At 63.6% G+C, this 117,377-nt stretch overlaps 5 protein-coding genes and 3 long non-coding RNA genes across 14 annotated transcripts; 3 read left to right on the forward strand and 5 right to left on the reverse strand.

The window, feature by feature from the left end:
• The first annotated feature begins 2,949 nt into the window (after positions 1-2,949).
• ONECUT3 (one cut homeobox 3) lies at positions 2,950-22,600 on the forward strand. Its single transcript, XM_023646331.1, has 2 exons — positions 2,950-4,132; positions 22,305-22,600. The coding sequence occupies exons 1-2, from the start codon at positions 2,950-2,952 to the stop codon at positions 22,598-22,600; spliced, it is 1,479 nt and encodes a 492-aa protein (XP_023502099.1).
• Positions 22,601-27,534: 4,934 nt separating this feature from the next.
• On the reverse strand, positions 27,535-48,580 carry ATP8B3 (ATPase phospholipid transporting 8B3). Of its 6 annotated transcripts, none has more exons than XM_070272408.1 (28): positions 48,348-48,580; positions 46,836-46,897; positions 46,217-46,308; positions 45,694-45,807; positions 44,546-44,644; positions 44,104-44,165; positions 43,592-43,664; positions 43,416-43,486; positions 42,894-42,976; positions 40,624-40,782; positions 39,578-39,666; positions 38,846-38,979; positions 38,543-38,751; positions 37,580-37,608; positions 37,326-37,482; positions 36,780-36,968; positions 36,544-36,656; positions 34,569-34,733; positions 34,360-34,471; positions 33,407-33,482; positions 33,105-33,219; positions 32,533-32,917; positions 32,191-32,414; positions 30,424-30,507; positions 30,026-30,265; positions 29,736-29,874; positions 29,348-29,475; positions 27,535-28,589 (listed from the first exon to the last, which is right to left on the reverse strand). In XM_070272408.1, exons 2-28 carry the CDS (start codon positions 46,885-46,887, stop codon positions 27,672-27,674), a joined length of 4,311 nt encoding a protein of 1,436 aa, XP_070128509.1. In that variant the 5' UTR covers positions 46,888-46,897; positions 48,348-48,580; the 3' UTR covers positions 27,535-27,671. The 6 variants fall into 6 exon arrangements, with proteins under 6 accessions (XP_070128509.1, XP_023502056.2, XP_023502054.2 ...); XM_023646288.2 differs by having other exon boundaries at positions 38,846-39,036; positions 48,348-48,482; XM_023646286.2 differs by having other exon boundaries at positions 38,846-39,036; positions 47,673-48,425.
• Positions 48,581-51,323: 2,743 nt separating this feature from the next.
• REXO1 (RNA exonuclease 1 homolog) lies at positions 51,324-74,269 on the reverse strand. The gene is made up of 16 exons (XM_023644331.2): positions 73,978-74,269; positions 60,238-61,964; positions 59,285-59,386; positions 58,232-58,442; positions 56,097-56,260; positions 55,581-55,712; positions 55,301-55,424; positions 54,561-54,674; positions 54,261-54,398; positions 54,010-54,123; positions 53,414-53,487; positions 53,060-53,170; positions 52,162-52,277; positions 51,932-52,070; positions 51,647-51,767; positions 51,324-51,553 (listed from the first exon to the last, which is right to left on the reverse strand). Exons 1-16 carry the CDS (start codon positions 74,135-74,137, stop codon positions 51,465-51,467), a joined length of 3,636 nt encoding a protein of 1,211 aa, XP_023500099.2. The 5' UTR covers positions 74,138-74,269; the 3' UTR covers positions 51,324-51,464.
• On the forward strand, positions 56,702-62,980 carry LOC138924936 (uncharacterized). Its single transcript, XR_011440333.1, has 2 exons — positions 56,702-57,310; positions 58,959-62,980. It is a non-coding gene; the product is annotated as an uncharacterized lncRNA (long non-coding RNA).
• A 4,065-nt stretch (positions 74,270-78,334) lies between the features above and the next one.
• Positions 78,335-88,958, reverse strand: KLF16 (KLF transcription factor 16). The gene is made up of 2 exons (XM_023644332.2): positions 88,064-88,958; positions 78,335-79,427 (listed from the first exon to the last, which is right to left on the reverse strand). The coding sequence occupies exons 1-2, from the start codon at positions 88,521-88,523 to the stop codon at positions 79,138-79,140; spliced, it is 750 nt and encodes a 249-aa protein (XP_023500100.2). The 5' UTR covers positions 88,524-88,958; the 3' UTR covers positions 78,335-79,137.
• Positions 88,959-95,895: 6,937 nt separating this feature from the next.
• LOC138924937 (uncharacterized) lies at positions 95,896-98,150 on the reverse strand. The gene is made up of 2 exons (XR_011440334.1): positions 98,054-98,150; positions 95,896-96,527 (listed from the first exon to the last, which is right to left on the reverse strand). It is a non-coding gene; the product is annotated as an uncharacterized lncRNA (long non-coding RNA).
• Positions 98,151-98,864: 714 nt separating this feature from the next.
• On the reverse strand, positions 98,865-107,459 carry ABHD17A (abhydrolase domain containing 17A, depalmitoylase). 2 transcript variants are annotated; one of them, XM_023644333.2, is made up of 5 exons: positions 107,314-107,459; positions 103,177-103,713; positions 101,924-102,118; positions 99,412-99,591; positions 98,865-99,335 (listed from the first exon to the last, which is right to left on the reverse strand). In XM_023644333.2, the coding sequence occupies exons 2-5, from the start codon at positions 103,506-103,508 to the stop codon at positions 99,110-99,112; spliced, it is 933 nt and encodes a 310-aa protein (XP_023500101.1). In that variant the 5' UTR covers positions 103,509-103,713; positions 107,314-107,459; the 3' UTR covers positions 98,865-99,109. The 2 variants fall into 2 exon arrangements, with proteins under 2 accessions (XP_023500101.1, XP_070128511.1); XM_070272410.1 differs by lacking the exon at positions 107,314-107,459 and adding an exon at positions 104,109-104,210.
• A 330-nt stretch (positions 107,460-107,789) lies between these two features.
• On the forward strand, positions 107,790-110,861 carry LOC111774165 (uncharacterized). The gene is made up of 2 exons (XR_002808982.2): positions 107,790-107,974; positions 110,375-110,861. It is a non-coding gene; the product is annotated as an uncharacterized lncRNA (long non-coding RNA).
• The last annotated feature ends 6,516 nt before the right edge of the window (positions 110,862-117,377 follow it).

A 117,377-nucleotide genomic window follows, 5' to 3' on the forward strand; every position in this document is an offset into this window, starting at 1 on the left:
GTCTGGCTCCAGGGGCGGGGGGGCCAAACTCCAATTTTCCTGGAGGGGATACTGAGGCCAGAGAGCTTCCGCCATGCAGCCAAAGTGTCAGCAGGGACGAGGATGGGGGCGCCCTGCCCCTCATCCAGCCCACCCTTCCCCCGTCTGCAATTTGCCTAATAACCCAAGATCGATCAGGGCCCGAGCCACCGGCCCGCCTCCGTGGCCGGCTCAATTCTATTTTACTAATTACTAAAAGGCCACTGGTGGGGGGAGCTGGTTCTGGGGCTCCAGGGGGCCAGCTCCCACTCTGGATGCCGGCAAATTTTTGCTCAATTTCCCAGTGCGAGCGGGATTCTGGAGGAGTCCAAGTCTCGGCCAGCCTAAGGGAGTGGGGGCTGCGTGCCCCTGCATAAAGTTGGCTGCACCAGGCCAGGGGGCCCCTGCCAGTCGAGGGGGCTTGGGGTGTCCTGGGGCAGCGAGGTGAGGGGGCTGCCTCATCTCCCAGCCCTGGTCAGCCTCTTTTCCTTCAAAATGGACGCTTTCCCCTGTAGACAAGCCGTGCATGCTCGTCATAAACATGAAAATGACGATCGAGCTGGAGGAAATACAGAATCTGTGACCCCGACCCCCACAGAGCACCCTTGGGTCCACATCTGGGGGTACTTCCCTTTGTCCTCCCACCCACGGAGACACCCACCCCGCCCCCCCCAGCCGCCACCGATCTGCCCTTCTAGGGCCTGCGATGCGATCAATTGATTTTTAGATCCCACGATTATTTTTAATTATCCGTGATTGTTGGCAGGTGGGATGGGGGGGCCGAGGAGGCGGGGGCTCCGCACAGCCAGAACCCACCTCCCAGATCCGGAACCCGCAAGGGGAGGGGGACATTCAGGGTGTCCAGACCTGCCCCTCTCTCCCACCTCCGTTATCCCGGCTGGAAGATGGGCGGAATGACACATAACCTGAAATTAGATGTAAACCCTGGACTTGAAAAGCCTGTGGGCCCCAGCCTGCCAGCACTTGGACAACACGTAGGAACCAAGGGGAAAGCTGCCACCGCTGTCCTCTGTCTTGGGCCTGAGGCAGACGGAGAAGGGAGACAGGACTCCCCTGGGGCTGAGTGAGGAGGGTGTGTGTGCAGTAGGCAGCTACTAAATGCTGAGTCCGAAGCACCAGCACTAACAGGGCTCCCCTTTAGCCCCACCCCACCCCAGGACTAGGATCAGACCGCTCTCCTGTCCGGTCCCCCTGAGGTGGGGGTCCGGTCCTCCAGGCTCCCCACCTCCCTCACACTCAGAGACTGCGGCCCTCTGGCCCCTGCTGTGGGGGTCAGCACAGGCGTGCAGCTGGACAGACAGCAAGGCCCCCTCCTCCCCATCAGAGAAGGGGAAACTGAGGCACAGAAGGGCCCTGGCACAGAGTTGCAGTTTGGAGAATCAAATCCCCAATATGGAACCACATTGACAGGGCCTGGGCGGGTGGCGGTGGAGAGGGAGCCACCCAGAAGGTTTGCGGGGAGGGAGTATGGCTCCCCAAAAGGGTCTTTCGGGTCCTCCCCGCTGAGATGGGGGTGCCTGAGGCTCCAGCAGAGGCCTTGATAGCTCGACACTCTCTCTACTGTTCTGGAAAATGGGCAAAGGTTAGCCCGGGGCACATGTAATGGGGAAGGAGCGAGGGGGCGGCCTGATTTGGGGCTTCCCTCCCCACTGCACCCTCTGGCCTTTCAAGGGCCGCACCCTTTGGGGTCCGGCCTGGCCGCTCCGGAGCCCCCTCCCTGACTTTATCTCACCCCACTGGAGGGACGACCAGGGGTCTCTCTGAGTGTGGGAGGCCCCCCCCCCATTTATCCCAGTTGCCAGGGGTCCCTGGTCCTCGCCTGTCTCCAGGTGGTGAGGAAAATGAGCACCTTCGCTCCCACACCCAAAAGAGAAATGGAGATGTGTGTGTGAGTGTGTGAGAGGGTGTGTGGGGGTGTGTGTGTGTGTGTATGGAAGCAGGGCCTCTCAGAAGCAGAGAGGATGTGTCCTCGGCCTGCCTGCTCTGGAGGGGGACATGGGGTTCTTTAAAGGTCACCGTAAGCTGCTCCCAAGCTGGAGATGGAGGAAACTAGAAGGACCTGGAACTGGGAGGGGCCTTTGGCACCCCTGAAGCCAGGTGCTTCATTGTACGGCTGGGGAAACTGAGGCCCTGGTGCCCACACATGGGAGTAGACTCAGACACATGGGGCAAACAGGCCCCAACCCAGTTGAGGACCCCCCCCGTTTGTGCACCACTTCCCCCCAGAAAGGTCGTGAGAGGGGCTGTGACTTCGCGCTATGCTCACATAGAGGGAGCTGAGCTTGCAGGATCCCCCTCCCTGGGTCTGTGTTCGGGCCTTGGGGGGGAACACGTAGGTCACACGTCCCCACGCAGACACACTCGCACGCATTCCCTAGAGATGGACTCAGGGGCGCCAGGCAGGAAAGTAACCTTGGTGACCCTCTGGGGAGAGACACGGAATCAGAGACGCAGAGACAATGCCCCCAGTCCCACCTTGGGGAATCTGTCCTCGGACCCCCGGCCATCGTCCCCAGGTACTGCCGGCCCCCGGGGGGGCGCGGGCGGGCGCAGAGGCAGGGGACCCCAGAAGCCCCGAGTCTGGCCCACTCTGGCCTGCCTGGCGCTCGAGGGGGCCGGGGAAGGCGGAGAGTGAGGCGACGAGAGGCGGCGGCGAGGGGAGCGGGTGGGCGGGGGCGCTGACGTCAGACCCGGGCCCGGGCGCCGGCGGCCGCTCCCCCGCCACATCCTAGTGGCCGCGCTCGCAGCCGGGCCGGGCCGTGCGCCGCGCAGCCGGGCAGCCTCGCGCGCAGCCACCGGGGAGCGGGCGGGGGCCATGCGGCGGCCTTGAGCGCGCCGGGCCGGCGCCGAGGAGCGCGCGCGGCGGGCGGGTGGCCGAGCCGGCGAGGGGCCCGCGCGCGGCGGCCGAGCATGGAGCTCAGCCTGGAGAGCCTGGGGGGTCTGCACGGCGTGGCCCACGCGCAGGCGGGCGAGCTGCTGAGCCCGGGCCACGCGCGCTCGGCGGCGGCGCAGCACCGCGGCCTGGTGGCGCCCGGGCGCCCGGGCCTGGTGGCCGGCATGGCGAGCCTGCTGGACGGCGGCGGCGGCGGCGGAGGCGCCGGGGGCGCGGGCAGCGCGGGCGGCGCGGCCGGCGGCGCCGACTTCCGCGGGGAGCTGGCGGGCCCGCTGCACCCGGCCATGGGCATGGCCTGCGAGGCGCCCGGCCTGGGCGGCACCTACACGACGCTCACGCCCCTGCAGCACCTGCCGCCCCTCGCCGCCGTGGCCGACAAGTTCCACCAGCACGCGGCGGCCGCGGCCGTGGCCGGGGCGCACGGCGGCCACCCCCACGCGCACCCGCATCCGGCGGCCGCGCCGCCCCCGCCGCCCCCGCCTCAGCGCTTGGCGGCCAGCGTGAGCGGCAGCTTCACCCTCATGCGCGACGAGCGCGCAGCGCTGGCCTCCGTGGGCCACCTCTACGGGCCCTATGGCAAGGAGCTGCCCGCCATGGGGTCGCCGCTGTCGCCGCTGCCGAACACGCTGCCGCCCGCGCTGCACGGTGCCCCGCAGCCCCCGCCGCCGCCGCCGCCTCCGCCGCTGGCCGCCTATGGCACGCCGGGTCACCTGGCCGGGGACAAGCTGCTGCCGCCCGCAGCCTTCGAGCCGCACGCCGCGCTGCTGGGGCGCGCCGAGGACGCGCTGGCCCGCGGGCTGCCCGGAGGCGGCGGCGGCGGCGGCGGCAGCGCGGGCGGCGGGGGCACCGCGGGGCTGCTGGCGCCGCTGGGCGGGCTGGCGGCGGCCGGGGCGCACGGGCCGCACGCGGGCGGCGGCGGCCCGGGCGCAGGTGGCGGCGGCCCCGGGGCGGGCGCGGCGGCGGAGGAGATCAACACGAAGGAGGTGGCGCAGCGCATCACCGCGGAGCTGAAACGCTACAGCATCCCGCAGGCTATCTTCGCTCAGCGCATCCTGTGCCGCTCTCAGGGCACGCTCTCCGACCTGCTGCGCAACCCCAAGCCGTGGAGCAAGCTCAAGTCGGGCCGCGAGACCTTTCGCAGGATGTGGAAGTGGCTACAGGAGCCCGAGTTCCAGCGCATGTCGGCGCTGCGCCTCGCAGGTAGGAGCGCGGCGCACACCGCCCGACCCAGGGGCTCCGGCTTGGGGCTCCCAAGCACCCGGCAGGGTGCTAGCGGGGCGCCCCGGCCCCCTCCCCATGCCGCGGCCGCGCGCCCCGGCAGCCGGCTTAGGACTCCTTGCAGGAGCCTTCGGCGTGATCTGAGTCCCTGTGCATCTGTACGTCGCCAAGTGGGAGAAAGGAATTGTACCACCTTCCCCCATAGCCCCCCTCCCCAGTCCCTCTGGAAGGGAGAGGGAGTCCCTGGGTCCTTTTAGACCGCTGGGAGGATCCCCCAGAAGCAGCCTGCAGGGTCGCTCATTGTGTGTGTGGTGTGTGTGGGGTGGAGGTGCTGCGCCCCAGACGCGCCGCTGCTGTCAGCGCGGGGTGCCACTCTCCTCCTCCCGAACAGGCCCGCGCTGCGCCTCCAGCCCCGGGGCAGAGAGCCGGGACCGTGCACCGGGCGCCGGCGCCGTGGCAGCCAGGGCCGGGCCCGCGCTCAGCCCCCCCGGCCCCAGGGCGCGCTTCTTTGTAGCTCGGCCTCCGCGATCGATAGCCCCCTCCCCCTCTCCGGCCGCCAGCAAAGGTCACCGAGAACGGGTGGGGGGCGGGGCGGCCCGGGGGGACCCTCGGCCCGCGCGGCCCGGAGGCCTTCACACCCCGGCTGCCCGCCCGCCCGCCCCGCGCATTTGGTCCTGGCTCGGGCGCGCGCGCCCCTGCGGCCTGGCTTCTCCGTTGTTTCCCTCTTCTCTCTCTGTCGGGGCAAACTGACATCTATTTATTTTTCTCTTGCTTTCCGTTTTTCTCCTGTTCCTCCTCATTCTTCTCTTTCTGTGGCTCTCTCTTTCTGTCTCTCTGTCTCTGTCTGTCTCTCTCACACTGACACTCAACCCCCCACCCCCTGGGGACCCTGCTTCCTCCTACCTCCCAGCTGACAACAGCTGGGTCCACACTTGCCCCCAGCAAGGCGGCCTGGTCAGGCCCCCCTCTTCTGGGTGGGTACGGGGTGCTGGAGAGCCCCCGGCGCTGTTGCTGTGGGAGGCGTGGCTCAGGTGGGGGGGGTCTTTCCCTCATGAACTGGGGAGGGGGCTGCAGCCGCCCCAGCCGCGGGGACAATAGCTGCGGCGGGCTCCTGATCGATCGCTTCTCTGCGCACAGGGGTGAGTGGAGCGGACGGAGTGCGCTGGGGCTCAGCCCAGGCGCCGGGGAGCAGGGGGCAGGGACGCAGGCAGGGGGCTGGGGAAGACGGGGTGCCGGCTGGGGGACCTGGAGGGCTCCTGTATTCTTTCCTCTCCTCACACCCCCCACCCCCAGGCATACTGGACAACAGAGGGATTCTGCACTCGCATGGAAGCCTCAGTTTCCCCCTTCTGCAGAGTGAGAGACTGGCTGAGCCTCCTATGGGCTTCCTAGATTCCCCACTTTGGGAACAGGGAAATAAATTCCCCTCCGCACGTGGCAGGTGACCGAGCACGGAGGGAGGCCCTTGTGACATGTTAGGAATGGCAGCAGGAACCGGGACGGTCTTGTGTAAGGGCAGGCCCCGCTCTGTCCTGCTCCCCGTGACACACGCAAGGACACGGCTGTGCTGAGGGGACACGCGGTCCTATCAGCCCACAGCCCCGGCCTGCCGCGTGCAAAGTGGGGGACCTCCGGCCGCAGGGCCTTCGGTAATAAGTGGCATCTATTCGTCAGACTCAGCAACATGTGGCCTTTGACCTCTCACCATCGTGACCATCGTCCACCTCCTCCCCCCACCCCATGCACATATTTCTGGGGACAGTGTGTCCAGTATGGGTGTACCCCAAAAAACACACCGCTTTCCATTTCTCTCACGGTCATGTTATGTATCCAATGTGCCCCTTCAGTGGCATTTGAATCGCACATTTCTCACCCAAAAGATAGGTCAGGGTGTGACAGAAGGACAAGCCACAGGAGAGAGGTCCCCATGGTGAGTATCCCAGCGCAGCTGCGTAGGGTGCCTGGACTCCCGTGGTTGGGCTTCCCTTCTGGATGCCGGTGGAATTATAGGTGGGGAAACTGAGGCCGAGTTTGCGTCCCCCCTCCCCACATCCCTGACTTCTGCGGCTCTAAGGAGCCTCGGTTTCCCACTTTGGGAAATGCGAGTCGGAATAGTGGCCGCCTCAGTGCCTCCCCCGGGGAAGCGCAGGGGTGAGCGGAGGGCTTGGCACGCGCCGAGGTCCTGGGGACGGTGAGCCGGGATGCTGCCCACGCCCTGACCCCGCCGACCCTCCTGGGCCGCCGCTGCAGCTCGGGCGCGTCCACACCGCGGGCTGGCCTGGGATGGGAGAGGCGGCCGGCCGAGGGTCGCGGGGTAATTAGGCGCCGGCCTCAGAGGCCTTTAGTTCCGGTCGCTGCGCAAATGAAAAGCGGTTAAGTGGCGGCAAATCGCGGCGGTTAGGGGGCGGCGGGGCGCATCCCCCTCCCGAGCGCGCCGCCCCGCACGCACCCGACGGCCCCAGGGTGCCTCCAGGTGCCCGACCCGCTCGCCCGGCGCCCGGCTCAACCCGCGGGGGACCCGCCGCGTGCCCTCCTCCCGCGCCCCGCCCGCGCCCGGCGAAGCCGCCTGCGCGCCCGCCAGCTCTGCGCCCCCATCCCGCGCGCCCGCGGGCTGCCCGCTCGGGCCCATCGGGGTGTCCGCCCAGCGCTGGGGCCGGGAGAGAGAAAGGGACACGAGAGAGGAGGACACACACGCAGAGACGGAGAGAGACAGAGATAGGCAGGGAGAGACAGCGACAAAAACAGAGAAAGAAAATGGAGAGACGGCGGAGAGACGGGTGGCAAAACAGAAATGGAGAAAGAAAGACTAAAGGAGAGAGAGAGAAAGAGGGGGACGCAGACATCCCTCCAGGGCTGCAGCAGCCCCTCGTGGGGTCTACCCGGCCTGGGTCTCTCCCAGCTCCCCCCTCCTCTCTCCTTCCAGGATCTGGGGCCCAGCCGGGAGGGGAGAATTTCTTTGTTTCTTCCAACCACTGGAGAAATCTAGCCAGGTGGACATCAGAGTTCCCCACTCCCGGGCCCCACACCTGCCTGCGCTGCGTGCCTCAGTTTACCCATCTGTAAAATGTGTGTGCATTGGGGGAGCCAGGTTCTGGGTGCGACATTCTGAGATTCTGGCAAGGCCATCCTGCAGCCCCCCAACCGCACTGCCAGGGGGGCCTCGCCCCAACCCACCCCCAGGCCGCAGCTCCCCAGCTGCCTCCTCTTTGAAGCCCTCCTGGGCTGCATCTTGAACAGTAATTATGGGAGCGGGGCTGGGGGAGGGGCCGGCGGGCTCCTTGGCGGGGGCGGTGGTCGATGCATTCGAATTACCGTCTCTAATTCATCACCGCCACCCGGTCGATAGCTTTGGCCGTCCTCAAATATTGTTTAAATTGCAACTCCAGAGGAAAAGAGTTTTTTGTAACGGATCAGAAAAAAAATATATATGAAATAAAATATCAGATGGAGGCCATGGAAAGAAGGGCCCTTTCTCCCTCATCACCCACTGGTGAGTCCTGAGCCCAGAAGCCCCGAGGGGTGGGGGGGAAACTGAGGCAGGGGGAGAGGCCATTTCTGGAACCAAGTTGCCGATGGGGGCGGCGCAGGCATGGCCGACAGCAGGGGTGGCGGTGGGTGGGCAGCACAGTGGCGGGCGGCTGGGGCTGATGATGAAAAGGGAAAAAAAGGCAAGCCAACCCCCCCCCCCCCCGCCGTGGAGACAGGCCCTCCCCACCTCTCCCCCTACTCTGCAGCCACCATCCCAGACAGGGGGTGCATGGGGGCATCCTGAAGCTGAAGGGACCCAGCCCACAGGGTCCCCTCTGGTCATCTCACTTGGAGGGACGGCCATCCATCCCCTCACAAGCACTCCAGACACCCCCCTCCCCACCAAAGACCTCTGTGCCTTCTGGAAAAATCTTACCTGGAACCACAGGAGGTTCACGCCTCTTACAGACGCCCCGCCCCCGGATAAGACATTCGAGCGAGGAGCTAGGAAGCCTGGGCCTCAATGGGAGTCGGTCACTGACGACCCTAGGCGAGATCTGAGCCTCAGTTTCCCCATCTGAGAAAGGGACAGAGCCAGCCACCTGGCAGGTGCTTGCTGAGTTATCCTCATCAACCCAGCTCCCCCCCTCAGACACTCACCTGCACCCTGAGGCCATGTTGCCTGGTCACCTCCACACACCATCTTCTCATCTTGCCCAGGGGTGGGGGTGGGGGGGACCTGGGGTCAGCTGCAGCAGCCTGTGCTCCATGGGACCACGGAGGGGGTCTGGAGAGGACACCCTAGGCCCCCACGGGGATGCACAGACTGGGGGGAAAGTGTGAGGGGCTGTGTGGGTCAGAGCCATGTGGGGCTGTGCACGGCGTCCAGGGTGACCAGCCCCCTCCTTCCAGAGCACAAGACCCGGGTTGGGGCAGCCCCCGCCCCCTGCCCAGGTTCAGTGATTCTGGGGGCACCCCATGCAGAGAGGGAGGGTAGGGAGGGGCAGGGTCTGAGATGGGGAGTGGCCGGCTGGGGTGCCAGAAGCCCTCCCCTCCTCCGATCAACCCCCAGGGATGAGAGATGGAATCATCCAGAACGGCTTTTTCAGCCGGTGTGGTGCCCCCTTTACGGCCGAGCTGAGGCTCAGGAACGAAGCCAGGTGCTCACCAAAGCCCCACGCCCAGGGTGACGAGGCCCCAGGTCCCCTGGAAGGAGACGCCCTGCCTTCTCCTGCAGGAAATCAGATGCTGAGGTTCCCACCTCCTGCAACAGTGGGGGACACTCCAGGCAGGTGGCCCCGAGGGGACAAAGGCCGGGGGGGGGCACTCAGTGGATTGAAGCCTGGGACAGTGGTGACTTGGGTGACCCTCTGGCAAATGGACAGTGGAGGCTGGGAGCCCGTGCTTCTCCTTCCGCCTCCTCCAGGGGTGACAGGCTTACGGGTCCACGTGAGCCCCCCCAGGGACCACCAGAGACCCTCGGGGAGGGTGTGTGAGGACCAGGTCCCAGCTTCCTCCCGTCTAACTCCAAGCCACCAGGATCACCCCCTCACCCTGCTTCTCTTGACGAACAGCCCCCTCCTGGACACCGGCCCTGAGGGTGAGCCTGGACCCAGCATTGTTGGCACAGCCCCATAATCCCTTCCTGCCTGGGCGACAGGGATGGTCACCCCCACTTCACAGTCGAGTCGCAGGGCGAGAGGCTGGAGCTGGCCTTTGGCTCCTTTATCCTGAAGTCCCCTTGGCCTAAAATCCTGGAACGAACCAAGAACTGGCCATTCTCCTCTGTGATCTCTCTCTCCTTCTTTTGCTTCATCCCTATCAACCATCACCACTCTAGTCTGAGTGACCCACTTCCTCTAGTTTGGCCGCCTCTTCCTTCTTGGGGGTCTCCAGGCTCCACTCCCACCCCTGGTGTCCTCCCCCCTCCAAAGCTGGACGGGGCTTTTTAGGGTCACCTTGGACCGGGTCCCTCCTCTGCCTGGCACCCCACCGCATGGCTCCCCAGAGCCCTTAATATGTAGAGGAGGTGCATAGGATGGCCTGACTTTCTGTCCTGCGTGGACGCGGGAGAGCGCTCTGGCTCTCGTGGAGCCTGGAGGACAAAGGCTGGGAGCTGGGGCTGCCCAGAGCGGCTGTCAGGAGCGCGGCCGGGTGCTGGAGCCCGGTCTCTGGATGTAGCCGCGAGCCGGCTTAACCACGGGAGCTCAAGCTGGTTTGAATCAAGGTTTTAATTAAATATGGCCCGTGATCAATAAGGAAGGCAGCGCTGGTCGGGGAGGGGAGGGGCTGGGCAGGAGCCAGGCGAGGCCTGGGAGATACCCTGACCTCAGGCAGTCCCGGGACACCTGCGGCCTCAGTTTCCCCTCTGCCAAACAGGTGTAGACGTGGGTAGGGCTAGGAACCGGGGTTGGACTCTTTCCCTTTGGGCAGATGTGGGGGTGGGGAGGGTGGCTCAGTCCTACCGAGTCACGGGCACAAAGCCAGGGAGTGGGGCAGGGAGAGGCGTCCACGACGGGGTATACCGGCACAGGGACACAGTGTAGGCGGGCACGTTCACCTTGGACAAGCGCGCAGACTCCGCCGCAGGACCCGCGTCGGCCCTCGGCCCGGGTCTGGTGGATTCGAGGCGCAGGGGGCGCGGGGGCATCAGGAAGACCTCGGCCTCCTGCGCTGACCTCTCTGGCGGCTGGGGTCATCCGTGCGCTCCCACCTGGGCCCTCCGGACCACTTTTCCTCCGATCCGGGCAGATGCTGCCCGGCCCTCCTTCCTGGCGCTGGGGGATGGGGAGAGGGTCGCATCCGCCCACCTAGACGAGGGTGGGTGGATGGGGAACCTTGCGCCGGGCGTCTCCAAGCGCCGTTGCGCAACCGCTCGCGCGCTGGGGGAGATGTCAGTGCCTCAGTTTACCCCCCGCCAGGCGAATGCCGCCCCGCAGTGCCGGGAGAGCCAGCCTCGGAGCCCGGCCGGTGCCGCCGCCTTCCGCACGTCTCGCTTCAAACCCGAATGAATCCAGCGTGCACCCGCGGTCTGCGGCCTGGCGGCGCGTGGGCGCGCGCGGCCGGGTCTGGGGAGACCCTAGCCCAGCACCGCACGCCCGCGGCCTCCGAGCCTCAGGGTTCCCGGCGCGTGCTCCACAGGAGAGGGCAGCCCCCAGCGGGAGCCGCATCCCACCCCGGTGCGGAATCACATCCCCGCTGCCGGTGGGACGCCCCAGGGCGGCGTCGGTCTTGCTGCGCTCGCTGCGCGCGGCGGGGTCGCAGCGCCAGGAGCGCGGACGTCGGAGCGAGGGGTCCCCCGATGGACTGAGGGGGACGGGGCCCTCGGCTCAGGCTGGTGACCTTGGGCATGTCGCTTCCCCCTGCGCATCTCCGTTTCCCCAAATGGAGACCAGAATCTCCACCCCGCGGGGAGCACCGAGTGGATAAAGGAAAAGATCCTCCTACATGCAATCAGAGCGTCGCCAAAGCCTCTGCTTTCTCCCCCCCCCAACTTTGTTCCCGCTTCTTAAAAAATGCCGTCTTATTTTGTAAACGGTTGACACATTCGCCAGGTTCCAAATTTAGCAAATTGGAACAAGAGAGCGTGCTCCCTTCTCCTCCTTTCTGCAATCCACACTTTCTATTTCTCCTCCTAAAGAGAGGTTGTGCGTAATCCAGCAGCTCCGAGTCCACGTTCTTCTTTTTTTTTTTTTTTCTGCTTTATCTCCTCAAATCCCCCCTGGTACGTAGTTGTATATCTTAGTTGCAGGTCCTTCTAGTTGTGGCATATGGGATGCCACCTCAACATGGCCTGACGAGCGGTGCCATGTCCGTGCCCAGGATCCGAACCCTGGGCTGCCACAGCAGAGCGTGCAAACCCAACCACTCGGCCACGGGGCAGGGCCCCGAGTCCACGTTCTTTTCCTAACACACACAATGGCGAGCACCGGATGGAAGTCGTGGGGACCTTCCACATCGGGAAAGAGAGTTCCCCCCGGGGTCATTTTTGCGGGCTGCATAGTATTCTTCTCTTTGGTCACCTCCCTCTCTCTTCAACCACCTCCCAGCCCAGCGGACGTTGAGGCCGTTTCAGACGGTGGGCAGTCACCCTCGGGCCGCAGTAGACACGGCCGGGGTGGACCATTTTGCTCGTGAGTTCATCTGTGGATTAATTTCCCATTCGCTGATGTCCCCGGTCACTCCCCCCTTTTCTGCGCTGGCCTCTCTGCTCTTTTTCTTATCACAGGTTCCTTTCCTGTCATCTTTTTCAAATCCATTTCCGACTGCCAGCCGCTGTGACTTCTTAACATTTTGTTTTTAAATAAAAGGTCTGTGTATGCGTGCATGCAGGCGTGTGTGTGTGTGTGTGTGTGTGCATGTGCGTGCACGCTAATGTGGTTTGCCCCCATGTGAAGGTGCCTGATGAGGGGGCGTCTCTGTGACTGAAGGACCCGGCATGAGAGCGGCCCCTGGACCCCGGTTCCCCAACCCCAGGTGGTGGGACTTCCAGATGGGCCCCCGGGAGGGGCAGCCGGCGTCCTTGTGGAAACGCTCATTTCCCTGATAAGACTTTGAAAGGCTCAGAACTAATTTGAAAATGCGACCATTAAAATCCCATCAGGGGGAGCCGGGGAGGGCGGGAGGCTGGGCCTCTCTGGCAGGCTGGGCGCCAGCCAAGGTGGTTCGGAGGCGGGAAGGGGAGGTGTGGGCTGGGCGGGCAGGGGACGGGGAGAAGGGGCCGAGTGGAGAGGCGTCAGAGGCAAGTGGGGACACATGGAGTGGCTGCTCTGGCCTCCGGGGGTCCTCCCAGGAGATGACTCTGCACCCCCCCCCCGCCGGGGAACCCCTTTTCCCGCTCCCTCAGTGGTGCAGGGTGTGGATAAAGAGAGTCCACATGTGTGCTCCGGGCTCCCCTCGGAGTGACTCGCTGTGCAAACTTGGACAAGTCGGTCACCATCTCTGGGCTGGGGAGGCCATCAGGGGATGCTCAGGGCAGCTCAGCCCAGTAGGGACAAGCCCAGTAGGGACGGTGGGGCGTCAATGTTCCCCACATCTGGGGCCGGGCAGCTGGTGGTGGGGCGAGACTTGTCGCCAAGGAAACAGCTCATCATCCCAGCCGGAGGCCAGGCTGCGTATTGAATTGTCTGCTCCTCGAGGCCGGAGCTGAGCTCAGGTGGTGGCTGGAGCGGGGGACAGTGGCTCCAGCTCCCGCGCCCACACGCACACCCCATGCCCAGGTGGACAGACACCGTAGGGGGTGGGTACAGGCGCACGGTGCAGGGGGCACACAGACAAGAGTGGCTTAGCTGCACAGAGAGTGTGACACAGAGGGACGAAGACAGTCACTCAGGTGCCCCCACGCCGAGTTCTGGGGCCATCGTCCAGCTGTTGTCCTTCCTTGTCAAACCCAGCCTTCATGGGTTTTCACCCTCCCCATGCTGCTCCCACCACTCTGCCCGACTGTCCCTGACACTCGGGCTCGGTCTCCAGTCCACCTCCACGCCCAGGTCTGTCCCGAGTGGAGGCCTTGTGGACCCCAGCCGGGCTCATGTCCTTCCCCACAAATAACCCACCCATGTGCACCTCCATCCCCCCCGACGGTCAGATGATCAGACAGGGGAGCCAGCAGCCCGGTTGTGTTGTCGTCACCTTCCGTGGAGCCGTGTGATGGTGAGAGTAACATGTCCTCCACATCGGATGTGGCTCCGGGAGTCGGGGGCTGCGTCTGTCTTGCTCCCGGCTGTCCCCAGCAGTGCCTCGCACACAGTGCACACAGTAGGTGCTAGATAAATGTATGGAGGAAGGAAAGGAGGGATGAAGGGGTTGCAGGGTCCCCCTTTGGCGTTCATTCGGAGCTTGCTTCACAGGTCCTCATGTCCGCTGCGTGGTGGGACCATCACCCCCACTTACAGACAAGGACATCAGGATCACGAGTCCCTGAGTTCACTTGATAAACCGGGAATCTGATGTCCAGAGAGTGTGCACTCAAGGCCACTCAGCCTGTGGAGCCCAGCCCCAGCGTCCCCGTGGACTGGGAACAGCGAGGGGGCAGAGGGTGGCCAGCCCAGGGCCAGGCAGGCAGACAGGGGCCATCCCCGGGGACGGATGGACATGGCTGCATCCTCCACCCTCAGACGCAGTGGCTTCCCTGGGGCGCCAGCCACACTCGCTGTCACCCCCCCCCGCCCCCGCCAGGTCACTCACGCCCTCAGTTCTTCACGCTGCATCCTCTGGTCTTATGTCCACTCTGTGTGTCCCCTGCCTGCCCGCAGCCAGCTGCAAACAGATGTCCACAGAGGTCTGCTGGCCCCCGGGGCTCCCCCAACACCCGCTGACCTGGCCATATGCTCAGGGCCTCTCCCTCCACCGCCGTCCAGGTCCCACGCTGCCGCTCACCTTGCCCGCCTGCCACACGGACGGCTCTTGCCACAGCTGCAGGTGTCCCCGTTACCTGCATGTGGTTTTTCTGTGTGTGGACCCCTCCCCCCGTTGGAGCAAGGTGCACCACACACATCGTACACCCACATCCAGCGCCCTCCACCGCCAGGCACCTGTGCAGCCCCTCCCCCCCAGCACACCCAATGAGGGGGGGACAGAGGGACACCTGGGTGGTCAGCCCGCTCCAGCCAGGGATGGTCCAGGACAGGTGCAGCCGTGGCACTCGTCCCCCCACCCCCCAGCACCCAAGGCCACCTGCACAGCCACTGACCTCCTGTGGGACCCAGTGGGGAGACAGAGGCCACGACCTATGGGCGCCCCCCCCTTACATGCCCTGACCACAAGGGGGCCTCTGGGAGAGGGGATGGGGAGGGGGAGAGGATGAAAGGGAACAAGAGGCGGGACGGAGGGGGGACGGGGGGCGGGGGAAGCAGGAGGAGGATGGAGGGGGGAGGGGGAGACAGGAGGGAAGGAGGGGGAGGGGAAGGAGGGGGGAGGGGAAGGAGGAGGGGGGAGGGGAAAGAGCCGGTGTCTGTCAGAAGATGGTGGGGGAGGACAGGTGTGAGCCCAGCATCCTCCGTGCAGACCTGATTCTCTCTGATCCCCCCCCATGAGGCCCCAGCTGCTCCCTGACTGCCTCAGACAGGGTGCTCCCTGCTGAGGGCGCTCCCTGGGGTCCCACTGTCCTGCATGGTCCTCCAGGACAGTGACCGGCTGGGTGTCCCCCAGCAGGGCGCCCCTCACTGCCCCACCACCCCCAGGGGCATCAGTCATTGGACAAACACACCCAGCCAGCAGCCTCCTGTGGACCCATAGCAGAGGGGGTCTCAGGCCCAGGCCTGGTGCCATAAGGTCAGGACTGGGGGTCACACAGGAGGGAGCCGGGGCTCTGCTATGGGTGAGGGGAAGGGCTTCCTGGGGGGAAGGGCCACTGCTGCTGGGTCTTGAGGGATGTGTAGGAGTTCTCTGGCTGGGGCAGCCCAACTCCTTACTCCTGACCTCAGTTTCTCCATCCCTCCCCTCTCCAGGAATATTCCAGGAGAGATGTGGACGCTTGAGGCCTGCCCTGGGAGGGGGAGGAACTTCTCGGCCTTGTGGCAAGTGGGCCCAGAGCCGAGCTCCTCCTAGGGCCCCCCGAGATGGGAGCTCGGAGCCTTGTCCCAGCCCCACCGTCATATTCAGGACTTTTCTGGCTAAACCCCTTTCCACAGCCCGCAAGGCAGAGACCATGATTAAGAGCAGGTTCCAGCTGAGCAAACCGAGGCTCAGAGGACCAAGACGATGCCGTGATTCACCCTCCCGGCCCCCAGAGGGGTCCAGGTGGCAGAGGGTGGCCTGCTGGCCCCAGCAACTTTCTAGAAAGGCAGGGAGCAGAAGGAGAGATGAGCAGGGGATCTGAAATGAAAAGCTTTTCATCTGGAACTTGAGAGCCCCCCAGGTCCCCTCCCTTTGCCCCCACCTGGACGTGGACCAGAGGGCCACCCCTCCCACCTGGGGCCGCGCTCTGAGCTGGGGACAGCTGCCCTCTGCTGGTCACAGCAGGAAGCGCGGGCCGCACCCTGCAGAGAGCCCATTAGCGCACTTGCCTGGGGCCGCAAGATGGGCCAACTGGGGGATGGGGTCTCAGTCTCTTCTGGATCCCCTCTATGCCCTCCCGGGGCCTTTGGGTGCCTCCAGGAGCCAGCCCCAGCCCCTCTGTGTCCCTTGGCTCCCAAAGACGGAGCTGGGGGAGAGACAGGCTGCAGTGGGGCACCCGGCGGCTCTAAGATCAGAGCCTCCCTGAGTAGGTGGGTCTCAGGCTTAGGGTCTCAGTCCCTGGGTCATGGAGGGCGGATGGGAGAGAAAGTTGGGCCCAAACCCTCACCGGCGGGGCCTCTGGATAGAGTGGGCGAAATGTCATAAGTGCTATGGGAAAAAGACAGTGGGGGGAAGGTGGTCTTAATTTGGGGGTCCAGGTAGGCCTCACAGAGGAAGTATTTGAATAAAGACAAGGAGGAGGCAAGGGAGCCATGAAGACACGTGGGAAGAGTGATGTAGGTGGAGGTGACAGCCAGTGCAAAGGCCCTGAGGTGGGACCCATGTGGCAGCGGAGGAGCGAGCCGGGTGAGGGGTGGTAAGAGGTGCCCAGAGGGAGGCAGGAGGGGCCGAGTGTGACGCGGAGGGCTCCCTCAGCTGGTGTGTGCTGAAGAGTGTTTGAAGGAGGCAGAGCATCCCAATGTTGCGAATGAGGAGATTGAGGCCCTGCAGGGGGTGACTCCTCCTAGATCCCAGAGCCCCCCCCCACCAGCTGCCCTGGTCACCATGGTGGGTGGTGAGGTCGGTGGCCATTCCTCATCCCCCCCCAACAGGCTAGGAGCCCTGGGGAGGGAACACGGGGCTGAGTCCCCGTGCTGGGTGCATGTGAGGTGGACCCTATGATGGGGCTCGGTGGTGTGGATGAGGATCATGGAGGTGCCGGTGCAGGTGACAGTGGGGGAGGGGAAGGAAACAGAATAGATGGGGTGGTGGCGATGCGAAGAAAGGCGACAGGGTGAGGTGGGCAGTGGTGGCAGTGGGGATGAAGAAATGGAGGTGGTGGTGGTGTGGCGAGGGAAGTGAGGGTGGCTGTTGATAGAGGCGATGCGGCTACAGGTGGTGCTAATGGTGGAGGAGCTGATGCGGTAGAAGGGACACCGAGGGCGGAGGAGGTGATGGAGGAGGACATGATGGCAGTAGAATTGATGCAGGTGGTGGAGGTGGGAGTAATGGAGGTGATGGTGGTAAAAGGGATATTGATGGTTGAGGAGGTGATGATGGGGGAGGTGACGGAGGTGGAGATGATGCAGGTGGTGGAGGTGATGGTGGAGAGAATGATGAGGTAGAAGTGACACTGATGGTGGAGGAGGTGATGTGGTAGAATGATGCAGATGGTGGAGGAGGAGGTGATGATGAAGGTGATGGATGTAGAAGGGATGTAGGTGGTGGAGGTGATGGTGGAGGAGGCGATGGAGATGGAGGTGATGGTGGAGGACATGATGAGGTAGAAGTGACACTGATGGTGGAGGTGGTGAAAGTGATAGAATGATGCAGATGGTGGAGGTGGAGGTGACGATGAAAGTGATGGATGTAGAAGGATGCATGTGGTGGCGGTGACGGTTGAGGAGGTGACAGTAGAGGAGGTGGTGGAGGTGAAGGTGAAAGTGAGGTGACAGTGGAAGTGATGCAGATGGTGGAGGCGGAGGTGATGATGAAGGTGATGGATGTAGAGGGAGGCACATGGTGTAGGTGATGGTGGGGGAGGTGATGGAGGCAGAGGTGATGGCAGAGGAGGTGATGGTGGAGGAGGTGACAGGGGAGGAGGTGATGGTGGTAGTGATGCAGATGGTGGAGGCAGAGGTGAAGATGAAGGTGATGGGTGTAGAGGGATGCAGGTGGAGGAAATGATGGTGGAGGAGGTGATGGAGGCGGAGGTGATGGTGGCAGAGGTGATGGAGGTGGAGGTGAAGGTGGCAGAGGTGATGGAGGAGGTGACAGTGGCAGAGGTGATGGTGGATGAGGTGATGGTGGAGGAGGTGATGGTGGTAGTGATGCAGATGGTGGAGGCGGAGGTGAAGATGAAGGTGATGGGTGGAGAGGGATGCAGGTGGAGAAAATGATGGTGGAGGAGGTGATGGAGGCGGAGGTGATGGCGGCAGAGGTGATGGAGGAGGTGACGGTGGCAGAGGTGACGGTGGAGGAGGTGATGATGGAGAAGGTGATGGAGGCAGAGGTAATGGTGAGGAGGTGACGGTGGAGGAGGTGACGGTGGAGGAGGTGATGGAGGCAGAGGTGATGGTGAGGAGGTGACGGTGGAGGAGGTGACGGTGGAGGAGGTGATGGAAGCGGAGGTGACGGTGGAGGAGGTGATGGTGGAGGAGGTGACGGTGGAGGAGGTGATGGAGGAGGTGACAGTGGAAGTAAGGCAGACGGAGGAGGAGGGGATGATGAAGGTGATGGGTGTAGAGGGATGCAGGTGGTGGAGGTGACGGTGGAGGAGGTGATGGTGGAGGAGGTGACGGTGGAGGAGGTGATGGAGGAGGTGACAGTGGAAGTAAGGCAGACGGAGGAGGAGGGGATGATGAAGGTGATGGGTGTAGAGGGATGCAGGTGGTGGAGGTGACGGTGGAGGAGGTGATGGTGGAGGAGGTGACGGTGGAGAAGGTGATGGAAGCGGAGGTGATGATGAGGAGGTGACGGTGGAGGAGGTGACGGTGGAGGAGGTGATGGTGGAGGAGGTGATGGTGGAGGAGGTGACAGTGGAAGTAAGGCAGACGGAGGAGGGGATGATGAAGGTGATGGGTGTAGAGGGATGCAGGTGGTGGAGGTGACGGTGGAGGAGGCGATGCAGGCGGAAGCCGCAGTGGCGTCCCCGTGGAGCGTCTTGGAAGCGGCGGCGCAACAGGAGGCTGGCGTTCGCTGGTAAGTGCAGGGCTCCCCGTGCGGCTCCGCCCCCAGCCCCGCCCCGGGTCGCCCTCCGCTCGGTCCGCAGTGGCCTCCAGGGCTGGGAGGGGCGATCCTGGGCCCAGGGAGGGATGCTGATGTGAGGGGGGGGGGGAGGCTGGCGACGGGGACCGGGCTGCCTGCCCCCCGCGGGCACTCACACCTCCGCGGCGGATACCGCCTCCAGGCCGGGGCGCCGGGGGCGGTGGGGGATGGAAGCGATGACAAAAGCTGCTCGCGGTAAACAGCTCCGACTGGAGCCGGATCGATTCGGGCTGCGAGGAGCTGTAATTAGATTGAACGCCGGGAAGGGGGGACGGAGCCGCTTTTTGCTGCGATCGACAAAACGCGAAGTTTCTTCACGACTCCGCTTCGCTCGGCCCCTCCCCCACTCGGCCTCTGGGGCCCCCACTGGGCACGTGATTGGAGAAGGGGAGGCGGCGGGGAAAGAGGAGACCCCCACAGCCTCCCTCCCTCCCCATCGGACTCCCGAGTCCACCCCGGCTCCCGTCCTGTGCTGCCTGCCGGGGACTTGCTGGGCAACCTCGGGCAAGTGGCTTACCTTCTCCGATTAACTAAGGAGAGAAATCCCTGCCTTATGGAATTGTCCTAAGGATGAAAAGACGGGATACATGGGATGCTCTTTGGGGCTTTCTGAGGAGCGTTTGTATCCCCGTCTGTACTGTGAATGTCTGATGAATGAGAGTAAATGGCTAAGTGAGTGAATAAATGAATGAATTGAAGATTACAACAGGTGATCAAGAAGGGCCTCCTCTGGAACGTGAAGGCCTGGGGCTGAGTTCCAGGCCTGAGACCCAGCTTTCCCTTTGAAAGGGCGGGGATCTGGTCCCCTCCCGTGACCCTCACAGGGCGGCCGAGTTCCGAGGAGGTGGGAGGTCAAGGCAGGTCCTCCCGTTTCCTTATTCGGATAAAATACCAGCAGGTGGCCTTGCTCCCCCGTTTTGTACACAAAGGGCTGCCGGGCGCACGCTTCATCCTCTGGGTTTTGCCTCCCGGGCTTTCCGCATCCATACCACACGCTCTCCCGCGGTCAGCTTCTCAATAATGCTACAAACACAGCCTCCTGCCTCAATAATATTCAATATTAACATTATTGTGGTTTCAGTAGATACCGTCCACAGCTGAGCCACGTAACTAGGGTTCCATTTTCTTTCCTGCTCGACTCTTTGTTTTTCTGGGAGTTAATAGTTGCCAATCACAAATTCTTCCCACATTCCCCAACAAAATGCAAAACCAGCTCAATAGGATTTTGCATACTTATTCCCCACCCCTTGGTTTCCCGTCCCATCTGGATGGGGCTGCCTTCCATGTCCTTGGTGCCTTTGTCCCCGCTGTCTTCCGGGCTCTCCCCTCCTCATCACTCGGGGGACCCCTTTTCCCTTCTCCTGGGTTGAATCACATTTCCTGACTCCCACACCTTCCTTTTTGGATTTACCTCCTCGTTCTGATGGAACACGTCCTCCGGTAGCTTTCTGAGAAAGGGTGCACGGAAGTCAACTTTTTGAGACCTGGAATGTCTGACTATGTCTCTGTTCCACCTTCGTGCTTGGTGTTTGGCCAGGCGTACAATTCTAGCTGAGTGTAATTTTCCCTCCGAATTTTGAAGGCATTGCTGCACTGTCTTCTCCACCCCACTTCTTAGTCCTTCGTGGGTCATCCGGCTCTCCTCTCTGGGAGGTTTTACGATCTCCTCTCTATTCTGAATCTCTCAAATTTCAGGAGGATGAGCCTTGGGCAATGTCTTCTCTCCATTCAATGAGCTGAACCCTCGTGGACTTTTTTAAATTGGACTCTCGTGCCCTTCAGCCTTGGATCTTTTTTTTTTTTCATTATTCATTTGATCCTCTCTTCCTCTAGTTTGAACGGCCTTTTGATCAGATGACAGACCTGCTCACTCCTCCTCTCGCTTTGTCATCTTTCCCTCCCTTGCCATCTCTACACCTCCTTTGTTCCATTTCCAGGGGAATTGGCTTCACTTTGGGTTCCGATCCAAATTTTATTCCCCCTCTTATATGTTTAAATCCTTAGAGCATCGTCCTGCTGGTTAATTGTCCTTTTTATTGAACAGCATCCTGTTCTTGTTTCATGGATGCAGTGGTCCTCTCTTCTCCCTCCGAGGATATTAATTGCAACTTTGTCTGACTGGTCCGTTTCTTCTGAGTTCATCTTCCTCCTCTCCTCCTACCACTTTTCTCGTTTGTTCTCTCTCTCTCCCATTAGTGGCTTTTATAAAATGACCGGTAACCCCCAGCTGTCACCCTCATGTAATCATACAACCTGAAGCGGCCAATTAGAAGCCGGTGAGCTCCGGGTGAGAGGGAGACGGGGAGTGAAGTGGTGTGTCCGTCCACACGGGGGAACCTGTTGTTCCTGAGAAATGAGCCACGGCCCAGGGAACATTCATTGATTCCTGCGGACGTGCGTGGGCATCGATCTGGCGTGCCATCTGGTTCGGACTGTTCCGGAACCAGAAAGAGCCAGCTCGGTGTGTGGTCCCAGCAGGCCACCAGGGCTGGCAGACAAGGACCGCTAGCAGAGCCTGCACCACAGACCACTTCTGGCGAGGCAACCGTGGCATGGGGGGCTCACGGGGAGCGGGATGGGCGGGCTCTCCATCACCCGCAGCCCCTGAGCGGTACGTGGATGAGAAATTGAGACGCTGGTAGAATTCACGCCGAAGACACAGCCTCCCCCAGCCCCTGGGCCGAGGTCGCCAGCCCCAGCGGATAAGGCCCATCCTTTCTGCCCACTGGCCTCCGCTGCCTCGAGGGATGGGGTCCCATCTGGGGCTGGGGCAGGAAGGAGCCGGACCGAGGGTGCCAGGCCTGCTCCGCCACCTGGAGCTCCTGCTGTTTGTCCTTCCTTGTGCCAGGTGGCCCTGGATCCTCCCCACTCCAGAGGGCCCTGTGGATGCTCGTGGGAGAGCCGTGTCCGGGTCTCAGCCCGCCGCTGGGGGGCCGGCTTGGGTGGGAGCTCAGATTTCAGAATCAGGCTGCGGACGCCAACGTCGGCCTGATACAGGGTCCCTCCAGTGGTGGGAGACCTCAGAGGACAGCCCAGAGAAGGAGGCCTGGACTGTCCCTCGCTGCTGAGAACCCAGTTGTGCCATCACTCCAGGGGGAGGTTACTGGGGTTTGTGACTTGCCCCAAGAGCCTGTTAATTAACCGCTTCTCACCCAGGTCTACACTGAGTCAGATAACCCCCACGCAGAGTTTCCAGTCACTTCCCTCAACGCCCCCCAGGTGTGGGCTGCAGAAGGGAGTCGGGAGGCCAGCAGCACCAGCTGTCCTCTCCGTGGGCCCTTGGGTTGGAGAGGGGTTTGGGGATATGAGGCTGGGGAGGGGGCTAGCCTGCAGGAGGAGGATGGGAGGGGGTGGTGACTCACGCCTGTGGCCATGTGCTCATACTGTGTCCCCTTCTTTGTCCGCCCCACCCCGCCTCATCTGCCTCCCCACACGCTGTCTGCCCTCGCTCTCCTTGTCTTTCTGGATGTCGCAACCACCTGCTTGCTGCCTCCTGATCTCTCGCACGCGGCCCTTCCTGCTGACATTTCCGTCTCCTTGTCTGTCCGGCCCTCTCCCCCTGCCGTCTGTCCCCCATATTTCTCTTTTTCCTGGTGTCCCCCTCCTCTTCTCTCTCTCTGCTTTGGGCTGTGTCCGTCTTTTCTCGGGTGGCCGCCTTCTCCCGGCCGGCTGCGCGGTGGCGCTGTTGTGTCCGTGTCCCCCCCCCCCCCCCCCCCCCCCCCCCCCCCGGCTCGCCTGCCCGCGCGCGGCCCCTCGCCCGCAGCCTGCAAGCGGAAAGAGCAGGAGCAGCAGAAGGAGCGCGCGCTGCAGCCCAAGAAGCAGCGCCTGGTGTTCACCGACCTGCAGCGGCGCACGCTCATCGCCATCTTCAAGGAGAACAAGCGGCCGTCGAAGGAGATGCAGGTGACCATCTCGCAGCAGCTCGGCCTGGAGCTCAACACCGTCAGCAACTTCTTCATGAACGCGCGGCGCCGCTGCATGAACCGCTGGGCCGAGGAGCCCGGGGCGGCCCCAGGGGGCCCCGCCGGCGCCGCCGCCGCCACCTTCTCCAAGGCCTGAGACCCCGCCCCCCGCCCCACCCCCGGCCACGCGCCCTCCCAGCCTCGACGGGCCCGGGGCGCCGCCCCCCCACGCCTGCCACCCCACCCTGCCGGTCCGGAGACCCGCCCCGGGGAGGGGGGAGGGCGCCTGGAGGGTTTGCAGTCCGGGGTCCTCCACACCCAGGGAGGGGACGCAGCACACCCCCCCAGCCCAAGTGCACAAACAGGGCCCCCTCCTCCCTCCACTCCAACCCCCTCCAGGCCACAGGAAACCCTCCATCCTCCCCAGCGGGGAGGGGGCGACAGAAAGGGGCCCCCCAGCTCCCTCTCTATTCAGGACGCCCCCGGGGGGCCTCGAGGAAAACCAGGGCTCACCGGGTCGTCCCCCAAAGCGGGTCAAGAAGCACATACTAGAAATATAATCCGGGTATTTAAAAAAAAAAAAAAAGGAATTTTAAGAATAACCCCTCCTTCGCCAGCCCCCAGCCCCCAGCCCCCACCCCCAGCGGGAGGCAAGGAGAGGCTTCCTGCCCACCGGTCCTCCCACGGACCCTCCCCCGCCCCAGAGCTCCGTTCCCTCCAAAGTCGCCAAAACCCACGTGGAGCCGGATGTTCGCAGCGCCCCCACCCACATCGAGACCGACCCCGACCCGCCGGCGGATCTGCCCCGCTCAGCCGAGAACCCAGCCGCCCCTCCGGGGGCCAGGGTTCCTTGTGCCAAGAATTGCCTGCCTTAACGTCTGGGGAGGGGGTCTGCAGCGCCCCCCCGGGCGAGCATCCTCTCCCACCCGGTCCAGACCGAGGGGACGGCTCAAGTATGCGGGTAAATTGCAGCCGCCCCCCGTCTCCGGCACACCGCTGTCAGTCCTGTCACCTTTAGGCACCTTGACGGACACGCAGGGAGAGACAGACGCCAGGACACAGAAGGACACATCCAGATTCCACGGAGGCGCGACCCGGAGGAAACCCCAGGGCCCATCCAGAGCCCCCCCCACCCACCGTGCTGGGGTCACGGAGTTGCTTCCTGCTTGGAACCCTCTGGAACTCACCCCCCCACCCCGCCTCCCATCGCTCAGGGGGTGCCGCCTGGGCCTGAAGGTGGGGACAGGCTCGCCACTATCTCTCCGCAGAGAGAAGATGCTGAAGAAGGTGGAATCTGCTCGCTCCGTTTTTTTTGCCAAAAAAAAGTGACCGGGGGAAGGAAGGGTCCGAGATGAAGAGGAGGACCTCCCGTCACCCCCGCCTCCCCTGCTCGTCTAGTCCCAGCCAGGTCCGGGTGACCTCCAAGACTGGCCGGCAGCTGGATCCCAAGAGCCTGCCTCCCCGGGAGGTTCAAGAGCTGGAGGCTAGAAGGAACCTCTCCCCTCCCCCAGCCTCCCATCCCTTCTGCCGCCTCCCAGGGAGGTGGCCACCCCCCCCTTGAGATTGCAAAAGACGTTTCTAGGGAAATGCCCCCCCCACCCCAGGTAAAGGCTACCTCACTCAAGCGTTCGTGTCTGTGATTGGAAAAATCACACTTGATACCAAAGATTTCCCCCAAGGACTTGTGCTGGATGCCCTCATTCCCTCACCCCGGGCCCAGGTCGTGCAAAGGCCGGCTTCCGGCCTGCCCTCCAGGCCCCGGTCCCTCAGCCCCATCCCCCACCGGAGAGCGAGCAAGGATGAGAGAGAGAGAGAGAGAGAGAGACAGAGGAGAAAGAGGATAGTGAGGTCGATGGGTGCCTTTTTCTTGAACCAAAGATGTGTGTGGAATGTTCTCATGTCCTTATCGACTTGCTATTCTCCCAGCTTTTTAAGCAACTGGATCTGAGTGATGCTTCTAGAACCCTTGGGGGTGGGGGTGGGGTCCCCATTCCCGCCCAGCAACCAACCCCTCCCCCCAGACACACGCGTACATATGCGTGTGCACACACGCACGCACACCGGCTGCCGTCCTTCCCGTGGTGTTCCCTGGGCGCCGGGCGCTGGAGTCCAGGTGGACGAGGCCCCTTTCTTCCACTTTCCCCTGACCTCCAGGCCCGCTGGCCAGAGTCCCTGCTTGCAGTGGACAGGGCTTCTCCGACACCCTCCGCTGGGTTGATCACTTGCTGTTCCTGGCGTTCAATGCCCAGGGGGTCAGAGACCAGGCCCTCTGGTATTGTCCTCTGTTGGAAACTGAGGAGTTGGCTTGGGATCCTTCTAGTTGTAGAACATTCTAGAACATTCTACGGTGATCATATTGGGTCAAGCCGCCATTGACGCAGGTCATGGAAGAGTCCCTGGACTCCTGGGTCCATTTCAAACACTCTCATTTCATGCACACACGCGCACACGCTCACACACACCAGCTCCCCACCCCCCCCACCCCACTTGGCCAGCCCCCTCCAGGAGGCCCTGGCCCTGACCTCTACCCTCTGACCCCACCCTGGGCCTTGCCCCATCCCGCAGCCGGTGGTCACCCACCAAAGACCCCTCTCCGTGCAGGGAACACCGCCTCCAGCACAGCTCCTTCGAGCCTTTGACAATTTTCTCTGAAATACCTCAAAATATTTAATGTATAGTTTATGTGATACGAAAAAAAAAATCCTTAGCTAGTTTTTGGAATACGTGACTTGAAGCTTTATACCGTTAAATTATAATTTTGCAGACGATGGTATGTCGTGTCTTTGGCGAGTTCCGTGGGAGACTGGTGAATGTCGGGCGGGGCCGGGTGGTCCCCGCGGAGGCCGGGCGGGCGGAGGGGGGGGACGGCGGCGGGCGCTCACAGATGTCCTGCTGGAGCGAGTCCTTGAGGAAAGGGGGGGGGAGAGAGAGAGAGGGAGAGAGGTGCACCTTTCTGTATTCTGGCGAGCTCTGTTTCTCGTTTTTTGCAGTCATGTCTTATGAGAGTATTTATTATTCTGTGTGTTCTGTGTTCAAATGTAATTTAAGAAAAAAAAAGGAAGAAAAATGAAAAAAAAAAGAGGCGATGGGATTTGATTTGCTGCATGACCAATGTACTCTTTCTTGACGATAATGTACTATGTGCAGGGGGAGGGGGGGTGGGCGGGGCCATGGGCAGAGCCCCCGATTCCGTGTCGCATCGTTGTGTTTCGTCCCCCCCGGGGCGGGGGTGTCCCAGGCTCCTTCGCGCTGCTCTGTGTCGGTTCCCCCGTGGCCAGGATCTGTGTCTGGCCAGCTGGCCCAGAGGCAGGTGGAGAGGCAGGAAGGAGCCGATGGCTGCAGGGCCTCAGCACCCAACCCTGGTCACCTCCCACACCCACGTGCCACCCGCCTGTGCCACCCGGCGGGGGTCCTGGGCCTCCTGTTCCTCGTTCTCAGGGGCCCGTGGGTGTCACTGCCCTCCTGGACCCCCACCCCGACCCCAACCTGGTTGGTTTCATGGTAGCATGAATTCCCAAGTGTCTTGTTCAGAGGAGAGAGACAATCAGACAATTCAAGTCTTGTCACCCAGGGCGGTGGGGGGCTGGGGCGTACCCAACCTTCTGAGATCCGAGGGGCCCTCCTGAGACGCCCCCCTCCCCAGGCAGGCACCCAGGGGAGCTCCACCAACACCTTCATCCCCCTTGGCCCTGGGCTGGGCATGGGTCCACCTTTCCTTCCGGCCTGGGAGATGGGGGGATGCACACCTGGGGACCCCTCCCTCCTGACCCACGTTGGGACCCTAGAGAACAGAGGGGCTGCCCGAAGATCATGAAACGGGGCCCCGGGACAACCTCTCTGCCTGTGACTCCACTTCTGCCACGAGGTCCCACACTCCCCACAGGAGAGAGCCCGCTCTCCAGGCCGGGCCCCAGGCAGTGGATTGTGGTAGCCAGAGGGGGTCCCTTACACCCTGGAGAACAGAAGCCCCCCGTGGAGGGTGGGCCCAAGGCCGCAGGCTCAACCCACCCCAAATGAGGGCCAGGGGTCATGCTCCCAGGCCTCTCCCGCCGAGCCCCCGTGCCAGCTGGAACTTGGGCCCAGTCGCATTCTCTGCCCATCACATCCCGGGGCTCCTCCTGGTGGCCCCAGCTGACCCCCCAGGGGCTGGTCTTTGGGGGGATTCTCTCAGCCTGGGGTGAGGGAAGGCCAAGAGGCCGCCTGGCCCTGAGTGTTTAATCGGGACTGGACACTGGGGCTGCTTTAAGGGGAGACACTACATGGGTCATCCGAAGCCCCCCCCCCCCCCCCAGTGCTAGAGGGAATGGACGCCATCTCCACCCCACCCTCAGGCGACAGGCTTAAAAGTTTAAAAAAAAGAAAAAAAATCATCATCATTGTTAACCGTTGCTGTGCTGGATCTGTTGTTTTGTTTTTCTCCAATAAATTATTTTCAAGTCACTCACCTGAGTGTGTGTGTTGGCCGAAGGCGGTGGGCTGGGGGGCGGCAGGTGCAGGCGAGGGGAGGGCTGCCCACCGTGAGGATGGGGAGGGAGGAAGGGTCGAGGGAGGGGTAGGCCGCCTCTCCCAGCCCACCTCTGCGCTCCGCGCCCTGCCCTCTTCCTTGGCAGCCGCCCTCCCTGAGCCCCCACCCCGCGGGCCTCCACCTTCCACGGGATGGTTAAGGATCTGAGAGCAGAGCTGTGGGCCTTTGCGGGAGCCTCAGGGCCTGGGTCTGGGAGGCGTCGCTGCCCGTTGCTCTCTGGAGCCTGAAGCACGAGGAGGTTGTGCATCCCCCCTCCTCCCGGTGGAGGGGCAGAAGGCAAGGCGGCCTGGTGGTGGAAGAGGCTGGGTGGTGCCGCAAGTGGACCTCAGCTGATGCCTGGGAAGGGGCCGGGAGGCAGCGGTCTGGGAGCCAGGGCCGGTCAGCAGAATCTGCTTGGCACCTCCCTCCTCTGCGAGAGCCATCCAGCTCCATCCACCTTCTCCACCAGAAGAAATCCCAAAGGAAAGAGACGCTTTCCCTGCAAATCCCCCATCAGGCCACTAGGGGTCAGGGTTTTCATCTTTAAAACCAGGGAAGATGGTTCCATGAGGCACCAGAGAAAGAGGTAAAAGGAAGTGAGGGAGCCTCGGGGAGCCCTGGGTCCGAGGGACCCTGGTTTATTAGAGAAAGAAAAGGACGTGGAGCCGTTGTCTTCGGGGGACGGCCTCATGCTCGCCGGTTGATGCTGACAAAGCCTGGGCGGTCACTGGTCCTTCTCAGGCAGGGGCGGCTGTTCCGCTGGGTTGGGTGGCACTTGGTCCCCACTGGGCACCACCGGCTGCCCCTCCTCCGGCCCGGGCTCCCCCTCCATGGGCAGCTCGTAGGCGGATGACTCTTCTGTAGACAGTGGCGTGACTTCCACCAGGGTAGAAGAGGTGTCGGTGGGAGGTGGCCCCAGCTCCTCCTCCTCTGGGAGCTCGAGCTCCTTTTCCAAGCTCTTCAAGGACGGCAGCGAGACACTCCAGAGGGGTTTCCTTGCTTCCCAGGCTCCTGGCTGGCTCTCCAAAGGCAGCTGTCCCGAAGACGGTGGCTGACTCCCAGACAGCGGCAGCTGGTTTTCCCTGAGTGACAGTGGCATGTCTTGAAGGGAGGGTGGCCTCTTCCTGGCTAGTGGCAGACTCTTAGGAAGAGAAAATGACCAGTACCCAACCGATAGTGACCTCCCCTGCTTCACTGGCAACTTCTCCTGGAAAGACCTGGATTGCCACTCTGTGCTGGCAGCCACGCTCCTGGCGAGGGAGAGTTGGTTCTTCAGATGAGGAGAGGATGGCCCGTCCACAGTGAAGGATGAGCTCACCACAGTGGTGGGCTGCATGTCCTCAGAGGACACCTTACCCCGGTGCTGGTGTCTCTTCCTCCCCAGGAATGACATCCTCCTGGAGTACCAGGGTAGCTCTTCGAAACTCGGGGGGAGCTCCTCATCGGATGGGACCTTCTGTTCAGTCAGCATGTCGCTGTTGACCCCTGGTGGCTTCCGCAGACTGGTGCCCTGTGTGATGAGGTCTGCGTAGCCCTCACGGTGGGAGAAGGCATAGCTGGAGCGCCGGCCACGTGACTCCCGGTGTATGTAGGGCATGGGCTCCGGGGTGACGAGCTCCTCACTCGGGGCCTCCTCCTCCTCCTGCACAGCAAAGGGGAGGGTGAGGGTCAGCAGCCTCCCACACCATGCTGATTGCTCTCAGGTAGCCTGCTCCTTCATGGGGGTCATTCAGAGCCCTTGGCCACCATTGACTGGCCAGGCTCTTCCTTACCCAGGTTGACCCAACTAGAGTCCTTCCCTGGGGCTTAATTCTGGACCAGCCAATCAGAGTCCTTTCCTGAGACTTAACTCTGGGCCAGCCAATCAGAGTCCTTCCCTGGGACTTACCTCTGGGCCAGCCAATCAGAGTCCTTCCCTGAGACTTAACTCCAGGCTAGCAAATCAGAGTCCTTCCCTGGGACTTAACTCTGGGCCAGCCAGTCAGAGTCCTAGCCTGAGACTTAACTCCGAGCCAGCCAATCAGAGTCCTTCCCTGAGACTTAACTCCGGGCCAGCAAATCAGAGTCCTTCCCTGGGACTTAACTCCGGGCCAGCAAATCAGAGTCCTTCCCTGGGACTTAACTCCGAGCCAGCCAATCAGAGTCCTTCCCTGAGACTTAACTCCAGGCCAGCAAATCAGAGTCCTTCCCTGGGACTTAACTCTGGGCCAGCCAGTCAGAGTCCTAGCCTGAGACTTAACTCCGAGCCAGCCAATCAGAGTCCTTCCCTGAGACTTAACTCTGAGCCAGCCAATCAGAGTCCTTCCCTGAGACTTAACTCCGGGCCAGCCAATCAGAGTCCTTCCCTGGGACAAACTCTGGATCAGGGGAACGCCCAGCAGGGAGCCCAGGCCCCCTCACCTTGGGGCGTGGCTTCTTGAGGGTCTGGTGAATGAGACGGAAGGCCAGCACAGGCAGCGTGTTCAACGACACGTTCACCAGGATCACCAGCAGGATGGGGGACTGGGACAGCACGTTGCGATCAGCGTCTGGTGAGAGGGCAGGGTCACGGCCCGGCCCAGGATGGAGCCTCCCCAGAGCCTGCTTGCTGCCCGCTCCGCCCGACACCCCACCTCCGCCCCCTCTCTTCCCCCCCCAGAGGGACACCTTTGTGCAAATTCCCAAAAGGCGCTCGCGCCTCCCCATGCGCGGCCAAGGAGACGGCGGGTCAGGGAGGGCAGAGCAGGCACTCCGTCCTGGGCACGCCCATCTCCGGGGCCCGCCACCCCGTCCCCTGCTGGGGGCTCACACAGAAACGGGAAGGTCTTGGGGGAGAGTTTGAAGAGCCAGAAGCTCTGGCTGGCCCAAGTCATGAGTATGTACAAACAGAGGCTGAGGAGAATGGCCAGCACAAACAGGACGGTCCAGTATTTGAGGATGAGGATGACCTGCACGAGGAGCGAGGGGTAAGCAGGGGCGGGCGGGAACCCCGGGGCTGGGCTCCGTGGAGGAGGGCGAGGGCTGAGCCCCCCGGGGTCCACAAAGGGCAGGCTCACCCGGCGGCGAGACCTCAGCGGCCCGTGTCCGAGGCCCCCTTACCTCCATGGTGACGGACAGCAGGCCCGACAGGGCCACGACCTCGGCAAATGACTGATAGTCGCCGAAGATGACGGGCCCGCCCGAATCACGGCAGACCCACAGGGTCATGAAGAAGTTGACCAGGGAGGTGCCCATGCCGTGGGCCACAGCTTGGAGAAAGACCCAGTAGTTAAAGAGCTCGTCCTTCTGGCCCACGATGTATAGCTCCGGCAACTTCAGGCTCTGCTCCGCACTCACGTCCTGGCAACGGGGCATAGTGGGTAGGGAGCGGCAGCATTTGGGACCGGCTCAGGGGTGGGAGATGGCCCCCACGCCACCCTAGGCCCCCAGCGGGAGGAGGGGGCACAGAGACAGGAGCATCCTCAGGGAAGGAGGAAGCCAGGCCTCGGGCTGCTCACCTGCTCGAACAGGCCGATGTACAGGACCGGAAGGGTGGTATACAGCAGGTTGAAGAGCGCCAGGAACCAGCCTTCGTACAGGGGCTGGGGGGCGGCGGCGGGGAGGAGAACGCGGTCAGCGGAACCAGAAACGCATCTTTCCCTGAGGAGACCCACCCAAGCTAGCTGGGCCCCCGCTCCAGGAGAGGATTCCAGGTGAGCTGGAAAGTCACATTGCAATCAAGTTTGGGGCTAAGACCAGGGGTGGGTTAAGTGAGGCTTGAGAAAAGCTGGAAGATAAAAGGCAGAGGGAAAAAGTACAATCTAATCTTATTAAAACAGCGCCTCTGCGTGGGTTGGGACTGGCTGGCTTCCCCAAGGAGCCACAGGAGGAAACACGGCTGGGGAATGCGTTTTCAGACCATTTTAGATTCAGGGAATCACTGGTGGGTGAGAGATTCGGAAGAGACCCCACAGGTAGGGAGCTCAGCTCCCTTCCCGATGCAGGAATGCAGTCCAGTTCAAAGGAGATGGGTTTCGGTTCCGAAAAACCACTTCCTGTGCCTTCTGGGCCCGAGCAAATAGGTAACAAGCAGGAAGTTTGCGAGAATTTGAATTTCTCACTGTCGGAGGAGAGAGTCACAGACGAGGATGTGGAAAAGGCTAAGCTGCGCCTTGCGCTGTGGGACCGGACTCAGCGTGAACTCATGGTCTTTAAAGGACACAGAGACAGACAGACGGAGAGACACAGGCGTGGCTGTGGGTCGGCACGTGGTTACCACGTGCGCGTCGCTGGCTCCATCTGCTGAGACGGCTGCGCGCCCAGCAGCGATGAGCACAGCGGCCACAGGGATCTGGGTGTCCAACTGCCCTTCTCTCGTGCAAAGACGCGGAGCTCCTCACGGGAGCTGCTGACCCCAGGCTTTGCTCAGGGAACCCCTTTGTAGCCCCAGGAAGTGAGGATGCGCTCGGAGAAGAGCAGACACGTGTCCCAAGGACAAATCGGGGACAATCCGAACAACAAAATAGAGAACAGAGTAAACCTCCGTGAGTCCACACGGAGAGGAATAAGGAACTGAATAAAGAAATGGGGGAGAAGGAGCCGCTCTTCCTGCAGAAGAATTCCAGTTGACAAGGAAGAGCCGACGAAGGAATTCACAAATCTCAGGGCACAGATCAACCTACAGAAAACCATCTGTGTTTCTGTACAGCAGCCACGAGCCGTCCCCGAAGGGAATTAAGAAAACAACGCCCTCTAAAGTAGCGTCTAAGAGAATAAAATGTCTAGAAATAAAAAAGTGAAAGGAGCGATACGTATTTGTCAAGGGCGCCTCTGTCGAACTCCCGCTTAAATGCCTGGGTATGAGTGACGGGGAGCTCACTCTCTCACACAGCCCTATGATTCTTCTAAGGCCCCAGAGAGCACATCTAGTCTCCGCCCTGATACCATTGAGTAGTTTCAAGTCAGGAAGCAGCCCTCACAGTCACATTCTCTGGGGTTCAGGGTGTCCCTCTCTCCCTAGAAGGACACCCATTTGGGGCATCTGCCCTGCCCTTGTTGCAAAGCTCCAATTTGCCAAACAGGCCTGAAAATGTTGGGCACAGAGCTGAGCAGAAACAATCCCCTCCCTTTCCCTGGACTCTATGCCTCTATGAATGCAGCCATGCAAGAGGCTGCATTGCTCTGTGACCTCAGGCCAGCCCCGCCTCCTGAGGACCCCAGAGTGTGAGCACGCCGGCTTCTCTGCGAAGACTACGGGAGAGACACGGCCGTTCCCTGCAGCGCACCTGGGCGGTGAAGCCGCTGTAGAAGGCGAACCAGACCTGGGCCATCATGCTGGCCAGCGTCTTATAGATGAAATAGCGCAGGAACTTGCAGACGCGCAGGTAGGACCAGCGCCCGTGCACCAGCAGCAGCCGCTGCAGGAAGCAGAACTGGGCCAGCACGTAGTCGCTGTTCTGCGTGGCCTGCATGCCCTCCTGGCCGGCCAGCCCCACGCCGATGTCCGCGGCTGCGAGGGGGACACACACAGCTTGTCCGTCCCGGCCGCCCCCAGCCCGCCCGGCGCCCACCACCTCCCCCCGCGCGCGCCCCCCCCTCCACCCCCGGCCCTGCTGCCCACCACCCACTCTTGATCATGTTGACGTCGTTGGCGCCGTCGCCGATGGCCAGGGTCACCACGTGCTGGTATTTCTTGACCAGGGCCACGATCAAGGCCTTCTGCTTGGGCGTCACCCGGCAGCAGATGACCGCTTGGCACCGCGAGGCCAGCTCCACGAAGGCGCGCTCCCGCCGCATCTCGGGGCTCTCGTGGGCGCGCGCCTTCTGGTCCGGCGACGCCAGCCCCGTGCTCCTCAGCTGCGTCCCGAGGGAGCGCCACATCAGGGACAGCCGCCGGGCCTGCAGGAAGTCCGTCCTCCTCTCGCCAGGCTCCTGCCACGGCTCCTCCGCGTCCGCGTCCGCGCTCTGGACCAGCGCCCGCGGCTCCTTGCGCAGGGACAGCAGCAGCTGGTCCTGGACGAGGGGGTCGGGGGGCAGGGGGCGCATCACTCCGCTCCTCCCGGGCCATCCCTAGGCTGGACCTGACCCTCCCTGGCTCTGCCCCTTCCACCTCCCACCTCCCACCTCCGGCCCCGCGGGTCCTCCCAGGCCCCTCCCGAGCGCCAGGGCGCCCCCGCATCCTCCCTGAGCGGGCACTGACCAGGAAATCCCCGTTGATGACCATGGCCATCTTGACCTGTGGCAGGAACCGCTTCTTCAGGCAGTTCTTTCCCAGCAGGTTGTTGTTGCTCTCCCAGTAGGCCTCCAGGATCCGACTGGGGGGGTGGGGACCCAGCTGGGGCTCAGCCCTCTCCAGGCCCTCCGCAGCCGTGCCTCGGTTTCCCCGCCCTGGGAGCCCAGCCCCGGGTGGAGGGGAGCGCGCTCGGCAGACCCCCAGGGCTGGGGGTGCCCGCCCCCGCCCCCGCCCCGGCCTCGGCCCGGGCCCCGGTCCCCGCTGCTCACGTGATCTCCTTCTCCTCCAGGATGAGCATGTTCTCCGAGAGCAGCTGACAGGCAAAGCCGATGTTCACCGCCGTCTCTGCAAAGCGGCGGGCTCAGCACCGGGCAGCCTCCGCCCGGGCCACGCCCCCTCCGCCCCGGAGACCCAGCCCCGCCCATCACAGCAGCACGCCCCGCCCCCCGGCCACGGTGATTGGCTCAGAGGAGGGCATGCGACCTAGGCCGGCCAATGAGAGCCAGCCTTGAGACTTTGGCTGCAGCTCTGAGCAGAGGGACCGCCCCTCCAGCTGGCTGGGGCCAGGCTCCTGGAAAGAGGTGAGTCTGAGGCCACGGCCAAGGGGGAATGGGAGACACAGCAAGCCCAGGGCCCTGGGCACTTTTAGGAACCCACGAAAATGACCTAATTCCCGTTCAAATCAGAAGGAAAAACAAAGTGACCGTAACCCGGCCTGGATATTTCTCTTTATCCCGACACGGCTGTGAGATGTCATTTTCAATATTGTGTGCATGTGTGTGGCTCATGCCCACAGAAGTCCTAATGTGGCCCCGCTGGCACCCGTGCCCAGTGGGGTCCCAGAGAACTTGCAGGGGTGGTGGCCAGTCAGGTCTCCAGGCCCACTGGACCCGAGGTGGGCTAGCTTTTTGCCTAAGTCGCTGGGCAACCTCCGGCAGGTGCCCCAAACTCTCTGAGCCCCACTGGGCCATCTGTGACAAGGGAGGACCGAGGGCCCCACCTCACAGGAAGCACCCGGCACCACACTGCCCACCTGAGGGAGGTGCCCTGGGAACCCCAGCATTTTTCATTGTTCCAGTTTCTCTTCTCCCAGAGACAAGGTGGAGGACAACGCTGAACCCACACAGGCGGAAGGGGTGGACGGTGGCGCTCCGAGCAGGTTATGACTCTCTCCCACCCGCCTCCCTTGTCTCCACGCTGAGGGCGGCCGCCCCCAACGCACCTTGCTTGTCCCCTGTGAGCACCCACACTTTGATGTTCCCCTGCTTGAGACACTGGATGGTTTCGGGGACGCCGTCCTGGAGCCTGTCCTCAATGGCTGTGGCTCCCAGCAGCTGAGGGGGCACGGGGCGGGGGGCAGGGAAGAGACTGAGCAGGGAGCCAGCTCCCGGCAGGGGTGGGGGTCCCGGGCCCGCCCCCCGCTCCGCCCACCTGGAGGTTCTGCTCCATCTCCTCATACAGCTGGTGCAGGGCGTGGGCCCGGTTCTGCAGCAGGAGGCTGGCCTCCTGGTGGCGCTGGTGCCACTGCTCATACGCATCCTTGTCCACCTCCTTGTAGGCGAGGCACAGCGTCCGCAGGGTCTGCTCAGCCAAAGACTGGGGGCCGGCGGGCGGGCACCACCCGGTCACCACCTTGCCTCCTTGCACGCCTCCAGCCCCGCCCCCGGCCCTGCCCTCTGCCTGCGCTCCTGGGACCTTGTCCCCACCCACAGCCCGTCCTCCCCCAAGAGAGGGGCGGGTGGTGCACCACCCGGGGCCCAAACCTGCCCTGTCTGGGCCCCTGGGCCCCCTGGTGCCCAGCCCCATTCTGCCTCCAGACCTCTGCACCTGAGGTCCCCTGGCCAGCAGCCCCCTCCTGCCGCTTCACGTGGCCATTTCTTTTTTTTGAAGAAGAAGAAGATCAGCCCTGAGCTAACATCCTCTGCCAATCCTCCTCTTTTTTTTTGCCGAGGAAGACTGGCCCTGAGCTAACATCCGTGCCCATCTTCCTCTACTTTCTATGTGGGACGCCTACCACAGCATGGTGATCCGAACCAGCGAACACTGGGCCGCCGAAGTGGAACGTGTGCACTTAACCGCTGCACCACCAGGCTGGCCCCAGGTGTGGCAATTTCTAATGACCCTGCAAGACCCTGGGTGCAGCCCCCTGGGCCCCTCCCGGACCCCGGGGCCCAGGAATGTCTGCGCCCCACACTTGGCCTCATTTTTCAAGGGGCTGAGGCCTCGGGGTGGGGAGGGAACAGGAAGGATCCTGAGGGACTCTGTCTCGAGCCCCCCGGGGGGGGACCCAGAGCTCACTCACCCCAGGGACGCTGCTCTGGGGACCAGGTGGCCCTGAGGAAGGCATCTGCCATGGCTCCTGCTTCCGTCCTATGCCCCCCACCCTGCCCCCTGCTTTCTGCCCCAACCGGTGGCCCCCGGTGTCTCTCAATTTTGCTCTTGACTAGAGGGTGGCCCCTGGGCATCAGGAGCTTCAGACAGGCCTTTGTCCCTCTTGTGCCTCAGTTTACCCATCTGTTCCATGGGGCCGTTGAGCCGAGCCGTCTTACTCCTGGCCTCTGGGTCATGATCTGACTGCAGTTCCCTAGTTCTGAGTCGGAGACCTGACTCCCGGCTCCCCACACACCCCGCTCCCCGCTCCCAGCAGCGCAGGGAACTCTGGGAGGCCCGAAGCAGAGGGATGCGTGACATTCTTTCCACAAACAGCTCCCACCACTGGCCCCTGTGCGGAGTGATGTTGGGGACCCAGCAAAGTCCTCGGGGAGCCCCACAGGGTCAAGGATAGGACAGAGAGAGAGGTGCCGGCATCGTACGCCAGCCCCATGTTAGGGTCCAGGCAGGAGAGGCTCCCTGGAGGTGGGGACCTTGTGGCTGAGTCCTGGGTCCCCAAAGATCCTGAGTGACTAAGAGGAGGAAGGCATTCCAAGCAGGAGGGAGAGTGCATGCAAAGGTCCTGAGGCATCACCTGAGCACGGGGAAACTGCAAGCCAGAAATGGGGGTCCTGGGAACCCCTCAAGGGGCAAGGCCATACCAGGCTAGATGGGAAGAAAGACGCAGCCTCGAAAGCTGGGCTGAGGAGTTTGGGATCCAGCCACAGAGAGGAAAGATTTGGCCGGGAGGGGGGCAGCGTCCAGGGTCAAAGGCTAACCACAAGGTGCCTTTGAGTAACTGAGAAAAAGTCACCCCCTCTGAGCAAGTGCAGCTTGAAGTTCAGCCCCCTCCCAGCCCATGTGTGTGCGGGATTGGGGGTGGAGGCAGAAAGGACTTCGTGCAGTGCACAACCTGGCCAACTGTACATGGTTACCTGAGGCCATTTCTCTACACACTGTCCTCCTTTGCCCCCCTCCTCCTGTCCCTGGGCCCTCAATCCCTGCCCATCTGCCCTCACGTCCCACAAGGACTCACGGCCAGGATGTCCTCCGTGGTCCACTCCATCACGCCTTTCTTGCGCAAGCGCTCAAAGATGACCGTGTCGGCGCCTTTGGTATACAGGTAGATGGAGCCCTCGGGGTCTCGGACTGCGGAGGGAGAGGCCGGGCTGCCCACCACACGCGCTCCCCTCCCCGCCCGCCTCCACCCCCGTCCCGGGGGGGAGGCGAGGGCTCTGGGCCCCAGGGGACCGGCCACCTAGCGCCGCTCACCCAGCACCGACATGCGCTTTCGGACACTGTTGAAGTCCATCATGGCCAGCACCTGGTACACCCGCTCCTCGCCCAGCTCCATCACCGTGATGCTGTCCTGCGTGCGCGCCAGGAACACATAGCCGAAATTCCGCGCGGCCGTCACCAGCGCCTCCTCATCGGGCGACGCCGCCTGGTACAACAGCTGGTCTGGAGGGGGAGGGGGCCGCGGGGCAGGACCAGCGGTTCGCTGAGAACAACCCGGTCGGTCAGGACCCACCCCTACCCCAACCCTGGCGGCCGGTTCTGCTTCCATCCCCAGCACAGGGCGGAAGCACACCAGATATTTGTGGGATGAGGGTCCCTGGGCCGGTACCACCTCTAAGCCCAGTAAAGGAAGCTGGATGCCTGGGCCCCAGCCTTGAGGACCTCCCCCTCCCGGCTTGATAACAGACCTCGAGCCCCGGGCCTGGACGCCCTCTAGGTCCACAAGAGGTGAGGCTTGGGACGGGGGCCGGAGCGCCCTCTCGGGCGGGTGGAGGTGGCACAGGCCGGCCGGGCACTCACTGTTCCTTTCCTGCACCATCACCGTGTGGCAGATGGCCAGCAGGCGCCAGAACTCGCGCACCATCTTGTCCTTGTTGCCGCGCACAGCCTGCAGGAGCTCCGCGTTGTGGAAGGGCAGCTTCCCGTCGGAGAATTTGTTCCAGAGGTAGGGGCTCTCCTGCGGGGCGGTGAGCGCATGGGCCGGCTCTGGGGGCGTAGCTGGCCGTCCCCCCCACCACCCGGCCGCCCGGCGCCTCGGGGTTGGCCACGCTCACCTTGCGGCCGGTCTTCTTTTCCTCGTCGCCTGCAGAAAGACCCCGCTTCAGGCCTCAGCTCCCCGGGCCCCACTCGGGGGTCCCGCAGCCCCCACCCGCCAAGCTCAGGCTTCCTGGAGCCGCCAGATGCAGCCAGACCAGCCGGGCCCAGCGCTCAGGACCTGTCGCCCCCAGCAACCAAGGACCCCCAGCCTCAGCCTCACCTTCTGCTCAAAGGAGGGAAAGAGGCAGCCCCATCTCCCAGGGGGCCCAGGAGGGCAGCCCGGAGGGGGACTCAGTCCTAAGAAACACGTTTTGTCTTATGTCCTCATGGTGTCCTTTGAAAACTGGGAAACTTGGCTGCTTACTTTGAAAAACTGGATGATTTCACATAAAAACCTGGGTCCACAGTGCTTCTAGGAACATCACAGGACCCGGCCCGGGGTGGATGCCGCTTGCCACAGACCCCACTGCTCCCTATCGCCCCCCTCCCAGTCCCCGGCCGAGGGTCAGGTGGCATTTGCCAGAGGTGCTGGTCGCTGCCCACCCGCCCTGATTATGACCCAGCCCGGTCCTCTGCCAGCTTCTGGTCTAGACCACGTGCCCTTGTTGGAAGCTAGACCGGGGGTGGAGACCTACGCCCACCCCGCCGCCCATTTTCGTGTGGCCCGCGAGCTCGGAAGGGTTTTCACGTTTCTAAACGGCTTGGGGGAAATTGTAACAAGGACGTTATCCCGTGACACAACAAACGCCATGAAAATTCGAAATTCAGCGTCCACATGCCCACAGTGGCCGGGGCTCCCAAGTTCAGTCTGTCAACCCCCAAATGACATGAGGCCGCGGTTCTGTGGCTCGATCTGGGTGGGAGTGCCAGGCACGGGGCAGGTGGGACATCCACGAGACCCATGCAGCCCCCTGGGGGGGGCCCTCCATCAGCCCAAGGCCAGTGTCCCGGCCGCGGCGGGGTGCCGGGCGGGGCCCCACCGTAGAGGACGCCGTTGATGCAGCATTTCTTGAAGGTCATGATGTTCTGGGTGAGCGTGCCCGTCTTGTCCGAGAAGATGTACTCCACCTGGCCCAGCTGGTCGTTGAGGCTCGTGCTGCGGGCCTTGGCGGGCATATCTTTCGGCTCGTAGTACATCTGCGTGTCCCAGTTGATGAAGACGCTGTTCCCCAGGTAGATGAACTCGGCCCTGCAAAGGCAGCCGGGTCACTTCCCTGGCCCCCCGTGCCCCCCGGGGAGCGGGCTGGCGGGCGGGCAGTGGGAGGGGGGCCCCGGGGACCCACATGATGAACATGGCCATGGGCACCATGACGCTCAGCAGGATGAGGAAGCCCCAGAAGATGAAGAAGGACTCGGTGGCCATGGTGCGCGCGTGCTTGGCGGCCACGTAGTGGTGCTTGGTCTTGAACTCCTTCACCTTGTACCAGAAGCCCACGGTCAGGGCCGCCGAGATCAGCACCAGGGACACAAAGATCTGTGGGGCGGGCGGGAGACGGCCAAGCGTGGGGGCACCCGGGCGGCCCCGAGACACCCCGGGGACTCGCTGGTGGTGACACGCTCGGCGAGAAAGGACAAACGTGGACACGGGACCCCCGCCCCGGGCTCTGCCATCAGGATGAAGGGGCGGCGGGGAGGCAGCTGGCCGTCCCGGAGCGGGGAGGGGGGGAACGGCAGGGTTTGGCCAGGTGTCCCAGCTGCTGTTTTTTTAAATTATTATTACAGTAACTTTTAAGAAGATAAAGTTGACTGCACAGAAAGTTAAGGGGTGTTAAAGGTCAGGAGAGGAGGGGAGCGTTTTATGATCTCCTGAGATTTTGGGAAAAGTCAGGATCAAAATTTGTCTTACAGAAACATTTTTTTTTTTAATCGTTGTTTTAAGAAAAGATTCTCTGGCCCACAGACCTGTCCGTGGGATCAGGCCGCACATTTTGAAGAGGGGAGACAGGCCTGGAAGACGGCGGTGGGGCTTCTGTGGGTGCGCCGTCCCCCCGGGGCAGGGGCCCCGGGCCGCTTACCACGATCACCAGCCTGTTGATCAGGAGGTCTAGCTTGGTTCTCTTCAGGTGGATCTTGCCACAGTTCCTCATGATCTTCGTGTCAAAACCTGCAGGGTTTGCATCCCTCCTTCCATCCATCCCTCCATCCCTCCTTCCATCCACCCCTCCAACCATCCATCCCTCCATCCATCCCTCCAACCATCCCTCCATCCATCCATCCATCCATCCATCCCTCCCTCCATCCATCCATCCATCCATCTCTCCATCCCTCCCTCCATCCATCCCTCCAACCATCCCTCCATCCATCCCTCCCTCCATCCATCCATCATCCATCCATCACTCCCTCCATCCCTCCATTCATTCCTCCATTTTTCCATCCATCCATCCCTCTATCCCTTCCATCCATCCCTCCATTCATCCTTCCATCCATCCACCCCTCCTTCCATATATCCATCTGTTTGTTTGTTTGTTTGTTTTGAGGAAGATTATCCCTGAGCTAACTGCTGCCAATCCTCCTCTTTTTGCTGAGGAAGACTGGCCTGAGCTAACATCCGTGCGCATCTCCTTCTACTTTATACGTGGGATGCCTACCACAGCATGGCTTTTGCCAAGTGGTGCCATGTCTGCCCCTGGGATCTGAACCGGCGAATTCCAGGCCGCCAAGAAGCAGAACGTGTGAACTTAACTGCCGCATCACCAGGCCGGCCCTTCCATCTGTTTTTCTATCCACCCACCCGCCCACCCACTCACCCCATCCTCCATCCCTCCGTCAACCCACCCTCCACCCACACCCCCATCCATCCATCCACCTGTCCAGCCGCCCATTCTCCTGTTGACACACAAGCATCCCACTTCTTCCAGCCAAGACAAGGACGCTGGCTGAACACGTCCATCTCTACAGTTTCAGAACCCAGGGTCCAGAGAGGCCACGCCAGGAGCCCCACATCACGGCACAGATGCATGTGGCAGCCGGGCCTGGCTTTGTGACTTCTTGCCGATGACTTCAGGGTTCTCACCGCCCCCCACCAGGACAGCTCACACTCTGGGGCCCAGAGGGGCGGTACCCGCGTAGATGACCAGCCCGTAGCAGGTGTGCGTGTTCCGGATCTTGCAGCCTCGTAGGAGGATGTTGCCGATGTCCAGGGGGTATTTCCTCCCCATCCACTCCAGGCACCCCACAAACTGGTGCATCCGGCTGTTGGGTTCCTCACACACCACCTTGCCTGTGAGCAACTGGGAGGTCAGGGAGCTGCGGGCATGGCTGGGCTCGGGCCACCCCTCTCCAACGCGGCAGGGGTGGGCTTGTGAAATGTTCCTATCACCCTCTGGCTCTGGCCGCCCTCATGGCCCCGCACAGCCCCAAACTTCCCTGCTGGCACCTCCACCCCCACCACGTGGCCTAGCTGCTCCAGTGCTGGCCCCTTCCGGCCTCAGGGCCTTTGCACATGCTGTTCCCCATACCAGGACTCACACCTCCTCAGGGAAGCCCTCCCTGACCTGGTTCCCCCCCGCCAGCCTCTTCCTCATGGTTATGATCCAGGGATGTCACTAGACGTCTACTCCTCCATGACAGCAGGTGCCAACCTCGTCTCGGTCGAGCTGGGACCCTGGGGCCCACCCCAGCACCTGATGCACAGTTGGTGCTTAATAAATGTGCGAGGAGGGAAAGTAGGAAGGACACCCACAGGCAGGAGATTCGTCCAGCACCCCGAAACCACAGGGGACAAATGCAGGGCATGGGGTGGAGTTTTCCGGAAGGTGGTGGGAGCAGAGAAGTTCCTACTGGGTGCTGGGGCCTCTCCACCAACGCTCCCCAGCATGATAGCGCTGGCCCCCCTTCTGTCTGAGAAAACAGGCTCAGGGTGCAAAGGCCGGCCAAGGGCTGTGCCTGGCAAGGGTTAAAATGACAACGGTAGGGGCCGGCCAGGTGGCGCAGCAGTTAAGTGCGCACGTTCCACTTCGGTGGCCCAGGGTTCACCAGTTCGGATCCCAGGTGTGGACACAGCACCGCTTGTCAAGCCATGCTGTGGTAGGCGTCCCACATATAAAGTAGAGGAAGATGGGCACAGATGTTAGCTCAGGGCCAGTCTTCCTCAGCAAAAAGAGGAGGATTGGCAGCAGATGTCAGCTCAGGGCTACTCTTCCTCAAAAGAAAAAAAAAAACGACAACAAGATGCAGGCTGGGACCCCAGAAGGGAGCGACCTGGAGGGCCATGGGGTTCTTGAACAACCCTCACCTGCTCTGCCTCACTCCGTCTCAGAGACTGAGTTTGTCCTGAGTGTGGAAATAGGGGCTGTCGTGGGGTGGGGTGGATTGGGGGGCGGAGGAGCCCGGGGACAAACCCACGCCTCTCACCACCTCTCTGACCCTCAGACTCCTCCTCTAAAAACTGGGGCGATGCCTTGCAGGGAGGCTGGGTCAGGTCAGGGCCTGGAGAGAGCTGTTGGGACGGGCATGGCCTCCGTCCACACCAGCGAGGCCTTTCCCCAGTCATGCGACCAGCGTGTGGACGTCGGGAGCCAGGGTGCTGCGCTTTGAGACAAAGAGTCTGCAGCAGAACCACACAGAGCGACTTGCCTTTGCAACAAGACAGGAAAAATCGTAACAACCAAGGGTCCCCTTGCTGGGCCGCAGCAAACGGTAACTATACCCACAGGGGTGAGATGGCTCCAGACGGAAAATGAGAAACTGCCGGGGGGGGATGGCGCCCTGTCGCTGGCGGCGTTTCCCACCACGGCTGCGAGTCCTTAGCCCATGGACGCAGGCTGCCTTTTCGATCAAACCGCCAAAAAGGTTTCCTTTAATCTGGTCGTGTTTATTTTTTTTCTTTTAAAGATTGGCACCTGCGCTAACAACTGTTGCCAATTTTTTTTTTTTTTCTGTCTGCTTTTTCTCCCCAAATCGCCCCGGGTACATAGTTGTGTATTTCAGTTGTGGGTCCTTCTAGCTGTGACATGTGGGACGCCACCTCAGCGAGGCCTGATGAGGGGTGCCATGGCCGCGCCCAGGATCCGAACCGGCGAAACCCTGGGCCGCTGCAGCAGAGCGTGCGAACTTAACCACTCGGCCACGGGGCCGGCCCCATGGCCATGTTTTTACAAATAAAACGTAAACTCCTGATAAAATGCTGCAGGGGGTCTTGTAACAACAGTAGCAGGCAGAACTGACCGTACCTGTCTGGGTAGATGCTGCCTGGGACACACCCCCACCCCGACACCCCATTACGGACCCCAAACCCAGTGAGGCGGGGGGCTTTCACGCCCACTGCACGGAGGGGCGGACGGAGGCCAGAGGGGTGGACGGCACTGTGGTCCCCCACTCACCACCTCTCACCTTGGAAGGACGCCATCTTCTTCACATTGTTCAGCTCATGGTGGGTGACCATTGGCGCCTGCCTGAACTTCAAGTTGGTCTCCCTGGTGATGAGAAGGGGAGCGAGGGGAAGGTGGGGACCAGATGGCGCCCAGGCAAGGCGCCCCCCTAGCCCCCTTCCAGAGTCACTCAGACGTTTTCGCCAAGCACCTACTGTGCGTCAGCTGCTCATCAGGAGGCTGAGGCCCAGAGAGGGAGAGGGCCTTGCTCAAGGTCACACAGGGTGTCTGCAAAAGGGCTGAGGCCAGAGTGTCGGCCTTCCTGCCTTTGGGGTGGTGGCACCTGGCGCACAGTAGGGCTCCCAGAAATGTTGGTGTGAAGAAGGTGGGTCCCTTTGTCTGGTTTCACCTCGCTGCCCTGCTGGCCTGCAGGCGCCCCATAAATGCTCCTGGGGTGAGTGACCATTATACCCGAGCGGGCTAGCCCATCACGGAAGGCCTGGCGCCCAGACCCCCAAACCCGTAGCGATGCCCCGAGCCTCACCCGTCGATGTCAGCCGTCTCCACGTAGCACAGGCTGCTGGGCTCGGTGCTGGCCAGCAAGAGCAGGTCGGCCTGGGGCGGGAAGGGGGGTGGGGTGAGCACACGGCGTTGCGGGGGACACGACGCCGGCGGCGGAAGGAGCCCCCCCCGCCCTGGAGTGGTGTCCCTGGTGCTCACCGGGACAATGTTGTCTCTGCGTAGACAGACCACGTCGCCCACACACAGGTTCTTCCATCTCTTCCACCGGAAGCTGCGGGGAGGGGGGCCGCAGGTGTGAGAGGGGGCCCCTCCCAGGCCCAGCCTGGGGACCCCCGGCCCCCTCGCCCCCGCCCCGCCCCCGCAGCTGGAAGAGCAGGGCCTTTGTTTCTGGGACGTCCCCACCCGCAGGTCTTGGCAGGGGGGCTCAGCCATCCCCGCCCGCCCCTTCAGCTGAGCTCAGCCCTGCCAGTGCTGACAACGGGGTCCTCAGCCTCTGCCCCCATCGCAGGGCCCACCCCAGGCCTGGTAGATGGCAGGCGCCCCATAAACGCTGGCCTGGGCCCCCATCACACCCAGCCGGGATGTCTGGGAGCATGGAAGGTGCTGGACCCTCCGCCGGGCACCCCTCCCTGCCGTGTCTGGCCGGCCGTGCTGGAGGTCCCCGCACCGGGATGGACCCCTGCGCCGCCGGCCGCCCGCCGTGGCCTCACCTCTTGCCCACCAGGACCTGGCAGGGCCGGTTGTTGATGACCCTATCGCTCCTGTGTCGCCCCTGCACCGACAGGGGGAGTCAGAGAGACGGCACCGTGCCCCACGCCGCCCAGCGATGGGCAGACAGCCGTCCCTGCTCACACCGGCGGCCCTGCCAGCGAGGCCACAGCACGCTGCGTCTGTCCGGGGACCCGGGCGGGAGGGCGGCTGGGCCAACCGCTGTCGGCAGGAGCAGAGGGCAGAGTGCAGCCACACCCGTGTGGCCGCCAAGACAGCCCGGCCGAAGGGCCAGCGGGCACCTGTCCCTTGTGGCCGCGAGACCGTGTGGATGACACGGTCCACCGGGGCCGCCCACGCCAACCCTCCCCGCACCCGCCCGGGGCTCCGGGGACCCCGTTCTGACCCCCATCCCTGTCCCGGCCGCTCCCCAACCCCACTCACGATGTCGTCCATCAGGTCTCGCGTGGCCCGGATGACGAGGAGGCAGACGAGCGGGGCGAAGAGCGTGAACCAGGGCAGGGTGGAGATCTCGGGGATGCTCTGACACAGAGGAGGTCACGCTGGCCCCTGTCTACCCGCCTGGGCGCCCCCCGACCGCGGCCTCCTGCCCTCCCCACCGGCACGCCCGGCCCCTCAACCTGGCATCGTGTCGCTCCTGCTGGCCACCAGGGCCCGGCCGTCTCTCCCCACAAACCACGGGACAATTGCCCTCTAGCCCCTCTCCCTGCCCAGAACTTCTCCCTCGTGCCTCGTCTCCCTCCCACGCCCGGCTCCCAGGTCACCTCCTCCAGGAAGTCCTCCTATGCCCCGGGGCCTTGGCTCTCTCTGTTCTCCCTCCCTGTAGCTGTGTTCCTGCCCATCACCCTTCAGGTCCGAGTTCCATCGTTACCTCCTCCAGCGGCCCCCTCCAGACCAGCCTGGTCCCCCATCGCTGGTCCCCACCACGTGGTTTAATGGCAGTCACCCCACCAGCCCATGAGCCACCCGAAGACGGGTGTCAGGGCCACCGCCAGGTCCCCAGTGCCCAGATAGGACCTGCATACAGTAGGTGTTCAATAAGCGTCCACTGGACCGATGGATAAAAGCAGAGCCTCTCACTTTACTCCGAACAGAACGGAGAAGCAGGGCGGGGGTGGTCGGGTGTCCTGGAAACTGCCCACTCGCTGGGGGAGGGAGGTGCCCCAGCCGGGACTGCCCGGCAGGTCCCGAGAACCCGCCCTCGCCCGCTCTTTCCTCCTTGCCCTCTGGGGTCAGCTCGGCCAGCTGGGGTCAAGGGGGCCGTCCGTCCTGCAGGAGGACTCCACCCTCCTCGGACCTGGAGGAGCCGCCCGTGCTCCCTCACTGCTCAGCATCTATTGAGCGCCTCCTGTGTGCCAAGCCCCTGGCTGGGCAGTGGGGACCCAGCCATGAAGGTGCTTCCGGGGCGTGGGGAGCCGGATGCCGGCCCCGTAACCACACAGACGACCACACGGAGAAACCGCCCCGGGGTCCACAGAGCCAGCTGGCCAGGGGGCTGAGGGAGGGCTTCCCGGAGGAGGTGACCCGAGCGCGGACCCCCAGGGGGGCTGCCCCGCCCCGCCCCGCCCCACCTGGAGGATGATGATGAGAAGGAAGTAGAGGTTCGACATGCGGCGGAACTGCTCACACAGGTTCAAGGGCAGGAAGGAGAAGAAGTTGTACTTGGCCGTGTGGATGATGTTGGTCTGGAGGGAGAGGTGGCATGTGGGCGCCTGCCCTGCCCTCCGGCCACCACCAACCAGCATTAATTGGGCACCGACTGAATGCAAGGCCTCAGGCCAGCATTTACTTAAGCGCCTGCTGAATGCAAGGCCTTGAATTAGCATTACTTGAGTCCTTGACTGGGTGCAGAGACTCCCTGAGCCCGAGCTGGGACCCCGGCATTTCCCCAGAGGAGACCCCCCCCCCCCAGGGGATTTTAGGCAGAGCCGAGACGGACAAGCTGTAGCTTCAAGGTCTCGTATTAACTTATTTTGATGGGAACTGGGGCGGGATGAGGGGGCCCCCGGAGACGCCAGGACCGACCCAACGGGTGACTCGGCGGGAACGGGGCACTCCGGGCTCCGTGACAGGGACCCGGCATGGCCGGCCCACCTTGTACTTCGGCCTCTGCCAGCACAGGAAGGCCTTCTCCTTGAAGCGGCTGTTGTAGGCCCGGCTGTTGGCTTTCACCTCCCACGTGAACCCTGAAGCCGAGAGAGCCAGCGTCGCGAGGGCCCGCGGACAAACACCGCTAACGACACTCCAGAGGAGGGCTAATGGGCCCCCGGGGACCCGGGGGCTGGGGACGCTGCCCCGTGGGCTGCCAGAGCCGGTAAACAAAAGGGAGGGCCCAGCGGCCCTGCACACAGTGGGCGCTCCGGGAGCCCAGGGGTGTGAGGGGTGGCCCCTCGCCCCGCCCCCAGGGCCCATCCCTGGGCTCGGAGAACAGGCCATTCACTCCCATTCCTTCTACAGAAGGGGTAAACTGAGGCCACACGCCCGGCCTGGGCAGCCCAGATAGTTCTGGGCTCGCAGCCCCTGAGTCTCGAGTCGACATTTCAGGCAGAGGGTTTGGGACTATTTGTAACCCAATGAGGACCCCCCGCACTGGACCGGTCAGATGGGTTTGGGGGGGTTCCCCAGTGCCCCCGCTTCGGCCACTACACTTTGTCATGCCCCTCGGTTTCCTCCGCCCGGCCCCGCGCCCCGTCCTCGGCCCCAGGACACGCACCCGAGTTCTTCTCTTCGTCTTCAAGGCCTTCTCGGTAGGCGAGGCTGCCCATGACGGTGGGGCTGTCAGGAGAGGGACGCGAGGTCACACTGGTGGCCCGGCCCTCGCTGGACGTTGTCCCTTGCTTTGCCATCCGGGAGCTCACGCCCAGAGGAGACCCTCTCTGAAACATCCCCTCTCATGTCCACCTGCTGCCCCCTCCCCGGGCTCTGAAGGTTCAGCCGCCGGCAGTGTGTCCTTCCTTGAATGTCCTGAGGCCCAGGGGGGCCCGGGCTGATCCCCAAAGCCGCAACAGCCCCCACGTCCCTCAGTTCCCCCAGCTAGTGACCTGACGCTGCTCGCCTCCCCCCCGACTCTGGCTGGTAACCTTAGGATGAAGGATTGTACATCTGGGCACTGCTCCCTACCCCCATGGCCACCCTCAGCCCAGGCCCCCATCGCCTCCCGGGGTCCCCCTGCTGCCCCCTTCTGTCCCAAACCCCACGTGGCATGCAATGCCCAGCTGGGTGACACGCCTGATCAATGTTTGTTGACTGACTAAACGGGGCCCCAGGGTTATGCCTTCTGTCTGGAAGGCCAAGCCACTCTTGGAGAGCTGAACTGAGCGTGGTGGGAGAGATGGGGGCGGACACGCCTTCCACAGAGCCCGGAACCTTCCCCCAGCTAGTTCACGGTCACTCTTGGTCCTTCGGGGTCAGGAATTTGATGGGGGGCCCTCAGCGGCTCCCCAAATGAGCCTGGCCGCCCAGCACTCAGCAGCTCCCTCCCCTCCAAGCCCTGGGCACCCCCCCAACCCCGTTGGCCCCCTTCCTACAGGCCTCGTCAAGGCCTCCTCACCCCTCTGGTCTCAGCTCATACTTCTCGGACCGTCCAGGCTTGTGGGGGCACGTCCTCTGGGCTTCCTCTCTGCCCGGGGTGTCCCCCATCCCCGTTCTGATGGCCCGTTCTCCCCGTCTGGGCAGCCCCACTGAACTAGGAACCTCCCGGGACGGGGATGGCCGGCCTGTGAGTCATCGGTGTCCCCCGGAGGGAGGGCCCGGCTCAGGGCCAGCTCTGATGCTCCCCGGGCCTGAGTGGGGCCGGTGCCCACTCTCCAGATGGGGGAAAGTGAGGCCCAGCCAGTGGGACCCAGAGCCGGAGAGACCCAGCGGGCACAGACGGGGCTGGAGGCGACACCGAGATGGCCAGAATCCACCCCACTGTTTGTCTGGGACAGGAGCCCGCCCCTTAGGGCTGCTCCTGCTCACTCACTCCCTCTCGGCTCACCAGAACGCCCCATTAACCCGCGGGGAGCCCCAGTATTCCCGCGGCCGCCGCGGCTCAGGGTTCGACGCCCGGCCCCGACCGGGAGATCTGCGTCCACAGGACGCCCCTGGGGACCCCGCCCTGCGCGATTCTCTATGGGGGCGCCCCTTCCGTCGCCCCGGTGCCCTCCCGCCCTCGGGTGGGGCGGGGTCCAGAGAGGGTGCGCGGGCGCCCGGGGACGCACAGCCTTGGAGCGCCGCCGCTCACCTGCGCCGGCCGGGGAGGGCGGGGCCGGGCTGCCGCGGGCGGTCCGCGGGGGTCCAGGGCGGCGGACGTGGTGGAACTGTTAGCCCGGGGCCAACGGGCCTGAAACCGGCCTGAAACGGGCGGCGCGGGCGCGGGGCGGGGCCAGGACAGAAAGTGGGCCCGGTGGGCGGGGTCAGAACGGGAGGCGGGGCCGGGGGCGGGGCCAGGGCAGAAGGCGGGGCCGAAGGCGGGGTCAGAACGGGAGGAGGGGCCGGGGGCGGGGCCAGGGCAGAAGGCGGGGCCGAAGGCGGGGTCAGAACGGGAGGCGGGGCCGGGGGCGGGGCCAGGGCAGAAGGCGGGGCCGAGGGCGGGGTCAGGACGGGAGGCGGGGCCGGGGGCGGGGCCAGGACAGAAGGCGGGGCCGAGGGCGGGGTCAGAATGGGAGGCGGGGCTGGGGGAGGGGCCAAGGCAGAAAGTGGGGGGGGGTGGGCGTGGTCATAACGGGAGGCGGGGCCGATGGGCGGGGCGGGGGCGGGCCGAAGGGTGGGGCCAGGATAGAAGGTGGAGCGGAGGGGGCGGGTCATACAGGAAGGCGGGGTGTGTGGGCGGGGCCAGGTAGGGGCGGGGCCAGAGCAGAAGGCGTTCCCTAAGCGGTAGCGCGAGGGGCGGGGTCACAGCAGTGGGCGGGACTGTGAGCAGGGTCTTACCAAGAGGGCCAGGATAGGGGCGGGGCCAGCGCGGAAGGCGTGGTCTGAGGGGGCGGGGTCACAGCAGTGGGCGGGGCCATGACTTGGGGCGGGATGCGGCCGGGGGCGGGGCCTTACGGAGAGGGCCAGGGTAGGGGCGGGGCCGGGGCAGAAGCCTAGCCTGGGGCCAAGATCCAGGGTTAGTCTTGCAGCCGCAGCGCGTAGGATAGGGTCCGCGGGGGCTGGGATGAATCAGAGGGCAGCAGTAGGGCGGGATGAAGGGATCTTAATGCGGGGCAGGGCATTAAGGGGCCCGTCATTTAGGGGCGAGACCTTGTAAAGCAGGGTCTGGGTCGAGTGGGCCCTGGGTGCTTTCTCCCCCCCACCACCTTTGTCCCCAGCCCTGACCCAACAGACCGGAGCGCCTGCGTCTGACTCTGTGCCCCAGCCTCCCCTCCCTGCATGGGGCTGGAGCCCCCTCTGACACCAGCATCACCTCTGAGCAAATGTTGGCTGAATGAATGAATGAGTGAATGATTGGGTGTGGTGAGGACAGACACCCGATCTGACCCCCCTGTCAGAGCACCAACCTCCCACTCACATTTCTTTGGAAGCCGGTCTGCACACTCTGCTTGGCCTCTGGGGGGTCGCCAGGTAAACCTCTCCTTTCATTCATTCACTCAACAAACCTCTTAGCCAGCCCTACCCAGTGGTTAATGAGAAACACCCTGGCGAGCGGGACTGAAACAAACTATTCTCACAGCCTTTAGGAGAGACCTTGCTGGGTGCCGCCATGAGGAGGGAGGCAGGGGACCTGATTCCGTCCCTGGGATGGTGACAGCAGGGAAAAATGGGTTTGCCAAGGCCCCGCAGCCTGGAGCCTGCAGGGTTGGCGAGCTGAAGGCGGGCACTCCTCCGGAGCTGGGGAGCCCCACCTCCACTGCCCAGGCCTCCCCGGCCCTCTCGTGCTCTGGGGAGGGGGCAGACACCACTCAGAAACAGGGCTTCTGTGAAGCCGCCTGCACCGTTTATTTAGAAAACAATTCCTTGTTTACAGAATGGGGGGGAGGAAGCCAACGGGTCACAGGAACAACCCCAGAGGGAAACGACGGCAGGGGCCCCCCAGGACCAGAGAGGGGACTCGACTCTCCTCTGCAGCCCTGGCCCAGGAAGCCCATAGAGGAGAGCTGCCATGTCCTCAGCCAGGGACCCTATCCTCTTGGCCTTCAGCAGAAGCCCGAGTGACAGGGTTGTGGAGGCCTCCTCTGGGCAGCCCTCCTTCCAGCCTTTGTGCTGGGGCATCTGGACCTGGGCGCCCCAGCATGTCCCTCTCCACGGGCCTTTCACTTTTTACTTTAAATAAATTAAAAGCGGGACCTGAACAGCCCTGGTCTGCCCACCCACAAGTCAGCACAACACGGGGCACGCGCAAGGGGCTGGCAGCTGCCCCCCACCACCTCGAGGCAGCTGCTCAGATGGCAGCGTGCAGTGGCCAGCTGGGGCCCCTCACCCCGGACGCTCCTCGGGGCGGGTGCAGCAGCGAGCAAAGCCAGCGCTGCCCACAGCACCCCAAAGGAGCCAGAAGGGTGACAGGCCGCCAAGTGAGGCCACTGGGACCCTGGGTTTGCTCAGGAACAGTGGCCCCAGGGCAGGATGGCAGGGCCCCGGGGCAGCCTGGGCACTGGGGCTGGTTTCCAAGAAGGCGAACCAAGCTCCACGGCTGCCCCGGTCACGGGGAGTGTGTCCTAGCCTGGCACCAAGAACAGCCGCAGACGCCGGGAGGTCTAAAATCCATACAAACGTTTATTCCATCCCTGCCCGGGGCTGGGGAGGCTCAGGCGCTCAGGGCTGCGGCCCTCAGAGACAGCCCCCACGGCGGGAGGACCTGCAGGCCTGGGGGCTGGCAGGGGGGCTGGCTCGGTTCCGAGGTCACGGAGCCCAGGCGGGCTGGGGGCAGCCCTCCCGCCCGTCCAGGCCTAGGCCGGCTGGACTCCTGGGTCCCGGTGGCTGCCGAGGCGCCGGCTGACGGCTCCTGGACCCCAGGAGGGCAGGCAGCACCAGGGTCCTGCTCCTCTGGGTCGGGAAGACAACTGTGCGAGTGGTCAGGTTTAAATTAAACATAATAAAAATAATAATACAAAATAACAAAAGATACCCCTGTCTCAAACAAATGGCCACAAGCCCACCCACCTGCCCGCTCCCACTGGTGAGAGGGGGCAGGAGCAGGTGGCTCGTGGCCCGCGGGGACACGAGCGGCCGCCTCAGCCCGTGAGTCGGCAGCGGTCGGGGGACAGTTTGGGTGTGGGGCGGGGCGCGGGGGTCCTCTCGGTGGGTGTTCCGGCCGGGCGCCGGGACAGGGTTAGCTCTCGAGATTTATTGCACTGTTCTGGAAGAGGCCTGGGGCTAAGGACTGGCGGGGCTGTGGGAGAGGCGCGGGCGGGCGGGGCGGCGGTCACCGCTTGGTCTTGGCGTCTTCTCGGATCTTCCAGATCACCAGGTGCATGCAGGCGCTGGCGTCCTCGCTGGAGCTGTGCCCGTCCACTGCAGAGCGGGAGAGGCGTCACGGGGGCGAACTCACGGCCTGCCCGCGCCCCGCAGCCCCAGCCCCCACCCCGGCCCGGCCCGGGCCCTCACCGTTGTCCTGGATGATCTGTCTGAGGTAGTCGGCCATGAGGTTCCGCAGGGAGCGCTTGTAGGGGAGGCCCAGGCGGTGCGGGAAGAGCACGGACGTGTCCACCACGGTGCTGTGGATGACCTACGGGCGGACAGCACCAGGAGCTCAGGGCCCGGGGGCTGGCGCGTGAAGGGGCCCGGGCACTGAGCCCACGCCTCCCACCCTGGCCCAGGGCACCAGGCCCACAACAGCCCAGCCGCCCTCTGTGGACCCCAGGGAGCCGAGCCTGCGGGGGGCCGGGGTACCTTCAGGGCCAGCAGGTCGCTCTCCAGGCTGTGTCCAATGAGGATGGTGTCGGCGCTGAACATGCTCAGCAGGACGGCCTGGACGTCCCGCAGTGAGATGCTCGTGTCGGTGAGGTCGGCTTCAGTCACGCCCGAAAACCTGGTGGGAGGAGCAGGGTGTTAGCACGGCTGGGCCCGTGTGCGGAGCAGAGCGACTCTGGGGGCCCAGGTCCTCGAGGGTCGGGCCGCACCTGGTGTTGTAGTCGACGATCTCGTTGTCTGGCTTGACAAAGGTGTCGTAGACGACCTGCATGTCCGTGTCCACCACGGTGACGCGCGTCAGCTCCAGACCGTACGTGGTGTAGGACTGCGGGGCGGGAAGACGCACCTCAGACACGCCGCCACAGCCCGCCTCCTCCCTCCCTCCCTTGCTCCCTCCCTCTGTGCACAGCACAGACCTGACGCCACAGCCCAGAGCTCAGGACAAGGCCGCCCTGTCCCTGAGCCCTGGGGGCAGAGATGCTGGCCTGCCCTCTGGGGGTCGCAGCGGCGTGAACCAGGGCACCCTCTCCTAAAGCCGGCATTGCGCCTATGCCCACACAGCCCGAGTGCCAAGAGGGCCCTGGCTCCCACCCGAGTCCTGAGTAAAGTGGGCCATGTGGTTCAGCATGCATGGTGTGTGTTGGGCCGTGTGGTTTGGCGTGCATGGTGTGTCAGCTGTGGTGCACGGCGTGCGTAGTGTGTTGGCCATGGCACACAGACTGCATGGTGTGTCGGGCCATGCGGTTCGGCGTGCGTGGTGTGTGTCGGCTGCGGTGCACAGTGCACGTGGTGTACAGGGCCGTGTGGTTGAGCATGTGTGGTACGTGTCGGGCCGTGTGGTTCGGCGTGCGTGGCGTGGTGTGTGTCGAGGGAGAAGAGCCCTTCCTGAGCAGCTGCCGGCGGGGCTGGGAAGCGCCTCGGGGCTGCAGATGCAACTCCCCGGAGAAAGGCTGGGCGCAGGCGGCTGCTCCCAGCTCTTAACCCGCTCTTTGTCCTAAAACCCCCACTGGCTCCAAGCTTCAGGGCAGGAGCTGGGACAGCCCCCGTGAGCAGCAAGGGCCCCGAGGGGGTCTCCGCGGGCACTGGAGTGCAGCCAAGCCAACTCACCATCTCACAGTCGAGGGCGTAGATTCCCGGGTGCGCATCTTCTGGAAGCTCTTTGTCGAAAGTCTTCACAAAGCCTTCGAGGTTTTCCTTCCGGCCGTCCTGCACGTGTTGCTGGTGGGGAGGGAAGGGAAGGTGAGGGTGGGGGCCGGGCCGTGCGGGGAGGACCCTGGGGAGAGCCGGTGAGGTGGCTGGGGGCCGGGCGGTACTGAGAGGCTTCTGGGGACAGTCCTGCCCTTCCGAGGCCACTGGGCAGGGCAGACGAATTGAAGGATGGGAAAAAGGCAGTTCAGGGTGGCCCGGGCCCACCTCAGCTCTCGCCGGGACGAGGAGGCACCTCGCAGGCCAGAGACCTACCTTGGCGACCTGGCAGCCGGTGGCGCCAACAGCAGCTGAACAGCACGCGTACTGAGTCTCCCAGCCGCCCGCCACTGGAAAGAGACAGCCGTCAGGGGAGCCCCGCCACACGGATCCTGTGCCGCCCAGAGAAAGTCACTGACACCCGGTGTGCCTGGGCGGCAGGGGCGGCCAGCCCCGTTTCCTGGAGGGGCCTCAGGCCCCAAGAGCGGGTGAGGATCCGGGACGGCCAGCAGACCCTGACCTGGCCTGGCCGTGAGGACACATGCAGGCATGGACCCCAGGGAGGCCCGCCGAAAAGAACACTGCTGTGCCAGGCCCTGGGCACCCCTGCCCAGAGACAGGTCTGCAGGCGGCCCGCGCCCTCCCCGAGCGGGACCACAGTGACCACGTGAGGCAGCAGCCGCAGCCGGGACACCCCCGACAGAGGAAGGGCGGGCTCCCTCTCATCTGCCTTGCGCAGCGTGACAGGAAGGCCTTCTACTATTGTCATGAAGACTGACAGACGAGGAGAAACTTCAGGGGGTCGGGTGGAGGGGGCGGCCCGGCCCAGCCCGGGGCCCAGGACGCAGAAGGCAGCAGCGGCCAGGCCTCACCTCGGTTCCGGCGGAGCCGCCCCCAGTGGTAGTAGCACTCCTCGTCGCGCACGCAGCGGCCCGAGGCAGCCACGAGGTACTCGGCGCCACAGCGGCAGCAGATTCTACAGGAGGCTGTGTGGACGGACAGGCGGTGGGGAGGAAGGGGGGGGGTCAGGCCGGTCCCGGGCCCCACGCCTCTCTGCGTCTGCACCCGCTCGCCCATGCTGTTCCCTCTATCCAGATGGCCTTCCCCGGGGGAAGCAACTCACAGTCCTTGGGCTTCTTCTCCTCGGCCGTGAAGATGACGGCGCCCCCTGGGCGCTCGGGGTGCGGGAAGGGGAAGCCGTTCTCCTTGAGCTGGTCTTCGGTGAGCAGGTACTCCTTGAGGCGGCCATACAGGGCGGCCCCTGGGGACAGCCGGGAGAGGCGGTCAGCCCACAGCAGCTGGGGACGGGCCTCAGGCAGGGGGCAGCCACGGCCGATGCTGCTGGGGGGGGCCTCTCCTCCTCTCTGGGGAGCAGCGGGGGAAGGAGCAGGGGTGGGCTGGACCCCCGAGGAGCCAGGCTCACCTTTCAGATCCTCCACCCGGGGGCTGCTCAGGCGGCTAAGCGAGAAGCTGGTCTTGGCGGCCAACTTGCCCCCCAGCACCACCTCGTGAGACACAACCCTCCGGCTGCTGGTTTCTGGAAGGGGGCAGGGCAGGGAGGGTAGACTAAAGGCCTGACCTCATACGACCTTGGGCAGCCCCCTCGCCCCCACCTTAACTCTTGGGACCAGGAGGCTTTCAGCTGCCTGGAAGCCCCAGATCTTGGCCCGGCCGGCGTTTGCCCCCTCGGAGACAAAAGGGAAGAATTTAACTAATGGCCTCCTCGGGCTCTGCGAGGGCGGGCAGAGGAGCCGGGGGGGCCGAGGCGAGAGCAGGAGAATGGGGAGAGCCGGCCAGCGCCGCCTAATGCGCCCTTCGAGAGCCTTGGCGAGGCGTCCTGGGCCCGCTCGCTCGCTGGGCTTAATGCACAGAGCAGGCCCCAGCCAGCCTCGCGCTTTGAAGAGGCCGCCTCATTAGCAGGTGCCCGGCTCTCGAGACCCCCGCTGGCTGAGGAGGCAGCTAACAGCGAGGCGAGGCTGTTGTGAGCGCGCAGCTGACAGCCGGGCCACACGTGCCCCGCCTTTTGTCTGAGACTCACGCGCTCAGAGCTGCAAAAAGGCCACCGTGAGGGTTGCGGCCGCCCGGCTCGCGCAGCCCGGGGCCGGTCCTGGCTGCAGGCCCGCCCGAACCCTCCCCAGGCAAGCCCGGCCCCGCCCGACTCACTGTTGAGCCCAGGCACGGCGCTGGGAACCAGGCCCCGCAGCTTCTTGAGGGTGTTCACGGCCACACTCAGGTAGATGTTCTTGCTGGGGCTACGGTCATAGGCCGCCTTCTCCTCGTTCAGCGCCTGGGGACAGACACGCCACTCAGCCCTGCAGCCCTGGCTCGGGGCCCACACAGCAGCCTGGGGGGCAACGGACCAGGGAGACACCCTGGGAGACCGCCCGAGCGCCAGCCCGGCCCCCGCCCTGCCAGCCGGCTGCCAGCTCCTGGGCTCGCGCACCTTCTCTATGGCTTCCTGGTTTGAAGAGCAGAACTTGAGACACTCCTCAATGAACAGGTTGAGGTACCGCTGGCGGATGACGGTGGGGACTTTGCCCCCGAACTCTTTGGGGATAATGGGCTTCTTCAAGCTCTAGAGGGGACACAGAACCGCAGAGGGTGGCCGCCCCGCCGGGTGCTCTGATTACTCCTCAGAGCCCACGGAAGGCACCACGCACAGGGTGGACCCTGCTGCAAACTCTGGGCTAAATTTAGTCACTACGAGGGGTCGCCACTGGCTTGTTGGTGCAAAGAGGCGACCACATCAGTGTTGACAAAGAAGGGAAACTGAGAGCACGGGGTGCACATGGAACTCTGCTCTCTGCTCAGTGTTTCTATAAACTAAAGCTGCTCTGAGAGTGTATTAACTAAAGGAAAAACAGTAGAGGAAGTGGGAAGAGGGAAAAGCAAGCCTGTGCCGCCAGGCATGTCGGCAAGCTGGGGGTACCTGGCTCCCTCGGGGTGGGCAGGCGGTTACCTGTAAGGAGGGGCTGTGCGCCACGCGCTTGGGGGTGACGGTGGTGGTGGTCTTGGACGCCATGCCCGACAACGTGCGCGTCTTCAGGGGCTGGCTGCCCGGCTCGGGGCCATTGGGGGGCTGGCTGCTGCTGGCCTCGAGGGTCCTCTTGGCACCTGTGGGGGCTGGTGGGGCACAGGGGACATGAGTGCAGGAGGAGAGCACGCCCATCACCGAGCTGCAGAGGACCAAGCAGCCACGATCATTCAGCGTCAGCAGGACGTGCATCTTGGAGCACAGGGGGAAGGGCCGGGGTCGGGGACTCGGGCTGTGGAATGACATTAGGCTCTATCTGCTCTCGGGCAAGTCCATCGAGGGGCGGGAACACAAAACGGGGCTCGGAAGACCGGCTCAGGCAACGCCGCCGCGGGGGGGTCCGGTGAGTGGCAGGGGGCGTGGGGAGCCTCTGCCGCATGTTCCAGCCCCCGACTCCGAGGCACTGACGTCTGAGCGAGGAAAGGCCTGGCTCCTGGGCTGAGGACAGGAGGGCAGGGGAGGCCCCGGCCCGGGCATTGTGACCAGCCGCCTGCCCACTGCTGCCTCTGTGTTCTGCCTCCCCCTTTGATGACATCACAAACCAGCCCGTCCCACCGGGAGGAGGGCGCCCACCTGCCAGCTGCCTCCCAGGGCTCCAGGCGGGGCAGCAGGCCAGGGAAGGTGCCCCATGTGTGTGGGCAGGGGGTCTTCTGTCCAGCTCTGACCCTGGGCCTGGCCCTGACGAAGGAACAGGAGCAGATGAGGAGACCGAGCGAGGCAAGAGTGGAGGGTCCAGGTTCCTGGCGCCTGGGAGGGTGGGGACCATGGTGCCTGCAGGCCGGCTGCAGCCTGTCCTCCACCAGGGTGGGCCCCCTGGCCTCGCAAGAGGAACGGGAGGCGCTGGCTGGGCGGAACGTGCCCTTTCCAGGGGCAGAGGAACAGGTTTAGGCTGACGCAGACTTGAAAGGGAAACCAGCGCCAGGATCGAGGGGCAACCCTGTGGCTCAGGAGTGCCAGCCGCCGATCTCAGAATGCCAGACTCCCGCAGGCCGCTCGGCCGAGCTTGTGCAGCGAGGGCTGTGGCCGGCACAGTCCCAGGCCATGGCGGATGACCAGGACGCCCCGAGCGCAGCAGGTGCGAGCGCGACCCCCTGAGGCGGAACCGCTGCTGAAACACACCGCACGGCCTCTCCTGGCAGGTGCTCACCAGGTGCCCGGGGACAGAGGGCCCAGAACTGGAGAGCTTGGCCCAAAGAAGCTTCTCGGTACCAGGGAAACCAGGGGAGGGCTGAGGATGCCTGTGCTTGCAAGACCACTGTGTGAGGCACCCCCACCTCCAGGCCCTGGGGCCCAGACAGCTGACTGCTCAAGGACGGCAGCAAGGACACCCCGGCCCCTGGGAGCTGGCCGGACGGCAGGGTCTCCCCAGCCCAGGGAAGCGGATGTGCAAGGGACACGTGCTCGCAGAGATGCTGGTGGCCCTGGCCTGTCACACCTCCACAGCCCCAGACACACCAGTGCAGAGACTCAGCCACTGAGTGCCCTGCCCACGGGACTTCCAGACAAGAACAAGTGGGGCCAAGCACCCCCGGGGGCGGACGAGGAGACAGAACAGCCCAGGCCCCTCCCCAGATCAGCTGCCCCCTGAACACCTCGCACGCCTGGGTGGGCCCTGGCGCCCCAGCCCGTTCCAAGGCCAGCTCCTGTCCCTGACCCCATCCCCAATGCCTCCAGCCCAGTGCCCACACACGGAGCAGCCCCCGACAGGCCGCCGGCCTCCAGCACCCAGCAGCCTGGGGGAGGCAGGCACACCAAGCCCAGGCCGGCAGGGATGGGGCAGGAGAGCCCAGCGAGACCTCTGGCCAGGGCCTCCGAGGCAGGCAGGCGGCCAGCACAGAGGAGGCTCCGGGTCTGGGACACCCAGGGGGAAGGGAAGAAGACGCCAAAGGCAGCAGAGGCGGAGGGCCGCTGGGCACCACACCAGGCCCACGCCAGCCCCCTGCTGACAGTTGGGGAGACTCAGCCCCAGCTTACAGACAAGCACCCCGAGACCCAGCCGGGCCCCCTCCAAGCCATGACTGGCAGAGTAAGGGGGCCTGGCCCCATGCACCGGGACTCACCTGCAGCCAGGCGGGGGTTGGGGATGTGGGCGATCCTCTTCCTCTCCCCTGGGGCCGAGATGTGGGCGGAGGACAGCTTCTCGGTTGGCCGCTGGGCAGCCTGGAGCCAGCTGGCTGATGCCCTCTGCGCCTGCTGGGCCCGCCGGTAACACACCTCCTGGGCGGTCAGGGGCCGGGCGGGCGGCGCCGGGCCTCTCCTCACAGGCTCTGCCTGGACAATGACGAATTTCAGGACTTGGCTGTATGTCGGGGGCACCCAGAGCAGGCTACCAAGGGCTACAGGCTGCTGGTGGGGCGGCGGGCGGGGCAGCAGGGCCTCCAGGGTTGGGGGTGGGGCTGTGCAGGCTGCCCCCCACGCCTTCTTCTGAGCTTGCGGGTGCCCCAGCGGGAATGGGCTCGGCACTGGGAACCAGCTCAGCGTGTACGCCCTCAAACTCATGCTGCCTCACTGTCCCAGGGAGCCTGCGGGGCCCTGCTCTCCCAGGCCTGGCTTCTGAGCACCCAGGCCGTGCTCTCAGCCCTGATATAGACACAGGGTGGGAGGGAATCCCTGGGTCTGATTAGATTGGCCCACCAACCCATCCCACTTGATCCAATCTTCTCTGGATTCCAGCTTCCAGAACCCTCCTCTGGGAGGGGTCTGGTGATTGGATCAACTGGAGCCCAGCCTCCCTGTGCTAGCTCTCTGACTGCCCCCACAGTGACCCACAACTGTTCCTGTCTCCAGGCCACAGGGGAGGAAACCTGGGCTCACAGAAGTCGGGCCATTTGCCCAAGATCACACAGTGCACGTGGAGCTGGGACTGGCATGGGGCCGTGTGACCCTGCTGGAGGGCTCTGTCCCCGGGCCATCCCTCCTCTCCCTCCCCGGCACTGAGCACAACGTGAGGACTCCACGTGGGCCGCGGCCACTTCTCCGCCAGGACCCAGAGTGCCGGGAACATACCTACCAAAGGAATTCGTCAGCGAAGGGACACAGGGGCCGCATCTCTGCAGACGGGGGTCCCTCTGCCTCTTGCCAGCCTCTGCCCAGGACCCCGAGTGCACCCTTACCTCCTTGCCTTGCTTGGAAAGATGAGAAATTCTCCGCTTCTGCCCAGGGAACAGAGTGGTCAGACCCGGGCCCTTGTCCTCGATCTTCTCTTCTTTGGGGGGCTGAAACACATGCCCATCCCTGAGCAAGGCTTCCCTCAGCCTCGCCACCCCCTGGTCTGGGCACAGGGAGGCTGGGACTCCCAGGTCCGAGAGGGCATGAGCGAAGGCAGTAAGGCTCGCTTGAGGGAGGGGCTGCCACGGGGTCCCCCTGGCCCCTCACAGCTGAGGAAACAGACTCAGCCCCCCAAGCCGAGGTCCCCCAAGGCTGAGAGTCCTGAGCCCACCTCCCAGGCCTCACTGAGGGTGGGTTCTGCGGACGTGCCCCATCCCTGCGTTCACCATGCTGGGACCCCCACCTCCTGCTCCCCTACCTCGAAGGGGCCAGGGGCTCAGAAAGGTGGGAATGGAGGGGCTGCGATGGGCGGGTGCTCGGGGACCCAGGAGCCCAGGGTGCGACCCTGTGACCCTGCCCCTGCAAGCCGCCTGTGCCCGAGGAGAAGGTGCAGGTTTCCGCGCTGTCCTCGCATATCCAGCTTTGCTTAAGGCGAGCTCCCTCTGGTGGCCCATGTGGGGACAACAGACGAGGAGACCCAGACAGGTCCAGGCTGGCGACGGTTTGGGAGCATGGAGGAGGGACGCGAGGAGACGGGGGAGGAGAGGAGAGAGGGAGCGGGATGGCGGGGTCCCAGTACCCCTGTGCTGGAGGGCACCCGGATCGCTGCCACAGGAACCCCGCCGGGGGCCAGAAGTCAGGGTCCTCTCTGGACAGGGCGTAGGGAGGCAGCAGGTGGCCAACAAGGGTCCCTGAATTTTGGACGAGTCAAGAGGCTGACACTGAGCGAGCACCTCCACCGCCGGCCAGCGCCGTCTCCAGGCCCAGGGAGCCTCGGGGGCGGGGCCCAGACCCTCACCTGCCGGGCCAGCCGGCCCTTGTCCTCTGTCTTGACGCTGGTGGACTCGCGGAAGATGCGCAGGCACTCCTCCATGGGGTCACAGTCGAAGTCGACCTCCTTCTCCAGGGCTGCGTAGTCCACGTCTGAGCCCGCCCCTGAGGGGGAGGACGAGGAGGACGGGCCCGGCGAGGCGGGCGGGGAGGCCTTGAGGCGCTTGGGCGGCCCCCCAGCAGCCAAGAGGCCCAGGCTGGAGTCCGAGTCCGAGTCCGAGGTGGAGCTGAGGCTGGGGAGGGCGGGGGGCCGGAGTCCAGGCCCTGCGGGTCCCGGGTCCTCGTCCTCGCTCTCGTCCCCGAAGAGGTCAGCATGGCTCAGGGCCCGCCTCGGCAGCTTGGGGGCGTCCCGGGAGGTGCCCTCGTCCAGCGAGCGGGCCTTCCGCTCCACCAGCTTCCCCGCTGGGCTCAGCCGGCCCGTCCTGTCGGGTGGCAGGGGGGCGCCCCCTCTGGTGGGGCTGGGCCGCGGCCGGTCTTTCCCTGAGTTGGCCACTGGGGTGGCCGGAGATGGCTTCTTCTTGGTCCCCTGGGGCCGCTGTGCCCTGTGCCGGGGGCTGCCGGCCTGCGGGCCCCTCCTGTCCGCACAAGCCTTCTCTGACGGCTTTGCGCGCTCTCCCTCCTTCCCCCGGTCTGTCTTCTGCACGCCGTCCCTGTGGCTGGGGGCCGGCGGCGCCCCCCGCTTCTTCTTCTTGGGTTTTTCCTCCTTGGAGCTACTGTGGTCCTGGGAGGCCTGGGCCGGGGAGCTGGGCTTGGCCGGGGGCGGCTTGGCTGGGGGCGGCTCGCCTGGGCCCTTGGGGGGCTGCCCAAGGTCCCCCACATCATACTGCACGGCCATCTCCTTGGTCTCCCGTGGGCCACCCTCCTCAGGCTCCTGGCCGTCCCTGGAGCCCGGCTTCCCGGGGACCTTGCTCTCAGTGCCCACTCGGGCTCTTGGGGGGCTGCAGGTGGCGGGCCTGTCACTCGGAACAACGGCGGCGTCATCGTCGGAGTCCGAGAACCTGGCGTCACAGCCGCCAAAGGGGTCACAGGGCTTCTTGGGTGCGGGCGTGTAGGGCTCGCGGGCGTGGGCACCCCTGGGCCGCTTGGGGGCCCTGTCGTCCTTGGAGCCGGCCCTGCCGAGCAGGCGGGCGGAGAAGTTGGACAGCGGGTCGTACTCCAGGTCTGTGGACGGCTTGGAGTCATCCACCACGTACTTGCCACTGGGGACGGGGCGGCTGTACCGCCGAGGCTGGCTCACAGCCTTGGGGACGTACTCCAAGGCGCCACCGCCCCCTCCACTGTGGCCCTGAGCCCGGTCCAGAGAGGCCAGCGAGTACTTGCTGCCCGGCTCGGCAGGTGCAGCCAGAGGGGTGGGCTGGTAGGTGGCATCGGGGCTTAGCAGGCTGCGGCCGCTGGGGTTGTAGTCAAAGGACAGCGAGAAGGCGTCCTCGTCCAGGCTGGCGGCAGTGCAGGCAGCGGGGCCGCGGGGCGCCAGGGCAGGGGCCTCAGCAGAGCCGTGCTCGCGGGCCGTCTCCAGGAGCTCCTGGTACCGCCGCTGCTCCAGCTCCACCTCGGAGCGCACGGCCTCAATGGCTTGGTTGACCAGCTCCAGCTCCAGGATGTCCGAGCGGGGCGTGTCCTCTCTGCCCAGGGCACCATTCTCCCTCTGCACTGGGGGCTTGGGCAGCTCGGGGTTGTACGGGTCATAGCCAAGCCCTGAAACAGGCAGAAGGGGAGATGGCAGTGAGCAGGCCTGCTAAGGCGACCGCACTGCCTCAGCCTGGGTGCGACCCCCGGGGCTGGCGAGGAAGAGCAGACAACCAGCCTTCCAGAACCTACTGGGGGCCAGGCCTCCAGCAGACTCCCACCAAGGCTCTGCAGCAAGTCAAGGTTCCCAGAGCACCCCTCCATGCGGGCCTCACCCCACAGAGGCTGATGGCGGGGTGAGGGGCGCTGACACCGGGCCCCAGAGAAGGCCACTCGGTCCGGGGACTTGCTGGGGCAGCTCGTGGAATGTGCACGACAACCGGCGCGGGTAGAGCCTACAGACAGGACCATGGGATCCCAGGAGCTGGGGTGAGGTGGCAGTGGGCTCCCCACTGGACCTGGCCCACACGGAAGCCACCCCGAGCTCCTTCCTCCAGCCAGGGAGCAGGGAGGATGCCCACAGAGGGCCTGACCCCCAAGCAGGGCACAGAGACGCTCGACGGGGTGGGGCTGGGGGCGTGCAGAGCCCCCAGGCTGGTCTGCCCCGTGCAGGGCTCTGCGGCGAGGGCGCCTTGGGCTCCGTCTCACACGCTTTCTCACCCACAGGGGAGTCCACCTAGCCATGCGCGTGCCAGCGACAGGACAGAAACCACTGATGTGTCCAGTGCATCAATGGGGCCCTGGGTGGACGACGGACACCCACACAACACTTTGAAGAGAAAACGAGAGAACCCCAACCGTGGTATGAGTCCGTGGGCGTGCAAAGGGAAAAGGCGTCGTACGGTCAAAGAATGTCACCAGTTGGAAAACACGAAGTGCGTGGAGGGCAAAGCGGGCGTCCTTTAATGTCCCGAGAGCGGCGGGGGACAGGTCACTCCTGTGCCACTTAGCTGGTTCTAGGGCATATTCTGCGAGACCAGCGCAACCCCAATGACCCCAAGGCCACCAACGTCGGCCAAAAACTCACAGGAGACTAACTTACGGACAGAGGTGCAGAAATTCCAAATAAAACGTGAGCAAATAAAGCCCAAGGTCCGAAAAAAGCATTCTACACCACCTTCCAACACAGCAGGTTCCGATACCCCGGAGTACAAAGAGCCCGTCCCCAGAAAGCCCGTCAGGCGTGGTTGGGTACCACCGCTGAAGTGACACGCAAGACTGGATGCCCGGCAGGCAGCAGCAGAACAGCCCATTCGCCTTGCCCGGGCCTGGGTCCAGCCCAGGGGGCCCGCTGGGGACCTCTGAGCCCAGAACTCTCAGAGAACATCTGCGCTGTGGGAAGGCACCCGGGTGTGGCGACGGGCTCCTGCAGCCAAAGAAACGCATGCAGCATCATGTAGTGAGAGTGGCCACTGCCTCCCGACGGGCCGGCCTGGGTGCCGGGGCCGAGGGCCAGGCTCACCGTGGGCACCGGCCAGCTCACACTGCGGGCTCTACTTCAGATTACATTAGAAAAGAGAAGGGAAGTGTGTGTCTACGGCTTGGAGCACCGAGGACACACCAGGGCTGTGGGCATAGATGGGGGGCGGCGGGATGGGGTGCTGGGGGCTCTCCCCGTGGGGCGTTTGCACAGCACCAGGCCAGTGCCAAGGCAGTGCTGGGGAGCAAGCATTTCAGGGTCCCCATCTCACAGCTCAGGATCAGGACGCATGGCCACCCCTGGGGAGGTACAAGGCGAAGGGACCACCCAGAGGGAAGGCTAGAGACCCCAGCAGCAGGATGGAGGGCCGGGCTCCCAGCCCACCCAGACCCACAACAGGCCCAAAGACGGCTGTCGCAGACCCACCTCTGGGCAGAGGGCAGCCGAAGCCTTCCCCTTCCCTCCTCCGCCCGAAACCCTGGGACCCAGACCCAAGGGAGGGACGGAGCGAGCAGGCCGCAAAGGCTCTGGGGACCGACCAGGTGTCTAGGTCAGAGGTGGTCCTGTTTCCTAACTTGGAGCCCCGCACTGGCAGCTGTTTTCTAAGGGCAGTTACACCGGCCCCACCCCTCCGGCCCCAGGCAGCCCAGGAACCCAGCACCCCGTCAGGTGGGAAGCGTGGGTGCACTTGGGGAGCTGAGCCGCTCGGACTCTAAGGTGGGTCCAGCCGAGCACAGAGCCCCCAGAACTGAGCATCCAGGAGCCCTGTCAACACGGGGTATGTTCAGCCCCAGGCGGTGGCTGGCCCCCTGCACCATAGAGCAAAAGAAACCACCCTATGCGGGCTCGAAAAGGTCAAAGTCAGGAGCCTGCCCCTCGGGGACCTCAGTCTCCCCGCAGTGCTATGGTGACATGTGGCTAGGTCACCAGCCTGGGGGACTCTGGACTGTTTTAGAAGCTAAGAGCACACAGATGCCAGGCACTTGGCCCCTGAAGCGGGTGGGTCCCGGAGCCCCCACTGAGGTTCCCTCAGGCTTCCGGGGGTCAGGGGACAAATGCAGAAGGTCGTTGTTCGAGACACCTGGCCCCTGCTCCACCCTGCTGCAGGGGGCCAGGTCCCTGGGGGCCTGTCGCAACTGGTGAAGCCACTCTAGAACCTGTGTGTCAGCTGCCTAGTGCCCCAGGAGCCCTGCCCGCCCACCCATGGGGGCGCGTCAGCATGTGGACAGGCAGGGGACCCTCGAGGCGGAGTCCTCCAATTCCTGGGAGCGAACGTGGAGGGAGCCGAATGGGTGCTCTTTCAGGGGTGCGTACCAGGTACACATGCATGCATTTGGTAAACAAGGTTAATTGGGCTGTTTTTGGGGAAAGGGATGACTAGAAAAGCCCCCCAAGGCCCGGCTGTGGGGCTACACTTCCAGGGGCTAACTTCCCCTCCGCCCCGCCACGGGGCAATGAGGGTGCCAGCTGCTGCCCGGCTCCAGGGACACCCACAAGGCAAAGGGCCTGCCTGGCGGTCACTTGAGGGGTTCCCCTTGGGAAGACCCTTCCCCGCCCCACGGCCCACCCGGGCCCGGCCATGCTGGGTTCAGTGCAGGCAGCGGCCACACACTCACCAGGATCTGCTCCGGCTGCAGGAGAGAGCCAGCGCCAGTAACACAGGCAGCTCTCTGGGGACCCCATCCTGACACCCTCTCCAACCGCCAGCTTCTGGCGCAGGCGTGCAGCAAGGCAGAGAGCAGCAGGCCTGCCTCCCCGCCTCCACAAGGGGAGGCCAAAGCCCCAGCTCCAGGGCTGGGGACGCTGAGTTTGAGAACCCGTGGGGGCCCATGGAAGGCGAGACAAACAAGACGGGGCAGTGGTCCTTTCCGAGTCCTTGGCGGCCAGCTCCAATCTCTCCGAACCTTCCCTCTGCCCAGAAACGCCCTGGCCTGGGTCCGCCGCGCCCCCTAAGCCCCAGAACTGCTCACACACCCGCTGCACACGCCCCAGCTGCACGGGAATTAACGACAAGCGAACACAACGACAAGACAAGACAGCTGCGCGGGGGAGGTGCGCGACCCTGCTGTGCCTGACTCCCTCTCCCCGGCCCCACGATGAATGCGAGGAGGCGCGCCAGGCCTCCCCGATCTGGTCTTCACAGTCGCCCTGCCCGTGTGAGCCCACCTCACCAACGGCAAGACCGGGTCCCGGCCAGGGCTAGCAGCTTCCTAAGCCCCGTGTGGCTGTTGAGAGGTCTGTCCGACCCCAAACCTGGGTCCTCCCCACCCACAGGGAGACCTGGCACTGACTCCGCAGGACTGGCCATCACCCATCTGCTTCTCCTCCTCCTCCTCGGCCCAAGGCCCAAAGATGACAAGCACCCGACTGCACGGGGGTCTCGTCCCCCTGATAAGACACCGGTGGGGACTCACTCCTCCAACCCAGGTGGCGGTCACAGCCTGCGACCCTGAGCAGGGGTGGTGGGCACGAGGCGGGGAGAGAGTCCTTGTGCACCAGAGATAAGCAGGACACCGGGGCTAGTCACGTGGAACGACTGGACCCCCTGCCCCGAGCTGCCTACGGGGCAGAAGCCTAGAAGGCGGAGGAGGGAACCGAGGCCACGGTGCTGGAAGACGCCGCCAGTGGCCGTCACGGCTCGGCCGGAACGCAGGGCGGGAGGCCAGTCGGGCTCACAGGGTCGGAGCACCCCCGACCTTGGGATTTCGCAGACAGTGCCCCTGAAGGCCGGCCTCCCCCCAGTGGGGGCAGAGTAGCCCCTGAGGTCCTCAGGGGGGCCAGCCTTCACTCCTTTCCTCCAGGCCCAGAGTCCCCGCTCCTGGGGGCCTCCCCTCCACCCCCCAAGCAGGACACCCTCAAGCCCCACTCCTGGATGTCTGGCCACCCCCAGTGGACAGGCCAGGAGCCTGAAGCCCAGGGGTGAAGGCACCCGGCCATTCACTCATTCTGGACCAGAGGGGAGAGCCCCGCGGCTGCCTGGGTTACCCCAAACACCTGGGGAGAGAACCGAGGTGGCTCCTGGGGGTGGGTACTCGAGGGTACATATGAAGGGACGTCAGAGACATGTCCCCGGCTGAGGCTGGGCTGTGCCTGGAGGAGCAGTGTCTGGGGGCCTGCACTTCCAGGGCAGGAGGATGAGGCCAGAGGAGCCCCCCCAACCCCTCCCGCGACCCTGGATTTCGAGCTTCATCTCAGCTCCAAAGCCCCCAGCAGGGAAGCAGCGCCAGGCCAGGGCTGGGGGCAGGAGGCACCACACAGCTGGCTCTGGGAAAGAAAAGCCGGAGGGCCCCCGGCAGACCTGGACCACCACCCAACTCGGCCCCTCCGTACCCCTGGGCGCCACCCTGGGCATCCTCCACCACAAGGCTGCCCGGCTGCACGCCCTCCCTCCGAATCCCGATCCCAGGAGGACAGGGCGACACTGTCCTGGAAACACCCCCCGCCTGGTGCCAAGCAGCCAGGATCATGACTGCTGGGAGCTCCATCACACTTCAAAACTGCAGGGCGGCATAGAGTGAGGACGGGGAAGCCACGGTCACAGGGCCCACTGCGGCCACTGGGAACAGGGCACGGACAAGGGAGCCTGGGGCTGCGGGGCCGGCCTCTCCTCTGCCCTCCTCCATCCGCGCAGATTGTCCGCGGCACACAAGTCACTGTCCGGGTCTGGATAAGAACATCTTTAAAAGAGAGTTCTCTCACTCTTTCTGGCCCCGGGACACTTCCGATTCCCCAAACCCGTCTTCCAGTGGGTGGTTCTGGGGCCACCTTCCTCCACAGCAGAGGTTCCTGGGAGGCCCCCAGCACCTTCCGGTGCTCCGAGTGAAGCCAGGTGGGGGTGCAGGCCCCAGCCAGGGGAGATGAATGCTGTGTCTCTCACAGCATTCTGGATGTGGGACCAAGGCTAGGGGGGGCCAGCCGCGTCCCCTAAGAAAGAGCCTGCACGCCAGGTCACACGTGAGCATCAGTAGCTTTTATTAGTTGACCCTGCACACAGGCACTGAGGAGGGGGTGACGGAGGGCTGGCCTTCCAGGTGGGCCAGTCCCCTTCCACGTTCATGTCCACGCTGGCTTCCCGCCCAGAGCAGGAGAGAGGGCCACGAGGCCTCTGTCTCAGCAACTCCTCCAGGCAGCCCTCCCACATCCTCCCGGCGGAACCAGGGGACTGAGGTGTTTGGGTGGTACAGTGCTGGAACCCGGGTACACGGGGACTCTGTTCCCGTCTCCTGAAACAGTGCCCACGATGCTAGTCCTTGACGGTCCCCTGGGCCACTCTGCCAGAGACAGGTCTTTCCAGACATGCGACTGTGACGCGTGACCGTCTGCTGGGCAGGGATGGACCTGGCCTCTTGGACACACAGGGACAAGCATCACCAGGAGGGACCTGGAGTGAATGCAGTCCCAGTGCCCCTTGGACACGCCCTCCCCATCACCTTCCAGGCCCTGCCTCCCCCTGTCCCCTGCGGTCCAGCAGCTCAGCACGCTGACCCACTGGCTCTTCTCTTCCCCTGGCCTTGACCGAGCTGGCCAGCACAAATGTCTGCAAAGGTGTGTGGAACGAGTGAGTGAAGGAATAAATGAAATACCGCCCAAGAGCCACGGCCCCTCGATGCCTCGAGCACATCCACTCCCGTGGACACGGGCCTCTGTGGTGATCAGAAGAGGCAGCCCCTGGAGGACAGACAGCTCCTGGCAGCCACATGGAAAGGTAACTGGCTCCCCGTCTTTGGGGTGGACCAGCCAGACCACGGTGGCACTCCCTGGGCCTGTGCTAGAGAAGGACAAGTTACAAGTCAGTGTGACAACAAGGACCCTTGCCAGGCCCACTGGGGGTGGGAGTGATGCTGGGGGGCAGCCTCTCCTTCCTGCTCCCACGCCCCTCTGAACCACAGAACATGAGAACATTCCAGGCCTTTCACTGCACGGTCTCCCTGCCCAGAGTCCTGGATTGTGCCCCATCCGCCTCTAGCACCAGGCACACTGCTGCTCATCCTCCAAAGCCAAGACGTACCCACTTGCTCGGGGATCCTCGCCCAGCTCCCCTGCAGACACAGGTGCCAATGGCTCTCTCTCCTGGACCCAGCCCAGCTCTGGCTGCTGGGCAGCCCTTCTTGCTTCCAGGGCCCTGTGCGGTCCATAGACACGCGCTGGAGTCAGACAGTCCCAGACGAGGCCATGTGGGGCCCCGGGGCTGGCTCCCAAGTTTACGGACGACCCTGAGGCCCAGGGCACCTGTGTGTCCCGGCCAGGGCCACAGCTTATGAATGGCCAAGCCCCAGACCCAGACTGTGGCCCCATCAGCCCCCCACCCCGTTCTCTTCCAGCAAACGAAGCAGCAAGCGGGAGGGCGGCTCCCCAAGAAACGCCTCACTTCCAGGCCTGCCTGCCACCCACGCAGCCAATGTGGACCGGCGCTCCACACCACCCTTCCAGAAAGCTCAGTGCCCAGAGGAAGCCGCCGCACTTATTGCCCTGAAATCACTAGCACATGTGCCTGCTTCCTCAAAGGGCGCAGGCTGCCCCCGCAGGAATGTCCGGAGACCCGGCCAGCACGAAGGAGGACGGGCGGCCAGGAGGCCCCACTGCTGCCTGGCCCTGCATCGGCCCTGAGCAGCTCCCGTGACCGGCAGCTCCTCTGCTCCTCCACCCCTTCTCAGCGTCCCGCTCTTTGCTGCGAGTCAGATCCCACCCACCCGCGGCCGGGTGGCGCAGCGGTTAAGTGCGCACATTCCGCTTCGGCGGTCCAGGGTTCGCCAGTTCCAGTTCGGATCCTGGGTGCAGACATGTCACCGCTTGGCAAAACCCATGCTGTGATAAGCGTCCCACGTATAAAGTGGACAAAGATGAGCATGGATGTTAGTTCAGGGCCAGTCTTCCTCAGCAAAAAGAGGAGGATTGGTAGTAGTTAGCTCAGGGCTAATCTTCCTCAAAAAAAAAAAAGATCCCACTGACCAGTCCACTGACCTGCACGGGGGGGTACAGAGTAACAGCCCGAACGCCTGGGCGCCCACCACTCTGCTCACCCCTAGAAGCCCAGTCGTAAAGGGGCCTCTGAGGGGCCGGGGGCGGGTAGAGGACAGCAGGGCAGGAGAAAGAGTTTCTGCAGTGCAGCCACGTGACACACAAGAGGCCCACACCATCACCCCATTTTGCAGAAGAGGCAACTGAGGCTGAGGTGGCAACAATGACCAGCTGGAGACCAGGCTGGCCCCTCCTGGGCCGCCTCTTTGCATAATAGAAAGCGAAGCCCAAAGGCCTCCGCTTCGGCTCCACCCCCCTGCAGGGGCTGACCAGCCCTGGCGCCCGCACCTCCTCTCTGGAGCCCCTGGAGGACTCGGGGGAGGGGGGCACACTCAAACACCCCGCACAGGCCTCCCGAGCTCCTCCCAGACGGCTCCACTGCCCCGGCTGACCCAATCCAGGAGCTGGGGCTCCCTGGCCTCTGTCCCCGGGCCCTGAGGAGCTGTGGGGAGCTGGTGCTCTTCTGGGCTTCTGTCTGTCCCCTGTCAGCTTGGCCCACTTTCCCATCCCGTCCCAAGGACACACACAGGCCCAGTGCTGGGACACTGACCAGCTTCCTCAGTCTCGCTCGGACCACTGACATTTGGGGCTGGATAAATCTGTGCGTGTAGAGAGAAGCGGCCATCCCGGGCACTGTGGGGTGTGCAGCAGCATCCCCCGCCCCCACCCACTCGATGCCAGGAGCTCTCCCAGTCGTGACAACCACAGATGTCCCCAGACATGGCCCAGTGTCCCCTGGGAGTCAGGATCGCCCCCATGGAGACCCACTGCTCTACTGATGGACACTAAGCACAGAATCCTCAAGTATCAAAACAGTTTTATATGCAAACACATCCTTATTTAAGTGGCGCGGACCTGGATCGGGCGAGAAGGCAGGTTTTTAAAGCTCCCCAGGCCGTCCAGAGGGGCCGGGCCGCCAGAGGTGGGAACCACAGGGCTGGGGACAGCCTTGCGCCTCACTGGGGACTGTGGAGCCTCAGAAACTAGAATCCAACTTAATCGGCGCAGCAGGACCACAACCACAGGAAAAAGACACAAAGCCTTTTGTCACGAAGCCTGGGCGGAGGCACGGCACGCTGGCAGGACTCGGGGCAACTCACAAAACATTTTTCTTTTGACTTTCTGGTATTCTCCAATGTTTTAAGATAAACACTACCCTGAGTCCTGGAAAAAAGTGCTTTGAATGGAGAGTGGCAACGTGTGCGGGCTTCCACCAGCTGGGACACTGCCCCCGGAGAGAAGGGCTGCTTCTGGGCATGTGGGACGGAACCACAAAGAGAGAGCCAGTTCTTTTCACACCGGGAGCCGCGGTCCGTGGTGCGTAAGAGGGGAAGTCCGTGCTGAGGACATCTACAAAGAGAGGACTGCTGTGGAAATCTGCCGCACCTCCCCTCCTCCCATCTTCACAGAAACATCACCGACAAGAGAACAAGAGAACCACCCACCCACCCACTGGTGGCGTGAAGGCTCCTCAAGCTTCAGTCCCCCGAGCCTGGCACCCGGCCCCAGGAGGCGGAGCCGCACCTGATGCACAGCTCTCTGGGAGGGGCAGCGGGTGATGCTTGAAAACAAAGTGGCCCCAGCAAGCATCGGCCTAGGACCAAGGGTCTCACCCGGGGTGATCCTACTCCCAGGGGAAACCAGGTGATGTCTGGGGACATCTGCGGCTGTCATACTGAGGGTGCTCCTGGCATCAAGTGGGTGGGGGCCAGGGATGCTGGTCAACCCACCCCCCCCAAGGCCCAGGATGGCCCCGCTGTCTGCAGTTTCCACTATTCCTTCAAGCAGCTTCAGAAGCTCCCACCCCGACAAAGTGGGAGGCCCCGCTGGCCCGACCGAAGGCCACCCTGACCAGCAACTAAGGAAAACAGTCCCCGGGCCTCAAGTGCCCTGCCAGGCCCAGGGACACCAAGGGCAGCAGCACTGTCTGCTGGGGCCTCCCCTGCCGCCAACGCCCTCCCTGGAAGGAGGGAAACAAGGCAGTCGCTTATCTGGGAAGGCGCAGGGCTGAGGGAAGCGCATCCTTGTTCCGTCTGAAGGAACCGTCACAGGGCGGTGGGAAGCCCCCCCACATGAAATCCACTGGCACCAGCCTCTGGGGAAGCAGCTGAGGGGCCGCACACCCACAGGCCTGCTCTGGGCAGGGACACGTCGGGACGCCTGTCCCTCCTGCGCCACGTCAGCTCACAGAGGAGCTAAAGCCCTCACTCTGCGGGCAGCGCTCGTTTCTCCACTCCGTCCTCCCTCCCCAGCTGCTGCGGCTCTGAGCAGCTTCCCTGGAGAAGCAAGCCTGCCTCTCGGGGCTCCAGACCCCACAGGGCAGCCGAGGGCCTCATGTGAGGCCCGGCAGGGGAAGGACACCCAGGGAGCTGCTGCCACCACTGCCACTGCCACACAGCTGTGGCCAGTGCTTCCATCCACCGTAAGCCAGGCCTCCCCTCTGGCCTGCCCTCAGGTTTCAGTGCTCAGGTCCTATAATTCTCTCTCTCCCAGGTCTCGCTGTCACCTGCAGCCCCAGGACAGAGCACTGAGCCCAACAGAGCAACTGCGCCCAGGCGCGTGTGCCCCACAGGTGCAGGGCACTAGGAACCGGCAGGAGGGGCTGAGCTGGGTGGGGCCTGAAGGCCTGAGTCGACCCCGCGTCCCCACTTACCAGCCATGCATACACAGCGAGTGGCTTCCCATCTCCGGGTCTCAGTTTCCTCATCTGTAAAACTGGGACAATCAGCCCCGCCACTGTTTGAGGGTCACAGATAGGGAGCCTGCCCACATGTGTGCGGCCATAACTGGGCACTCCATGGCCAAGTTTGGAGCGGGCATCCTGGAGCCCTCACAAGGAGCTGGACGGCTCAGGACCCCTGCCTAGTTCCTCCAGGCTTCAGACTCTGCTGGAAGGCTCAGAGGCCAGCAGCCCAAGGTTGGAGGGGCTGGGCCACACAGAAACCCCCAAGTCCCACCTGCAGGTTGCTCCCAGCCAGAACCTTAGCACCCCTGCCAGCTGCTTAAAAATGAGCCCAGGCAGACATGGCACCGCGGCTTGGCCCGTGCACATCTGGGCACAAATGGACCCGGCCAAAGCCTAGATGGCTGCAGCCTCTTCCAACCCAACAGGAAACCAGGCTTGTCAGAATCTGGAGCAGGGGGAGCTGAAAGGGAGGAAGAGGTCTGGGCACACTCTCCCCAGGCCTCCACAGGGGGCGGCCCCAGGAACATGCCACAAAGCAGGAAACAGAGGGTCAGAGAGGCCCCACAGCAAGAAAGAGGCTGAGCTGGGATGTGCCTCTGCCTCTCTGCAAGGGTAGGCAGCGTGCTACCCCAAGGTAACCAGAGGCCTTCCCACCACCAGAGATGGTGCAAAAGGCACATGCAGATGGCCTGGGGAGAGGGGCAGGGAAAGCAGGGCACGCGGCACTATATCCCCAAATAAGGTCCCAGAAATGACCCTTTGAAAACTAACTGGCCATTTGTGATGTAGAAAGAAATGAAAAGACTGGACATGAAAGGAGAGAACACGTGAGAAAAGAGATCAATGCTCCAGAATTAGGAAAGCTAGGAGGCGACATATGGACTCGAAGACAGGTCAGAAGGTCAGGGCGACGAGTGTGGTCCTGCCCTGTTTGTGCCAACGACGAAGACCCCAGAAGTCAGGGGGCTCTTTGCAGAACACCACGTACGATGCAGATGAGTAAACCACTGGAGTCAAGAAACTTCACTTCAAGAGAAGAAAAACAAATCACACAAGGCGGGTGCCACCACCTCCGAGGAGGATCCCGCAGGCCCGCCCTTCCCTGCCAACTCCCCGGCCCCCGCAGAGCTGGGGGTCAGGTCCGACCCGACAGTAAGGACCCGTGGGCACATCTGTCTGCCCCCCTCAACGGCTCTGCATGCCCAATGGCCCACACAGGTGTGGAGCCAGACAGTGAACGCGCCTTCCCCCCCAAGTCTTCAGTCTCAGCTTAAACGCCACACCTCCGACAAGAAGCCCTGCCTCATCCCCCGCAGCTCGCAGGAAACCCTGCCATGACGCTGGCCATCCCCGCTCCGATGGACGTGCAGTCCACTAGCGTTCTCTGCCCAACCCAAAGCTGGAAGCCTAGCCCCCTCCCGTCCGGGTCAAGTGGGTTTGACTTACTCCTCCTCCAGTCGCGTCTGACACACAGAGGGGGGCTCCGAAATAAGAGTCTCTTGACTCCGCCATTGGAGACAGGGGTGGCCACGACCAGAGGCGCGGCCCGGGGAAGCGGCGAGGAAATGAACACGGGCGGCCACAACACTCGGGGTCGGGGCGCGGCGGGAAGGGTCCCCCCGGACGCTGGGGCGCCAGTGAGGGCCGGGGCGGGAGGCCCGAGCCTGGCCGCCAGCGTTGGCGCTCGGCCTGCGTTCACCCTCCACCCTCGCGACAGCTCTGGGAGGACATGTCCTCCCGTTGTTTACATTCCACACTCGCGGAAACGGAGGCTCACAGAGGCCCCGCGACTGGCACCGGGCCCGGGGTGGGGGGGACCCGGGACCCGGCTGCGGGGACGTCGCCCGCGAGGGTGCAGGGAGGGGGCTGGGCCGGGAACGGGGGATCGGGGAAGTCCTGGCGGTGGAGTCCAGCCCCGGGCCGGAGAGCCGAGCCCAGGGCGGGCAGGCGGACATTACCTGCTGCGGGGGGCGCCGCTCCGCCGCCGCCACCGGGCGCGCCCGGGCCCCGGGCCCCTCGGTGCCGGAAGTGACAGTAAGGCCGCCGGCAGGGTCCCCCGGGCGCCCCGGCCCAATAAGGGCAGTCGATGGCCCGGAAGAAGCCGGTGGAGCGTAGCATGGTCCGTCCCGCGGCGGGGCCCCGGCCCGGAGCCGCCCGGGCCCCCGGGCCCTCACTGGCGCCGCGGTCGCCGCCGCCCGCGCCTCACGGACCCCGCCGCCGCCATCTTGCTCCGAGGCCCCCGGAGGCCCCCGGGACGTCGCCGCAAGGGACCCCGGGAGCGGCTGCCCGCAGCACGCCTGATCAGAAACGCCTACTCCCGCGGGACCGAAGCGGGTTGCGGACCCATAGGCCAGGACAGGTGGCCGCGGGAGGAGGGATGGAGGGAGCGGGCTGCCCTTGCTGCGGCCTCCGGGAGCCGCGCTGGCGCCGCCGCCCAGCCGTCCGCGGCGGCAGCACGGCCATCTTGAGCCCCAGGCCCCTGCGGCGCCTGGGCTGTCCACGGCGCGCCTGACCAAAACAACCCTCAGGGCCCGGTCACGGCTCATTTGCGTTTAATTTGCGTCTCATTAGCATGTCGCCCTAAAGCGCCCTCTGCTGGACTAGGCGAGTCCCGCGGGCGCTTCTTGTACCCAGGAACCCGCCTCGGTGACCCCGTTCACGCTCTAAAACTCAGCTCCGCCCTGGTATACAGTTGGCTCTCAATAAGTGCTTCATTTCTCCCACCTGGGCTTTTGTCAGCAACCGATACCTCAGGTCCCCAGGAGGTGTCCTCTTCTCATTCTCTTATCTGTTCACCAAGTATTGATCGCCTACTGTATACGAGGCCTTGTCCGAGATGCCATGCTGAACCTTATCGGATTTATCTACTCATCAGATGACGGCCATTTGGGTTGTTTCCGCCTTTTGTCTACTGTGAATGGTGCTGCTGTGAAGATGCGTGTGTGTGTGTGTGTGTGTGTGTGTGTGTGTGTATGAGCTCCCGCTCCGTTTCAGTCCTAGTGTTTAAAATGATGTCAGTCTGTTTGCAACTCCCAGCCTCTCTGGGAAGAGCTGGCCACCCTGGGTCCACCGGCTGGCAATCGCCAAGGACCCCTCCCCCCACTGTGACCGGGAATTTGGGCTTGAGACTGCTCGCTCAGGGGTCTCCCAGTGCCTCCTCACCACCAACAGGAGAATAGGCTCCTGAGCGTGGTCTTGACGATGCTAGTGAGGTCACCTCCGGGCTCGCACTCCTTGAGCGCTCCATCCATGCACGCTGGCCTCGGTCATTCATTCGACAAATATGTACCAAATGCCTCCTACGGTGCTAGAAACATCGGTGAAGAAGGCAAGATCCCCACCCTGGTGGAGGGGAGCTCTAGATGGGGAGACAGACAAACCACAGCAAATAAGTAAATGAGACAGTACGACGATACAAGGCAGAAAGTGCTGTGGGGGGAAAAGCAGAACAGGGCAGGGGGCTGGGAAAAGGGTGGTCCACCTAGTCCTAGGAAAAGGTGGAATTCGAGCAGTTCTGAAGAAGGTGCAGAGGTAACCAAGGAGGTATGAAGTGGAAGGGCATGCCAGGCGGAGGGCACAGCCCATGCAAGGGGCCTGGGGCAGGACCAGGCCTGCGGTGTTAGAGGAACAGCAAGGAGGCTGGAGCAGAGTGAGCAAGGGGGAGAGAGGGAGGAGGGGAGGGCAAGGAGGGGACCAGGCAGGTGTGGGAACATCCCAAGTGTGGAGTTGAGGGTGAGGTCCGGCTGGCGATGGATTTGGAGGTGTCATCGGCACACGGCGATGCGAGTGTGCCAGGAGCACAGAGATGAGGACCTGAGCCTGGGAGGAGGGAGAAGAATCCGGGAGGGTCAGGGGTCTGCATGCCAAGGTTGCATCCAGCAGGCAGGAGGGGACATCCTCGAGCTGTGGGAGTGTGTCCAAGGGACTGAGGGGCAGGGCTGCACGCATGGACCCCACATTCCAGGAGCCCTGCCACGAAGGGGCGGAGAAGCTGGCCCAACTGGAGTGGACAGGGGTCCGGGGAGCGACGTCTGCGCGCTTGCGGGGCAGAACCCAGCAGACAAGGTGAAGCAGGAGCGACAGGGATGCAACAGGGAGGGGGTCCTCGAGCAAGGGCGAAGGCCGCGTCCCCAAGTCGGGGGCGACCTGGGTGGCCGCAAGGCCAGGACCCTGGGGAGAGGTCAGCGGGAGCCAGCGCGGGCGGTGCAGCACCAGGGGCGGCCACCAGATGGCGGGACCTCACCTCACCTTCCTTGGGGCGAGAAGCGGGGAAGCCCCCGAGAGGGTCTGCGCTCCCCTGGACCGCAGCCCCACCGGCCTTCCGGGCTCTGGAAAGCGCTGGAATCTGGGGTGCATTTTTCCTATGAGGGGTTCAAAGCTCTCACCAGCTTCTCAATGCTCCTGGGGACGCTAAGCCCCCTCACCAAGGGACTCCTGCGCTCCCCCGCACTAGGTGAGCCCTCCCAGGTGGGAACAGGCACAGAATAGGCGGACCGCACAGAAGCGGCCAGACCACCGGGCACAGGAGCCGGGGGGGGGGGGGGGGGGCACTGATGGCGGGGTGGGGAACGGCCGGGGGTCCAGGCAACCCTCCAGGGAGGAGCCCTATCGCGCCCGCGAGCCGCCTCGAGCAGACACCCCTGCCCCCCTCGGCGCCGGAAGGGGGCGGGCGGCGGACGCCCCCGGAGAGCCGTGTCACCCCGCCTCGGTTGCCGGGTGACGAGGCGGGAAGGCGGGCGGGGGGCGCAGCTGCACGAGGCGTGGGTGACACGCTGCCGGCAGCGCCTTTCTCCGGCCTTAGGGCTGGGGGCGTGAGTGTGATTTTGCATCCCAACCAGTGGGGCCGTTCCAAGACCCCCACGAGGTCCCCGGATTCACTAGCCCACTGCCTCAGTTTCCCCAGGAGAAGGCTGGGGACCTGGGGTCCACATTTGCAAGTTGGGACAGACGAGCTCACAGGGCGCCCCGGCTGGGGGCCGGCGATGGGAAAAACCACGCGGGCACTGGAGTCGGGTTTAAAAAAGGGCTTGTTTTAATTAATTAAATACGAGGATGAGGCCAGGCAGGGCAGGGGAAGGGGCGCCACCCGAAAGCGTAAGTCCCTTGGGGCCCTCCCCTCCTCCCCCCACACCCTGTCGAGGGGCCACAGCTAAATGGCTGAAACCAGGTCCCAGTGACCACCGGCCCCTTGCGGGAGGCGGGGCGCGGGGCTCTCCAGGCCCCTGGACACTGGAGAGGGACCGGGGACGAGTTCTTGGCTTCCTGGGCCCTCGGACCCACTGGCCTACCCCTGGGGACAGGCGCCGGCCAGGGCTGGGGCAACTAAGGGGACGTCCAGGCAGACACAAAGGAAAACGGGGCCCCGGCCTGCCCCCCACCCCACGGACTAAGGCATCTGACCAATGCTGCCGAAGGGGAGCGTTTGCGGACTGATGGACCTGCCCCCGCAAGGACATGCGGGGGGGGGGGGGAGGCGAGCCGGAAGACCCCGCCCACCCCGCCCCCCTCCCCGGGACCCCGGACCCCCGACCCCCGACCCCCATCCCTGGATCCTGCCAGGCCGGGGGCCGGGTCCACACCACCGCCATCCAAGCCCCGCAGTCCCCACTGGGGAGACAGGAATGCTTCGGGAACAGACGGAGGAGAGACGAATCTCCTGCAGCCAACGGTGGGGGGGTGTCCCTGTCGGGGTCTCAGGGCAGGGAGCAGGGGGTCCCTTCCCGTTCCAGGATGGGAGTCCTCAGTCCAAAATGAACCCAACCGAAGCCACAGTGGGAAGACACTAGGAGACGATGTGGCGTTGACCCCTCCCCACCCTAAGTTCAGTTCATGGAGACCCTCCCCCCCCACAACCCCCCTGAGGACGACGGACCACCCACGGGGGCCCGGATCAAGAAAGCGATCGGCGCCTGAAAAAATATTCTACCCGGTCCAAAAAAAACGAGCTATCCCAGGGGGTCCGGGGGTCAGCCCGCCTGCCTCGAGTCCCCGTGGGCGGGACCTCAACCGCGGGTCCAGGGGCCTCGCGGCACAAGGGGAGGGGCCAGGGCGCCCAGCCCCCACCTGCAGGGCTGGGAGGGGGCACACTTCTCCCAATGGCTGTCATGGTCCCAAACAAGAGGGACTGATTGTCACATGATGCTGTGGAAGGCCAAAGTCGGGGACCCTACCCCGGCAGGAGCAGGGAGCCGGGCGTGGCGCCAGCTTCCCCTGCAGTCTTTCTCACTCACGCACTCACACACCCACCCAGAGGGGGCCCCGCGGCCCCCCAGGCCAGCATGGACAGAAAAAAATAAATAAGCCGGCGTTGCGTTCCCATCTCATGATATGCGCCTCTCCCCAAAAGTGAGTCAAATGCTCTTTGGAAGAACCCCAGTTCCCCTCCCTCCCCCCAAAATCTCAGAAGCAAAATGCGGACCCCTATGGAAACCCTACCACCTCACCACGCCCTGCCCCTGCCGCTGCGGCGCTGGGCGGCCCCCCCCCCCCCACAGTGGGCAGTGGGGCAGAACCTGTGGACACCTGAGATTGCGTACCCGAGAGGGGGCGGCAGGGCCGCACCCCGTTCCCTGAACGTTTCCAATGGCTTTCGGTGGGGTGAGGGGCCCCAGGTGGGGTTGGGGGGGTGGGGACAGGCAGGGGCTGCGACAACCCCTGGTTCATCTATGGCTATTAGCACACTTCATCCCAACCTGGAGCGAGGGGCCTGGGGGCTGAGTCTGAGCGCTGGTTAAGGGGGCGCCTTTTCTGCCCCCCTCCCAAGACCCATCCCCCACCCCCGCCAAAGCAGGGAGGTGGGGAAGGGGGGGGAGCGCCCGCCAGCCACCCGCCTGGGGTCTCCGTTTAACAGATGGAAAGAAAATCAAAGATCCTGGCTATTTACAGACGCGGGCTCCAGCCACCCCTCCGAGGCCCGGGTGACCCCGTGCAGTCTCAGCTCCCCCTCCTTGGTTTCTCGAGGGGGGGCAGGGGCATCTTCGGGGCCCTCAGGGGAACGCTGGAAGGGGCCGGGCTGACCCGTGGGTGAGAGCCCCGCCCCGGGCCCTAGACAGCAGGCGTGATGCTGGTGTTCCATGCCCGGCCCTGCGAGGGCGCGCTCAGGGCGGGCGGGCCGGGCCCTACAGGCCGGCGGGGGCCGGGCTGGGCGCCGGGCTGGGTGCGGGGCTGCAGGGCAGAGAGTCGCTGGGCGAGGAGCTGCGGGCGCCCGGGCGCCGGAGCAGTTCCGGGCGGAAGCCGGGGTGGCGGCGCGCGTGCTTGGTCAGGTGGTCGCTGCGGGTGAAGCGCTTGGAGCAGAGCGGGCAGGGGAAGCGCTTCTCGCCCGTGTGCGTCCGGTGGTGGCGGGCCAGCTCGTCGGAGCGCGCGAACTTCTTGTCGCAGCCCAGCCAGTCGCAGGCGAAGGGGCGCTCACCTGGATGGAGAAGGCAAAGGACAGACGGACAGCGGTCAGTGGGGAAGGGTGGGGGTGGGGAGACAGAAAGAGAGAGAAGTCCCATCAGATCCCAAAGGTCGTTTGTCTCATGCTCCACCTCGCTCTAGAGGCTGAATTCTGGGTGTGAATAGAAAACGTGAAAATGTGCCAAGAATGCGACCCCCCGCTCACTTCACGAACCCCTAATAAATATTCTCGTCTCCTATTAGCTAGGATCTTGCAGTAATAACACGACTTGAGCACTTCCGTCAGTTACTAATAGACCCTACACACGCTGAGTCCTACCAGCCCCACCCCGCCCCCACGGCCCCACCTCGGTGACCAGGTCTCCTAGTGTATTTGCCACACACACGTGCACGCCGGGTTTTTAGAGCTCCTTACGCCAGCGGGCCATGCTGTCCCCACCCCTGCGCAGCTCCTTCCCACCCCTCCTGTGGGGCATTCGGGAGCCTCCCAGGGGTTGGTGACCCCAGTTAACCCCCTCCTTTAGGGAATGACCACCCGGGCTGCACAGTGGGGGGGCTCCATCCGGGCCGACTCCCGTGCCGGACCCCTCCGCTGACCCTAGTGGCCCTTTTGCGGGCAGACGGACACGTGAAGGGCCTCCCCCCCCCCCCCCCCCCAGCCACCTGCAGCTCAGCAGGCCGGTGGCGGCGCGCTAGCGCTCAGAGGGTGGGGCGGGGTGAGGAGCGCAGCGGCGCCGGGAAGGGGCGGGGCCCGGAGGCCGGAGCCGCTGGACTCGCCCCGCCCCGCACGGGTGGCGCTGGGGAGGGGCGGGCCGCCACCCTGCAACTTCCTCCGCAGACCCCTCCCACCGCCCAGGCCGGGCCTCGCCCATCCTGCCCCCCACCCGGCGGCCGCCATCGCGGCCCGCCTGTCCCCAGCCACAGGCTGTCTGGGTCTCTGCGCCCCAATCGGTGCCGCCCGACCACCCCCCCCACCCCATCTAGCCGGGCCGCGCGCCCCCAGCGTGTGTCGTCGGCGTCTCCCCAGCCGGCCCGGGCCGCCAAGGGCCCCACCCTTAGACTCGGTCCACCCTGGACCTCCGCCAAGCCCCAGGCCAAGGGGCCGTGCGCATCCCGGAGCCGGCACCCTTCCGGACGCCGCGCGGGGTACCTGGGACCCTGGAATCTTCGGGCGTTGTCTCGCCCGCTGCCCAGGGGTCTTGAAGGGGCTGTGGGGCTGTGGATAGAATATGGACACGGGGGCCGAGGCGCCCACGCGCCTGTGCAACGCCCCTCGTGGCACTGGATGGAGCCCCGAGTAGGACGGGAGCCGGCCAGACAGGGTGGAGGGAGCCACAGCGGGGTCACCCCATGGGTTACACACGGGGCGTAGGGGGGAGCCCTTGCCAGGCACTGTGGCGACCCACGGGACATGCCCACCAATGGGGGATAATGGAGCGAGACAGAAAGGCGTTCTCGGCCAGGGGTCGAGAAGCGCCCCCAAGGCAGGACCCATGGCGGGGTGGGGAGTGTAGAGGTGACCGGGGTCCCAGCGAGAGGAGCCATGGGACAGACTCGCAGCCGTGGGGGGAGCAAGGCCTGGATTCCCAGGGTGCCCCAGTGACCTCTCTGCTCCGAATGCTCACGGCTTCCCTGGGGTGGGGGGACACCAGGGGACTTCAGGGGGGCTGGACTAAAACTTCCCCTCCCCCACGCCTTCCTCCCGGCCCCCCCCAGCACGACAGAAGCGGGGCTCAGAGCCCAGCAGACCCCTCCAAGGTTTCTTGGGGGATTCCTGCCAGTCATGCAGCTGGGGGAGGGCAGGCCCCAGGAGGCTGTGAATCCAGGTGGGTTGGTGCCACCTCCCCAGGGGGTCACAGGCCACTACTGTGCTGCTGGGGGAAGAGCAGCTGTCCCCAAGACCACAGGCAACCCGAAATCCCTGGGGCTGCCCCCTCCACACCCCATCCCTCCCCCGGAACATTCGAGAAGGCAGCGATGGCAGCAGCTCAGAGGGGAGCCCCAGCAAGGACTGGGGCCTCAAAACAGCGCCGGAAGGGACCCCCACCCCCATCTCCACCCCGACTGCGACCACTCGGATCTGACAGCTCCCGAGGGCAGGGGTCTACGGGTGTTATGGGGAGTCTGCTTATGGGGGCGGGGCTGCCGGCTTTAGACCAGACCCCGGGCCTGCGGGAGGGACGCCCCTCCGAGGGGCATGCAGTCCTGTCGCCATCTTGCAGGGCGCAGACGGGGGGAAAAGCCGAAAAGAAGGGGGGCCACCGCGCTGCCGCTGCACCCCGCAGTCTCCTCACTTCCCCATTGAGGGCGGCGGGGCTGGCCCCCAGCCTCTCACCCTCCACTCCGCCCCGCGGTTCCACTTTGCAACCAGCAGGTTCCAAGAGCGGTGCCAGCGCGCCGCCGGGGCAGGACGCAGGCAGCCGCCGGGGACACAGCTGCCGCACGTAGCTTGGCGGCGGCGGGGACATCCGCAGCCCCAGCCGGCCCCGCTCACGTGGTCTCGCTCCCGCCTGGGCGGGGGTCGCCTCGCGGGTCTGGACGCCTGCGGCCCCGCCCCACCCCGGTTGCTGGGGAGCGCACGTGCACACGTGGGTGGGTGGCTGGTACCACGCTGCGAGGCTTCCCGCCCCCATAACGCTGGGCAAATGCCTGCAGAATGCCAGGCCCTGCCACCGTCTCTCAGTCCCCTGGCCGGGAAGCCGGGTAACATTCGGGGCTCAGCGCCGGGAGGGGCCCAGGCGCGCGCACACCCCGCTGCTCCAGGCTACCTGGCTGGGCCTGGTGCTGGAGGAGGACGCGGTGGGCGGGGCCGCGGTGGACTTGACCCTCTAACTTGGGCTGGGACAGGTGAGTTAGGGACAACAGGCTGCCACGCAGACTCAGAAAAAGGGAGCAGAGGCGAGTGTGGAGGTCGTACCATGTGCCAGGTCCGGGTCAGCCTCCTGGCGTTCAGGGGACAATGCCCCACCGCCCTGGGCTGGGCCAGGGGCTTCAAGGGCCCTGGGTCTGACAGCTAAGCTCTGCCGTGACCTCCTGAGGTCATCCCTAGGGGTGGAGAGGGAGGTGTGGCCAGCAGCTGGCCCTTGAACAAATGGCCACCTACCAGGCAGATTGCCTGGGGGAGAGGCCCAGGTAAGGGAGCAGCCCAGGAGAGATGGGGAAGGCTGGGGTTGCAGTAGATGATGGGGAGCGGCAGGGAGCTTCCCCTAGGAGATGGCCTCTGAGCAGGCCACAAAGAACCCACAGGACAGTTTTGGAGAGGCAGCAAAAGGAATGGAAAATTGATGGTAGGGCCTGGAGAGCAGAGAGTCCCCCCGAGGCTGGCCGCCCTCATGGCTTTAAAAAGACCAGCCTATGGGAGGATCATCTGCTCTGTGGTCTCAAATACCTCCTGGGCCCTGGACGCCCCCCAAACCCAAGGCTTACTGCCCTCCCCGGCCCCACTCCTCCTCTGTAGGATTCCCCTTTCAACTATTCTGCTGGCGCCACCAAAAGCTTAGGCAGGCATCTCCCTGGCCAGCTCAATCCCTCACCTTCCCCACATGGTACCTGGCAGCAAATCCAGTCCGAGCCCCCTTGAAAATATCTCCAGACTCCACCCTGGCTCCTCCTGACTCCAGCCCCCAGCTCACGCCTGGACTGGTGCAGTAGCCCATCAGCTGGTGCCTGGGCCACACAGCCTGTGTGCCTCTCTGCTCTTTCCCAGAGCCGGCCCTCCACTGAGTCAATGCCAAGGGCTTCACTGTGGCCCTTCACCTCCCACCTGCCCATGGCTCCTCACACACCATTTCCCAAGCCTGCAACCTCTCCTTTGACTGTTCTGTCCCTTCTCTGCTCAGTGTCACCCCTCACAACAGTCTCTCCTTACACCCCAATGTCCCTTTTCTCAGCTGTTCTATATCTGTTCTCAGCATCTCCTGGGTGTGACACGTGACCCCCACCACCGGCCCGGCTGAAAAGCCCAGGACACAGACCTGGCATGCCGTGGATGCCTCACACATCTGTGGAAAGCGCCTACGGGCCGGAAAACCAAGCTCAGACTTCCGGCTCCAACAACAGTTAACTGTTGCCTCCTCATCGCCTCGTGTCCCCCCACCCCAGCAGGAGCTGTCACTACGTCCTTTTATTTAAAAGTCTGGCCATCTACAACCAGCTGTCCCTCCTTCCTCCCCGAGGACCCAGGCTTGCCCCGGGCTCACTTTCCCAGCCAGGCTGGCATCCTCGGCTTGGGGGCTCTTGATGCCTGGGGGTGAGGGGGGCACAGCTCCACAGGCCCCCTGAGCACGTGTGTTCTGCACACTGCTGTTCTGGAAAGAGCACTGGGCGAGGGCAGCCCAGCCAGCCCGGCCACCCGCCCTCCCTCCCTCCCTCCCTCCGGGAGGCCGGCTCCTCGAGCTGGTATCATTTGCCAGCTCCCGGGCCATCTGGGCCACCTTTATCAGGGAGCCTGGAGGAGGCGGGTTATCGCCCCCTGCAATGTTGGGGGTCCCTCCCCCACCCCCCCAGCTGGGGCACACGCACCTGCAGCCAGTTCCAGCTGTTCTCTGCACCCTGCCTGCTGGAGGGAACTAGGTGGGGACGCAGTCTCTGGGGACCGGCTGGAGGCTCCCAGGCCACCCCCACCCCCTCGGGCCTGGCACTGGCCCCCCCCCAGATAAGCCACCAGTCTCTCAAGCCCCACCTGACCCTAACGGAGCTCCCAGCTCTGCCTAGGAGTGGGGGCTGGGGTCTGCTGATCACTCATACATTCCTGGGGGGAGGGGGCTTGGTAGCAACTTCCCCTCTGGGCCTCAGTTTCCCCCGTCTGCCTCTCCTCCAGGGGCCCTCTTCAGCAAGGAACACCACCACTACCAATACGATCCCTGGGGCTGCTCTGTCAGAACACTGGGGGTCACCCTAGCCGCCTCCTGCCCCCCACACCCTGGGCCTTCTGCCCCCCACCCAATTCATTCGGGCCCACCTTTCTCTCTCCCACGCGCCAGCCCGTCCTCCTCTCCCCGGTCCTAATCCTTTCTCCATAAACGGATTTTCCTCTGCAGGATTTTCCTCAGCAAAGCCAGGCCTGCCACCCCCCAGCCTGCCCTTGGGATTAATAAACCCTTCACCTGCTCTGCCCGCTCCTCACCTCACACCACCGCCTGGTCCTCAAAACCCACGCCCCAGCGCCCCTGAAGCCAGGGTGCCGTCCTCTCTCCTGGCGCGCAGCCCTCCCTGCCCCGGGGTACCCGCTGAGAGGGCTCTTCCTCCTTCACCGCTGCTGTCACCGCCCCCCAGGCTCCCAGGGAACAAGGACTGGGTGGTCCCCCCAGCACCTTACACCCAGCAGATGCTCAGCTGATATTCCTCAGACTTAAGAAGACGGGGTTTGAAAGTAAAACAAAGGTTTTCAACTGGGGGTGATCCTGCAACCCCCCCCCCCAGGGGATACTGGGCAATGCCTGGGGACATTTGTTGTCATCACAACTAAGGGGAGCTCCTGGCATCAAGTGGGTGGGGGCCGGGGATGCTGCTCAACCCCCCACAGCGCCCAGGACGGTCCCCCAGAAAAGAATAACCCAGCCCAGTGTCTACAGTACCCAGAGGGACAGACGCTGGCCTGGAAGCTTCACTTCCAGATCTGAGCTCTTTCTTGGGTGGAGAAGACCTGAGCCCCCCACAAGGCGCATGGCTCACTGCATGCTCTGCACGGGTTGGGGGGGGGACGGGAGGGGGGCCCCTCTGGGCCCCAGGGAGCCGTCCGGAGGTGGAGGAGGTTGGGAGAGCAGGGAGTACACAGCCAGCCTCTGCTCCCGCCCCCGCCCCATCTCCCTGCTCCCTCATTCTCTGTATCCACGGCAACGGCGTCAACATCTCCCGCAGCCCTCAGCTTCCAAAGTCCTTCCTCACCCCACGCAAGAGAGTGCTGCGCCGGGCCAGGGGCTGCAGGCCAGACACCGGGGAGACGGGACGGCCCTCCTGCTTCCCCGGGGACTCGGTGGCCCTGTGAGAAGACCCCACGGCCTCTCCTGACCTCCCCCAGCCCCTGCCACAAATGGAGCAGGGATGTGATGTGGGGACCACACCCGGCTCCAGCCCAGTGCCTGCTCAGTGCCTCAGTTTGCTCGTCTGTAAAACGGGGCTAGGGCAGGACTGGTGTCATTTCCTTTACAGAGAGAACGGTCCTCCGGCAAGGCTCTCTCCCGATGGCCCTCGGGAGACAGCTCAACAGACAGCTGAGTCTAATTACTGCTCCTCCTCAGATCTGTCCCCAGACCTGCCCCCGGCGATGGGCAACACCAAGCTGGCCTTGCGAGGCCCGGGACAGGCATGGCTTCCCCACCCCCAAGACAGGCATAACAGCAACCATTGCCCCTAGGGGCCAAAAAGACCAAAGGCCTTTAGACAGACCCCAACAGGGCTTCTTAGTCCTGGGGGTCGCAGAGACACCAGACAAGCAATCTTTAAACACCCAAGGGTCCGAGACCCTCGGGGAACAGAACCAAGGGTGCCTGGGCCAGGGACTTCCACTGTCAGCAAGAGCCACATGGTCCAGGAGCCGTGCCCCTTGTGGTCCCTCCATCACTATCATAGAAGGAGCTTCAAAACAGGACATCCACAGCCACAGCTCCCACGGGGGGTCAGGATCCGGCGAGGATGGCACCCTGCCCTCCCCAACATCTGCAGCCACCACCGGGACACCCCGACTCGGCCTCATGGGCCTCAGTTTCTCATTAAAAACACAGATGGCGACACTGACGTCCTGGCCGCGGTGAGGAGTCCTTCCTACCCCCCACGCTGAGGGGGGCGGCCACCACTGCCCGGGGGCCTACGGAGGCTCTGAAGGACCCCAGGACACCCTGGGGAGGTGTCTCTGGGAAGCCACGGTGGGGGGTGGCCTGGCCATCCCCTTCACCCGACCTGGGAGATCAGACACGGTTTGGGAGAAATCAAACCTAACCAGTGTGCTGGGGGGTCCCAAAGGCTCTCAGGAGCCACGTCGTCCAGCAGGCACCTGAAGCTGGAGATGAGACAAGTAGAGGGGGGCAGAACAATGAGTGAGAAAGATGGGGTCCCACATCAGCCTGGCGCTGTTCAGATGAGCACGCTCACCCCAACGTGCCTGGGCTCTCTTAGACCCCCGCCCACCACCCAGAGAGGCACCCCCCTCTGACCCTGTCGTAAAGGCATCTCTCCATTTTCACAGACCCCCAGACGTGCCTCCCACAGAAATACCTGAACCCCATTGCCTTGAAGAGGAAATAACACCCAGCGACCACTCAGAGGACAGTGGCTCCTGGCAGGAAACACAGACCCCCACCCCAAGTCCTGCCATGGCTGTGTGTGCTGGTGGGCAGAGCCTGCAGGCCCGGAAAACAAGCCAGAGGTGGAACAACTGCAGAGAGGTGCAGCTGCGGACAGGCGTCTGGCATTCGAGGCCCCTCGTGAGCCTGGGGCTGCCCACCCCGTCTCCAACACGACACATCACTTGAGCCAAGCCCCCTTTCCTACGCCCCCCACCACGCATTCCCACCACGGGAGCATGTCGCCTCAGCCCGCGCTGAAACAGCCTGTTGTCCAACGCGACCCGCATCGCATGGCGACTCTCAAAGGGAAACAGGGTTTGAGCACCCCATAAACAGTCGAAAAAACGGGAACCCGGAGCAAGCGGGTCGTGCGCTAGGAAGTGGCGTGGCAGAGCCAAAACACCAAATCGATGCGCGCCCTCCCAGCCTCCCCCGCCCCGGGGCGCCCACCTGCTCCCCCGCCCTTCCCCGAGGGGAACACTCAAATCCAGGCACGCCACCTTCCCCCGCCCCCAGCCCAAACCCACAGCTTGGAGAAGATTCTCAGGGTTGAGAACGGGAACCCACGGGTAGGAAAGCTCAGAATAAGACAAGAAGGCTGTCTCAGAGTGAAAGGGCGGCCAGCGCCCCCCTGCCGCCCGGCTCCTCTAGCCAGCCCCCCACCCCCGCCCTGGGCTGCGAGAAGTGACAGTGGCGCCGAACTCTCCCCCGATAGCCCAGCGCTCCTTCCCGGCTCCCGCAGCAGGTGGGGGGGACCCAACACGCTGGGAAGCGCGGTGAGGGTCTGACTCCTTCAGCACAGGGGTCGCCCTCTCCAATTCCCCTCCTCCCGACCCACCGTCCCAGCCCCGCCCTCCGCCTTATTAAAACACAGAAGGAAAGGAAAATACAGGCCGGGCACCCCCCACCCTGGCTCCGCGCCAGGCGCTCCGCCGCCCTCTGGGGCGAACCCTCCCGGCCACCCGGGAAGCGGCGATGCGGCTCCTCGTCCCTCTCCATAAATAAGAAACTGAGGCAGGGACAGAGGAGAAACGCGAACCTCACAGCTCCGCGCTCCCACCACGGCGCCCCCCCCCCCCCAGATCCGAAAGCAAAGGAAAATAAAAGAGAAACGAGACCGGGGAGAGGGACCGCCCGGGAGCCCGGATCCCGCCCGCGGACCCGCGGCGCCCGCCATCCGCTCGCCGCCCGACCGCGTGGCCGCCACGCCCCCTGCGCGCGCCCCACCCACCGAGGCCCCGCCCTCCCGGCCGGCGCGGCGGCGGCCCGGGCGCGCCCCCCTCCCCGCCCCCCACGCGCCACGCAGTTTCGGGGTCCCGGCGGGGGAGGGGGCGCGGGAGCCCGCCCCCACGGGGGCCGAGCTCACCTGTGTGCGTCCGCAGGTGCGACTTGAGGTGCGAGGACTTGTAGTACGCCTTGGCGCAACCCGGGAAGGGACAGCGATGGCTCTTGGCGGCGGCGGCGGGCGCGGCGCCGGGGGCGCGGCCGGAGGACGGGGACGAGGCGGCCGAAGAGGAGGAGGCGGGCGAGGCGCCCCCCGGGGCGGCGCCGGGCCCGCCGCGCAGGTCGGCCAGGATGCTGGCGGCCAGCAGGTGGGGCGCGGCGGCGGCGGCGCCCGGGCCCGAGCTGGGGGCGGCGGGGGGCGGCGGCGGCGGCCCCGGGGGCCCAGGCGGGGTGGCCTCGCGGCGCGGCGCGCGCACATCCAGGCCGGCGGCGGGGCCCGCGCCCTCGGGGCCCGGCCGCCCGCGGTGCACCACGGCGCCGGAGGAGATGGCCATGAGCACGTCGGCGGCGAAGTAATCCACGCACGCCACGGCCGCCGACATGCCGGGCAAGGGCGCGCGGCGCGGGCCGAGCGGGCGGAGCAGAGGCGGCGGGAGCGGCGCCCGTCCGGCCGGCGGCGGCTGCTCGAGTGCGGGAGGCGGAGGAGGAGGAGGAGGAGGCCGGCGCGCGCCGCCGCCGCCGCCGCCCGCGCTCAGCCGCCCCGCCCCGCCTGACGCGCCCTGACGCACCGGAGCCCGCGGGGGCGGCCGCGGCCCGCCCCGCCCGGAGGACGCCCCCTCGGGGCGCGCGGCCACGCCCCCCGCCCGGCGCGCCTTCCACCTCCCTGTGAGCCGCGCGCGGCCGCCTGGGGCGGGGCCCGGGCCGGAGGAGCCGCCCCCCGGCGCGCCCACTCGTGCCTCGGAGTGCGCCCCCCTGCCGCCCGGAGCGCGCCTGCCCCACGCGGGGCGCCGGGCGGGGCAGCCCGCTCCCTCCCGGCGCGCCCCTCTCTCTGCGGCGCGGGCCCCGTCGCCTTCCCGGAGCGCCCCCTCCCCAAGCCAGGGAGCTCCGCCCCCTCCCCCGTACGGCCCTCTCCGTGGGGCGCGCCCCGCCCCATCCCGGCACGCCCCACCCCCCTCCCCGGAGCGGTCCCGCCCCCTGCCGGCGCACCCCTCCCTTCTCGGCGCGCGCCCCGCCTCCTCACGGGCGCGCCCACCCCACGCCGGGGCGCGCGGCCGGCGAGAGCCCGCGCCTTCCCCGGACGCTTCCCCCCACCCGGCCCCGGGCGCGTCCCCGCTCGTGATGGGGAAGGGCTCAGCTCCCCACGTGGCCGGGTGGGGGTGCGGAAGCGGCCAGCCCCGCCCCCCGGCCACGTGCGCGACCCTTCCCCCTCTCCTGTTTCTCGGCTTGGGGCTGTGGTTGACCGCACGACCCTGCGTCTCCTCGCCACCTTCTCTGGGAGACCCCTGGCTGCCCTCGCAACCCCGCGGGACCTCCCGGGCCTAGACACCGAGTGCCCCGAGGCTGGCACGGGAAGGGTGGGGCTCCCGCCCGGCTGGGTCGAGCTAGCCTGCGCTCGTTCCTCTTTTTGCGCCCCATTCAGGAGTCACTGGTGCGCGCCTCGGTAGCGGTGGGGAGGGCCGGTGTCCGCTCGAGGAGGGCCAGAGTAGCGGGGTCAGGAAGAGGCGCCGGGTGGGGTCGCAAAGGGCTGGACTCAGGGCTCCTCAGCGAGACACAGCATCCTGGCCCTGCCCGGACAGGACGGTCGGGGACATTCCTCTCCGGCGCCGGGCAGGGATCCGGAGAGCTCAGACGGAGAAAGTGGGGCCTCTCCAAGCCCCCGAGGACGTCCAAGCTAAGTTGTTTAATACCGGCGAGGACATCGGGGACACAGATGGCTAGGGTCCGCCAAACCAAACACGCCCAAGGCGGCGCGCGCAGAAGTGGGGCGACGAGGTAGCCCCCTCTGTTGCGACCACGCCCCCGCCCCTTCCTAAACCGGCTTTGGGGGCTGTGCAGTGACCGGCGCGGCCTCCAGGGGGCGGAGCTGCTTGGACCTGCACGGGTTCCAGGCACTAACGCCTGCTGGGTGACCTGCCCTGGCCTGGCTGTGGGCAGCGGCCGTGACCCTGGCCCGGGCCTCATCCTCATCCTCCTCAGCTGCCACACCGCTGACCTGACCCGTTCTCTCTGCCCCCAGGCACTGTCCCCTGGGTCCTCCCCATCCCCTAAGCCAGACTGTCCTTGGTGGTGCCAGCTTGTGCCAGCCCCCACCCCCACCCCCCCCCCCCCGGGCCCCAGCAATGCCCTGTATGCTGTGGCTGGACAAACAGGAGGGAGAGGGGTACGGAGTGTTGACTCAGGCTGCAGAGATGAAGTGTGACCTGGGACGGGTTCCCATTGACAAAGGAGGCCAGTGGCCCAAGGCTGTGGGCTTGGAGGTGAACTCTGGCCAGCCACGCGCCCATCCAGGTGCCTTTGAGGATCGAGGAGGTGGACCTCCTGGGCAGGCTCCTAGCCCCCATCTCAGCAGCCCTAGGGGGCCTCGGACCACCCCCCCCAGCCCCACGCACAGGTGCTGCCCAGCCCCCCAGGGCGGCCTCTCCAAGTCCAGATGAGGCAGGAAGCGCCTTGCGGGTTCTCCCCCAAGATCACGCGAGCACCAGCAGGATTGAGAAAGAGGCCACGACACATCCTTGCTTCCAGCGATGTTTATTGCGCCCAGAGTGTTCTCCCCAGCGGCCTGCCCTTGAGGGGCTCGCAGTCTGAGCAGGGCAGCTGGGAGTCCCACGATGGCGCAGGTGGGTGGGCAAGGCCCTGACTTGGGAGGCAGTAGGGCCAGCATGGCTCCACCTGGGGCCTGAAGTGGAAGAACTCCCTGCCGAGGTGGCAGGGGGCAGCAAGGGGCAGCCACAGGGACACTGGCAATGGCTGAGGAAGGGCCTTTCTTCCCACGGGGAGGAGCAGGCAGCCGCGGCAAAGCAGGGGGTAGGGCCGCCATCCTGGCCGTGACCGGCAGGCTGCTGGCCCGGGACAGGACACGCTCCCGGAGCCTCAGGTATGCACCCCTTCCCAGCCGGAATCAGGGTCTTGAGACGGTGGCTTTCGTCTATGGGACATGTTCACACCTCGACCCCCAGCATATTCAAACCCAATGAGCCTGAGGCCCCCGCTCCCTCTGCCCCTGTGCTCAGCTGGGCCTCGTGCTGTGTCACTGCATCCTCGCTCACGAGCCTTCAGGAGTCATCCCCATTTCCAAGATGAAGAGACCAAGGCTGGGAGAGGGCTGAGCAGCGGTGTGGCCCTGCACGGCGCTGGGAGGCAGCCGGGGGGTTGGGGAAAACACCCATGAGGTGGCCTGAGCTTAGGCGGGGCGGGCAGCCCCTTGTTTCTCCAGACATGGGACACCGGGTTCTGTCTCCACCCTTGCCTGACGGCACCCAGGGGCTCAGGGGGGCTCTTGCCAGGCCACCGGGCCCGTGGAGCCAAGCTGGGTGGGGGTGGGGGACAGCTGCAGCCAGGTATGGAGGGGGAGGGGGCTCAGAGGGGTGCGGGCCACGGTCGGCCTCCTGTGGTGAGGTGTGGGGAGGTTGCATAAAGCGGGGTGCCTCCACATCATGGCTGCCCTGGGGCGGTGCGCACAGATGGGTTGGGTGGGGATCCTGCTCCCCGTGTGTCTGCATGTGCCTGGATGTGGATGTGTGTCTAGACGTCCTGGGATGACCAGATCTTCTTTATTTTTTCAAAGACAGTGAAGCCTTTACTTTTTGTTTTAACAGTACTTTCTGTACAGTTCAGGTTTTTTTTTACTCATGTGTGTATTTATTACTCTTATTTTCTTTAAATGTCAACAGGTTATCTAAGTGCACTAGGGGCCATGCGTCCTTCTTTTTTATTGTTTTCTGTATGAAAAGTCATTTTCAGAATAAGCCCCCCTTTGGTGTGGGCTGGACTCAGGGACTCGCTTCCCAACAGCAGAGCAGGGCAGGGGGCGGCCAGCACCCTGCCCATGGGGAAGCCGGCGGGCCCCACCTTAGCCCAGCGGTCAGAGTGAACCTCAGGGTGACATCATGTGCGTGTCGGGGACCCCCGTGGGAAGTGATCAAAAAAGGCACCTCACCTCGGTGTGTCCTTCCCCAAAACCCATAACCTGGGCCTGATCACAAGAAAACGGACAAGCCAGATTAGGGGGCGTTTTACAAAAATACCTGACCGTCCCCCAGACTGTCAAGATCACAAAAAACAAGGAAGACGGGGACGCGCTGGAGATCTTAAAAGACTAAGGAGATGTGACAAACGGAGGCCAGTGGGGTCCCGGAGGGTGGGGACCCCGGAACAGGAAAGGGCATCTGTGGAAAAAAACTGGTGAGATGGGAGGCAAGTCTGGTGGATGGTTTATGGGAATGCACACGAGTTCACTTCCTGGTTTTGACAAGATATTGACATGAGGGGCGCTGGGTGAAGGGCGGCCGGGACTCTCTGTACTGTCTTGCAACTTTTCTGTAAACCCCAAATTATTCCAGGATGAAAATTGTAAAATGTGAAGAGTGGGGCCTGGCCTGGTGGCTTAGCAGTTAAGGTCACAGGCTCCGCTTCGGCAGCCCAGGGTTTGCGGGTTTGGATCCTGGGCACGGACCTAAACACAGCTCACCAAGCCACGCGGTGGGGGCATCCCACATACAAAAAAGAGAAAGACTGGCAACAGATGTTAGCTCAAGGCCAGTCTTCCCCACAAAAGAAAAGAAAACAAGTCAAGAGCAAAGGTGGGAATCATTGAATAACAAGGACCACGTTAAGTTTTACATTCTTGTTACTTTGTAAGTAGCTGATGGAAACAGTAACGTTGTACCCTGGGAGCCGGCAATTCCTCTCTAAAAAGGAGCCCAAGAAACATTCATGAGGAAGGAAGGAAGTCCGTGTGTCGTTGTGCTGTTTGTAACGGGGAGAGAAGGGACCCAGAGGTCGGCCACAGAGCCAGGAGGACGTGGCTGTGGGAGAGCCGGGCCGCAGGCCACAGGGTTAGGAGGGACAAGCACGCTCCAGCGCTGGGGACTCGTGCTGGGAATTCTCCGTCTTTCCACCCGTATCTGCAGCCACTTCTGCCAGCCTGTCCCCAGCAGTTACCTCTGGAGGGACCTGCAGGGACCCAGGGCACGGGAGGAGGGAGAGGGGACATGGGGGGTCAGGAGGCGATGGGCCAGCTCCTCGGGGGCACGCCAGGCAGCACGGCCGCGTGTCTGCCACCTGCATGGCATCGGGCATCCGTGGGTGCGACCCCTGACCTCTCCGTGACAGTCCTGCTCACTGCTCTCAAATGAGACACAAAAACCCCACCCCTGGGGGAGCCACCGTGCCAGCAGGATGCTACACTTTGGTGACAGAGCACTTTAAAAATTAATGCACGTTTCTTGTTCTCCTCTGTAACCTATCCGTGTTTATTTCTAACGTGTTGAGAAGTTACTTACAGGGGCCGGGCGCCCGGAGGTCCGCCACACGCGGGAGGGTGAGCAGACGAGAACTCGAGGTGGGACAACGGACACTGGCCCAGCCTGGGTGCAGCCGGCCCCAGGCCAGGCCTAGCCAGACCGGGGGGCACATGGCTGAGCTCGTCTGCTTGGGGGACGACGAGGCCACTGCTGGCACACACTCCACGCGAGAGGGGCCAGGTCTCTGCTCAGAGCTGCTTCTCTAGGCACGAGAGGAGCAGGATGTGGCCCTATGGGTGTCCTCTCACCTCCTTTCACGTGGGAAGTCACTCCCCAGCCCCCTCACAGCCTCCACTCATTGGCTGCCCAGGACCCCTGGGATGCACCCTCAGATGGCCAGCCGCAAAGGGGGTCTTATCTGCCGGGCCCACTGGGGACACCCTGGGCCGGGCCTCCAGGCCACCTCCCGCAGGCCTGTGCTCTTCTGGGCTCCACGTGATCTGCTGAAGGACAGGAAAGACCCTCTGCAAGATGGTCCCCTCCTCTAAGAGAGTCGCGTGGCACTCGGCTAGGTGTGGTGGGCTGCACTGAGAGCACCCTGGCTCGGCTCCTTGCAGCCGAGTGACCTCGGCCAGGCCCCGACCCTCCCGTCTCCCCTGCACATGCTGTGGACACACACGTGGCGCTGGGGTCTGAAGGCACAGAGCCCACTGTCGAGCAGGGGCACGCCTGTCCCAAGACTGTGACCACCATGGGAGCCCCGGGCCTGAGTCCGGCTGGGGTCCCAGGGCTTCCTCTCTGGGGGTAGCCTGGTCTGAGTCATGTCCCCTGTGGGTGGGGACAGTGGGGATGGCAGCCCACTGGCCCAGGGTTGTCGTGAAGACTGACTTGGCGCCTGGCAGGAGCTCTAAAATGGAAGGGGACCAGATGCTGGGCCGGGGCCCATCTGACGGATCCCACAGCCAACAGTTCGGTCCTGCCCCCCGACGTGAACCAGACAGACCCGCGCCCGTCCTGGGGGGCACGATGTCTCAGATCAGGCACTCGGGGCCCTGAGGGGTGGCACCACCGGAGACCCCATCTCAGATGTGGGCCCTCCGCGCAGTTACTCCTGACATGGCCACAAGGGGAGGAGGAGGGGACAGAGCCCCATCCTCTTCTGGAACCTCGGGGGGGCCCCAGTTCACACAGAGACGGGCAGAGCCAGCGGGGTGGTCCTGCCAGCTCAGTTTAATGGGAGGACGGGGAAGCAGGGTCACAGAGGACGGGAGGAGCATGGACAGACCGGCCCTCGGTGCTGGGACCCCCGAGAAGTGCAGTCTGGGCTCGACGGTGATCAGGGTCCCAGGAGGGAAGCCCTGGGGGGAGCGCATCTGCAGGGTCCCGGACCCGACCCTGGGGAGGGTCTGTGCCGCCGAGGCAGGTGCACCCGCCACACGCTGAGCCGTCCCTGCTGCACCCACAGCCCCCGCGGGCTCTGTCCCCTGGGTTCTCCGGGGACCAGGGTGTGCCCAGGCCACAGAACAGAAAGCCTGGCATCCGCTTCTGGGGCTCAGGGCCCATGTCCGAGGGGCGGCCACTCAGGTGTCCTGGGGAGGGCAGCAGGTTCCGGCGAGCCGTGGGGGCCCTGCCCAGGGGGAGTGTGCTCAGGCGCCCGCTGGGCAGCAGGAGAACGCTGCCGGGTGTGAACACACGTGTCCTGGGAAATTCACAAAATGGAGAACTGAAAGTTGGCCCCTGTCCCAGGCGGCCTGGCCCACGGGCCATACCAAGCAGAAGCGGGGGGAGTGTGTGTGGGGGGGTGCATCCTGGAATGTACCACTGGCTTCCCCCCATCACCATCACCGCCCCTGCCTGGTTCCCCCGAGGCCAGAGGCAGAGGGTGAGCCCTTCAGAGACACCAGGCATGGAGAGGGGCGAGGGGCGAGTCCCGGCAGAGGGGCAGAGCCCACAGGCCAGGCGAGGCCAGGGAGCCGGTGGGCCACAGCAGCGGGCCTTGGCTTATCCTTCTGTGCGATGGGCGGGCACTGGGGAGAGGGGCTGGCGTGTGAGCGTGAGTCACATCGTCGTGAGAAAAGCCACTGCGTCAACCACGGCCTGCACCACACACCCCGAGCATCCGGGGGGCCCGGACTTAAGCCTTTGGAACCCCCATCAGAGAGAGCCTGGTGACCGAGCACACATTCCTGCCATCCACTCTTTATTGTGAGATGACAATTTTCTCTTGACTTTAAGGAAGGGAGACAGGGCCTCTGGACACTCGGTAAAGGAGACAGCAGGGTTGGGGTTGACGAGGAGGAGCCGGAGTCTAGAAACCCAGGCATGCGAGGGCTCGGCACGCGAGGATAAAGACGGCATGGCAGTCAGGGAGAGAGTGGCTTTTTCGGGAAATGGAGTTGGGGCAAACGATTGGAAAAAAACAGTCTGGGTTCCTACCTCACTCCTTACCAAAAGTCCTTTCTAGAATTAGACCAAAAGTTTAAATATATACTAAAAAAAAAAAAAGAAACCATTACATTTCCAGAAGAATCCATTACATTTCCAGAAGAAAACATCAAATGTTTTATAATCTTGGGGTAGAGAAGGTATTTCTGAGCACAACACGATCCAGAAGTCATAAATGAGAAAAGTAATCATGATGAATGGCGATTTTAAACACCTGGCAAAAATAAATACAAACAAACAAAAAAGCACCATGCAAGTCAAAGACAAAGGACAGATTGGAAAAAAAACACTTTTAAGAGACAATGGGCTAGTTTCCTTAATATATAAAGTGCTCCAGGAAAACAATAACACGGATGACCCTATTGGGCAAAGAAAATGAAACACAACTGGCTTCATGTTTACAATAAATATTTTTTCCGGTTTCAAAATGATTATCTTAGTGGTAGAAATGATCAACATAAAAATAAGTCTGACAACAGCACTGAAATGTTCAATTATACTTCTAGGAAACACAAATAAAGCTACAGGGAGTGGCTAGCCCCATGGCGTAGTGGTTAAGTTCATGCGCTCCACTTCAGCAGCCTGAGTTCGAGGGTTCAGATCCCGAGCGTGGACCTATGCACTGCTTGTCAAGCCATGCTGTGGCAGTGTCCCACATGTAAAGTAGAAGACGGGTACAGATGTTAGCTCAGGGCCAATCTTCCTCAGGAAAAAAAAAAAAGCTACAATGAAATACGATTCTACGCCTACCAGATCTGCAAGATCAAGCATTGATAGGCAATGGGGGACACCCCTCCTTTGCAGGGGAGGGGCATCGTGGCAGGACCTGTTTAGAGATCATTTATCCATTCAGAGATCTATGGAAAGTCCTCTGACCCAGCACCTCTGCACTAAGGAATTCAGCCTGCAGAAATATTCGTGCTTGGGGACAAAGGCATTCGTACAAGGACAGTCAATCCAGCCCTGCTTGTTACAAAATACTGGAAAGAACCTAAATTCCTACCAACAGGAAGCCTGATAAGTAAATTAAAGCATCGATAAAATACGGTGCAGCCGTTCAAACGAATGAGTCCCATCTGTATTTGGGAACGCGGAGAACACTGTCCGAGCTAAAAATCAGGATCGGGTAGAAACACACTCGATGCACACGCACGGACTTTCTCTGTCGACACATGAGAAACTGGTTTCTCTCTGCCCCCGGGGGAGCGGAACCAGGCCCTGCAGGTCAGGGGTGGGCAGGACACTGAGCTTGCGCCCAACACCCTTCACACTCTGGATTTCTTGCTCGGGGTATCTGAAGACATTTTTGTCCACTTGTAAGCAGTTGCTTTGAACTCGATGCACTGCGGACACCCGGCTCTCAGGGAACTTACATTCTGATGGGGTGAAAAGGGCAACATGCGCTGTGACAAGCGCAGGGCCAGGGGTCCGTGGGGGCAGGACACGGTCGGGGTGGGGGGGGGGCACGACTTCAGGGCAGAAACACCGCAGCAAGAGACTGAGAGGAATTCAGGCGTGTTAAGGAATGTTACCCATGCTGGGGGCATCGTCCCAAGACCAGGATGTAAAGAGAGCCCCTCGGTCACAAAGACCAGCCTGTGCAAAGGCCCGGTGGTGGGAAGGGCAGACGAGAGATAGGACCTCAGACGTTCTCTGCTTCAGGGAGGACACACTCACGTTCAGTTCTGCTTCTAAACGTCCTGTATTTTCAAAAATGTCCCTAGACCCCCAGCAAGAGGGGTCGGTGGGCCTCGGGAGGGACAAAGGCACCGGCAGCTTGAGCGCCCACACCCAGGCCAGGGCATCTCCCCGTGTTAGACAAGGGTGGGCCGCGACTCCACGGGCCCAAGGGCTGGGTCAGCCCAGAGGCCGGCCCAGGACGGCGGCGGGAGGGGCCGGCAGGAGGGCCCCGGGGGTCGCCTCCCCTCCCGCGTGACAGCGTCAGCACAGCCATGCGGCCCGCCCTTTCTGTGCCCGGCGGGCCACCCTCAGCTCTGGGAGCACCCGGGTCCCGATCCCGAATGGCGAACAGGAAGTTCAGAGCACAGCACGCGGCGTGAACGGCCGCGGACCGGCGCGAACCCCGAGACCGAGCCCGCGGCAGGCGGGGAAGTGCGTGCGCCCCGCCCGGGCGGCCCGTTCTGCACCGGGGAGGCCGCGGCGCGCGAAGGCGGGGGCCGGCGGGAGCGGCGCGGAGAGCAGGGCCCGGCCGAGCAGCCACTTACCGCCGAGCCGCGGCCTCCTCCGCGCTCCGCCGCCCGCCGCAGGCGCTTCCGGGCGCGCTCGCGTCACTTCCGCTTCCGCCCCGGCCGCCGCCGCCTCGCACGCGACACCGGTTCCCGGCGGCCGCGCCCCCTCGGCGTCGGCCCCGCCCCCAGGTCGAAGCACCGCCCCCTCTTAAAGGGGCCGGGGACCGCGCGAGACCTCGGACGACGGCAGGGCGAAAGCAGTTCCCGGCCGTGGCCTTGCCACTGCCTAGGTGGAGGACAGGCCACCGGCCCCCGGGACCTTCCTTGCTCTAGGGCTCTGCCCCTGGAGGTCGCAGGGGGCACTCCAGGGGGTGGTGGTGGAGACCTGGTCCCAGTCCCGCCTTCAAGGGCACCCTGGGCGGAGGACACAGCTCAAAGGCCCCGAGGTGTCTTGCAGGGGCGCTCCCGTAACCCCCGCCCCAGGGTCAGCCCCCTTTCCTGGGGAAACCCCCACGGAGCCTTCAGACCTGCCACGGACCTTCAAGACCCTCTCTGCAGGGGGGGCCGAGGACTATCATAGGAGCGGAAGGGTGCCTCGCTGGGGCCGCAGAGCGGGCCGAGCACAGACCCGCCGCGGCCAGCCCCCCAGGGTTGTCTTGGACACAGGGAGCCCACCACCCTACCAGGAGGCGCGCCCGATGAAGGCCGGCAGGGTCCTGGGTTCGAATGCTGCCCGCCCCTCCATCACCACCCAAGCAACCAGCAGCCTTGGGGCGCTCTGGATGGGACCCGAACCTGACCCACTCTCTTCCGCAGGAAAAGCACAGGAGTCATGAAAGAGAAATCCTAAAATTTTAAATCTTTAATTTCTGTTTTCACGTTTTTCCTTCGTTTTGCTTCCCAAAGCAAAGGAGAGCGTAGCTTCATCGCCTGTACACTGTCCACAGCCCCTGGGCCGGGGCAGGTCCCAGCCCCCTGCGCGCCGGCTGCCTGGGAGTCCTGGGGCGCCCGAGGGTTCACATGCAGCCCCCGGGGCAGGGCCGGGCGCCGCCTTATTGCTGAGGTCCGGCGCGGCTCGGCTCGGCCGCTCGGTTAGGCGCGCTGGCTGGGCAGCTCCTGGGAGATGAAGCGGCGCAGGCGCTCCAGGTACTGGCTGTAGAGCTCGATGTCGTTGTGCCCGGCGCCCTCCACCCACAGCGGCTCCACGGCCTTGGGGCAGCGCTCGTAGAGCGCCAGCCCGTGAGAGAAGTCGATCACCTCGTCCTCCGTGCCGTGGATGATGAGCACCGGCGACGTGATCTTGGACACCTTCTCGATGCTGCGGGGAGGGGCGCGTCAGGCCTCTGCGCCCGCCCCCGCCGAGGCCCCGCCCCCCGGGCCCGCCCCGCGCTCACTTGGGGAACGCGTCGAAGCAGTAGGTCTTCTTGGTGTCGGGGAAGGCGACGCGCATGCCCGAGGTGAGCGGAGAGTGCAGCACCACGGCGGCGCACTCGTAGCGCGAGGCCAGGTCCACGGTGGGCACCGTGCCGATGCTCTGCCCGTACAGGACGATGCTGTCCGGGCTGATGCCGTACCTGGGGGCGGGGGCGGGGGCAGGCTCAGCCGGGGCCGCCGGCGCACACGCCCCTCCCACTGCCCAGCCTGCTGGGGCGGGCCCCCCTTCGCGCACAGCCTCCAGGCAATAGGGGCTGGCCCAGGGGCGCCCAACAACGACGCAGTGCGCTCAGTGGGGAGGCGGGCAGGCGTGAGGAGAGCCGGCCGGAGCCGCCCCAGGTCACCTGGCTCTATGCTGTGTTTCTCCAAGTATCCACTTGGCTAGCACATGGGGAGTGCACCTGGTGAGGACCCCACGCCCCGCTGTGGCTCCCGGGGACAGGGTAGACCCTGGGGCCTCTCCTGCGCCTGCTCACCCCGCGCCCCCAGCCCTACACACACTTGACCAGGGCCACACCCAGAACCTGCTTGGGCCTTCCTGTGTCGGCCTTCAGGACTAGACAGCCCTCCCTGGTCACACTGGGAGGGGGCCTGTCTTCCTCCCTGCACCCCTCGCCCACCCCTTTGCTGCGGGGAATCGTGGCAGCCCTGTCCCCTGATGTCTCAGCCAATTACGAGCTTAGTAACCACAGGTGAGCAGGAAGAGGGGCTGCTGTGGTGAGGTGGGTGGGCTGCGCTTCCTTCCCCGGCGCCGTCCCTACACAGCGGCCAGGTCCCGCGCCTCCTCCACACCAACTCCCACCTCCGGGCCCCAGTCCGGCCCCTTCCGGGGCTGCCACCCCCGACAGGCCTCCCCTAGCACCCCACCCCCACCCCCAGCATGGCTGACCCAGCCCCAAGCCAGCTCCACGCCTCCATGTGCGAGCTCCGACCGCACAGGGACCCACTGGCCACCCTCTCCATGCAAGAGGCCGCGATAGCTCTCCTCCCAGACACCCAAGACCCCGATCCCGAGTGGACGCCCCTCTCCTGGCGGACAGAGGCCAGGGCAGGTCTGTGTCTCACCCGGGCAACCCACCTGGGCAGCCAGACTCCACCTCCCTGGCCACCCAGGGGTGGGCCGAACCTGTCCCCATCCTGGCAGCACTCCAGGTTAACCACTGCCTGCCCCTAGGGCCTCGGGACGCCACCTGGCCTTGTGCCCACCATCTGGCGCTCCTCCCCGGCCTGCTCCACGGGCTGCCATGGCCATGGCTGCGCTGAGCGCCAGCCCAGCCCTATCACCTGTGCGTCTGCACCTGGACCAACGCGACAGGTGCCAGATGGAGCAGCTCTTCTTCCCGGGGCTCCCTAGCCCTGGTCACCACTTGAGCCCAAGCCTCTCAGCCTCCCACTGACTCTGCCAGCTGCTGGGCTGAAGGCCCAGGTCTCTGGAGGACAACGCTGGTGACACCAGTTTAAACGAGTGGATGAAGCTCAGAGCCCTCACCCCACAGCAGCGTGATACTACCAGCAGCCCCGGCCAGCAGGGCGGCGGAAGGGCTGAGGCAGCTAAGGGCAGGCACATAATTGCACCAGGACCGGTCCCTGGAGCCAGGGCGGTGCCAGGGCACCCCACTCCGGGGACCTGCAGCAGGAGTGCCTGGTGAGCCTGGTGTGTCACTCTGGCAACCTAGGCCCTGCCTCCCCAGGGCAGGCTGACTTGGGTCCCTGCAGGAGGTCAGCGGGTGCCGCCTCCAGGGGGACGGGGTCCAGGGAGGGAGGCACGGCCCGGACCCAGGTGGCTCCGTCTGAGTCAAGCACGCAGGTGTGTGCTGGGGGACCACACCCAGGGAGGACCCGGCCTCTGCTCAATGACCTCCACTGGCCACCAGGGCTGTGCCAAGCACCAAGCTGCCTGAAGGAACCCTCGAGAACTCTCCAGGCCCAGAGCAGCCCAACCACCACCCTCCACCCCCAGGATGGGACCAAGCCCCACGGCCACCCACCAGCCCCTAGAGCCCAATGCCACTGCCCGGGCCCACCCTGCATCCCTAGAGCTCCCTGGCCTCGGGGCTCCCCAAGTCCTTTCACACAGCCTCACCCACCACCTCCGGGGCCCACATCCTCTGCCCGCCCCTCCCTCCAGACAGAGCCTCCACTCCCCTAGGGACAGCCCCAGCCCCGTCCCTACCTCTTACCAGGCCAAGGGCTCCCAGAGGGGGCCCACGCCCAGGAAGGGGCGGTGTGCGGGCTGCCCGCCCTGCCTCCCCGCACACCAAGCATGCCCGTCACCAGAGAAGGGACACAGGTCAGGCCTCACCCTCCAGCCCAGTGTGGCCACTGACGGGCTCCCTCTCCTTCAGGGCCACCCAGCAGGACCCAGCCTGGGATTCCTCCCACCCCAGGGATGCCGGCCAGAGTCCCTGGGTGGGCACCTTCCAGTCCACCCACTGTCACCGGGTCGGGACCCTCCCCCAGCATCAGGCTCGCCTGGTGCGCAGGGCCTGCCAGGCAGCGTCGATGTCGGCGTAGAGGTTCTTCTCGGAGGGCCTGCCCGAGCTGGCGCCGTAGCCCGAGTAGTCGTAGGAGAAGACGTTGCAGTTGATGCGGGTGCCCAGGCCGATGTAGAAGCTGCTCATCTGGCCCAGGTCCACCGCGTTGCCGTGCGAGAAGAGAACCGTGTACCTGGGGGCGGGCCACAGGTCAGGGGCGATCCGCACCGCCCCCAGGGGACAACAGCACTGACGAGGGGGACGGGGCGCCTGGGCATGGTGGCCCAGCTCCTCCCGGCTGTGTGATCTTGGGCAGGGGACGGCCAGTGGAGCCTCGGGCTTCCCCTCCGTGAAAGGGGGCCACCAGGACCATCGGTCACATTCTCAGCCCAGGGTGGCCCCACAGCATGAGCTCGGCAAGCTGCAGTGACCACCACATGTCCCCTCTGGGCAGCGGCCGCCTCTCTGAAATAACTCCTTTTGGAGGGAGTCCAACAGCCCCCGAGGCTGGCAGGCACCTATGCCCGCTGCTCAGGACCGTCCAGGAGAATGAGACTGGAGCTTCTCCGTGGGCAGGGCTGGCCCCTCTGCTCTGGACAGCTGGCCCTGCCCACAAACCAATAAAGCCAGTCCCTGTTCACAGCGATGCGGCTCTTCCTGCCCTACAGAGAATGACCACAGCACCCATTTCTGCCTCATGTCCCATGGCAGCATTGCGAGGCCACCAACGGAACAGGATCTGCCCCAGGTCACGCCGAGAGCAGGTGACCAGGCTGGACCCTGGCCGATGGACTTTCGAGTCTTCCTCCTCCTGCCCCACCCCGCCAAAAGGTAGGGTTCGCCCTCTGGACTCAGCCTGGAGGCAGAACCCCGCCTGGTCTGAAGGCAGAAGCCCCTGGAAGGCCCCACCTCTGCCCACCGTGGGGCTCAGGGAAGGGCTCTGCCTGTCCCAGGCCCAGGGTACCTGTTTCCAGGGGTTCAGACTTGGCCTGAGCTGCTGGCCAGGCCTCAGGTACCAGGCCCCAAGCACCCTCAGACCGTCCCTGGGCAGGTGAGCACCAAGACCCTGAAGCCACCAGGAGCCACCTCCGTGAGCCATGGGGTCCTCCTGTGCAGGATGCCCGGCATCAGGGGCCAGGGCAGTGCCACGGCGAGCAGGGGCAGACGGAGGACAATCTGCAGGGCACCTGCACCGCCCCCTCCAGGTCCCCCTGGTCCTTCCGCGCTCCGGGTCGTGTCGGCGAGGCTCACCTGGCGCCGGGCACGCAGCGCACGTACATGCAGGAGATGCGGTTGCCGCGGCTGCTCTTGGTCAGGAAGACCTCGATGGTGTCCAGCTCGCGCTGGCTGTACTGGAAGTCAGCGCGCTCCATCAGGTGCAGCTTCCAGCGCCCCGGGGTGCCAGCAGACGACCGCAGGGTCCCCGAGGGGGCCGCCCCAGCCCCGCCGGGCCCCGGCTCGGGCTCGGGCACCAGTGAGTAGGTGGGCTCCGGTGGCAGGAAGGCGAGCTTGGCGGCAATGCGGCCAGGGCAAGGCGGGCAGCAGAAGAGGCAGCAGAGCTCGGTCACCGACAGGCCGTTCATGGCGGGCGCCGCGCCCCGGGGCGGGCCGCACCCGGCAGGGCAGGAGTGGGGGTGCTCCGAGACGTGGGCAGGGGGGAGGGCGACCCCCGGCCACCGCCCCAGACGAGAACCCCGTTAGGAGGCGGCAGCCCAGCCCCATCGCGGTCCAAGCCGAGCCCTCGGGAGCCTCACAGCCTCGTGTCTCCACGTCGTGCAGAGGAAAACCCTACAGGGGACAGCAGATACGGGGTCCTGGGGGCACCACCGGGAGGTGGGGGACCCAACCTCGTCCATGCTGAGCCTCCTGGCCTTCCCCTCAGTCCAGCCCACCCTCTCCTGCCCAGAGAGTTCCACCCACTGCCCCCATGGACCCGCGGGCCAAGCCCACTCTCCACGGGGACCACACACCTCCCGAGGGACCTCAGTGGGACCCAAAGCTGACCAGGACCCCGCCTGCCACCACCCTTCCACAGCTTGCAGTCACCAGCTCTTGCCAGTTAAGCCCATTTGTCAGGCCAGCCTCGGCCCGCAGGCGGTGCTGGCGATCAGACTGCTGGTCCACCCCAGCTCTCCTCCCACAGCCCCTGCTCCAGGCCCAGGGAAACCCTGTCACCCCCATGCCTCTGGCCACACAGCTGGCCCATCTCCGTGCTATCCTTCAAGGATTCATCCACCACCCACAGGTAACACGGAGCAGCCGAGGCAAGGACAGGCTGCTGCCCAATGGGAGGGGCCCAAGAGGGCAGGACTGTGATGTCCAGAGACAGAGGAGCCCAGATGGAGGAAATACAACAAACAAAGGCTCGGGGAACAAAAGCAGGATACATCTCGGGGCTCGGAAGGCCTACTGAGCGGGCACAATGGCGGCCCCTGTGCTTGGGGCCAGGCTGGGGGGTCGGCCTGCCGAGGGACAGGGGGCCACAGGAGCCGGGCTCCTTCTCCAGCTCTGCCAGTGCAGGGGTCTGTGACCTTGGGCCAGGGGCTCATCTCCCACCACAGACACCACCCACCTGAGAGAGGAGTAAATGGGACGAGGGGCTTAGTGGTGGGCGGGGGCACGGCTCAGAGTGGAACACAAACGTTCTTCCGTTTGGCAGGACGCCGTGAAGTGTTGTGTTAAATAGACGGCAGCTAAACTGCTAAAGCAACGACAGTGGATCCGAGCTGCCAACGGAGAGGCTGGAAGGGACTCAAAGGTTTGAGAAGAACCCGTGCGCTCACTGCCTTCTCCCCACGGCCTGGAACCGGCAGAGGAGACACACACACACGCACACGCGCGTGTGCAGCGCCGTCTGAGCAGCAGGGCACCTTGTTCAGTTTTGGGGCCAGAGCGTTTGAACAGCGCTGGGCCAGGGACGCGTGGATTCAGAGCAGTCCGAGGCCCAGAAACACACCTGCTCCCTCCGGACCTGGGATCTGAGCCCGAGGGCTGGAGGGCCACATCCCGCAGGCACTGGGATTCGGGGCACGCGGCGGGGAGTGGCAGAGAGTGGCCAAAGGCAAGGTGGGGATGCTGACAGCTTCTAGGCATCCCCGAGCCCCCGGCCAGGTGCACACTTTCTAGGCAGGGAGTTTTCAGAGGGGAGAGTCCGTCACACCCGCTGTCACACACAGGGGAGTTTGCCACGAGACACCTGCCGAAGCCTGGAGACATTTCTGGTTGTGATGACTGGGGAAGGGAGCCACTGGCATGCAGAGGGTGGAGGCCAGGGATGGGGCTCAACCCCCCACAGCGCCCAGGATGCCCCCTCCAAGAAAGAATTATCTGTCCCCAAGTGTCAACCGAACCGAGACTGCTCCAGTAGATTCTCAAAGCGGTCCAGGCCCCAACAGGCGACGCTCCGCTGGGGGGAGCTAGGGGAGCTTGGAGGGTCTGGAGTTCGGGCAGCCCCGTGAAGCTCGGTTGTGAGAGGGACGCCTGGCTGGGAGCCAGCGGACAGGGGGGAGGCCCCTAGCACCCTGGAGGATGAGGGGCACACCAAGGTGGACAAGCCCCACTGACCAAGCCAGAAACCCGGATGTCGTCCTTGCCTCCTTCCTCCACCCTGATCCACCCATCACGAGGGCCTGCTGGCTCTACCTCTCTCTCTCCTGCCAACACCTGGTCCCCGCCTCTGTCACCTCTCACCTAGACCGCGGTGGCAGGCTCCTTCCTTGTTAGTCCCCTTGGCCACCATCATCCCATTCCAGGACATTCTCCCCCCAGCAGCTGAAGGACCTTTTCACAACACAAGTCTGATCACCCACCTCCCCTGTGGGGTGCCCCAGTGGCCTCCCACTACCTTCAGGATGGAGATCAAATCCCTCGCCACAGCCTGCTGGGCCAGCAGTCCCCCCCAGGGCCAGCCTCACTCATCCTGTCCCCCACTCCCCTCGCTCTCCCCAGACGAGCCGCACTGCGCCCTCCTGCCTCAGCACCAGAGCCCATGCAGTTCCCCTGCCAGGAACCCCCTCCTCCACCTCACCACATGGTCCTTGCCCCTTGTCCTGTCCACCCTTCAGATGTCCCTTCCAGCGCCCTTGGAGAGGGCCCCCCAAAGCGGGTCAGGTGCCCCACACACACTCTCCCGGTTCCAGGTCCATCTCCACAGCACTCATCACAGCCTGTATTTACAAGCTCAACCATACCTCCCCTCCAAACAGAGAGAAACTCCATGAGAGCAGGACCACTATCTGTTCTCGCTCAACAAACACTTGCTGAACAAACGGGTGAACGACAAGGGAAAAAGACGAAAGACGGAAGCCACAGTATGCCAGGTGTGACAGGGAAGGGGGACAGCCTCTTCTTGGGCCACACGCACCTGGGACCTCCCACTGTCATTTACGGGTGTCACCGAGTGTGCCCCCAGAACCGGGCCTTGGACCAGACAGTGCACACCCCAGACGCCTTGCTCACTAGGCACACACCAGTGGCACCCGGAGTCCCAGGGGCTCCGTCCGCAAGCACATACTGGGCACTCTGCTAGGCGCCGTGCGGGCTGGCGGTGTTATAAAAACAAACAAGGAACCAGGCAGTTGCAATACTCTAAGACGACCTAAATACGGACGACTGTGATGGCACCTCACCCAGCCAGCCGGGGTGGGAAAGCGGCTGGGAAGAAGGTGCCGTCTGAGAGGTGCAGGGACAATGGCCAGGGGACAGAGCAAAGCGGAGAGCATGGGCAAAACCCCATAGGTGACAGACAGACAGAGCAGTCCAGGAACTGCGGGTCCCCAGCTAGAGGGGACACCGGGAGGAAGAGGGGAGCAGCGGGGGTCCCAGAGGGAGCCCGGGCCGGGTCGGGCCGCGCCCGTGAGCCCTGCTGCAGAGTTTGGACTTCATCCTGGGGGGCACGGGGACTCCCGGGCCGGGGGTGGACACTATGGGTTAGAGGCCATGGGATGTCCCCGGCCTGGAAATCGGGCTGGAGCAGAGGCCGGGAAGCCTGCCCCGGGATCCCAGCGGGCGGGAGGACGCCTGAGAAGGGGCAGAGGCGGCTGGGAGACGTTTAAGAAGCAGGGCTCGGCTATAGCATGCTGCGGCGGGCGCGGGGGTCGCGTCCGCGGTCGGACGGCGGGCTCCCCGAGGCGGGGGCGCGTCCCCAGGAGGGTGGGCACCCACCCCACGTTAGAGGGCTGCATGGACGGGAACACGGCTCTGCCGGAGCCGGGGACGCTGGCCCGCGCTCCCAGCACCCCCGTCCGGGGCCCCCCGGCCGGGAGTGCGGGGTCTCGGGGGCGTCCGACCCGGCTGCCCTGGCCTCGAGGCCCGGCCCGGCTCCCCAAACGGCCGTGGCGGCACCGAGGCCGCCCCGCGCCGCCGCGCTCGCCCCTGCCCGGCACTCACCGCCGCGGCTCGCGCCCCTCGGCCCCGGGGCCGCGCTCCATGGCTCCCGGCCGCCCGCCCGTGCGTCCGTCCGTCCCTCGGCGCCCGGGCCCGGCCTCCTGCGCCGCCGCCGCCGCCGCCGCCGCCGCCGCTCCCCTGCGGGCGGAAGTCAGCCTCGCTCCCGCCACCGCCCCGGAAGTGACGCGCGGGCGCGCGTTGGGGGCCGGAGGGACTGGGGACCCGGCGCCGGCGCGGCGCGCGTCAGGGGGCGGGGCCTGTAAGGGGGCGTGGCCGAGCGTGGGACCAGGGCCGATTTGTGGTTGGTGGGGCCAGGATTGTGGGCGGGGCTTTTATCCGCTGGTGGAGCAGAGGGGCGGGGTTGGGTGGGCGTGGCCATCGTGGGTGGGCGTGTCCTGGCGGAGTGGGCGGGGCCCGAGTTTCCAGCCTCGGTTTTCAGCGGAGACAGCATCATTCATTTTTTCTTTCGCTCCTTCCAGGACTGGGATTAGGGTGAGGCGACTGAGGCACTCGCCCCAGAAACAATATTTACAGAGGCGCCGAAAAACTCAGTCATCGACCTAAGGAATATGTTAATGCACTAGTAAAAAACCAAAAACCAAAAAAAGTCTTACTGGAACCAGGATCCTGACGACGGTGAGGGGCGGGGGACAAGGTCGTGCAAGTAAGTGCAGGATCGGATCCTGCCTTTATTTAAAATCTTGATGTTTTGTTCATCGTGGATTCTTTTGCATTCGTTTCTGCTTTTTTTATATTGCGTTAAATATTATGAATCTTGGTAGCTGGGTTCCCCCCGCCCCTTGCCCCGCCGTCCCTTAAATGTTGTGCCCGAGGCGAGTGCCCGGCGCTCCTCACCCTGGTCCCGCAGGCTCAGCTCACACTGCAAGGAGGGAGGCGGAGCATCATACCACGAAGGAGAGGAGATGGATGAGGATGAGGGCTAAGAGCAAAATGGGAGTGTGGCCAAAGATGACCAGGGAAGCTCTTTGCCAGGGTGTCAGGGTGAGTCTCTGAGCAGGTGACAGGGACACAGGCAGGAAAACTGCAGAGGCCAATAGGGTCCAGCCTGGAGGCAGGATTGTAAATTTGTTAGCCAGGCTTGCCCTTCCAGGCAAGTACCTTTCACATTTTACAGCTCGAAATCCCCCACCCCCTGCAGGCAGCCCCAGCCCCCTGTCCTTGCCAGGGACTCTAATCTTAGCTTCCTTTACAGAGAGAAGCCTGAGGCTCTGGCCTTCCCGGCCAGCCCTCCCCTAGGGCCCCCATTCCTGGGTCAGCTGCCAAGACAGGACTCAGTCTCAGGAATGGAGACCGCCAAGGGGTGGTTTCCAGCCGGCTTCCACTGGCCTCCTGCCCAGGGCTCAGCTGCCACCTCCCCCAGCTGCCACCTCCCCCAGCTGTGTGCCAGGGGGCTGTCGAGGGGTGCCCCGGAGCCCCCCTGCCTCAGCTGCCCCCCTGAAGGCTCCCAGCGTCAGCTCAAGTTCTCCTGGGGTCCAAAGGTCACAACCAGGCCAGGCTCCTGCCAATTTCTTTGTGACTTCTTTGGGAGCGGAGGGAAGGAGGGCGGGGTAAGCTTCTCTGCAGTCTCCTTCCTTCCTCCAGCCCCTCTCCCCCTGGGCTGGAAGGGCACCAGAAAGGCCAGCTCCACCTGACCTACATGCCCCGAGGGGAATACTGGCAGACACGGTGAAGGGGGAGTGGGCCCAGGAGGTAGGGATGAGGCTCAATTCCCAGCCAAATGTCACATTGCAACAGATAAAGGGACAGCTGTAAACCTCCCAGGGTCTCAGAAGGACAGCCACCCCTTCCGAAAGGTCCTGGGTGACCTCCCACCCCATTTTCCCTTGCTCTCTCTGCTTCAGCCACACTGGCCTTGCCAGATTTGTTCCTACCCCAGGGCCTTTGCACAAGCTATGCCTCCTGCCTGGAGTGCCCCACCCCCAGAGACACATGGCCAGTACCTCCTCATCTTCAGGTGTCCACTCAGACATCACCTCCTCAGAGGGCCTTCCCTGACCACCCCCAGCCAAAGTCCCTACGGTGGGCACAACAGTCCCATTGCCCTCTTTATCTCCATCATAAAACTTGCCACCTGCCATCACTTTACTGAGTTGTTTCCTGGTTTATCACCTGTCTTCCCTGTATCCCATGAGCTCCTCACAGCAGGGACCCAGACTCTTGTCCACCATATTCCCGGCTGCCCCCTGCTGTCTGAGGAATCTGTGGGTGTGTAACACATGGGGTGCGAATAATTCCCCAGTTCATGGCCCTGCGTTTTTGCTAGGGTGGAGGGAAGCTGTATGAGCTTTGGGGGACCTCCCAGCACCGCCCTCAGGCCATCCCGACACTGTGATTTTCCTTCATTCCTGACCTGAGACACTCAACCCGTCTGGAAAAAATCACTTGGCCACAGGAATCCGTGGTCTTTAAAAACGCTTCCACCCTGGAGCCAGGAATGCCAGCCCCTCCCTGTCCAATACGGAAGCCACTAGCCCCAGGTGGCTATTTAAATCTAAACGAATTGATGAACAGTCAAGAACATTTAAATGTCACTTCTTCCATTGCAGTGGCCTTATTTCAAGTGCTCAAGAGCCACACACAGGTGGAGAACAGGTCTGTCACCTAGAAGGTTCTAGACAGCACAGGTCGAGATGGTGAGCTCCACCAGGAAAGGGGTCAGTGTCAGCTTTGTCCCCTGTGTGTCCCCAGTGCCCAGCTCAGGGCTTAGCATTCAGTAGGTGCTCAAGAAATGTTGATGGAAGGAAGGAAGGTAGGAAGGAAGGGAAGGAGGGAGGGGAGAGGGAGGGAGAATTCGCTTTCTAAGGATCTAAGTAAATAATATGAGATGAAAACAGCAAGTTCTGTCCGTGGCTGTCCATCCCGGCGTTACGTATAGTAGTGAAAACAAAAGCGTCTTCAAGGTGTAGCAAGAGCCGACTGGATAAAAAGATTAAGGTCAACCCTTGATGAAAAAAATGCGGCCCCCAGGTACAGGGACCAATACCAGGCTGTTGGTTTTGTCTTGTTTTTTCAAATAGTTTTACTTTTATTTATGTTTTCACAGGAAATATATTTGCACAGCTCAAAATTCAAAGCGTCTACCAGAGGCCGGCCTGGTGGTGTCGTCATTAAGTTCCCACGATCTGCTTCAGCGGCCCCGTGTTCACAGGTTTGTGAACTCAGATCCCAGCCGCAGACCTGCACACCGCCCATCAAGCCACTCTGTGGCAGCACCCCACATACGAAATAGAGGAAGATTGGCATAGATGTTAGTTCAGGGCCAATCTTCCTCAGCAAAAAACAAACAAACAAAGTGTCTAAAAGGCTGTGCACAGAATGTCTCTCTCCCAAGCCTCTTCCCAGGAAACAGGTGACCCCATCCTAAGGCAGCCAATCCTCCCAATAGCTCCTCATTCAGCGCTGAGAATTCATTCAGCTTGCATCCGTGTGCGCCTGTGAGCAGGTGCAAAGAGATCACCCCGACTTTTTCACTGTTTTTTTTTTTTTTTTAACACACACAGCAGCTTTCAATAAAACTGCACAGATGTTCACTTCTTCTGCCTCGGCTCGTCTTGTGATCCTCCCATGCAACCCCCAGGGCTGGCCCACCTCATGTACATTCAGTCCCCTCTTGATGGGCACGTAGGTTGCTTCCAGCCACAGCAATGCACATGGGGTGTTTCACCCTCCTGGACGGGGACCTTCGGGGAAGGTTCCTGGAAGCAGAGAATTCTAATGAGAAGGTTCAGAAAGCTGCATCTGGGAAACAAAGCGATCATTGGTCCCCCCGCTGAGAAAAACACGCCACAACAGGAACGGGAAGTGACCTGGCAGGTGAGACTATGGGTGATTTTTCTCCCTTCACGCTTTGATGTGTTTTCTGACTTAGTGATAGTTTTACTTGGCAAAGGGTGTGTTTCACTGTTATGATCAGCCAGAAGCTGAAATAAAACTAGATGGCGAAAAGAAGACTGGCTATTAAAAATTAATGCTGATGCGTCTATCTCTGTATAGACCCAAAAGAATTGAAAGCAGGGCCTTAAATAGGTACTTGTACGTAAATGTGCACAGCAGCGTTATTCACAATAGCCAAAAGGTGCGTCCATAGGCGAATGACTGGATAAACACAGCATGTTCCATTCAGACAAGGGAATATTACGCAGCCTTGAAAAGGAAGGAGATCCTGATGCCTGCTCCAATGTGGACCGACCTGGAGGACGTGATGCTCGTGACATGAGCCAGACACAGAAGGACACACACTGTGTGGTCCACTCACAGGAGGTCCCCAGAGGAGCCACATCCACAGAGACAGAAAGTGGATGGGGGGCCAGGGGCTGGGGGAGGGGCGGGAGTCAGTGTTTCCTGGGGACAGAGCTTCAGTTTGGGGAGATAGAAAGTTCTGGAGACGGATGGAGGGGATGGTTGCACAGCAATGTGAATGTGCTTCATGTCGCTGAGCTGTGCCCTGAAAAATGGTGAGGATTTTGAGTTTTACATTATGTGTATTTTACCACAATAAAATAAATAAGCACGAGTGTATGATACGACAAGGCAGGGGGCAGGGCTCCAAGCTTAGGGCAGTGCCAGCTTCCTGGGCTGAGACCTGCGCACACACCCAGGGACCCAGCTCGGTGTTTTTTGTTTTGGGGATTTTTTTATGAGGAAGATTGGTCCTGAGCTAACACCTGTTGCCCATCTTCCTCTTTTTGCTTGAGGAAGATTGGCCCTGAGCTAACACCTGTGCCCATCTTCCTCTATTTTGTATGTGGGACGCTGCCACAGCATGGCTCGATGAGCAGTGTGTAGGTCCATGCCCGGGATCCAAACCCCAGGTCGCCGAAGCAGAGTGCACAAGCTTAACCACTACACCACCGGGCCAGCCCCAGGGCCCCAGCTCAGAGGGGCCCCGAGCATGACTTACTGCTCTGTGACCACCGTCTTGAAATTCCTAATCATGTTTGAACGAGGGGCCCCGTACTTTCATTTTGAATGGGGATCTGCACATTATGTGGCCAGTCCTGGTTTGAGGAAGGGGCAGGGAGGCCCAAATTGGGGGCTGGGCACCTGGGGCTGGTAGAGAAACACCCCAACAGGCGAATCTGTCTTTGCCCCACCCCGAGGGGGAAGACTGAGACCCAATCAGGAAGTGGGCTCCTGACACGGCAAGGAAGGAAGGGGGTGTGGGGAGCATCTTAAAATAGCACGGCCACCCAGCTGATCAGGTGGGGGCGGGGAGAGGGACTGGAGGAGACAGCCAGGAGGCCCCGGGACTTTCCAGAGCAGCCCCCAGCCCCTCCTTCTGACTACCCAGCCAGGCCCAGCGCCCACCTCCCCCCCTGCCCTACCCCAGGAAGCAATGGGGTTTTGAAGCAAAGAAAGGGGTGCCGGGAAGACCCTCCTGGGAGCTTGCATTAGTCGGGGCTCTCCAGAGAAACAGAGCCTAGAGGATCTATAAGGGTGTAAAGACAGATAGACAGAAAGAGATTTATTGCGAGCATTTGGCTCACATGATTACGGACCCTGAGAGGTCCCAGGATGTACCGTCTGCAGGCTGTCGAGACCCAGGAGGGCCGACGCTGTAAGGCCGAGTCCGAGGACGGGAGATGATGGATGGCCCGGCGCCAGCGGTCAGGCAGAGGGGACAAATCCTCCCTTCCTTTGCCTTTTTTTTCTATTCGGGTCCACAATGGATGGGATGATGCCCACCCACTTTGGGGAGGGCCGTCTGCTTTACTGAGACCACCGACCCAAAGGCTGACCTCGTCTGGAAACCCCCTCATAGATACACCAGAAATAATGTGTAAAAGATGAAGACGTGGGACCGGCCTGGTAGCGCAGCGGTTAAGTGCGCACGTTCCGCTTCGGTGGCCTAGGGTTCTCCGGTTCGGATCCCGGGTGTGGACATGTCACCGCTTGGCAGGCCATGCTGTGGTAAGCGTCCCACATATAAAGTGGAGGAAGATGGGCACAGGTGTTAGCTCAGGGCCAGTCTTCCTCAGCAAAAAGAAGAGGATTGGCGGCAGATGTTAGCTCAGGGCTAATCTTCCTCAAAAAAGAAAAAAAAGATGAAGACAGGACTTACACACCGTGACGTGCACAAGTCTTAAGCGCGCGGCTGCATTGAAGTGCCTGTGGGCAGGCTAAACTATGGAGACGGGAAAAAGATCTGTGCTTGCCGGGGTTGTGGAGGAGGCGTTGGCGGAGCACGGAGGTTTTTAGGGCAGTGACCCAGTGACCCCACTCTGTATCACACTATGATGGTGGACACATGACATCACGCATTGTCCAAACCCATGGAAAGTACAAAACCAGGAGTGAACCCCACTGTCAACTGCGGGGTCTGGGTGAGTACGACGTGTCCACGTAGGTTCATCCTCGCAATAAATGTCCACTCTGGTGGGGGATGTTGATCAGAGGGGAGGCTGTGCGTGCTTTGGGGAAAGGGGTCAGTGAGAAATTTCTGTACCTCCTGCTCAATTTCACTATGAACCTAAAACTTCTCAAAAACAAAATAGTCTATAAAAAAATTGCACACATATATATACAACCCTGAGCACCATCACCTACTTCCAGCCTCCTTTGCCGCAGAGGCCTCCTCCTGCCCTGTCCGCGTCTCTCCCCTCCCAGAGGTCACCACTGGTTGACTTTCATCACCATTGATTCGTTTTGCCCAATTTCATACTTTCTCTAAACAGAGTCCTGTGGTGTGTTCCCTTTGTGCTGGCTACTTCCCACTCAGCATCATGTCCAAGAAATGCAGCCGGGGGGTAGGGTGGCACAGTCACTCACCTTTTTCGTTGCTGCGTAGTATTCCGTTGTATCAATGGACCGCAACTTCTTGACCCGTTCACTTACAGATGGACACTTGGGTTGTTTCCAGTTTGGGGTTATTATGAACAAAGTTGCTAAGAACATTCATACAAATCTTTTGCTGGATGTGAACACATTTTATTGGGCCCTGTATTAATTTGCTCAGGCTGCCATCACACAGTATCACAGACCGAGAGCTTAAACGAGAGACGTGGATCGTCTCCCAGCGAGGGAGGCTGGAAGTCCGAGACCAAGGTGTCCTCAGGGCTGATTCCTTCTGAGCCCTCTCTCCTCGGCGTGCCCTCTGCGCATGTCTGTGTCCTCATCTCCTCTTCTCATAAGGACCCCTGTCAAACTGGATGAGGGCCCACCCTAATGACCTCATTTTACCTTAACTACCCCTTCAAAGGCCCTGTCTCCAAATACAGTCACACCCTGAGGTCCTAGGCGTTAGGGCTTCAGTGCATGAAGTTTGGAGGACACAATCCAGTCCACGACAGACACTCATCCATTTGCCGGGTCATAGAATATACATGAGCTTAGCTTTAGTCAAAACTGCCAAATGGTTTTCTGAAGCAGCCGGGCTCTCCGGCTCTCACGGCTTCATCTCCACGCACCCCTGTGTTCACCAAACTTCAGGCTGCAGGATCTTCCCAGCTCGAACATGACAAGCCAACTCCTGCCTCAGGGCCTTTGCATGGGCTGTTCCCTCTGCCTGGAATGCTCTTCCCACAGAAAACTTATGATCAGGGCTCAGGGGAAGTGTCACCGTTTCGGAGATGTCTTTTCTGACCGCTCCAGGGACCACAGCCACTTGGTCACTATGAAGGCAACATCTGCGTTCAGCATCCCGTGGAGCACTTGCTCTATTGGGAAGATCTCAGCAGTGTTTTATCTTACCCGGTTACCATCCGTCTCCTGTTCATGAGCTCTGCAGGAGCAGGGACCAAGTCTGTTGTCCAGAGCTCTGCGTGCAGGGCCCAGGCAGACAGTAAGCATTCAATAATTACTGTCTCCTCACCATCCAGAGCCACCAGGAAAATGCAAACCAAAGGCACAGTGAGATGGCACGCCCCACCTTAGGACAACAGTATTCCAGAAGATAGATAACAGCAAGTGTTGGCGAGGGTGTGGAGAACCAGAACCCTCGCTCTCGGTGGGCGGGAGTGGAAATGGGGCAGCCGCAGTGGAAAACAGTCTGATGGGTCTCAGGTTGCCAGGTGATCCAGTAATTCTGCCCCCGGGGATAAACCCAGAAGAAATGAAAACATATGTCCGACTAAAAACTCATGCATACCTGTTCACAGCAGCATTGTTCATAATCGCTAAGAAGTGGAAAACGCAAATGTCCATCAATGGGTGAGTGAATAAACAAATGTGGTCCAGCCGTGCCCTGGAATATTATTCAGCCATGAAAAGGAGTGAAGCATGGACACACGGCACAATATGGATGGATCTTGAACACATGACGCTCAGGAAGAGAAGCAGACACAGAAGGACACACGGCATGTGATCCCATTGATGTGAAACATCCAGAACAGGCAGATCCACAGATAGAGAGCGGGCTCGTGGGTGCCAGCGGCTGGGGAGGAAGAATGAGGAGTGACTGCTGTTGGATGTGGGGTTTCTCTTTATGGTATTGAAAATGCTCTAAAATAGATTGGGGTGATGGTTGCACAACTCTATGAATGTATGAAAAACCGTTGAACTGGACAGTGTAAATGGGTGAATTGTGTAGTGTGCGAATTATATCTCAATACAGATGTTACAAAACTGAATGATTGTGCATAATTAATCAACTTTTAAGGAGGAGCTCAGGCCAAAGGAGGAGCCAGGACCCCCCACCGGTCCGCTGGAGATCAGATCTGGGAGTAATGACTGGACCCCAGCAGGGAAGCCCAAAGATGCCGCTGCAGACCCACAGGTCTCGCTTGCTTCCACCCTTCTCTGCAGAACTGGGAGTCGTGTCAGGAGAGTGAGACACTCGCCTTAGGCTCCACACTCAAGAGGGCGCCCAAAAAACTCGGTGATGGAGGTAAAAACTATTTTATTGCCATATATTTAAAAATCAAAATTAATGTGAAAAAATCCACGGTGGAGGAAATAACAGGAGGCTGAGACTCAGTTTCCCCATCTGAGAAAGGAAAAGAGAAGCCACCGCGGTCCCTCACCCCGGAATTGCGGGCGGGGGATTCCGCGCGCCGCGCATCCTCCCTCCGGACGGCGTGGACCAGAGCGAAACCTAAGACTCGCAGGGCCCCGGAGGCCCCGCCCTCGGCCCGTCCATCACTCCCCGCGACACGCCTCTCGGCCAATAGCACCTCGCCGCCCTGCCCCAGGGCCAATAGAAAGCGCTCTTTCCGAGCGGAGGCGGGACGTCGCGCGTGGCTCCCCGCAGCTCGCGGTAGAGACCCGGCCGGGCTTTGGGACCTGAAGGACCGAGCAGGGGGACAGGAGGACAAGAAGGTTCCCCCAGCCCCTGACATAGGGGCACAGCCTTCTCCTGCAGAAGGGCCCCCACTTCCCTGATTAGATCTCCCCAAGTCCGGGAGGGGCCTCCGTTTTCAGGGGAGGGGTCTGCTGCCCCATAGGTTCCCCCAGATCGGGGGCTGGGTCCTTCCTTGACGTCACTCGTCCGGGTTTTTGCAACAACCTTAGGTGACTAGGTCCTGTCATCGTTCCCAGCTTACAGGTGGGGAAACTGAGGTTCGGAGCTCCAAGACCCGTGCCCAAGGTCCCCCACGATGATTAGTGTACCTGCTTGGCTCTGGGGCAGGATTTCTCGGCCTCGGCACGACTGACGTTTGAGGTGGACGATTCGTGGTTGTGGGGGGCCGTCCTGGGCGCTGTGGGGTGTTGCACAGCATCCCTGGCCCCCACCCACTCGATGCCAGGAGCATCCCCAGCGGTGACAACCACAGATGTCCCCAGACATTGCAAAGTCATTAGGCTTGAGAACTGCTGCTCAGTGCCGCTTCTCAAACTTGAGCTGCCCCGGAATCCCCCCGAAGGCCGGGGGTTGGGGGGAGGGCACCGAAGCACAGATGGCTGGGCCCAAGTTTCTGATTCGGCAGGTCTAGGGTGGGGCTCAAGAATCTGCATTTCTAAAGGACCCCAGGTGCCGCTGCTGGGGGTGCCCCGCTTGCAGACCCATTGCTGATGCCACCCCTGCCTCGCTCAGCGACCTGGACCCCTCTGGCCTTGCGGAGGGGGAGGCCGGTGGGTGTCGGTGTCTGGGAAGTGGTCTGATAACCTGC

Source organism: Equus caballus, chromosome 7 (assembly GCF_041296265.1).
Source record: "Equus caballus isolate H_3958 breed thoroughbred chromosome 7, TB-T2T, whole genome shotgun sequence".
In the NCBI taxonomy this organism is placed as follows: Eukaryota; Metazoa; Chordata; class Mammalia; order Perissodactyla; family Equidae; genus Equus; species Equus caballus.

Coding starts and splice junctions, on each gene's coding strand:
- ONECUT3 (XM_023646331.1), top strand. CDS start 2,950: ATGGAGCTCAGCCTGGAGAGCCTGGGGGGTCTGCACGGCGTGGCCCAC. Junction 4,133..22,304: donor GTCGGCGCTGCGCCTCGCAG/GTAGGAGCGCGG, acceptor CCTCGCCCGCAG/CCTGCAAGCGGAAAGAGCAG.
- ATP8B3 (XM_023646286.2), bottom strand. CDS start 47,761: ATGGGGGACACCCCGGGCAGAGAGGAAGCCCAGAGGACGTGCCCCCAC. Junction 44,645..45,693: donor TTCTCATCATCATCCTCCAG/GTGGGGCGGGGC, acceptor CCTCTGTGTCAG/AGCATCCCCGAGATCTCCAC. Junction 43,665..44,103: donor CAGGTCCTGGTGGGCAAGAG/GTGAGGCCACGG, acceptor CCCTCCCCGCAG/CTTCCGGTGGAAGAGATGGA.
- REXO1 (XM_023644331.2), bottom strand. CDS start 74,137: ATGCTACGCTCCACCGGCTTCTTCCGGGCCATCGACTGCCCTTATTGG. Junction 54,124..54,260: donor GGAGAAGAAGCCCAAGGACT/GTGAGTTGCTTC, acceptor CCGTCCACACAG/CCTCCTGTAGAATCTGCTGC. Junction 51,554..51,646: donor ACAGATCATCCAGGACAACG/GTGAGGGCCCGG, acceptor CCCGCTCTGCAG/TGGACGGGCACAGCTCCAGC.
- KLF16 (XM_023644332.2), bottom strand. CDS start 88,523: ATGTCGGCGGCCGTGGCGTGCGTGGATTACTTCGCCGCCGACGTGCTC. Junction 79,428..88,063: donor GCACCTGCGGACGCACACAG/GTGAGCTCGGCC, acceptor TTCTCCATCCAG/GTGAGCGCCCCTTCGCCTGC.
- ABHD17A (XM_023644333.2), bottom strand. CDS start 103,508: ATGAACGGCCTGTCGGTGACCGAGCTCTGCTGCCTCTTCTGCTGCCCG. Junction 102,119..103,176: donor CGCTGCGTGCCCGGCGCCAG/GTGAGCCTCGCC, acceptor GCCCGCCCCCAG/GTACACGGTTCTCTTCTCGC. Junction 99,592..101,923: donor TGGCAGGCCCTGCGCACCAG/GCGAGCCTGATG, acceptor CCCCGCCCCCAG/GTACGGCATCAGCCCGGACA.